This window comes from Phyllopteryx taeniolatus, chromosome 4, assembly GCF_024500385.1.
Source record: "Phyllopteryx taeniolatus isolate TA_2022b chromosome 4, UOR_Ptae_1.2, whole genome shotgun sequence".
NCBI lineage: Eukaryota > Metazoa > Chordata > Actinopteri > Syngnathiformes > Syngnathidae > Phyllopteryx > Phyllopteryx taeniolatus.
The window spans coordinates 14,165,693-14,309,871 of record NC_084505.1 but is presented as its reverse complement, the minus strand read 5'-3'; the positions used below and the strand labels follow the sequence as shown (position 1 = coordinate 14,309,871).

General features: G+C 40.5%; 6 protein-coding genes across 14 annotated transcripts; 4 read left to right on the top strand and 2 right to left on the bottom strand.

The window, feature by feature from the left end:
- Window positions 1-27,327: 27,327 nt before the first annotated feature.
- On the bottom strand, window positions 27,328-54,948 carry ccdc85al (coiled-coil domain containing 85A, like). 2 transcript variants are annotated; one of them, XM_061769766.1, is made up of 4 exons: window positions 54,205-54,942; window positions 51,408-52,491; window positions 35,469-35,526; window positions 27,328-28,709 (listed from the first exon to the last, which is right to left on the bottom strand). In XM_061769766.1, exons 1-4 carry the CDS (start codon window positions 54,448-54,450, stop codon window positions 28,691-28,693), a joined length of 1,407 nt encoding a protein of 468 aa, XP_061625750.1. In that variant the 5' UTR covers window positions 54,451-54,942; the 3' UTR covers window positions 27,328-28,690. The 2 variants fall into 2 exon arrangements, with proteins under 2 accessions (XP_061625750.1, XP_061625749.1); XM_061769765.1 differs by lacking the exons at window positions 27,328-28,709; window positions 35,469-35,526 and adding an exon at window positions 42,842-45,539 and having other exon boundaries at window positions 54,205-54,948.
- Window positions 54,949-55,318: 370 nt separating this feature from the next.
- On the top strand, window positions 55,319-75,465 carry sec23b (SEC23 homolog B, coat complex II component). 2 transcript variants are annotated; one of them, XM_061769763.1, is made up of 20 exons: window positions 55,325-55,476; window positions 56,826-57,325; window positions 58,291-58,518; window positions 59,774-59,831; window positions 59,913-59,999; window positions 60,141-60,377; window positions 62,572-62,654; window positions 62,762-62,906; window positions 64,745-64,903; window positions 65,009-65,124; window positions 65,890-66,013; window positions 66,166-66,246; window positions 66,316-66,405; window positions 66,589-66,695; window positions 66,885-67,038; window positions 67,184-67,261; window positions 70,218-70,379; window positions 70,495-70,581; window positions 70,831-71,052; window positions 72,503-75,465. In XM_061769763.1, exons 3-20 carry the CDS (start codon window positions 58,298-58,300, stop codon window positions 72,590-72,592), a joined length of 2,301 nt encoding a protein of 766 aa, XP_061625747.1. In that variant the 5' UTR covers window positions 55,325-55,476; window positions 56,826-57,325; window positions 58,291-58,297; the 3' UTR covers window positions 72,593-75,465. The 2 variants fall into 2 exon arrangements, with proteins under 2 accessions (XP_061625746.1, XP_061625747.1); XM_061769762.1 differs by lacking the exon at window positions 56,826-57,325 and having other exon boundaries at window positions 55,319-55,476.
- A 2,907-nt stretch (window positions 75,466-78,372) lies between these two features.
- Window positions 78,373-89,622, top strand: LOC133476409 (germ cell-specific gene 1-like protein). Its single transcript, XM_061769767.1, has 6 exons — window positions 78,373-78,995; window positions 82,433-82,780; window positions 86,800-86,847; window positions 87,617-87,769; window positions 88,169-88,280; window positions 88,898-89,622. The coding sequence occupies exons 2-6, from the start codon at window positions 82,492-82,494 to the stop codon at window positions 89,190-89,192; spliced, it is 897 nt and encodes a 298-aa protein (XP_061625751.1). The 5' UTR covers window positions 78,373-78,995; window positions 82,433-82,491; the 3' UTR covers window positions 89,193-89,622.
- Window positions 89,267-103,977, bottom strand: tmc5 (transmembrane channel like 5). Of its 6 annotated transcripts, none has more exons than XM_061769756.1 (21): window positions 103,623-103,977; window positions 101,423-101,556; window positions 100,746-100,975; window positions 100,577-100,654; window positions 99,106-99,219; window positions 98,865-98,967; window positions 97,454-97,529; window positions 97,088-97,348; window positions 96,734-96,876; window positions 96,498-96,642; window positions 95,928-96,080; window positions 94,990-95,156; window positions 94,028-94,103; window positions 93,846-93,943; window positions 93,682-93,777; window positions 92,334-92,409; window positions 91,836-91,969; window positions 91,523-91,696; window positions 91,096-91,174; window positions 90,912-91,004; window positions 89,267-90,839 (listed from the first exon to the last, which is right to left on the bottom strand). In XM_061769756.1, the coding sequence occupies exons 2-21, from the start codon at window positions 101,491-101,493 to the stop codon at window positions 90,255-90,257; spliced, it is 2,952 nt and encodes a 983-aa protein (XP_061625740.1). In that variant the 5' UTR covers window positions 101,494-101,556; window positions 103,623-103,977; the 3' UTR covers window positions 89,267-90,254. The 6 variants fall into 6 exon arrangements, with proteins under 6 accessions (XP_061625740.1, XP_061625741.1, XP_061625742.1 ...); XM_061769757.1 differs by having other exon boundaries at window positions 103,685-103,977; XM_061769758.1 differs by lacking the exon at window positions 103,623-103,977 and adding an exon at window positions 102,921-103,036.
- On the top strand, window positions 103,409-112,807 carry LOC133476406 (transmembrane channel-like protein 7). The gene is made up of 16 exons (XM_061769764.1): window positions 103,409-103,582; window positions 105,223-105,478; window positions 105,587-105,735; window positions 106,025-106,180; window positions 106,304-106,389; window positions 106,467-106,612; window positions 106,689-106,836; window positions 106,912-107,094; window positions 107,176-107,321; window positions 107,531-107,645; window positions 107,741-107,838; window positions 107,976-108,159; window positions 108,260-108,390; window positions 108,636-108,791; window positions 108,885-108,963; window positions 112,146-112,807. Exons 1-16 carry the CDS (start codon window positions 103,567-103,569, stop codon window positions 112,338-112,340), a joined length of 2,244 nt encoding a protein of 747 aa, XP_061625748.1. The 5' UTR covers window positions 103,409-103,566; the 3' UTR covers window positions 112,341-112,807.
- A 72-nt stretch (window positions 112,808-112,879) lies between these two features.
- nomo (nodal modulator) lies at window positions 112,880-139,271 on the top strand. 2 transcript variants are annotated; one of them, XR_009788049.1, is made up of 32 exons: window positions 112,880-113,137; window positions 113,544-113,633; window positions 113,713-113,758; window positions 113,854-113,954; window positions 115,418-115,524; window positions 115,626-115,698; window positions 117,376-117,528; window positions 117,620-117,757; window positions 117,843-117,932; window positions 118,032-118,137; window positions 118,237-118,387; window positions 118,751-118,928; window positions 119,199-119,340; window positions 119,442-119,573; window positions 119,877-120,013; window positions 120,090-120,177; window positions 120,322-120,385; window positions 120,461-120,556; window positions 122,198-122,419; window positions 122,723-122,805; window positions 125,277-125,436; window positions 126,677-126,803; window positions 127,213-127,326; window positions 129,056-129,183; window positions 129,281-129,422; window positions 132,988-133,071; window positions 135,450-135,560; window positions 135,671-135,772; window positions 136,749-136,868; window positions 136,950-137,042; window positions 137,109-137,349; window positions 138,230-139,271. XR_009788049.1 is itself a non-coding variant. In XM_061769754.1 (31 exons), exons 1-31 carry the CDS (start codon window positions 112,982-112,984, stop codon window positions 137,238-137,240), a joined length of 3,666 nt encoding a protein of 1,221 aa, XP_061625738.1. In that variant the 5' UTR covers window positions 112,880-112,981; the 3' UTR covers window positions 137,241-139,271. The 2 variants fall into 2 exon arrangements, 1 of the variants encoding a protein (XP_061625738.1); XM_061769754.1 differs by having other exon boundaries at window positions 137,109-139,271.
- The last annotated feature ends 4,908 nt before the right edge of the window (window positions 139,272-144,179 follow it).

Sequence of the window (144,179 nt, the reverse complement as noted above, 5' to 3'; positions counted from 1 at the left end):
GGTGCAAGTTTACAAAACTATCCATCGTAAAATGCACCCTACAGAGTTGGGTGGTGGTGTTGATATTCAGCTCACCATCTGCGTGTCTTTAAAAAGTCAATCCATCTCTTTTTTTATTTCCTCATTGTTTTGGGAGGTTAAAAAAACATCACTGACCTGTTCTGTAAATTAAGGCATCCAGCGAAGATGCATTTTCCGGGTGTAGCCATCGTTAGCTTGCTAAGTGCATGCTGGAGTAGTAAATGGGCCTTGTTATGGAAGCTAAGCACAGCTAACTCACAACTGAGCAGCATAGCCAAAGGAAATTATGTCACTTTGTACTTATATAGTGGAGGAGGGAAATCGCGCTAGAAAACCTACGCCCAGACCGTGATGTCACAGGGCTGTGTTTAAGCCTTGCCCACAAAATCAGGAAAATTCAAACGGTGAAAAAAATGCTTAAGCTATATCTCAACAATTCAGCACTATATTGTCATAAGTCTTTGCAAATATTTTCAGCACTGATATTCAAACATGGCGGCACGGTGGACAACTGGTTGGCACATGTGCCTCACAATTCTGAGGACCGGCGTTCAAATCCCAGCCCCGCCTGTGTGGAGTTTGCATGTTCTCCCCTTGCCTGCGTGGCTTTTCTCCGGGTACTCCGGTTTCCTACCACATCCCAAAAACATGCAGGGTAGGTTGATTGAAGACTCTAAATTGCCCGCAGGTGTGAATGTGAGTGTGAATGGTTGTTTGTTTATGTGCGCCCTGCGACAGGCTGGAGACCAGTTCAGGGTGTACCCCGCCTCTCGCCTGAAGATAGCTGGGATATGCTCCAGCACACCCGTGACCCTAGTGAGGATGAGCGGGACAGAAAATGGATGGATGGCTGGATATTCAAACATATTTAATGTGTTTAGAAACAAAACATGGATATCTGGAAGTGGATGGTTTTTCATGTAAAACATTACATTACAATACAAAACAGACATAAGGGAGCGTAGGTTCTCGCAAAAATAAACAAATAAATAAATGAACCTGTCATTTTATTTTTAATTATTTTACCACCTTCACACCCTTCCTAAAAACAGCATGCACAGCTGCATTGCATGGACTTGTCCGGGCCTTAGGAGGGGTTTTCTTGACACACAAAATTCCATTGTTAAACTACGGTAGCTATCACAAAGTTAGTCAGATAATGCCATTATCCAGTATCTCAACTTTGTGATAATCCAAACTGCTATATGAATAGAGAGTCAGACAACAAACCAAACATAAATGAGAAAACAACTGCACAGTTGCAGTATATGTTGTTAGAAAAGAGTTGCAGGTGCAGACTGTTAGTGTGTGTTCGTCTGCTTGTGTGGGTGTGTGTGTGTGTACAAGACTCTCATACGCTCTGAAATGCAGCTGAATAACAGTCCACAAGGGAAATCACTGTTAGACCACGGGAGATGTGTTTCAGCCCTGACCCCAGAGGATGACCAGTCGACTTAGCATTGTCACATGATCGTTAAGTGTGTGTATGGATGGCAGGACGAGCTCAGTAACTTAATTCTGTGATTGTGTGTTTTTGTATATACAGTAGATACATTACTGCAATTGTTTCAATTGTGGTATAGCGCCAACACAAAAGTGGAAGTGATGCATGTGGTCCAAACCCAATTTCAATGAAATTGGGACGTTGTGTAAAATGTAAATTAAAACATCCATCCATCCATTTTCTGAGCCGCTTCTCCTCACTAGGGTCGCAGGCGTGCTGGAGCCTATCCCAGCTGTCATCGGGCAGGAGGCGGGGTACACCCTGAACTGGTTGCCAGCCAATCGCAGGGCACAGAGAAACTAACAACCATTCGCACTCACAGTCATGCCTACAGGCAATTTAGAGTCTCCAATTAATGCATGTTTTTGGCATGTGGGAGGAAACCGGAGTGCCCGGAAAAAACCTACGCAGGCACAGGGAGAACATGCAAACTCCACACAGGCGGGGACGGGGATTGAACCCCGCACCTCAGAACTGTGAGGCTGACGCTCTAACCAGTTGGCCACCGTGCCTAAATTAAAATAGAATACAATTATTTGCAAATCCTTTTCAACCTATATTCATTAGAATACACTACAAAGACAAGATATTTAATATTCAAACTGATGAACGTCTGCCGTCTGTTTTTGTTTTTGTTTTTTTTGCAAAGATTCTCTCATTTTGAATTTGATGCCTGCAACACATTCAAAAAAAGCCCGGACAGGGGCAACAAAAGACTAGGAAAGTTGAGGAATCCTCAAAAAACACTTGTTTGGAACGTTCCACATTCCACAGGTGAACAGGTTAGTTGGAAACAGGTGAGTGTCATAATTGGGTATAAAAGGAGCATCCACAAAAGGCTCAGTTGCTCCGAGCTTATCTGAGATGGACTGACGCAAAGTGGAAAAGTGTGGTGTGGCCTGTCGAGTACACATTTCTAGTTGTTTTTGAAAATAATGAACGTAGTGTCCTCCGAGCCAAAGATTAAAAGGACCAACTGGACTGTTATGAGCCCAAAGTTCAAAATCAGCATCTGTGATGGTATGGGGTTGTGTTCGTGCCCATGGCAGGATTAACTTGCACATCTGTGTAGGTACCATTAATGTTGAAAGGTACATGCATGTTTTGGTGCAACATATGCTGCCATCCAAGCAACGTCTTTTTCAGGAACATCCCAGCTTATTTCAGCAAAACAATACCAAGCCACCTTGTGGATGTGTTACAAAAACGTGGTTTTGTAATAAAAGTGTGCGAGTACTAGACTGCCATCCCAGCTTTCCAGACTTGCCTCCCATTGAATGTGTGGCTTATTAGGAAGGTCAAAATACGACAATGGAGACCCCAGACTGTTGAGCAACTGAAGTTGTACATCAAGTAAAAAATGGGAAAGATTTCCACCGACAAAGCTTCAACAATTAGTTGAAGTCAACGCTTATTGAGTGTTATTTAAAAGAAAGGTGATTCATCACAGTGGTAATCATACCTGTCCCAGCTTTTTTTTTTTCTTTTTTTTTTTACATTTTGCAGGCATCAACTTCAAAATGAGTGAATATTTTCAGATAAACCTGTTATTTGAGATAGAAAATGAATCATTTTCTCAGATATAGTGGAACATCCAAAGTTCAACACAATCTGTTCCATGATGCTGCTTTACTTATTACAATGTTCTAATTTCAAAACAATTAATTTTGGTGACTGTTGAGTAACCATCATAAAATCTTTATTAACACTCTGGGAAACCATTATAAAGAGAAGTTACCCATTGTCTAATAAAACGCAGTGCATAAAACAGTGCAGTCAAATTACTCACCCTTTGAAGACACCTGTCAGACTCCTGGACCACACGAGATGCTCATTGAGCTAAATCTCATAAGATTTGCCGAAGTCTTGTGTGATGTAACACATCATGGTTGTTCCACCTTACAAGTTTTCACTTGAGTTTTGAGACATATCTTTCCATAAAATGTTGAACTCAGGAGGTTGTACAGTATGTCTTTGAAATGTCTTCATTTTGTACATAACTTCTCAACCCTACTTGTAGGCTGAAGCATCTCTTGAGTACATTAGCTATTTTCATGTGCTTAGTGGGAAATAGGATTGACTTTATGGACTTTATTTTCCCGTCCCTTTGAAAGAGCCAATACGTCATCCAAGTATATCACTCTGACAGATTATTGGTTGTGGTGGTGAAGCAGACAATAGTTGAGCCTCTTAAAGCCAATCTAGAGGGAAATACCCATAAAAGGTAAACAAACGTCACCTCTCTGACACTTATTTCTGTCTATTAATCACATTAAGATTATTACGTAAGGGGAATTATCTATCAGAGTGGGCTCAGACAGGCCACTAGAGTAATTTGGAATCATTTAGCTTGTGAATTTGCTTGGAAATTAATTTCATGGTTACAGCAGCATTTAGTTTATTCATGCAAACAAATAGGCTACATAATATACAGAAACACTGTTCTTGTGTAAAATATGACAAAATACATGATTTATGCTGTGTCCTTGTAGAGTTGGGGCCAATAATTGCTGTCTAGATAACATTTACCTATTGGCTTTAAAAATAATAATAAAATCAACATACATGCTACTACTACAAACTATCCATCCATCCATCCATCCATTTGCCATTCCACTTATATATTCACAAGGGTCACAGAGGAGCTGGAGCCTAACCCAGCTGACTCTGGGCGAGAGGCGGTGTACACCCTGAACTGGTTGCCAGCCAATCACAGGGCACACATAGACAAACAACCAATCACACTCACATTCACACCAATCGGCAATTTACTCTTCAATCAACCTATGTGGCAGGAAACTGGAGTACCCGGAGAAAACCCATGCAGGCACTGGGAGAACATGCAAACCTCACACAGGGGGGGCTGGATTTGAACATGGGTCCTCAAAACTGTGAGGCAGATGTGCTAACCTATCGTCCAATCCTGTATGTATTTAAAAATGAAGATTTAAAGAAGAGCGTAGTTGTATTTAAGAAACATAAGAGACTGAGGCATTTAGTGACCTAAACATACACGGTGGCGTCTCATAATAACGGCAATTCAAGATGGAATTACAAGCTTTTTACAAAAATATTCATCTCAGAAGGACAAAATTAAAGTAGATTCTCTGGTTTTAGTTAAAGGGACACTGTGTAACATTTGCAGTTGTTTACTGGCCAAAATCGATGTCTGCGTTTATATATGTGTTATCATTGGTGTATCATGACCTCTGCTAAGAATCTGACACATTCTCATAAGCGAAGAATTCCGATTTACTCTATACATACATAAGAGTGGTGACCCAGTAGGGGAGCGCCATGACAGTCTGTCATCTGTTCCCTGCAATTCAGCGCAGAGATTGAGACACCAGAGAAGAAGATCGGCCTATTACTGCAGCAGCATTATGCAGGACCATGGATATGCAATGGAGACAGTTATGCCATCGAAGAGAAAGTGAAAAAGCCAAATTAAGCAGCGGAGTATTCAAGAGGATAAACATCGGGCTAGCCTTCACTAGGTGAACAGAGTTCATGAGAGAAAATGATTTTAAAAGGGACGCTTAAGTTGCCAGCATTGTCCTCAACAAATAAGGGTTTGGAACCATCGCGTTGCATCGCCATTTCAGGCGCAAGAGGTCTCTTGTTTACAACTGAAGATGTGCTCTGTCGCTGTGTTGCCTCACTGTTAACTTCATATTTTGTCATTCGAATTGAAGTATGGTGACAAGTTGCTGTGTTACATTGAGCAGTACCACGTCACATGATCGCACAGGGGAAAAATAGATAACGGACTAAATGTTTACAGCTTCCTGCTTGGCGGTGGCAAGAGGGAATTCTGAGTAGTTTCAGATTACGTCCGATTGCTTTGATGATAGCTGTAAAATGAAAAAAAAAAAATCGAACTGTCAACAATATCGCAACAACACAAGAGTGTGCTCCTTACATTTTCATTACAGTAAGAAAATATATATATACAGTGATCCCGCGTTTTTCGCAGTTAATGGGGACCAGAACCCCCTGCGAAAGGTGAAAAACCGCGAAGTAGGATTTGCCCCCCTCCCAATCCACCCCTAGGAATTTTTGTGTATGTGTATATGGGTACCAGAATGTTTAAAATATGTAAACAGTATTTATACTTTCCATATTTGAGACGAAGATTAAAACAGTACACGTATTTACTTAAATCTTTAATTATAAAACCTTATACAGTAATTAACATTTATTATACAGTAATTAATATTCATCAACATTGCCTTCTGAGAGAGGCGACGAGGCTTGTGTTGGTGGCGGAGGTTTGGCCTTTGTCCTGATCATATTAGTGTCCATACTCACTGTCTTTTCCCTGCAATCAGCAATCCACAATGCCAATGCTGCTTCAATTTTCACAATTCTCTTATTACGCGGAGTTACCACACGTTTCGCTTCCTTATTGAAGCGGTTTGCTTCCTCTTTCTTGATGTACCGCACTGTAGATTCTGCATCCTGCATCCTTTTTTTTTTTTTTTTCTTACATGCAACAAACAAAATGCTGGATGTGCCGTTATCTGACAGCTGCCTTTACTCACGTCGTTATATCAGAATGATTCATTGTAGCTGCATAGCTGATTAATATGATACATCTTAACTGAATTTTTAAAACAGATGGTTAAAACACAAACACAATTTGTATTAGCTCCAAGTACCTTCGTTCGAATGATCTGTTAGCATTGTTCGCCGGACGGCTTCATCATGTTTCAGTCCTGCATCCACCCATTGGTAAACTGCACATAAAATGCTAACAATTTATCATTGTTAAACTGCTCCGTAGTGTAGGCTCATCACACACAAGGTACGCAAATCCGCTGCACACAACGGCGGCAGTCGGTCGGGGTCGCTGCCCCACTCTATATTCAGAATTTCGTACGGATCCAAACAATTTATACTGCGTGTATTTTTGCCTGGTATCAGTCTCTGGCTTCGCAGTGTAGTTTTTCTATGTAAAATCCCATTAGTTTCTTGCATTTTAACATATTTTTCAGTCGTGAAAAATACACAGCAATTTTACAGCCTGCTTAGTAAGCCATTGCAGCCGCCTCCACCCACAATGAAAAGCGGTTTCGAAGCCCTGTTTCATTAGGCAGCATAACAAGTTTTGGTGGTTGAGGAAGCCAAATTTAATAACCGTTGAGTTATCAGACAAGTCTTGCATGTCTTGAAACTAGAGATGAGGGGACTCGAGTCAATTGACTTGCCAGTGTGACATAGCCACCTGCATGAACAATGATGGAGTGAGCTCCAAAGATAATCAAATTTGGATTATGTTGTCGATCAAGTCTGCAAAAAGAGGATGGCAACCTGTATGGCTTGCAACTTGCACATTAAAGACAACAACAATGACCTCGAACTTCCGTCACTACAAAACTCACAAAGACTGGTAAGCTAATTTAACACTTTAGCTAGCTGGTCAAACATTAAGTTTCATAGACTGGTTTGGGACGATTGAAAATTAAAATGATGTGATTGTGTACGTTTTAGTACAGCTAAGTAACATAAGTAGGGGTGGGATGGTTTATGATAATTGTCCAAACCTTTCGTTTCGGTACATAGGCACGCAAAACTTTTTAAAAACTTATTGTTTTTTCCTTTCTCTCTCACTTACTAATGAGGAGAGAGCAGAGCAGAAAGTAGCATCTAAAATATGCCAACCTCTGAATGCAGAAGTGACGCGATGTTCCTAGCGGTCAGTTGTGGAGATAAAAAATAAAATAAAAATGTGTGGCGACATTTGTGGGCATGACGAAAGAGTCGGCGCTAGAAGATGCCAGGTGTGTTATAGGTCTGCTGTATCAGATCACCTCGCACTATGATCGCGGCAATAAAAAAGTCGTTGACAAAAGTGCATTCCACTATAAATAAGTACAGTTATAAATAAGTACAGTACAAATTGTGAGTAGCTACGTTTGAATATAATTTTCATACTACTGAATGTGTTTACCATTAAAATGTCATCAGTTGTGTCGGCTCTGTGATAAAGCTGTTTTTAAAAGTGACACCACATGTCATTTTAATCTAATGACAATTGTCAATTGTCCAGAGTCAGAGCTTCTAAATTAGATTGATAATAAACACAGCTACCCTAGTTATGAGAGCATGTGCACGCGTAAGCGACCACGTTACTCCGTTTATTTGTACTTCTTCCAAAAAGATTTCCAATTTTTTCAAATGAGTTGTACAGCATGTGTCACATTAAAGGTGAAATATTTATTATATACGGCTTTTGTTTAATGGTGTTCTGTTAAGAACCGTAGGAGTTTAAGGCTGTCACCACAAAGTAAAGAGAATAGTTTGTTCAGAAATTAAGTTGAGTTAAATTGAGTTTGAAATACAACTTTAAAACACTTCAGTGCAATAAATTTAATTATAATCCACCCCCCCACTTATGTGACTTACTGCCATCTCTGCTTGAAACTGAGCTCTCCTCGCTCAGTTTCATACTTACACTTTAATTTCCCCCTGTGTGCAGGGGCATGGAGGGAGGCAGTGGTCCCCTCAGTGAAAACACCACCAAGGTTTCAGTCATTACGGGAGTGGTGGGGGCTTAGTAACACATGAATTGTAGATATTTTACCAAGTGCTTATCCCTATTATCACATTAATAAAGTTGAAGAATATCAGATCACTGCTGGTCCAGAGTCTCAATGTGGTCTCAAGAACAAGACCTGTCACAAATGTTACAACACTATCTTTTTAGCCTAAGTAAAACATAAATACAACATGTAATTGGATTGCTCTTGCAAAACGTCTTACAAAACATTGCATAAGCAATAAAGAGAGACAGGCTAATACATCATCAAGACCGAAATAATCAGAGGCAGCTCTCATCGAATGTTACTTGTTATGCACTGTATAGACTCCCAAGCCTGAAACAGAGGTTTATGATTTTCACATCATGCACTACTGAACTCATCTGAACTCTATTCATACACAAGTCTGCAATAGAAAAGGGGTGTACTTAGGTTACATTGATGATGTGTTTGAACAAGGTAAGATTACTTTCACATCAACAAGAATCAATATATACACGATCACTTCATATTATGGCCTACCCCAGTTCCTCCACAGAATTGATATTGTGATCATAACAGTGGTGTACAACTGCTCTGTATCATTTCATCGGTGTTTTCTAATGCAATGGCATTCTCCTGTTCCCAACAAAATAAAATATTTAAGATGTTATCAGTGTGCCCAACTAGAGCAAATTAAATTGCAAAAATGCAGACATGAAAATATAATTCTACTGTTAGATGCTGCTGTGGTCCAAATTCCTCAATACTGCTGCATTAACAAAGTGTACACAGTCTACCCATCATTCTCCTCACAATCAGTCAACTGGCTGCTCCTGCTGTTTTTGATGTCATCACAAGTCCCCCACAAGCGAGCATGCATCTGTCTCCAGGGTGCTGATTGCTGTGGCATCTTTCCTCTCACTTCCACCTGCACCCCTTCTCTTTGTGCAACGTCTACACCAACTATTCTCCTTGTTTGACCCTCCATAGTGTCAAACTTTGCCAATCTGTCTTAACTTTCTGTGACGAATGATTGGCACATTCACCAGAGAGTTCCGAGGTTGGGGGTACAAAATCCAGGCTCTGGCCTATCTGTGCAGAGTTTGCTTGTTCTCCCTGTGCTTGTGTGAGTTTTCTTGTCTCTAATTGTGAATGTCTATACGTACACTGCGATTGTCAGTCAACCAGTACAGGGTACCCCACCTCTCACTCAAAGCGGGCTGGGAGAGGCTCGAGCTGACCGGTGACCCTGATGAGGATAAGCAGTACTGAAAATGGATGGATGGTGTACTCTGGTCTACATAAACCGTGTGTGTGTGTGTGTGTGTGTGTGTGTGTGTGTGCGTGTGTGTGGGGGGGACATTTGGGGTTGTCTGTTACTCACGTTAAGCCCAAATTACTACAAACCCCAATTCCAATGAAGTTCGTTTGTGTAAAATTTAACAAAATAATAATACAATTATTTGCAAAGCCTTTTCCACCTATATTCAACTGAATACACTACAACGAGACGATAGTTAATGTTCAAACTCAACCTTTTTTTAATATTTACTCATTTTGAATTTGATCCCTGCAAAATATTTCCAAAAAGCTGGGAGAGGGTAATGTTTGCCACTGTGTTACATCACCTTTGCTTTAAAAACACGATAAGCATTTTGAAACTGAGGATACTAATTATTGATGCTTTGCAGGTGGAATTCTTTCCCAATCTTGCTTGATGTACAACTTCAGTTACTCAGCAACCTTGGGTCTTCATTGTCGTAATTTACACTTCATAATAAACCACAAATTTTCAATGGGAGACAGGTATGGACTGCTGGCACGCTAATCTATAACTCTTTTACTACTAAGCCACATTGTTGTAACGTGCAGAATGTGGCTTGACATTGTCTTGGTGCAATAAGCAGGGACGTCCCTGAAAAAGATGTTGCTTGGATGGCAGCATCATGTATGTACCTTTCAGCATTAATGGTGCCTTCACAGATGTGCAAGTTACAAGATACCCATGCCATGGGCAGTAACACCAACCAACATTGCCTGTAGGTAAAATTGTACATTATATTTTGATGGGGGAAAATCCAATGTATGATTAATTAATACAGTAATTGATCAAATTAAAGATCTATCAGATCAAATTACTTTATGATGACAGCTTGATTGCATTTCCAACTAGTATAATAGACAAGAATAAAAAACATCAAGCTATGGCTGTTTTCCCTGTTTGTTGCTTCTTTTCTTGTTATGCACTTGCCTCTTGTGTTTTTGTAATAATAAAATGCATTGCCTTGAATGTTTAATTCTCATTAAATGCAAGTGTGCCAGGTCCATGGTAAGCACATTTAGGAGTAGCGTCAATTTTCTCTCGAGACATCTCATTAGAGTTTCTGGCCACAGTTTGGTTGCTGGTGCTGGTGCTGTTCCCATTACACTGGAAAGTTCCCTTCCACTACTACAAGGGAAAGTGCTGAGTCAATGTGTCACAGTTCTACTCTGTCTCTCATTTTAACAACTTTTATCCTTTCTCGTCAATATTGAAAACTACTGCACCGTAATAAGCAGAAAGAATGTTAAATTTGACTATTTGGTCCCCATCTCATTAAAATACTAAATAACAACTGTTAGATCATGAAATGCTCAACAGATTGATTGATCTATTTCATTATGGCTTTATTTTCAGAAGGAATTAATATATAGTGTTATCTCTACAGTTTTAGGAAGTCAACTGGTGATCCATTGACACACAGTCAGTTCAGTCTTCTGTACATTTGTGAATTATTTTGGAATATCAGCTCTTAGTGTCAATTTCCCCTCATGACTATCACTGATACGCGATGGGCCCAAACACTGAGATCTGACATGACACGCAAAAACCACACACATTGTCTTTGTCATCCCCAAGCAAGACGGCCGACCAGGGTGCACGGAGGGAGGACCCTAATGCAATCAGCCTATTGATTTGAGGGTAGTTGGATATGTATTATTACTGTCAATATGATATAAAGACCTACTTTTTGTCTAAACAACTTGAAAACTATTTTCTATTTAAAGCATCAGCAGCAAGTGGAGAGTTATTTTGCCTGCAGCCATGCAGCAACTATTACTGTACATCTTTGAGCCAGGTCCTCCAGGATACCTTGTGAGCCAAACAAAACTTGACACTGCTCAAAACAAGGTTTGTTAAATATTACTGCAAAACACTGCAGCTCGGGCTTCATTTGCCTAAAGTTCACCCTTGTGGGCCTAGAAATGAAGGGGACATTTGGACAAATGTGGACAGACAGATGGATTTCATACATTTCAGACTGATATGATATGTTTTTTATTCGCTCAGGACGAGCAGTCTGTTGACATTACTAAAGCAGGTGAATGATATACTGTAGTAAGAACTGGTGTTGTTTTTTTGATTTATTTTTAAGTTCTGCATACAAATGTCAAAGCTGTTCAAAAACAACTGTACACACAGAAAATAATATTTAAAATTTGCGGCAAGGATGTGGCAATAGAAAATTATTTCAGCGATATACATAGATACAAAGTGTTGACAGTACATAGAGAAAAGAACCAACATAAGCACTATTATAAGTAGACTTCCCTCAGTGTACATCTGCATTAGACATCAGATATTGTATGTCAGTATTTGTTGCACATAATTCTTTGCTTCAAGTTGATGGAATAAATAAGTATGATGATGATGATGATGATGATTAAAAAAATGATGGTAAAATATACATTTATTCATTCATTTGCTGTACCAATTATCCTCAAAAGGGTTGCAGGCATGCTGTAGCCTATCCCAGCTGAACTGGTCGCCAGCCAATCGCAGGGCACATATAAACAAACCAATCGCATTCGTATTCACACCTATGAGCAATTTAGAGTCTTCAATTAAGAGTACCCGGAGAAAACCCATGCAGGCACGGGAAGAGCATGCAAACTCCACACAGGCGAGGTGGGATTTAAACCCGGCTCCTCAGAACTGTGAGGCAGATCTGCTAACAATCATCAACCATGCCGCCTGACTTCATCATATCATAACAATACTACAAACCCCAATTCCAATGACGTTGGGGGTCTAAATAAAAAAAAGCACAATGATTTGCAAATCCTTTTCAAATGAAATTCAACTGAACACACTCCAAAGACATTTAATGTTCAAATTGTCCACCTCACAAAATATATAGCAGTGTGTAAAATGAATTTCCCTTGAAGGATTACAATAACTAAAATACATACAAATACATACATTTAAAAAAGATAATTTTTGGGTCACAAATGCATTTATAGAATTTTGTTCATTATGAAAATTATTAGATTCAAAGAACAGAGCAATGAATTATCTTGTTTTTCCCAGACTATAAAGTCTGCAGTAAATGTTACCATAGTAAATGTTATGCTCCCCAAATGAGACAAGAGTTTATGTATGGAGGAAGGGGAGCAAATGATGTCATTTTAAAGGTCTGCAGGTGATAAAACTCCCAGCCTAGTGGCCACTTTAAGAGCAGCTTGGCGCATTTGTGAGACCTTTCAGAAGGACGTAAGCATCTCTTTATAGTCAGGCTAAAATCTTGCATTAACAATATGCGTCATATGCAATCATAGCATTCAACTGTTGTGTTTTTCACTGAAATAGTGTGTTTCATCTCAGCAGGCCAATTCATTTTCATTAAATGTGTTCAATGTAAAACATGTGCCCAGCAATTGACTGTTGACCAGTCCGTGGTGTCCCCTGTCTCCTGCATAGCCAGATAAGATGGGCTCAGCTCACCCGTGACCCTAATGAGGGCACATGGTATAGAAAATGGATGGATGGATGGATGGATTCAATCCAATCAGTATGTCCCAGAGAAACCAATGTTATTGATAGGAAAACATCCTGAAAAAAGCTGAGTTGTTTACTTTATGTTACAAAGACAATGTAGTATATGCGAACCCTCATTTTATATTTATCTTGTTCCTTCTCTCCATCCATTCATTCTAATCCTCACTGTGGATCTAAAAGCGTATTGGATATAATGGAGACAGTTGAGAGGTTCTGGTTTTGAGTCTTGGCTCGCTTCTTGTGTGGAGTTTGCATGTTCTCCCTGCACTTGTGTTTTGCATGGTTTTTTTCACCAGGATTAGTAATCTGGCTCCCTCCTGCGATCGGCTGGCAACCAGTCCAGGGTCTACACCACTTCTCGCCCAAACTCAGTTTGGATAGGCTCCAACTCCCTCATAATATGGATAAGCGGTACAGAAGATGGATGGTACAGAAAATAAATGGATGAATGTTCTCACAACATGGAGGATGATGTTATACAAATAGTTCTGCAGTAAATTATTTCTGAACTGGACTACTTTCCTGCATTTTTTCTATCTTTTTTAAACATTTCAAAGCAGTAATGGTTAGGGCACATTACTGAACATAAAGTAGCTCTTTCAGGTGACCCAAATGATTATGCAGTGTCACATTCTTGTCTATATTCATGATATTTTTTCAGTTTTAGTGTGGCCTGCTAAGAAAAAACAAATAACTGGCACTATTATCATATGACTCATATTACGATGAATGTAACAATGCCAATGATGCACTGCAACTCGGCAATGAGTGAATAATGTGGCACTTTTGAAAATAATGAGCATATGAGAGCAGGGATCGTCAACGATATTATCAAGGGTCAGTGAACGAGCCTTTGCTGTGAGCATGCGTGGGAAACACATGAACTTGAAAAAAGCGTGGCATGCTATGGCATACAGAAGCAGCAGTGGAATTCTCATGCTGTGCAATCAAGTATACATGTTTTCAAGCAGCGAAGAGGAATGCATGGTCTGCTTGTTGTAGGAATAAACAATATCAGAAGAAACACACTTTCATAACACTAACTCCCTGTAAACCTTTGTTGGTACAACTACACAAACTAAATCAAATAGATGTATTTAAAAAAAAAAAAAAAAAAAACAATACCACTACGTTTTGACCGATACTATCTTTCTGGATAATAATCAGATACGTGGTGTCTATTATTGTGGTTGTTATTTGTAGCTCTGTAAAACAGCACTGCATACATTGAGAGCTGCTTATAAATACTGTGATTACTGTACTTTATTCAGCTACAAGAGATGATAAATACTATGATACAGTTAAAAAAAAAATATTGCTACAATGATAGTCGCTTGGCAGTCGCTATGGTCTTTGAAAAGGCAGGACTTTTAATCGAGCTCTTGGATCTCATTAGACTGTGTATGTGTACCTAAAGATGTGTTTAGTAAGCGTATTTAAGCGGTACAGAGGACAACTAAGGAAAGGAAAGGAGACACTGTAAGCAAAAAAAAAATCCATATACATGCAGAGAACAAACTCCGTTGGGGAAATTTGAGTGTAGGGATGAAGCATCTGCTTTTGTCTACTGGGTCTCTCAGCTAGTGCAAGCAAACATACACACGCCCACATACACACATCAAACTAGTACTTCTGATTCTAATGAGGCCGAGGCCAGCTGGGCAACAATGCGCTTGTTCCAGCCCTTTCTGGCTGTCAGGATGTTGTCCCAAAGCTCCTCAAACGTCAGCCTCTGCTCACAGTATCCTGACTGTTTTTAACACACCAGCGTGTCCTCCTTGTGTTTGTTTGCAACTCGGAGTCACAGATCAGCCCGGGCTTTCAGAATAAACTGACCTGACATTTAATGCTGATGGTAAAGATGATTTTTTTTTTACCAAAATTATATTATTTTGCATCTTCAGTATCTTGTAAATTATATACTGTACGTGCAGAAAATGTCAAAAGTTTAGGCTTCATTTCTGTTCTTCAAAATGAAAATATTAACACAGAGATAGGGCTCTATTTTCATGACTAGTGCACATCCAGCGCTGCGATTGGTGGCTAGCCAGGCTAGACCTAGTTTTGGTAATTCTGTGAACTGGTGTACCTTCAGAGCATTTAAAATGAGATGACTCCGCTGGTGTGGGCTGGACCACAGCCAAGTTCAATCCTGTCCAATCGAAGCGGCTTCTTTCATTCCCTTTAAAAGCGGCACAAATAGTCTCACATGGAGACATCTCTATATGTGGAAGAGGACTCAGCGATCCGTGCATGACTGGAGCATTGAATGTTTGCAGTATACCCTTATTAAATACAGAATAAGCTAGTGAAACACTGCTGGCGACTTAAATGTGTCCACGGACCACATTGATCTATATCAATCACCATAACCCTGACCCCCTATAGCATAAGTGGTTTAAAAACTATAATAATTTTAAAAACTATAATAATGACAAAAATAATAATAATTCATTCAATTATTTGATTTCTACAATTATTAAGAAGGTTTGATGCCCACTGTTGAAATAAATCTCTCATCCACGACACGTATCCGAGGAGCTCGCGTGTCTGGGTGCATGTGCACTGATCAGATTCACCAAAATCACACTCGATCCCCTGCGACAAAAATTATACATGGTATAATAAGGCCAAAGTTTAGATGGCCTTTCTGACACCAAAATCTCACTCCAGCATATTCAGCCCAAGGGCACACCCTCGCTAAACCAATCACGCCCAGCTTAGCGCAGACGGGTCTGCCACCGCGCAGCAAGCCTTGCGCTTGCACGAAAATCAAAATGCGCCACCATTTGCACTACGGTGCACTTTGTGCAGTCTATGAAAATTTGGGAGGTATTGTTAGATATAATGTCTTTCTCACTGCTTTGAACATTGCTTGAGAAAATTATATAACGTTTGAGACTGTTTGGGATTCCGTATGTGTTGAGTGGGACATTCACACACTTTCTGACCGGAAGGTTATTAATCATTTTAGAACAACACCTAAGGTCAGGGCCAATGCATTTGAAATGGCAAATGGAGACTCCCCACACTTTTTGGGAGGAGTGAGACACGGGAGGGGGAAGACGGATTCCGGAGGAGGGCAGATCATTCCAGTGAGGCTCTCATTGAATGATATCCAGCACTTAAAGGCTCTTGTGTATGAATTGCTAATTTTCTTAATATAAAATTGAACTTAATTCTCGGCCTGATCATTGACTCCTTCCACACGAGCTGATCAACAAAAGAACCATTAAAAAATTGCAGTATGACAGTATTTGCTGCATTTAAGTCCTTCAACTGTCTTTACCATAAACCCATGTCTTATTCTTTCAATCAGAAAAGGAATAAGAAAAACAAGTCTGCCATAGCCCTTTAGTAGGCTGAGGCTCTGCCAGTAATGAAACCTTTTTTCTCTCATTTGAATGTAAACAACACTAATTACATCTTGACATGCATTTTGATCAACAGATTACCAGATTTCTGTGAGTAGCCTGAGGTAGGAGTTTGTGTTTTTGGCAAGTATTTAATCCATCCTTATCATATAAAATCACTCAAATCTTAGTCAGAAGTGTTTTATATGAAAATAAATGGTGTTTCCCAAACCACTTACAGTAGGTAGGCTACGTAGCAGCTAAACTACAGTACTCATTTTATGTGTAAACAGCAATATAATAACTGTAATGCAACAGTTGTAATATTTTGTTCACTATATTTAGATACATGAATTCTGCAGTTGAATAATCGGTAATTATTACATATATACTGTAACATACATACATACATTTTGTATCTCCTCATTAGGGTCACGGGTGAGCTGGAGCCTATCCCAAATGACTTAGGGTGAGAGGCAGGGTGTCAGGGCTGCTGTTTCAGCACCCTGAGTCCAGCCCTCGTCTGTGTGTGTGCGTGTGTGTGTGTGTGTCATGAGTGCTTTGCAGGGTTGACGTGTTGGAGTCTAGCAGCTGCATCTTATCATCCTAATTACACCTGACTACTCTTAAGACACTGTGGGACTCCAACTCGTCGCCAGACTATCAACGCTCTATGTCGAGTTCGTAGCCTAGCCGCCTTGTCCGCCTTTTGCTTCCATCTCTAACCCATTCTTGCTCTTTGTCCCCAGTCTGCCGTCTGCCCTTGCTCCCCACAAACCAGCGCTCACCTCTTGTGGCCCACCGACAACCCGGACTCATTACCCTGCCAGACTGGTCCTTCTTGGAACCCTCCAAATCCCGGATCTAGTTCTCGGAGCCCTTTTTGTTTGCTTCCAATCTACAATAAACATTTGTTCACAAACTACCCTCCCTCTCCTCTCTGCATCTGGGTCCAACTCGCAACCTGAATCCTAACACAATGGACACCCTGGACTGGCCACAAGCCAATCGCAGGGCACATATAGACAAACAATCATGCAAACTCACATTCACTCCTGCAAACAATTTAGTCTCCAAACAATCTAACATGCATGTGTTTGGATTGTGGAAATCAAGCCAGGAAACCCAGAGAAAACCCACGTAAGGAACCCAGAAATATGACGCAGGGGTGTCCAAGGTTTTTCCTGCGAGGGCCATATACAGAAAATTCTATGTATACAAGGGCAAGTTTGACATCCTTTGACTTTAATTTACGCACTACCTTCCTATTCACGCTAAACCTAGTCCATCAAGCAATTATGTATTATAGTTATTTAAAAAAAAAAAATGCTGCGTCACTGCAGTCTGTCAAAGATGACAGGCAAATAGTTTAGGATTTTTCAGAATTTTGGGATGGCCCATTGCCCTCTATCCACTAGAACAGAGTCGCCCCAGCACTTATCAGCAACTGAATGTCATCTCCCCAATCAGAACCAAAACGAGCAAACTGTAATAACCTGACATTTTTGAAAGATGTGATATTTTCACAAAATGGACCATGGCATGGAGCAGAAAGTAGAAGAAACCATTTTTGCTTCTTACACTGATTTATCGTTATTCACTAGGGCATTATGGAGATAAATTTGTTTCTATTTTAGTAAATAAATAAATAAAGTAAATAAATAGTTTATCTCCATCTTTGCATATCTAGAAAAGCTCTATATAAAACCAATGTAGAACATGAGAAATAGTAGTTTTCAGGGGCGTCACACCCATGGGGGATGTGGATGTCACAGTTCCACTACTCTTGACACTCACACTTTTTATATGCTGGCCCCTCCATCTTTTTTGTTTTTTTTTTAATAACGTTGCGGGCCGTGTCAAATATTATTTTGAGCATATGCCGAGGGCTGCTAAAAATAGTTTGGACACCCCTCTCCTAACCACTAGTCCACCATGTTGCCATACATACCTAAAATATAAAAATATAAAATAAAATAATGTCTTCAACTTTGCATTTTCCAGCCATTTTTTTCAAGTAAAAGATTTCTATACTATATTCATGTTGCTATCTCATATACTGTACTGTATATATTATCTGTTTCGAGTTTTTAATAATTTTATTTCGTGGTGCAAACAAACAAAATCCACCTCCTTTGTCACACAGGCTAGTTTGAATGTAATAATAACAACAGAAAACTGTCAGCGCTATAAAGAAAAGAATGAGACAAAGCCATCAAAATATCTTCAAGGAATCATCTCTTTCTTTTAAGCCTGTAGCTGAAACTAATATACCCGTACTGTTTTGGAACCGGTCACTGGTGGTGTAGTGGTACACTCGCCTGACTTTGGTGCAGGCAGCGTGGGTTCAGTTCCCACTCAGTGATGGTGTGAATGTGAGTGCGAATGGTAGTCCGTGTCTATATGTGCCCTGTGACTGACTGGCGACCAGTTCAGAGTGTAGTCCGCCTTTCGCCCGAAGTCAGCTGGAATAGGCTCCAGTGTCCCGCGACCCTAACCAGGATAAGCGGTGTTGAAAATGGATGGATGGATGGATGGATGGATGTTTTGGAACCATCGTAAGTGGCCTTTCATTTCTTCACCTCATCTTCTGGGTGGACATGTTGGTGTGCACTTCAGGTTTGTGTGCACTCTGATGATAGAAGCAGAGGTGAAATGGCACTATATAGCATTTTGCCTGAAAATTCTTTTTCAGATTTATTGAGTCACATAATGTGCTGCCTTCTTTTAAAATGACTCATTTCATACAAATCAGGAGGCATCCTGCCAATTTTAGCTCAGTAGTAGTGAACTTTTTTCTAAGTGTGTGTATGTTTGTGTTTGTGTGTGCGTGTGTGTATGTGTGTTTGTGTGCATACGTGCATGTGTTTGTGTGTGCATGTGTGTGTGCGTGCCTGCGTGTGTTTGTGCGTGCATGTGTGTGTGTGTGTCAGTGTCTCCAGTGTAGGCTGTCTCATATTAATTACATTTTTGACAGAGATGGATTGAATTACAAATTCACCTTTTTCTACGATGATGTGTTTGGCTTGGTCCCTGGATAATAAGGCAATTACGGTTGTAATCAGAAATAGTATACCAAAAGTTTTCTTCCTTAATCACAGAATCCAAATGTATATTGTCTATGTTGTTCCTCCAGGTGCTGTGCGTGTCTCTGCCTGCTTTGCCCTAGTGAGCGGTTTACCAGAATCATCTTTATTTGCCAAGGTTACCGGTAATGTGGTAATGCCGATACAATTTATTTATTTATTTTGACAATTGTGCAAATAATGCTGAGTCCTCTAGTAATTTAGAGCAGTTTGAAATGACTAATAGAGTGATAATCTGGTACAGTGACCATTGTGCAAATAGGGCAGAGACTTCAAGAAATTTAAGCAGTTTAAAGTGACTAGTAGTGCGATAATCTGGAACAGTGTCAATTGTGCAAATAGTGCAGATACTTCTCAAGCACATGAGTGGCCAGTATTGGTCAACAGCAGATAGGAAAATAGTGCAGATTGGCGAGACTACTACAGTGAGTGCACGAATAATGTATAATTGGCCTGACCGAGATGTGACAACAATCTCAAGACAAAATTGGCAGCATGTTACAATGGAATTGTAAATTCACTGTTTAAGAAGTTAGGTTATAACACCTTAACTGTATTTTGCATACACATTCAATGCACCTTTATTCGTGTGCTCACATTGGTTTCCTCTCACACGCAAGACATGTCAAAAAGGCCAACTACAAAATCAATATTATCTATGTTTCAGCCCGTGTGACCTTTCAGCCTTTGTGCCATGAAATTGAATCAGATCTCTGTCAAAATGTCAGAAATTGATATATAAAAAAATACACACTAGTGGGACCATAGGTATCTACTTGACTCGAGTGGAACAGAATCACAAATCATTACTTATTTTCAGTCCAAGAAGTCATATGTATATGTTTATCATATCATCGAGATGTGGACTCTCCTGAGCACTATTCATAGTTTATATCCTGTGTACTTTTTTTTCAGAACGATTGTTGACTTTTCATTCTCCCATTTCAATTCATTTGTCCTTGCATAAACCTGCCTTACCAATATACACAAAGCATGCTTGTTATTTCATTTCAAAAAATAATAATAATATCTTGACTTCCTGCGGCACGGTGAGCAACTGGTTAGAGCGTCTGCCTCACAGTTCAATCCCCGGCCCCGCCTGTGTGGAGTTTGCATGTTCTCCTCGTGCCTGCGTGGGTTTTCTCCGGGCACTCCGGTTTCCTCGCACATCCCAAAAACATGCATGGTAGGTTAATTCCCAACTCTAAATTGCCTGTAGGTGTGAATGTGAGTGCGAATGGTTGTTTGTTTGTGTGTGCCCTGCAATTGGCTGGCAACCAGTTCAGGGTGTACCCCGCCTCCTGCCCGATGATAGCTGGGATAGGCTCCAGCACGCCCGTGACCCTAGTGAGGAGAAGCGGCTCAGAAAATGGATGAATGGGATGGATATTGACTTCCTCGTAGTATGAGGTAAATTACAGGTAAGTTACATTATTTCATTTTCACAAAATCCACATCCACATGCATTTTAGTTGAATCATTGTGCCTCAATTTGGAATACTTTGGCAGACAGCTAGTCAAGATTGCAACTGCAAAGTCTTACACTTTTGGAATAGGACACTGACTTTGCTGCGCTTCACCACTTCAAAGAAAAGTAAGAAAAAAACAAAGGGAAGCCAGGAGTTGCTTGTAGTTTCAAAGGTTTGGCATCTCATCGTCTGGCCTGTCTCTACCAATCAGTTCTGATTCTGAGTTCACTTCCGACTGCACCTCTGCCTACCTCCACTGCTGCCACCACATATCAGCTCGCACTTTAACATTCCTGGATGTACACACGCAACTGAAATAATATATTGCAAAAGATGGTTTCATGTTAAGGTTCAATAGGTAGGAATGAATGTTTGTATCCCTTACATATGTAGCAATAAGTTCCATTTCAGGTACAGTATGTATCCATCTGTCAAGACATAAAAAACACAAAAGCACAAGTTTTTGTGCAGCTTGAGAAGCAATTTTTTTCCCCAAAAATTTGGGTTGAATTCTAAATACTAAGCATTAGGGTTCCAGTGCATTCATGCAAAACATTTATAATTACAATTTATATTTAACAGTTTAAAATTTTAATTTTGCTTGTCCATTCACCCAGAAGAACATTTGTGAAGGTAAATGAGATGCTGACATACAATATTGGGGTTATCGTTGATATTTTATTCTGACCTATACAAACATACTCTACATGTTGGTATGGAAACTGTTGACCACGTCAATCCATCTATTTACTACTGCTTATCATGTTCAGGGTCACAGGTCAGCTGGACTAAATCCTAGCTGACTTTAGGTGAGAGATGGGGTACACCCTGGACTTTATGGTCACCAGCCACTCACAGGGCACATAGCTATAAACAGAAGAACATTTACTGTACGTCTCAATTAACCTGGCATGCATTTTTAGGAGTTGGGATGAAAACCAATGCAAACCGATCTTTTGACTGTGAAGCAGATGTGTTTACCACCTGCACAACATTACTTCCTGATCACCTCCATTGTACTCATTTGGATGTACTGGTATTGATTTTCACTTAGAGCACCAAATTCACATTAAGAGATTTAAATAACTTCAATCCAGTTTTCTCATAAGAGCGGCATAAATGTGACAAGTGTCCCTGCAATGAAGTGGGAATAGTTGGTTGAATAAGTCTTCCATTCTAAACAAGATATGTGAAGGAGGGTAATGAGAGATCGTTTATCTCTGTTGGCCATTAGCCTTAGTGTGTGAAGTCATTAGCAAATGTAATTAACTTGTGTTATACTAAGATGAGAAGCATGGAGAATTGATGTGATTTTCTTAGCTTGTGACTGTGACCTACTTAGAATAATGATTTAAACTTGTTTGTTGTGACTATGTGAAGGAGACACCGTATGGCTAAAATTCACATTGTTTTTCACACTTTATTGGAAGAAGCAGCATTGCATTGCAAAAAAACAATTGCTCATGCCAAAGAAGGTTTTTTACTAGGTAAACTCTGTTTTTGTGAGTCACGGCTATAGAAAGTATAAAATCTTATGCAAATCTTATATAGCATAACAAAAGCCATCCAAAGACCCTAAAGTGACACTGCAGAGACAATATCTTATGTAATAGGTGTTTTTCTCCTCTTATTATTGAAACACTGGCTGATCATGCATACCTTACGTTACATACCAGTTATATCCCTTGGACATTATCCTTGTTTACACAAGAATAGAGGGTGAGAGAAATAATTGATTGTTGTATGCATCACAAAGCAGATGTAAACAAATCTAAGTCAATTCCTAAATTTTTAATAATCGATCATTAATAACATAATAGTGATGGAACGACTACCGTGGAACTCAAAAGTAGAATGGCCCCCAGAACAACTTCATAGCACTGCTGGGTCTGACCTGCATCTGATAATCCTCCAAGCCCAATGTGAATATGCATCACTCTAAGCTTATTTAAAAAACATTGAATACTGTACTGTTGCCTTTTTTCAAAACTGAGAAACATTTTTTGGTAGTTTCCTCCGCAACAAGTAAACGAGGTTAAATGAGTGACGTGAGAATTCGCCGGTGCATATGAGGCTACAGATGATTTGGTGCATCTGATCTCTGCTGTAAGAAGAAGTAAACACAGTCAAACGTGCTTTGTTTTCATGATTACATCAACGCTGTGATGAACTATTATGTTGTCCTTTCCACATACAGTATCATCAATTTAAATTTTCTAAAAGTTAACTGTGGTATTTTTGCCACCTTTTGTTGTGACACTAAAAGTGACTCACATGGGATAAGAAATGCTGAGACAGATTCAAAAGTTGCTGTTTTCCAACCACATTTCAGTGAGTAATAAAGTTCACATGCCCGAGCTTCCCTTTTGTATACATCTATCACAAAGACAAACTATTGGCTCTAACTCGATGAAAAAAGTGACTTTCTGCCTACACCCAATAAGATTATCCATCATCGTCAATTAATATAGATTTTTTTTCTGATAACTGCAAATGACTACAGTATACTGTTTTGTTTACACCCTTCAAATTTGGACTTGTTCCTTTGCAGTATCACATGAATTTTCACATCTACATATTTTTTGGGTACCACGTCTGTTATGTTATCTAAGCTCGTTTCCTTGATAGAACTACTTAATTTCTGCTTAATATTTGTTTGTATTTATTTTGAATATGACATGACAATATCATAAGAGAGTATATTCAACTAAATCTGTATTGAAGTAGCGATACCTGAGAATTTGAACGCCCCTAATGTCTTACAATTTGGAAAAGGTCCATCATTTCACACATGACATGCAAATCACATATCTCATGTGATTTCAGATCAGTGAGCATTTAACAAGTGTGTTGAACAGAACAATACCAGGGATGACGAATAGGCATGACAGTTAAAATGGTTTTATGATGGCAAGTATCTTTCCCACTAAATCTGAAATCTACGTCTATAAGGTATAACAATCAATATTATTGTTGCTCTTCCTTGAGGTTATCTTATTATATTGCTTGGTAAGGCCTGTCAATGGCATGCCTTTTCCCTGAGTGTATAGGTTATTGTGACCAGCTTGATTTTGCTTTTCTCTTGTTCTATGCCTCACTGATGTCCTGTTGCCATTGCAGCCGGCAGATTTGGGTTGGTGTTAAGGATTTAACCTCGCAATGGCTGTATATGCGGATGGGGAGGATTGACCTGCTGTGACCTTGGAGGACTGCCCTGCTCGGCGATGACGGCGACCTCGTGATGCAAAACGTGCTGCAATGCACCAAAGCGGATCAGTGCCGACACATGCACACACACACAAAACAAACACACTGCCTGCTGCTCACTTGCACACATTTAACACAGAAAATACACATATGCAAATCATGAACTGCAATGCTATGGATAGTTACGCATAGGGGGATTCAAAATTATTTCATATTGAACAGTGTACACACAACAATGAATGTAGCCACACAAACACATAGATGGACGAAACCTAGAAAGTGCAGTTTTGACAGTTGCTTAACCAACTAAATATATCTTTAGAAAAACATATTACAGTATATAAAAAAATGCCTAATGCATACAATAACAATGTTTTTTTTCTGTTCCAAAATATTATTTACAACTTCAAAATATGATTTTTATTTCATTACAGATTTACCGAGACAGCAATCACTCAATTCCTTCACCCAGATATCTCAAAGACTCATAATATAGAGAGCAGCACCATGATTAAACAGCAGTTAAGCACAAAGAAGAGATTTTACAAGCCAAATGAGTAAACTCTAATCACACTGAGCAAAGAGATCAAAGTAATCAAGCCTTAGTTTGCGTTCGCATAACTGTCTACAACTTGAAGCCAATGGAAAACCAGCCTACCTTAGGTCTCAGAGCTACATCTGCTATATACACTGTAATTATTTATTTATTTTTTTATTTTATACTCATTATAATCCCTCATGGGGAAATTCAATTCACACTCTGTTGTATATTTTATGTGGACACCACATGGAGAAGCAGATCACACACATGAAAGAGGTGGGCAAACAGGGCTGTCAAAATGGGTTTGGGGGGGTGGGGGTGCCTTGCTCAAGGGCATCTCAACTGTAGCCAGCAAGCAGACAAGGATTTCTAGTTGCCATTTTTACATTTTTGTCTACAATGGGACCCGTAACCCTCCAGCTCCAAAGCCCAAGTTCATATAGATGAGGTAGTGAGGCTCAGAACACTTAAAATAAGTCATATAATACTGAGTATTGGTATGGCTTCAAAACAGCTTTTGAGGAAAACATATATACTGTACATTGGCACCCATTTTAAGGATTGCGCCCACAATGGGTTTGTAGTCACATTCCTGATAACTGATATTGTGTTGGTATGTTTGTACTTTCTCAGAAGCACTGTCAGGTTCCCACAACACCTTCACCACACTACTGAACATGCCAACACACACATTAGGTTGTGTGCACCTGAAGACTGAAAACAGAAAACATCCAGGACTGGTCTCAAAAAAAAAGATTTATTTAAAATACCAACTAGAGTACAAGTTTTCCCCTTCAGTCATCCCCCTGGAGTCTAACACACTTTCCCAGCCTTCTCTGCCACATATTCATGAACTCCCGGAAGGATTCTTCCGCGATCCTCCACAGCTCTGTTGTCACGGCCATTTTGATGTCCATGTCTTCAAAATGGGTCCTGTTCATGATCCCCATAAGCTTGGGAAAGAGGATAAACAAACACAGAGCCAGGACGCGTGAGTAGGGAGGGTGCTCCAGCACTGCGATATTCTTCTCGGCCGGCAACTGTCGGATGCTAAAGACATTGTGAGCAGGTGCATTGTAATGGTGAAGAGGCCACGAGTTGTCTTGCCACAACCCCCGCCTCTTCTCGTGCACTGAACAAAGCATACGCTGCAGAATCTCTTTGTAGATGTGCTGTTTGATCATCTGGTTATTTGGGATAGAAATACAGTATGTATTTTGTGACATCAGTCCTGGAACTTTGCTGACACACCTCAAATGCAGTACCAGTAAAAGGTTTAGACTAGTCACTTCCTCATACTATTGAATGAGAACATGTCCAAACTTGGATGGTACTGAATGGATTGTGTACGGTACTACACACATTGCCATGTTATCCTCTTTGTGCTTTTATCTGTGCTACTGTTTGGTTTTTCTCTGCTCTTGTTTTGCTTGTTGTAGTATGTGATAAAGTACACAATAAAGGGATATAAAGTATTATATTTGAGTCATTTGTCATATTGTTTTTCCCAACCATCAACACAGATACAGTATGTATGTACAGTACATAACCGCAAGGTCTTCAATGGTAATACTTTTTCCAAGAACCTTTTTATATAGCGCTAACTGTTAACAATGCTGTTGAACTGAGCTACATTCGCCAATGCAACAGAAATACCTGATAAAATCACACTAATACTCAATGAACATATATCCTTTAATAGTGGCCTCCACTCAAAAACACATGCCTCCATTTACTTATTTATTTTTAACCTGTGCTGTTAAGCTGCATGGCCATGCAAAATGGTGGATCAGGTATGCCTTTTGCGCTGGAACAGTTTTGCTGTGCAACAGGGGAGTTTCAAAAAATAAATCCCTCTGCTTATTTTTACATTTTTTAGTTATTCTGAAGTCTTCTGTAAGAATTGCTCACCTATGTGGAGTTAGCAGTGGACATCTGCCTCCCAGTTCTGATGATCCGGGTTCAAATCCAGCCTCGTCTGTGTGGAGTTTGCATGTTCTCCCGTGCCTGCGTGGGTTTTCTCCGGGTACTCCGGTTTCCTCCCAGATCCCAAAAAACATGCGTGGTATGTTGATTGAAGACTCTAAATTGCCCGTAGGTGTGAATGTGAGTGCCTCAATTTATCGGCAGGTTGTATCTTCCTTCCTCTTAAATGCAAAAAGACCTCATCTCAAATAGGCCGCTCACTTCAAAGAGTTGCCTGGCTCTCTATGCAGTTGAGTAAGTAAACATCCCCAGCTTCTTTTTGAGAAATGCGTTATATTAACTTTCTGTGCCTACAATAATTATACTTATAAAGAAATATGCAACTGGATTACTGTTTTTATGTTGGATTGCATTGTATTGTATCAGTGTACCTTACGAAGTGGCCAGTGTGTGTACATTGCATCAGATATCCCAGGACACAGATGCTAAGCCCCAATTGTTTGGACAGGATGTAATGGAAGGTGATCGCTGCACAGGAAAGGGCGCTTGCTCTTCCAGTTCCATTATTCATCAGGAAATCCTGCCTAGTTTGACTCTGTTTTTTTCCCATCTGGTAGGATGAAAATGGATCAGATGATAGGATCATATTTACCGTACTTTGAAAGATGGTAATTTTCCAGTGCATCAAAACAGTTGAACTAAAACTTCAAGTGTTCTATGTAGATTACCTTTACTTTGCTCCTAATTTACAGTATATGGCTTTTCTGCTCTTTTCTTGTGTGGCAAGGGCCTCTGGGTAAAACGTCTTCACATTCACACACAGGCACACAAATTCTGACAGACTGTAAGAATTGCACAAATTCACTTTTAAATAAAGAAATCTGTTTATTATTTGATATATATCCTGTACATCTTGATATATTAGTTCTAATACTTGGAAGTCAAAAATAATGGTCATAATATAGTCATATATATTGATATATAGAAAACTAATCCAATAATCTATATTTACCTGGACTTTGTTTTCTTGTAAAAAAAAGAAAAAAAAGAAAATAAAACATTGTAGCTTCAATCTAGGCGCTTTATCAGAAATTTTTAATACAAAATAAAATGACACATGGACATTGCATATTATAGAACTACAACATCTTTCAGCAGCTATAATGATCATATTGGTTTAAGACACAGGAAAATATGTTTTTTCTTAGCGAGAATATCTAGATTTTTTTTCCCCAACAGGTTAAGTTTAAAGGTAAGTTGAAACAGATGGCTTTAACAAGAAAGGTATAGTGATGGTAGGGTTGGATTTGACATCGGTAGACTGAACATCAGATTGCACGTCCTAATTTCACACTTTGAAAATGAATGAAAGTTGAAGAGTCGGGGGACTGTGAAACCAAAGACCTTCAAAAGTTAAAGAATACGGGATGATGAATGATGTGCTTCTCCACCAACGAGCTATATTTGTAAACAGATGGAAGGCAACACTCACACAAGCCTGTTCTTGTGAGAATTTAGCACGATTTTGCACATAAAGTTTTGCTTTGTAATTATAATAATAATAAAGCTGACATTTTGGCAGTTACTTGACAAAGTTTGTTTTAGATTTTCTGTTTATGTGTAATGAAAGAAATCCAAAGCCCCACCATTGCTTTAAAATTATTCTAAAATTACAGAAAAATTAAGCATGTCAAACTGCCATGTCATGTAACGTGTTGCATCAAGACTAGCTTTGTTATTTATTTTTTTAGTGTGTCACTGGAGTTGTTTATCCAACCACATGGAGGTTACACAGGCACAGTGATGTTCATGTTGCAGGAAAACAGTCCAGTTTGGACACCTAGCGTGGAATTTTTGTACAATTTTCTATTAAATTCTCATTGCACACAGCAAACTACACAGCAGAGTCCTTTAAATCTCCCAGCATGCATCCATCTCTGTGAATTCTCTGCGGGAGATAGCCATATCACAATTGGCAAGGAGAGACCTCCATGTATCTGCAGCATAGTTTTATAAACACAACTAATTGCTCTCCTCAAAGCGCTCAACAGAGTAGTAGAGATGAAAACATGAAGGCAGGTTGTTTTCATGCGCTGAAGACATGAATGAGGCCATGGACAGACAGCAGACCATCTGGTGCCTTGGACCATGGTGCCACAGAATGTTTGTGGCTATCAAGACCATGGACACAAAAAGGCTCTACCTCTGTGATTCTGAGGAGCCAGGCTGTGGCAGCGAGGTCAAGATGAGGCATCAAAGCTGGACCATAATTGAAGAGGAAAGAAAGAAAGATTTATTATTTAACTAATATACATAGGAAATAGTTCACTGTATACAGCATTCCCATTGTAGCAAAGCATTTAAATAGCTTAATGAATTATACATTTGCAGATTGTGTAAGATTCCCTATAAATAATTGTTAACTATTCAGGGTGTACCCCGCCTCCCGCCCGAAGATAGCTGGGATAGGCTCCAGCAGCCCGTGACCCTAGTGAGGATAAGCGGTAAAGAAAATGGATGGATGATTTAGTTTAACAGTGCACAATAATCAAGGCTCATGGGGCCTGCGATTTTTTTACACCGACACTTGACAGTTCATAACTAATATCATAGCTGTACATATGTATGCTTGAGGTACAATGGGTATTTTACTTTATTTATTACTTTATGCACTTTATTAGGCACACTTGCAAGATCCAAAAATAAACAAGTAGTGTATGGGGTGCCGTTTGTAAAGCAGCTCACACTGAAAATAACACCAACATTTTGGCACATTTGCTTCAAACAGTGTTTAAAAACACAGGAGTGAATTTGCAAGAGTCACTTTTCTGCACATTAAGAACAATAATTGTCAAATTTATAGTTTAAGTCAAATATTAAACGTTACACCTAATTCTCAAATCTAAATGCTAATCTTAAATCTTAAATATATGTATATAAATGTTAAATGTAAAATTCTTAAAACTAAAAGATAAATCTATCTATATATATTTAAATCTAAATATTAAAACTAAATGTGAAATATATATTTAAATATAATTATTAAATATAAATGCTAAATCTAAATTTCTCAGCTCAAACTAAATATCCATCCATCCATTTTCTGAGCCGCTTCTCCTCACAAGGGTCGCAGGAGTGCTGGAGCCAATCCCAGCTATCATCGGGCAGGAGGCGGGGTACACCCTGAACTGGTTGCCAGCCAATTGCAGGGCAAACGTATAAACAAACAACCATTCATATTCACACCTACAGGGAATTTAGAGTCTTCAATTAACCTACCATGCATGTTTTTGGGATGTGGGAGGAAACGGGGAGAACATGCAAACTCCACACAACCTAAATATTTAGCTAATATGCAAATCCACACAGCCAAGAAATAGAAGTCAAAATAAAACCTGTGTGTGGTGTCAAACAACATATAACAAACGGAAATGGACCCTTGAACAGATGATTACTAACTAAAACACGCCAGTTAGGGAAACTTTACTTGACGAGTACTTTGAGTGTTTAGTATCACTTTTATGAAGAAGTGCCGCTTCGCCACAGCTCTGCAATGGCTTGTGCTTCTCCCTCCGGAAATCCTCGCTGGCTGAGACCTCAGCTCAAGTAAGCGAGCTAGCTAGCTAACACAGCCACCGGCATCTGCCGCAGTGCCTTTGCCATCGGCCGCCGTCCACCTTCAGCGCTGGACAACCGAAGCAGAAAGCAGCCATTCGTGTGGACGTCGCGGAAGCCGGGAGCGCAAGGAAGGAAGGGGGTGGCGGTGGATGGGCGCTTCGTGCTGCAATGCCCGGGTGAAAAAGAGAACCACAGCAACAGTTCTTTTTTGCCTCCCCTCACCCCCTTTGCCACTTGTTTTTCCAAATCCACCTCCAAGGCTGACGTCCTCGCTCTTGCGGCTGGCGAGCAAGCACTCTGAGGCGGGCAGGCCATTGGGAAGCACCGGTCTCTGGTTAGTTCTCTTTTCTTCCCCCTGCTTCCCCGGCTCCCAGCCTGCGACTTCGACGCGACACTTCTTCAGAAAAGTCACACTAAACACTCAAACTACTCGTCAAGTAAAGTTTACATAACTGTTTTTTTTATTTTAGGAAGTGATCATATATTTCCAAGGGTCACTTTCCCTGTATAAGATGTTTTTTTATTTGATTTTATTATGTTGTTATTTGACGCTACAAATAGAGCTTTTATTTTGGTACTTCCATAGATTTGCATATGAACTAAATATTTAGTTGACCTGAAACATTTAGATTTAGTATTTAACATTTATATATAATTTTAACTTTATATTATTATATTACATTTATATTTAAAATGAAAATATATATTTAACATTTAGTTTTAATATTTATATTAAAATTTTAGATTTATATTTAGATATAGATTTAACATTTATGTATAATTAACATTTAGTTTTAAGATGTATATTTAAATTTACATTTAACAATTATATATTTTACATTTATATATATATATATTTAACATTTAGATTTAAGATTTATATTTAGATATATATTTATCATTCAAATATATATTTAACATTTAGATTTGCGATAGTAGTACACCATATAAATGGCAACCACAATGATGAACATAATAGATTAATACCACTCTGACAGTGTTAGTCATAACTGAACATCATTACCTTTATATTTGTTTAATTAATATACTGTGGCTTTTATTGTTGTGGTTGGTGAGGCTCCAACCTTTTGCACTCTAAGAGCTACCTTTGACCAAATGAAAGTGTACATGTCTTGTTGTATATGACTGCAAGTCAGCCTTCATCACCTGCATTTAAGCCTGCCAGTTCCAAGACTCCACTGCCAGAGTATTAAAGTTCACCTGTGGTAAACCGTCTCTCTCTCTCGTAAGCTACGCCAGTCCTTGCAATATTTATGATCTACATGTTCTTCCTTGTCCTCAGTGCTCCTTCCGTGTTCCCCGCCTTGCTGACCTTTTCCACCATGCTATCAAGCCATCCACTTGCTCACGGGAGTACTGGAGCCTATCCCAGCTATCTTCGGGCGAGAGGCGGGGTACACCCTGAACTGGTCGCCAGCCAATAGCAGGGCACATGCAAACAAACAACCATTCACGCACACATTCACACCTACGGGCAATTTAGTGTCTTCAATCAACAACCACGCATGTTGTTGGGATGTGGGAGGAAACCGGAGTGCCCGGAGAAAACCCACGCAGGCACGGGGAGAACATGCAAACTCCACACAGGTGGGGCCGGGATTTGAACCCCGGTCCTCAGAACTGTGAGGCAGATGTGCTAATCACACGTTCGATGTGCTGATCACACGTTCACCGTGCCGCCTCAATAAACCATTCTCCACAAAACTTCTTCAGCCTCCGCCTGCTTCTGGGTCCAGTTCAAATCGCATCGTGACAGAATACTACCATGGACCCAGCAACCCCGGAGGCGTTAAGACAAGCACTCACCGTCCAAGGCGCCCATATAGGAAGACAGGATAAAACTCTCCAGGAGATTATGGAATCTGTGACCACTTTCACGCAACAAGTTTCCCTACTTTCTTCAAAATTGCAATCCGACCACCCTCCCATAAGTACTCCTTCCGAGACCGCAGCCTCCCATCCATACTACTACTCTGGGGACCTAGATGCATACAGTCAATTCCTCCTCAATTCCTCCTCAATTGCTTCCTGGTATTCAATCTCCTGCTGTTAAGTTACCCCACCGAACAATATAAAATGGCATACGTAACTAACCTCATACGTGGAAAAGCAGCGAAATGGGCAACCGCATTATGGCACAACTCTTCCCCGGTACTCGGGTCTTTCACTGCCTTTTCTGTTGAACTCAGGAAAGTTTTTGATCACCCCGTTCAGGGCAGGGAAGCCACCCGATGCCTCCTCACGCTTACTCAGGGCTCTAGTTCCGTAGCCTTGCAACTCTATAGAATTTAAGATACTTGCGAGTGAATGCAGGTGGGGATGACGCGGCGTTGAGGGGAATTTCTTTTCAACGGGCTTTCAGAACGGCTCAAACATGAGCTTCCCGCCCGGGAAGAGCCCTCCTCCCTCAAGGAACTTATCTCTTTGTCCATCCGTTTGGACATCCGGTTGCGGGAAAGAGCACGTGAGAAGGTGCTTAGACCGTGTAAAGTAGTATCCCCCATGAGCACTGCGCCAGCAGCTCCTCACCCGCCTTCTGAACCTCCGACCGCCTCCTTGTCACCCCCCATTGCGCCAGATGAGCCCATGCAACTCAGCAACACTAGGTTAGACCTCCAGGAACATCAGCGACTGTGCATTTATTGTGCCAAATCTGGCCATTTCATTTCCACATGCCCCTTGAGACCCAAAAGACCAGGCTCACCACGACCCGAGAGCACCGTGGGGAGCCAAACTACCACTTCCCCAAGCTCTCCCTCCCGTATCTATTCTCCGTTCCCACATGTATTCTTGGTCCCATTCACAACACACCCGTTATTGCCCTCATTGACTCCTGCGCAGATGATAATTTTAGTCATGAGGGATTGGCACGTCAGCTCCAACTCTCTCGTGAACCACTCCAGTCACCCAAAAAATGTACTGCCCTGGATTGGCGACTCATCCCCCCTGTCACCCACCAAAAAGCTCAGTTTACTTTACTCATCTCAGGAAACTCCCGTGAGGACATTTTGTTATACGTTATACCTTCCCCTGAGACCCCGTTACTCCTCGGAATTACTTGGCTAAAAAGCACAACCCTCCCATAGACTGGACCCACCTTGCGATCGCTGGGTGGAGTCCTCAATGCCATTCACACTGTCTGCTTTCCGCCATGCCACCCTACAGCAAACCTCAACCACCTTTCACACTAGTCGACCTCTCCCGAGTGCTGGAAGAGTATCATGACCTTTCCCCAGTTTTCAGTAAGGATCTTGCCATTTTTCTACCCCCTTCTTTGTTGAAGAATAGACACCACTCTCCAACCCTGCATCGACTACCGAGTACTTAATTACATCACTGTTAAGAACAAACACTACCCCTCATTGACCCTTCTTTTGAACCCCTCTGTGACGCCCAGATATTTACCAAATTGGACCTACGCAATGCCTATCATCTTATCTGTATCAGAGAAGGGGACGAAAACCGCTTTCAATACCCCCCTCGGACACTTCGAATACCTGGTCATGCCGTTCGAATTAACCAACACCCCAGCAGTCTTCCAAATTCTCATTAATGACGCTGAACCGGTTTGTTTTTGTTTTGATTCCTTGTTTTTTCCAAGTGTGTCCATTATGTACCCCTTCCCAAGTTGCTCTCTGCTTTTGAAACCGCTAACCTCATAGTACTCCACATATTCAGATTTCATGGCATTCCGATGGATATTGTCTCAGACCGTGGTCCTCAGTTCTCCTCCCAGCTCTGGAAGGAGTTCTCCAAGGCAGTGGGCGCAGCAGCCAGTCTGTCTTCTGGCTACCAATCCAACGGCCAGACGGCGCGGGAAAACCAAAGCCTGGAATCTGCTCTTCGCTGTGTTGCCGCTCGCAATCCCGCCTCCTGGAGCACCTTCCTTCCATGGGTGGAATATGCCCATAACTCACTCACCAGGTCCGCCATAGGTATATCTCCATTTATGGCCCGTTATGGTTTCCAACCTCCTTTGTTCAAGGAACAGGAGCATACGGTGATGTTTCTCACTGTGAGAGAGCACTTTCAACGTGTCCAGTCCATATGGAAGGACGTCAGGGCGGCCTTAACCCGGTCCGCTGAGAGAAATAAACGGCTTGCGGACATTCGTCACTTCCATACGCCTGAGTACAAGGTGGGTCAGAAGGTTTGGCTTTCCTCCCGTGACCTCCCACTCCAGACTGAATCCTGCAAACTCACTCTGCGCTTTATTGGTCCCTTCCCCATCACCAGAATCATCAATCCCACATCAGTCCAACTTAAACTTCAACAATCTCTCAAAATCCATCCGCTGTTCCATGTGTCACTGCTCAAGCCAGTCTCCACCTGCGCTCTTAAATAAATAAAAATAGGTGTCAAGAGGAACAAATGACATGAATAGCATGACAAAAAAAGATGTATTTTTTTTATTTATGTTTTTTTTTTTTGTGACTGATCCTTCTGCTCCTGCCTGCATCAACCCTGCACCAGAGAGCTGAGCATTCCAGGGTGAAAAAAAGTTTGGGGACTGCTGCCCAATTGTACTGCACCAAATCAGCTGATCACGCGGTCCAGTACTGTAAGTGAGGTCGAAAAAAAAGAGCACCAAGCAACAACCTCTGGTGCTCTTTTGAGAACCAGACCAATTTTTTGATGTGCATCCCTGGATATAATTGTTTGTGTGGTATTAGTTTAATTATTTGTTTGTTTATTCTTGTAATTTGAACTCTTCGTCTAGACCACAATTTTTGACCAATTTATTTATACATTGAAGAAATTCCCAAGGGTTCACATACTTTTTACTCCCACTGTATGAAGTGAGAGAACAAGAATGTGTAAAACATGGCTGTAATTATACATGGTCAAGCGTGCATGCTTTCCTGTGACATGAGGGGCCAGAGGGGCTGTTAAGCCTTTGAGGGAGGGTATGCCTTTTTGTCTTGCACTTCTTAAATATTAACACAGCCATCTCACCCTAACCCTTACCCCTCTGGGGTCTGATTGAAAATGTAGAATATTGCACACAGGGACAAGATACTGTCACCTCAAACTGTGTTTTCATGCTGTGATTATACCTGTGCAAAACAGTGTTGGAGTATATAAACCAAATTAATTTAACAACACTAGCACAAACATTTTAAGAGATCAGCCCATGATTAATTAGAATTATTCCAGTCGGCTACGTCCATTTTAGTACTGCCAGGCCTAGAAGTTCACTCTGAATAGTTTTGAAAAAAGCAGCTGAAAGAACACTTCATAATGGCATCTAATTACAGGATTATGGACCCTTGGAGAAAAGAACAGACAGTGACCTTCATTTGCCATTCTTCTTCTTCTTCTTCTCTGATTAATGCAAAAGACATTATAAAGAAGGGGAACAAGGTGCAAAGTTCTTACCTGTCCCATAGCTTGACATTTCTGCAGTTGTTGGTGCAGCAGCCTGCTGATATCAAAGCTGGGATAAAAGAAAAGGGAAAGAAGAGAGCAAAGGGAACGAGAAGGGAGAAGTGACAGAAGGAAAAAAGAGGGTTTATGAGTGTTGCCTTGATATGGGAGTACTGCCTCATTAATCTAATGATTTAGATATGACGTGTACTTGGAGTGCCATAAAAAGCAAAATGCCTCATGAATAAAACACATCAATGTTGTGCTACCCGTTTGCATCAGGGGAAACAAAGTGTGTAAAGGGATATACTTTTGATGTGTTTGTTACAGAACATGACAAATATAATTAAGATATGAGGCCAAATTGAACCAATTGTTGTGACATTTTGGGAAATACCTTTCTTTGCTGTTTCACCAAGAACAGATGATTGTCTTTCGTGTCTAAGCATCACATGGCTCAAACTGGGAGATGATTTAGTTAGTTCAAAGCAACTAATTCTGTCTGTAATTCTGTCCATCACATCAGATATTTATTTATTTTGTGCACAAACTGAAATGCTAAAATCACAGTTAAAAGGCTTAAGTTTGGAGTGTGGGATTCTTAATTAAGTCATACCAGCATTACAGGGAGCAAATCATGAAGTGCATCTTCAAAAGTCGATGCACGCACAGACGCAAACACACACACACACACGAATACCATCTCAGTTTGAAGTTGCAATCAGATATCCTGTTAGTAATAATGTATCCATGTGGAACAGGAAGTCTGGGATGTACTTGGCTGCACTCTATGGAGGAAATGGGCTAAAGAAATTGCAATAAAAAGTAAGCCAACTTGTAAAACTAACATACAGTTGGCAGATTATTTCCTGTCTCCTACCTCACTGGCCAATTCCTATTTGATCATTTTACCTATATTTGATCATGTATGAGTGTAGTTGTGTAGCACTGTATGTGTGTAGTTATGCACTTTCATAACTGGTACAACCCGTGACCCTAGTGAGGATAAGCGGTGAAAGAAAATGGATGGATGGATTGATGGATTACATAACTGTTGTTGTTTTTTTTTTTAATAACATACTTTTATCACACCCATTTTATAGGGCTGAACTTGGTTTGGGCAAGAGGGGAATATACTGCAAGTCCTAGCTTAAAAAAAACTCCCTCTTTTCCATGGTTTGCCCTTCAAGAAAAAAATATTTTATTCTCTCTCACTCACTCTCTCTCTCTCTCGCTCTCTCTCTCTCTAAAATGGTATACTCCCCGTCTTTAATCATGTTTTCAGCACACTTCCTCTCCTTGGTTCGCTAACGTCTCCCATTAAAGATTCATAGCACTCTTGTGACCGCATAGTTTGCCAGATTCCTCAAGCCACCTTCAATTCGTTGCCTGCACCTTTCCGTCCGTCTGTTCATCTTCGGAGGGGCAAAGAAATGCACCGTGAGATATAAAAACTCCTTCAAATGGTCAGAAGCCTGCGGGTATTTTTATTTGGAGGTCAGTGTGTGTGAAGGACTGATTTTATGAATAGGCAAGGTGGTTTTATTTGTAAAGCATACACCATTGTTCAACATACTGAGAAAAATAATATACAGACATAAAATATTAAGAAGAAAATATATATTTTATATTAATACGATAAATCTAAAGCTGGTTGGAAAGCTGCTTCATCCTAGTGCACACTTAACTGCAGTCAAAATCAACTGTACATAAAATAGGTGCGGTCTGTTTTTGTACAATGCATATTGCAGAGTAGAACGATGCCTGAACACGGTCTGGTGGATCAATAAAGCAATCCCAACAATGATATCAATGCTCTTACTATGAATAACTGAAGCTTATGAATGACGGTAGACATCAGCATTCATTTATGCTTGTATTTGTCCCTATTTGATTTATGGAATAGTTACATAAAAGATTAATAAATGTACATGTTCAACATTTATCATCTGCTCAGAGCAGATGGTAAATATACACATAAATAAAGAAACACAATTTTAAATAAATAAATATAAATAAAGTTTCCAAAAATGTTCAGACAGTGACCTTCACAGGGTTCAATTTCCATGGTAATGTAGTGTTGGACAAAAAAAAAATCAAGTGGAACACGTTTAATTATCGTTACAGGATACAGATTTAAAAACAAAAAACAAAAAAAACCACAAAAATCAGGTAGCAATAGACCATACTGTTAAATAGAAAATGATTTGTGCTTGTGTTAGTTAGCAAGTGAAAGGATAATGAATTGATCAAATCTGTAACTTCAATCAGAATAACACCAAAATATAAATAAATCCTATAAATCAACCCCTCACCATAGTTTCATAGAAATTGGTTGAGATTAAGGGGCTTTTTCCATGGAAACGTTTTTAATGGATGAAAACGTTCTCTTTTTGGCGACAGTCAAAGTGGCGAATATTGCTCCCATGCAGCTAAATGGACCTGGGGCCTCATGTACAAAGACTTGTGTGAATTTCCTCCTAAAACACGGCGTTGACGTAGAACCAAAAAAGAAGTGGTCAGACATTAAGGTGGATCTGAAGCGGAGGACAGCTGCCCACGGCCCAAGTATGGCCAAAAAAAGGCGGAAGAACCGGCGCAGAGGGCCTCACCCTGTTCGAGGATAGAATCGCTGCGATCATGGGTGACGCTGCTCTCTCAGGGGTGATGGGAGGACATGTGGCTGACTATGATCACCCCACACGGTTAATACCATGTATTTTTAGAACTCATAACGAATGTGTTCATACAGTAACCTACACACAGGCCCTGTGAGATAAAGGTTCATGCGTAAATGTTGTATGTGTGGTATTTGTAATAAATCTTTTGAATTCAAATAGAAGCACATCAGCATATCAAAGAGGATATCAAAAACTTTGACTCCTTTTTGATTACTCAATTTATTATTTTAATACACAGGAGAGGACACACATTTTCTGTGCAATTTAACCTCACTAGGGTCGTGGGTAGGCTGGCGCCTAATTTATCTTTTTGTGACATTTTGGTTAGGTAGTGTGCCGTGAGATTTTTCTCATATAAATATATACCTTGGGTCAATAAAAGTTGTAATGTGCCTTCACCAACTACTAGCATGGATATTGCAGCTAGCTGTTTTGGAGGTCCATGTGAACAGGGATTACTTTGACATAATGTAGTCTGTGCATGAAACAGTTAAAGTCCCTGTAAAGTGAAAATAAATCTATTGTAGATTTGACTCACCACAGAGAAGAGTGTTGTTAACAAAACTGTAAAATATAAATGAGTTTAAAAAAAAATGCCAAGTACAGTGGAACCTCGGGTTACAAACTTAATTGGTTCCTTGACCCCGTTTGTAACCTGAAACATTCTTACCCGAAGTAATGTTTCCCATTGAAAGGAATAGAAATGCAGTTAATCTGTTCCAGCCCTAAAATTAAACTATACTTACCTTTTGTGTTTGATTCAAAATAAATATATTGCAATAGAGAAATAAGAGAAAACACACTATATTAAAGAAATAAAACACTAAACAAATATGATAACAATTTATTGCTCATTAACTTTAACGAGGGAAGGAAAGGGGAGAAGGACAAGAGCTCCTCATTGAAGAAGAGCCTTCTTCCATAATAACACGGGGAAATTCTGTTTCAGGTGTTTTTTTTTTCTTTTGTCTGTTTCGTTTCAAATTCATTGGTTAATTTTGTGACAACACACCGATCCACTTTTCTTTTTTTCTTCAGAAAAAAAATCAGAAAGTCGGACATCACAATTGTCATTTAATTGCTCTCTTGGGCAATTTACTGCAAATTTGTTTTGATCATTCTTCGTAATGCTTCGCTCAAACTATCACCAGCGAGTGCTTTCTCAGTTTTGTCAGTCTAATAACAAGCAATAAAACAAAAAACAACAAACATACTGTGCCTACCTTAGTTGCATTACGTGACGCACAGTCAATGACGGTTGCACAACGCACAGATCTTTCTGCTAATCTATCTTTAAATCTCTTCCTAACACTGTCTTTAGCAGTTTCCTGTTTTATCATAGGTGCCATTCTGACTGTTAAGCCCTTTCTTTACTTTTTTTTAGAAAACGTTCCACGCGACGATAGCGTACCTCGTTCAGTCTTCATTCATAATGTGGCGGTTGCTGGTCACATCTGATTGGCTGTGCGTATAGGCGGAACGTCCGCCTAGCGAACGCCTCCATTTAGAGCCATTTTGACGCGATTACGCCAACATTGACTGTTTGTTGTTTTAAATAAAAAGACGCTACGGTTTAATAAATTAAATTAATACTATAAATAGTATTTTTTGACAAAAATAAAATTATTTACGGACTTTTTTTTTTACAACGTCAATCAGAAACGCTGTTAGATTTGTGATTGAGTGATCGAGGATCTGGAGGCAGAATGAGATTTTTCATCTGTTTTTTTCAGTCTTTGCACATTTTCAGCAATTGTCTTCAAACATGTCTAATGTATTTAGAAAAAAAATAACCTCTCAGTTCACTTTACAGGTTCTTTAAAAAAACTGAGAAAGCATTTGGGTGGGAGATTTTCTGTTTTTAATAGGTTGACTCTAAATCAATTACACTGATGGGTTTGGCTTTAGTATGTTACTTTTACTAACTATATTGTGGATCTTGAGCCTCAGACCTGACTAAGAGGTAGTCTACTGGCTAATACTGAGTTTACTGTCACCACTCACGTGATTGCAAACTGCTATCTTGTGACAGAACACATACTAACTACACACTAGAATCCCTTTCAGCCAAACTCAATTTGTAATGATAAATGCCCTTTATGGACCAACATACCAGTACTGTATACTGTATGGGGCTTTATCAAAGACAATTACAAAGTGTTTTGTTTTGTTTTTTCGAAACACCCTCGGACAGTTTTAGTGGGTTTAGTTATGGACAGGGTGTCAATGGCAAAGTTTGATTTAATGTGAGAGATGTGTCAAGGGAAAGGGTTTCAGTGTCGGTCAGTGCCCAAGTGTAGAGATAACATGATTACCCCCAGAATAATATGCACCTTAAAACCTCTCTCAGCGAAGCCCTTCTAAATTCCTCTACAAAAAGATACATAGGATTAACTTTGAAGGTGATAGTGCCTCACTGAAGACGCCACTGTTTACTTTGTAGTCAAGTATCATTCCCCAACAACACAGTATGTATATGCTATCATCTAACAATTCATTAAAGACATTCAATAACATTTATGGAAAAGATTTAAACTCAATAGTTTAATGAAAATACTGTAAATAGAGATGAATTAATGGTTGATGAATGACTGGTGACTGATGTAAGCGGATCGTTTGTCAAACTGGGTAATCAAGTTGTTATTGATGTCTACATTAAGTCAGTAAACACATGACGCAGGTCTTTGTGCCACTCATCTCTCAATCCTCTTTTATCTGTCACTCGTCCTCTCTGCTATTGTCTCACTTTACAGGATCAATACGAAGTCATTTCACATGACCATTCTTCTCAGATCTCTGAAAAAAGTATTACATAAATTATTCAGGCGGGCCGGACAGGAAAGCCCATGAAAATGCAGGATAGATCAGTGACCTTTCGTTCAGCTAGAAGTCAGTCAGGCAGACAGACAGTCAGTCAGTCAGTCTGGTGTACAGCCTAGCTGGTAGGAGAGCTACTTGGCTTAACATCCCTTAGTGAGACTATATACAGTATATATATATATATATATATATATATATATATATATATATATATATATATATGTATATATATATATATATATATATATATATATACAGGGTGATTGAAAAAGTAACTCCCTATTTTAAAATATTTATAATTTATTCATACGTTGTAATATTTTTCTCAATTCTTTTGTGTATGTTCCATGATTAAAGGAGCAATTCTATTCTACCAAACCAACGACTACGGAAGAACTTGAAGGGCGAATACGAGAAGTTATGTTTTACATCCCACAAGAGTTCCTTGTGAAATCAGTTAATGCGAATCCCAGGCGGCTTGAAAAACTGGTTGTTAATGCTGGCGCCCATATCAAATTTTAAATAAAACTCCATGCAATACACTTTATTATTATAGTTCAGAAATAAATTACAAGTACTTAAAAATAGGGAGTTACTTTTCAGGCGGCACGGTAGTTGACTGATTAGAGCGTCAGCCTCACAGTTCTGAGGACCCGGGTTCAATCCCTGGTCCCGCCTGTGTGGAGTTTGCATGTTCTCCCCGTGCCTGCGTGGGTTTTCTCCGGGCACTCCGGTTTCCTCCCACATCCCAAAAACATGCATTAATTGGAGACTCTAAATTTCCCGTAGGTGTGAATGTGAGTGCGAATGGTTGTTTGTTTGTATGTGCCCTGCGATTCGCTGGCAACCAGTTCAGGGTTTACCCCGCCTCCTGCCCGATGACAGCTGGGATAGGCTCCAGCACGCCCGCGACCCTAGTGAGGAGAAGCGGCTCAGAAAATGGATGGATGGATGGAGTTACTTTTCAATTACCCTGGATATAAAAAAAAGCTCAACTGGGAAAAAGAAGGATTTAAAATTAACGGCGCTTATATGAGCCATCTTCATTTTGCAGATGACATAATTTTATTCTCCTACGATGCTGAACAACAACAGCGTCATATTCAGGAATTAGACTTAGAAAGCCGTCACTCAGGTCTCAAAATGAACAAAAACAAAACGAAGGTCATGTTCAATCGTTACTGTCCACAAAAAGATGTCAAAATGGACGGCTATGTCCTAGGCGCCATCGACAACTACATCTATTTAGGCCAACTTGTAACAATGGATGGAAATACAAGCACTGAAGTTAAATGTCGCATAAAGCTTGCCTAGCACACTTAGTGTTATATTCAAGAACAATCTTCCCATTTGCTTCAAAAGAAAAAATGTCGATCAGTGTATTTTACCAGTCCTCGAGTACGGTAGTGACTACAAATGCCAATGTTATACGAAGGCTCCGTGTAACTCAAAGGAACATGGAACGGCAAACATTGAAAATCAGCATTCACGACAAGAAAAGATGCAGTTGGATAAGACAGCAGACGCGAGTTACCGATGTCATTCAAAAAATAAAAAGCCTTTAATGGAAATGGGCTGGGCACGTTGCCCGAAGAGCTGACAAAAGGTGGACCACAGAAACTATCAACTGGATACCACGGGGCACAAAGCGACTACGGCGAAGACCTAAAAGTAGATGGATAGATGAAATTATTAAACACACCGGAATACACTGGCAACAAATTGCAAACTGCCGTAGTAGTTGGAAACTTGAAGAAGAGGCCTTCATCCTGCTGCTGCTGATGATATATAAATATATATATATATATATATATATATATATATATATATATATATATAACTGTAATATTCACTCAGTTGATGAAAATGGATGTGAGACCTAAGGCTAATTCAACTAAATGGAAATATTTGTCACACAAAATCAAAAGAACATTATCCTCTTATAATAGTGTTTACTTTTCTGTGTTGTCTCACTGTGAGGAAAATGTAGACTGTTGAGAGAAGAGCATGAAGCTCACTGAAGTAGAGCTGGATAATTGGAGCCCTGTTGGCTGATCAAGCCTGAGAACACTGTGTATGTTTTGCTTGTGTGGTTCTTTTGCCTTTGTGTTTTTATGGAAGCATGCAAACATACACCCATCTTAAAAGACAACACCTTATTTTGCAACTGTGTCCACTCTTTTACACAAAATATTCTAACCATTTTAATGTGGTTTATAGTTTGGTGTGAATAATATCTACAATTAGTTGCGATGCTTGTAATGCAGTATGTGTGTCCTTTATGATATACCTCTATAAGATGTATTCTTTAACAAGACATGAAGCAAACTGGACATGAAAATTAAATACTTTGTGAGATTTATCAAGAGAAGCATCACAAAAGCCTGCATAATCACATGTGTTTTCAAGCTCTACATTTACAACCAACTTCTACGTGTCTATGTTGTCAGTTATACTGTATTGGCAGAATATTTAAGCAAACCTTTGCAAGATAAACTACTGTTTTCCGATTTTAATATGTGAGCAACCGACACAACTCGATGGTAATGAATCAAACATCAACAGGGCTTGCCATGGGGAAGGTGAAGAGTGCATACTCTACTACATCCATCCATCCATCCATCCATTTTCTGAGCCGCTTACCCTCACTAGGGTCGCGGGAGTATTGGAGCCTATCCCAGCTATCTTCGGGCAGGAGGCGGGGTACACCCTAAACTGATTGCCAGCCAATCGCAGGGCACACATAAAAAAATAACCATTCACACTCACATTCACACCTTCGGGCAATTTAGAGTCTTCAATCAACCTACCACGCATGTTTTTGGGATGTGGGAGGAAACCGGAATGCATTGTTTTAGTATTTATGTTAAGTTTAAATGCACTTGGCTACATAACAATGTATAGAAATATCACGAATTTAACCTTGCAATGATCTTCAGGTTAAATTAGGTGCGGGCAGCATGGAATCATGCACCTGTTGCACAAATATAAAACATACTATAATAATGTAGTAATAGGGGGTGTTTCGAAGACGAAAAAGAGGTCGAAAGCAGGTTCTTAGGCAGAAAGAGAGGAGAAAAGCACAGAGTCTAAAACTGAATTTGGGGACTTTTGAATGTTGGGACTATGACAGGAAAAGCTCAGGAGTTGGTTGACATGATGATTACGAGAAAGTTGGTATATTGTGTGTCCAGGAGAGCAGGTGGAAAGGCAGTAAGGCGAGAAGCTTAGTGGCAGGGTTCAATAAATTTACTATGGTGTAAAGAAAAGGAGTAGAGGTTATTTTCAATGAAGAGTTAGCTAAGAATGTCTTGGAGTTGAAAATAGTGTCAGATCGAGTGATGAGGCTGAAACTTAAAATTGAGGGTGTTATGTGTAATGTAATTAGTGGCTATGCCCCATAGGAAGGATGTGACCTAGAGGTGAAAGAGAAATTCTGGAAGGAGCAAGACAAAGTAGTACTGAGCATCCCAGACAGAGAGAGTCATGATTGGTGCAGACTGTAATGGAAATGTTGGTGAAGGAAACAGGGGATGAAGAAGTGATGTTTGGCATCCAGGAAAGGAACTTGGAGGAACAGATGGTGGTAGACTTTGCAAAAAAAGATGGAAATGGCTGTAGTGAACACTATCTTCCAGGAGAGGCAGGAACATAGGGTGACCTACAAGAGCGCCGATAGACGCACAGGTGGAATAACATTTTACGCAAACGATGTAATCTGAAGGAGGTTACTGACTGTAAGGTAGTAGTAGGGGAGCGTGTGGCTAGACAGGGAAAGAATACTTTGAGGAGTTGATAAATGAGGAAAACGAGAGAGAAGGAAGAGTAGAAGAGGAAAGTCTGGTGGACTAGGAAGTAGCAATGATTAGTAAGGGGGAATTTAGAAAAGTACTAAAGGGGATGAAAAATATAAAGGCAATTGGTCCTGATGATATACCTGTGAAGGTATTGAAGCATCTGGGAGAGGTGGCTGCGAGGTTTTTGACCAGCTTGTTCAACAGAATTCTAGCAGGTGAGAAGATGCCTGAGGAATGGAGGAAAGGCGTGCTGGTACCAATTTTTAAGAACAACAGTGATGTGCAGAGCTGTAGGAGCTATAGAGAAATAAAGTTGATGAGCCACACAATGAGTTATGGGAAAGAGTAGTGGAGGCTAGACTCAGGACAGAAGTGAGTATTTGCGAGCAACTGTATGGTTTCAAGCCTAGAAAGAGTACCACAGATGTATTATTTGTCTTAAGGGTGTTGATGGAGAAGTACAGAGAAGGTCAGAAGGAGCTACATTGTGTCTTTGTAGATCTTGAGAAAGCCTATGACAGAGTACCCAGAGAGGAACTGTGGTACTGCATCCGGAAGTCTGGAGTGCCAGAGAAATATGTTAGAATAGTACAGGACATGTATGAGGGCAGCACAACAGTGGTGAGGTGTGCTCTAGGTGTGACAGAGGAGTTTAATGTCGAGGTGGGACTGCATCAGGGATCAGCCCTGAGCCACTTCCTTTTTGCAGTGGTGATGGATAGGCTGACAGATGAGGTTAGACTGGACTCCCCATGGACCATGATGTTCGCAGATGACATTGTGATCTGCAGTGAAAGCAGGGAACAGGTGGAGAAACAGTTAGAAAGGTGGAGGCATGCACTCGAAAGGAGAGAAATGAAGATTATCTGAAGTAACACAGAATATATGTGCATGAATGAGAGGGGTGGAGGGGGAAGAGTGAAGCGACAGGGAGAAGAGATAGCAAGGGTGGAGGACTTTAAATACTTAGGGTCAATGGTCCAGAGCAATGGTGAGTGTGGTAAGGAAGTGAAGAAACGGGTCCAAGCAGGTTGGAATGGGTGGAAGAAAGGTGTCAGGTGCGTTATGTGACAGAAGAGTCTCTGCTAGGATAAAGAGCAAAGGCTGTGGTGAGGCCAGCCATGATGTATGGATTAGAGATAGTGGCAGGAAAGATAAGACAGGAAGCAGAGTTGGAGGTGGCGGAAATGAAGATGTTGAGGTTCTCTCTGGGAGTGACCAGGTTGGATAGGATTAGAAATGAGCTCATCAGAGGGACAGCCAAAGTTAGATGTTTTGGAGACAAAGTTAGCGAGAGCAGATGTCAATGGTTTGGACACATCCAGAGGGGAGAGAATGAATATATTGGTAGAAGGATGATGAGGATGGAGCTGCAAGGCAAGAGAGCTCGAGGAAGATCAAAGAGAAGGTTGATAGATGTAGTGAAGGAAGACATGAGGGCGGCTAGTGTTAGGAGGATGCAGGAGATGGAAAAGGATGACACGCTGTGGCGACCCCTAACAGGACAAGCTGAAAGGAAAAAAGAAGAATGTAATAATTGGGCACCATAGTGTAATAGTGGTTACCACATCTGCCTCACAGTTGACAGCCATTTCAACAGCATACGTTAGGTTAATTGAAGACATGAAACTGTTCATTGGTGTGAAGGTTTGTTTGCCTAAATGTGCCTTGCGATTCATGCAACCAATCCATGGTGTACTTGGCCTCTCACCCAAAGTCAGCTGGGATCAGCTCCAGCTCAACCTCCATCACCTTAATGAAGACAAGTCATATACAGTAGATGGATGGATGAATGGATGGATGGCTTTTTATGTCCGTATGTCATGATTTATAGCTTAAAACTAAATGCCACCATGCATACTGTGCATAATGGGATCGTCCCCCCACTCCAGTTCCACTTCTCCTTCAGTCATCATCCGATCAGGTTATACCACCAGACTGACAGCTCACAGGATGGCACTCAATTTCAACTCAACGAAACGTGACATGTACACAAATACAGTTACTGCTGGTGACTTTAGCACGGACAGACAGTTTCCCTCCAGCCCAGTCGTGCTCCTGCTAAGTGACAGCTATGTCTAAACTTCCAGTTAATTACCTGGCCTTGCAAGCTAATTTCCTTTCAGCTCACTGAGCCATTCCCAAATGGCACTGTCTAAAAAGCACAAAGACCCTTCTCCAGTCCACTGGGTTTTCGTGTATATTGGATGACTGGGGTTACTGTGGAACATTTGTCACATACCTCAGGGGTTTGTGCTGGAGTGATGCTAGTACGTGGCAAACTGCCGCTGCTTGCTAACTCACAGCTACTATAGTCAGAATATTTGGAAGCATCCTTCCATTCTTAATGAGTTCATGAATTATGAATTGGTTGTTTCTTTTCAATTTTATTCTCGCATCAAATCTTTACAGTCCAAGGGGATGCTGAGACACTGTGCTGCACACACTAAGTCTCAAAATATTTATTTTTACGTTCTTGACTATATCTGCAAAACTCAATATTCCCACTATCCACCATGATTATTATTTAGCTTAAAAAAAAAAATCCTGATTAGTTTTCTTGCTAGGGATGTCAACCCCTTTGATTCCAGTTGACATTGCTTTTGTCTGAATTACTATTTACCACACAGCAAAGAAGAAGTGTGATGTTGTACCATCCAGAAAGTGGATTAAAGAGACGAAGCTAGCTGCATGTTGATTTAAAATGACAATGATCTGCATCTGAAGTAGTTAACAAAATGCCTAATCATACACTCCTTGGCTAATAGCTGCTTTAATGGCTTACGGGCAAGGTTGTTGGGGATAATTAATCTCAGGTGTGATTACAAATTCAAATGCCAAGATACCAGTTAAAAGTGACATTTAGATCGACATCCACCTTGAAAAGCTAAGATCGCGCGTTAGTGCACGCAAAGGGAGTATGCACTTAAAAAGAGAAATGACATGCAGCAAACTGCATGGAGATGTGTTTTAAATGGAGGCCTATGCAATAGGAACACAATTTTTCTGTGCCTAAATGAGCCAATCTACACAATATCATGCTATTGTTGCTAGTTCACAGCATTGTGAACAGCAAGGCTGACAAAATAGCTGTCCAGATGAGACTTTCTGCTAATAATGCTAATCCATTAGAGTTACAGCAGCCAAATGCTTCCCAAAATTCTTTCAGACAAGCAGCTGTGACAAACATTTGGGTTTCTTCATGAGTCACTACGGATGCGCTCCACAATTTATCGGGGAGGCTTTTCATCCAACAAGTAGAGAGGAAGTGGACAGAGTAGAGCGGGAAGAAGAAAGAAATAAGTGAAGACGGCAGAAAGATGGTTGAGAGGGGGCTGGGTTGGTGGTGGGAAATAGCCAGTAATCCACTCAAATACATATTCAATCCTCTTTTCCTGGCTCAGCCTGCCAATCAGTACATCCTCCAGCATCCTCCAGAAAGAGTACTTTGTAATCATTTTTTTTCTCTATCTAACAGCTGTTTTTAACACTGCAGACCAATTAGGATGGAAGGAAGACAGAGAAACACAGGGAGAGAAAACCTTAAAGCTTGCAAACAGGGTGAACTTTAACTCAGACCAGAAGCAATTATTTTATTTTACAGCACATTTAACAAGTTTAAAAATAATACTGCAACTATCATATTACTTCATCAAGGCACAATAATCTTAATTTGGATAAAATATCCTTTATTGAACCACAGAGGTGGTTACAGCAGTATTAAAAGATCATCCATCCATTTTCATCACCGCTTATCCTCACTAGGGTCGCGGGCGAGCTGGAGCCTATTCCAGCTATCTTCGGGTGCTGAGGCGGAGTACACTCTGAACTGGTCGCCAAAGGGCCAAAAACACATTTGTGCATCCCATCAGCATTTACAACAACTAAAAGGCAGGGGTTCTACTTTCTTTCTCACAAACGTTTTTTTGTTTGTTTGTTTTGAAGGGGGGTTTTGCTGGGCCGATCATCTCAGCAGTTTAATTTAATATGCAGAACCTGTGATTGCTGACGCAGAAAACATGGTTAAGTCTCTTCGCTTTTGAAAGAGACCTGCAGTGAAAATGTGCTACAGTTTTTAACCTTTTGGGCAAATTCATGGATGATTATTTATAGTGGGAATAATAATTTTGAATATAAAATTGTATCCCTTTATATTGAGGTGTGTCACTTGTGTTATTTATTTTCTAATATCATACGTTGTTTAATTGTTCATGTTATTTTTGTGCAGTTTTTTATTGTAGTTCTTAAAATAATTACAGGACATGCTCTTGTTTTATTACTTGTACTATGTACTTTTGTAATTATAAAATCCTTATTAATAGAGTGTCTCTCGTGTTCAGATAAGAGAGTAGGATTATCCTTCATGTTTACTAAGAAAAAGTAGCGCTTTTAGTGATTTGGGGGGAATTCCATTCTTTTGGCTGCTAAAACATAATACCGTATGTGTGATAAGCCTCACAAAAGATGCAACAGCAGAGCAGAGGTCAGAGTGTTTCTTTTGTCAGGAATTTAAAAGGCTAAAACCTGTGCTCTGTTGAGTGCCACAAGAACATGAGACTTTCATTTGTCAACAACAACACAGCGACAGAGACAGCTATCTCACAAACACAAGCACGCACACACAAGTTCAGAAAAATTGAAAAAATACTGTGCAAAGAGCTTACGGGATAATCCCAGAAAGTGGAGTGTACGACAACGTCATAGGAATTAAATTCCTTCTTCGTCCAAAAAAAAATTAACATGCAAGGATGGGTCAGGGGATGACACACAGACACGACAACAATTAATAGATGGATGTAACAAAATGTAACTTGTTTAAATTATTTATTGTCTGTTGAATTGTTGCTTTATCCTTTACATAAAAAACAACAATTAGCAGTTAAGTGAACATCTAGGGGTAGTTCATTCATAATTTATTCTCAGAGCGTTTAAGTCAGGGCTGTATGTCATGATCTAAGTGAAAATATTATGGTCTGCTGTCTTTGTCAGGCCAGTGGCAAGAGAGCAGTCCGAGAGGGGTCCTGCTCTGAGTCGATAAGCCACCATAGTGACCGACAAGTAGTAACCATATGACTTTAACTCATCTACTGTAATGACTAACTCATGCTAGCAGGCTTAATGATGTCCATATGGACCTGGATAAACACTATTTGGTGCACATTTTTCTCTCTGAGTTCGATTCACTGTTTTACCAGTTGGCAATTCACCAGACCTGAAAGCCAGTCGTACCCTCTGCAATTACGTTTTACAGTTAAGAAGTCGACCTAATATGACAAAGCCCTTTGCAAACATATTAGTTCAAGAACAATATCTCATGATATAGTGTTAGGAAAGGAGCCACCAACATGGTGCCTGCGGGAAACCAGGTCACCCCAAGGAACACATGAGTAGCCCGTGGGCCTGTTCTAAAAATGGCTCACCTGTTATGATTTTTTTTGTGTATGTTGCTATTATTCTTTTCTTTTTTTTTAAATACCACCACTTACCAGTGAGCTGCATCTTAATTCTTTTGTTGCTATTCTTTAAATTACACATCAATAGGTGTAAATGTAGAAATGACAATATTCTTTAACAAACCTAGTATCATTCAAACGTCAGTATTGTGTGCATGACCAAATCATTGGAGACAAGCAATGGGACAACAATGATGAAATGATTTACCACCAAATATTTTGAGCAAATTTGTTATTTCAAAAGTGTGTTTCAAACTGGTAGGGCATTGCATTCATCAGTACCCAAGTAGTAGCTCTCAGTTTCAAAAAGCTTGGTGACCCCTGCTTTAGGGATGCACTTCTGCCACAACCAAAAGAAGAAACAGAAAGACAACCCAAATGAAAAGTTGGGTGTCTTTACAATAATCCTTTGCAAACTGGAGAGATGGCAAAATGACAAGAGGAGAAATGTTTACTACTGTACTAAACAACCATCTCTGACGCAAAATAGTTCAAAATGGATACAGAGCAATTTAAGCTTTTAATGTTAAAACATAAGGGCACACAAAAAATGTAAAGATAATGGTAAGAATAGAAACAGCAGATCTTTCCCACCAAAGAACTACATTTCCTACTGTGTAAATTAAATTGTATTTATTTATAGTGAGAGTATAGACAACTCGTCTCCAGCTGACCTCCTCTGCACATCTCTAATTGGGCTGCCAAACAGATAACTGCAGATCAATTAAGTTTATAGAAATCATAATCCATTAGATTGTGTATGTTAAGCACATACTGTATCATAAAATATTAAATTATATTGTGTTTGGGCGGACTGTTTGTCTTTTCTCTGCAGTTTGTATTGCAAAGACAAGCACACATTTCACCTTGAGACGACCTTTAGTGTCTGCCAGCTCTGTGCCACTCAGCAAAGACCCCAATTCCCCCCCGCCCCCTCCCACACACACACACACCCGACTCCAGAAATCATTATCAGTCACTGTGGGGTATTTTAACAGCGGCCAACTTGGTAGGCTATTTTTGATATTCCTCCCACAATCTGATACCCTAAAATTGCACCATGGGTAAGAGCTTTGCACGTTTGTGGTCACAGTACTTGTAACATTTGGTCTCATTCACAAACCATTAAGAAGAAATCTGTTCCTAAATCACACTTACGCATTACATTCAGAGGATTCATTCGCATGCATATGAACGTACCATTCATCCCGTTGTAGATGCTCCGGTGATGTGGTGACAACTCGTCTCCAGCTGACCTCCTCTGCGCATCTCTAATTGGGCTGCCAAACTTCCCATGGTCAGGACTCAGACTGTATTGGTGCCTATGAGTCTCAGGACTGCCCCCTTGAACTATACAACCTTTTTCAACATGCTCACTTGTCCCTAAATGTGCATGACGAGGCTCAGGGCTCTCACAAGCAGTACTGCTAATACTGCTCCTGTGGTGCTTCTGAAAGAGGTCGCCGCTGCCACCCTGGCCCAGGTAGTGCTGCCTCTGGCCTAAAAGAAGGTCAGAGCTGTAGTGCTTTGGGTGCTGCTCTGGACTACTTCGTCCCACGTTCCTTCCATATTTCTCTGGGCTCAAGCCTCGCATGACCCGGCTGTGGTCAGGCACTGATATGGAACCGCAACGTGGTCGACAGAGTTGGGGCAAAGTGTACGGGTACTCCAAACTTGTACTCCGGTTGCGCCCGGCCGGGTGTTCGGGGCTTGACGCCTCCCTGTCTGCTATTCCTCCTCCTATGGCACTGATGCTGCTACATCTAGGTTTATGCGCCAGCTCAGGACTCCCTTTTTCCCTGCCATTTCCAACACCGCCCACTCCGACAGTCAGGTGAGTTTGCTTATGCTGATGGTGATCTGAGCTGTCAGCACTCCCTGCGCTAGAGGTGCTGCTCCCATCCCCAACATCCCTCATTAGGAGCCCCTGCCCAGGAACCAGCAGCAAACTGTTCTGGCTGTCTATGGAGTTTCGGGACCCCACGCCCATTCCAACACTCCCGCCAGTTCCTCCACCTCCACTTACTATTCCTTTGTCCTCATCCAGGAGGAGACAGAGCTCTTTCAGCTCCAAGTTCTCACGGATGACCTCCTCCTGTCGAAACTCTAATTCCTTGAGTTTTTGGAGATAGAGGGTCACCTCTTTGCGCATAATGCTTGAGCTGTAACGGCCCAGACGCTGCCACTCCCTGGAAACACGCTTTCCTTTTTGGCGGTCATCGTCCAGGAAGCAGCACAAGTCTCGCAGTTCACGGTTGTCTTCCTGCAGTTTCTGATTGATGTCCTGACAGGGAGAAATACAAACATGAGAGGAACACAGATTCATTGGCATGACCTTTGGCCCAAGGACTGGCAGCATTGTTAATGCTAATCAGAGACAGAAGACTTTATAAAAGTGTTTGTGTTTTGAACCATCCATCCATCCATTTTCTGAGCCGCTTATCCTCACAAGGGTCACGGGGGTGCTGGAGCTTATCCCAGCTATCATCGGGCAGGAGGCGGGGTACACCCTGAACTGGGTGCCAGCCAATCGGAGGGCACATACAAAAAAACAACCATCCGTACTCACATTCACACCTACGGGCAATTTAGAGACTTCAATTAACCTACCAGGCATGTTTTTGGGGGGGATCTGGGAGGAAACCGGAGTGTCCGGAGAAAACCCACGCAGGCACGGGGAGAACATGCAAACTCCACACAGGCGGGACGGGGATTGAACCCCAGTCCTCAGAACTGTGAGGCAGACGCTCGAACCAGTCTTCCACCATGCCGCTTGTGTTTTGATATAATATTAAATAATTTTTCAGTGTCACAGTACAGTGCTGCAGTGATTTTCTATTTAATTCCATTGCTTTGCTCCCTAATATTTTAACCACTGCATGCAATCATATTCAAATGAAACCCTAATTCTTTCTTTCTTCCTCAACATTGCACTGACTCAGTGTGTGGCATTCCTTATACATAGCACAGAAGGAGCCACACCCTGAGGAAAAACTATATGATGGGGCAACTTATAACCTTAGTGGCATTCCCTTAAACTTAACCCTCTCACCTCTGGCAAAGATTCCCCTTCATTCTACTTGGTGCGAAAAAAATAACTCTCCTCAAGCCACCCTCTTCTGCTCTCTCGCTCTCTTGCTTTCCTATAGCCTCCAGTTCTTTCCATTGTAATTAGGCAGCTCGGATGGGTGGGGAGGTGACAAGGTCTCCTAGAAAGGCAAACGATTCCCATGTGATGCTACCCCAGGCAAGTTTTCTGCTTCAACTGTAAACAATGTGAAATTGTGCCAATTTTTTAACAATCTAAGCAAGACACGCTATTTTTACAAAACTTTCGCGAACATACAAAAGAAACACAAAGTGGAGACAGGTTCTGTTACTCTATACAAAACATCCATCCATCCATTTTCCGTACCGCTTATCCTCACTCGGGTCACGGGCGTGCTGGAACATCTAATGTGTAAATAAAATATCCATCAATTTTCTACACTGCTTATCCCCATTAGGGTCGTGGGTGAACTGGAGTCTATCCCATTCACACTCACACACAATTTAGAGTCTTCAGTGAACCCGACATGCATGTTTTTGGAATGAGGGAGGAAGCTGGAGTTTCCAGTGACAGCACAGGAAGAGCATGCAAACTCCACACAGGACGGCCAGAGCCCGGATTCTAACCCCCGACCTCAGAACTGTGAGGCATGTGTGCTAACCACTCGGTCACCATGCTCCCCTCAATAAAATGGACAGTACAAAATAGTTCTTGACTGACAAGCCATAGGGTGAGTATAACTAAATAAAGGTATGTGCACTTGGGACCATTTGTACCATCTGAATCATAACCTTATACAGGCCCACAGAATGGCACTAGCAACTTCAGGATAACGTAGAGTCTGACACCATATTTGCCCATCACGCCCACTACTGTGCGCGCAGTCAGGTGTGCTCCAACGCTATGCAGCTACATGACCCTATCCCTCACGAATGCTCGCCCCCTCACCTTCAGCCCCCTGATCTCGTTCAAGTGCAACTGTAAACTGCGGTTGACCTCTCGGATGAGATTTCCGTGGTCCAGAATCACGCTCATCTTGTCGGCCTCGGAGCGTCTCAGCCGCCTCACCAGGTCCTCCTTGGTCCATTTGAGCAGTTCCTCATCGGACAAGCCGGAGATGTCGTCCGCCGGACTGTCGGTCTTGGCTATTGACAGCTGCACCTGAGGCTGGGGCGGTGGAGTTGCTTTCTCCATTGGCACAAAGGGCGGAAAATACTCAGAGGGTCGTTGGGAGTTTCTAGTTGCATCCGCTCTCCGACTGACTCGTGGTTAAAGGTTATCGTCTAAAGATCCGTGGCATAATTTGTCAACGCCGCTTTTGCTCTCGACATGTCTGCTCACTCTGCGGGCGCAACAGCTGACGATGCCGGCTGAGTGCTGGGAGGATGCTCTGCCGTCACTGCAACATCCGCACGGACGAGGTGGCTGGGCTTCGTGCTAACGGAAGCCTCTCTTCCTTTCTGCTTTGTTAACCAAGCTACAGTTCGTGAGTACGTGAAGAATAGTCGGTGAACCTTCAGCTCACACAATGAGAGTCGGGGAGTAGGTTCTTTGGTCAACGTCAGTGCTCTCTCTCTCTCTCTCTCTCTCTCTCTCTCTTTTCTCTCGCTCTCTCTCACTCATTCACTTCGGGGGTCTGGCCAAGTATCATGAAAAATAGAGAGTAGCGCAGCGTCATCTAGTGTCCCCTTTACACTAGATACAGAAGGGACTACTCAAAAAAATAAACCAGCACTCACTGTAAAAGAGTCGACGATTTCCTTAAACTGCAACAGCAATGTGCAAAAATAATTTCTTTTGCAAGAATAACGATAAAGTGCAACAACATAACTTCAAAAATAAACTACGTTACTCCAAATGTTCAACTTTTTTTTTTTTATGTACTCCTCATTTCAATGTATCCTAAGTCAGAGATTGCTATATGCATTGCTGACTGGCTGAAAAGTAGAGATTCCGACTTCCAAATAAAACAGGAATCACCATCATCACTAACATTACGTTGACGGAAACTTCCTGTTCCGAATGCGTGCAGATACGCCCTCTTGCGTCACTGAAATAAGAACCAATCGGAGCCGTCGATACTTAGAGTAACACGTCACTTAACAGTGAATACAAGCCGGTGCCTGGCTCCCATTTTTATTTTTATTTTTTTATTGCTTCACATGTTTTTTGATAATAACTTAAACACTCATTGATTCGGACGTCACTCTGATATTGAAGGTAAGCGTATGTATGTATTTAATCCACGATACAACATATAGGGGACTGGAGGGATTGTCAGAATGTGGGTTAATGCTAAATTCCGTTAGCTATCTAGCATACCCGGCTAGCCATTAAACGTAACGTTGGTTTACCGGTCGTGTTAGTAAGACACCGATAGAAAACGCTTTATTTGACTTTACTAATACAGTATACATCGTTCACGGTAAGGCTTTTATTTTCGCGCTAACGTTTGTGTTTGGTTGAAATATTAAACGATGCGTTGGCTCAATTATACTGTTAGGAGCTTTGATGGGCTTCTATACGTACGTGGCCTCGTATAGCGAGAGAAAGTTGGCCGGATGTTTGATATTCGCCTGACATTCAGTTCTCGCACGCTCGTACTCGGTCTCCTAGCTACATTTTCGACTATATCACGTTTAGTATGTGGAGGACAATTTCGGAAACAGTTTGTATGAAAAACTCGCGGCTGGATTTTTGTAACTACAAACGTATATGCAATAACAACAATAACGGCGCTTAATTCTACATTAGACTAACTTCTGTGTTAGGGACCATCTACAAATTACTCATCCCGGGGTGATAAATGTCTAACAAATTATCTTATATCAAATAAAATGTTTTTTCCTCCCCATTCTGTTTGCTGTAGTAGTTGTCAGTGGGAGTCGGAGTCCACTACTTACTACAGGTCAAATTTTGAGGATATCTTGCTTTTTGGCTCAACTGTGTACAAATAATTATCAAAAATATTCACCAAAAATGAATAAAAACACTTTCTCATTCTGATTGCAGTAGTAGTTGGCATTGAGAGTCCACCACTTACTACAGGTCAAACTTTGCTGATGTCTTGTGTTAGAGAGAAACTGGATGCTAGATTTTTGTTAAACTGTGCAATTAATTATCAAAAATATTTACAAAAAGTGAATGAACCACTACTTACCGCAAGTCAAATTTTGCTGATATCTTGTGTTTTGGTTAAACTGTGTGCAATTGTGTCAAATATTTACAATATTTATTACTATTCTTTTTTTCTTATTTTTTTTTGTAACCTGTTCAGCTGCATGGCCAAGCAGAATGGTAGATCTGTATGCCTTCCAGCACAGAAGAACCCTTACTGTGCAACAGGGGAGTTTGAAATGCTTCTTCTGCTTGTTCAATTATTTTTTTAATCATTCTGATGCTTATTGAAAATTCAGCCGGACAGAAAAGGGTTTTAGGTAATAGACCGAGGGACAGAATGGACAAGGGCAGCAGGGGTGCAAACCACAGCAGAACAATAGTTAGAGAGTTTAGATATTTGACTACAAGTAATGTTATAAAAGTCATATCGTCTTCTTATTTGTGAACAGGGGTTACACCCAGTGAGATATGCAACAGCTAACCAAAAGGACAAGATGAGAAAGGACAGGACATGGGAAATGAGCAAGGCAATGCTACTGATGAGTGTTGCGGTGCGATGCCTTTTAGAGTGTCTAAACACCTGTAAGAACCTGTGAGTTGTGAGACCACAGAGAACCCCCTCCCTTGGCCACCACTGACCACCACCTAGCGACCAGAACAGGGCACAGAAGGCAGGCCCGTCCAAGATGGGAGGCGTTGACACCCTACCATAGGCCCCAAGTCAGCCGGGGGCCCCATACAGCCCGAAGGAGAGAGAGGCGAAGACCACGGCCCAGCACCCCGGGGAGAGGGAAGAGGAGGACACAGGCCCAGGATACAGCACCACATCCCCCAGACCCCCACCCGGAGACCAGGACGAGGCCCCTGGAGTGAGGCCAGCGGGCACCTACCCGGCAACCAGGGATGGAGCGCAGCCCCGGGACCAGTTCAGGGTGTACCCCACCTCTCGGTAGGCTTCCGTTGGGCCACTCTGCCATAAAGCCCCAACTCGTGGAGGGCTGCAGTGATTGTTGACTTTCTAGAACTTTCTCCAATCTCCATCACTGGAGCTCAGCCACAGTGATCTTTGGGTTCTTCTTTACCTCTTTCACCAAGACTCTCCCCCCCCCCATTGCTCAGTTGGCCGGACAGCCAGCTCTAGGAAGGGTTCTGCTTGTCCCAAATTGCATCGTTTCTCTCTAGCATCCATTTTCTCTCTAATACAAGACATCAGCAAAGTTTGACCTGTAGTAAGTGGTGGACTCTCAATGCCAACTACTACAGCAATCAGAATGAGAAAAAGTGTTTTTTATTGATTTTCGGTGAATATTTTTGACCTGTAGTAAGTGGTGGACTCTCAATGCCAACTACTACTGCAATCAGAATGAGAAATAATTTTTATTCATTTTTGGTGAATATTTTTGATAATTACAGTGAAGTGAAGGTCCACTGTTTTAGACCTTAAAGCACATATTGGCTTACCCATATGCATTTCAGATTGTGCTATAAATCCAGAGAAATTGGTAGGCCAATGTTTTGAGGAAAATGTAATTTTGACATTTGAGTCATTTTTATGCAAACAGAAAAATGGATGGATGGAGGGACATTTATTTTTTAATTCTCTGCTATCAATTAGTTTCCTGTCACAACAGCAGGATACCCATTTGTTAGCTAAAGGCGTAAAAACATTTCACTAACACAAGCAAAGGTGGAGACAGAGCATTATGCAAATGCCTCACACACTCATCATAACTCGCAGGTCAAGTTTCTTGGTGATGCATTTGTACGTCACATTTTCAAATTATTATTGAATTGTAATTCAAAGTCTTTTGGGAGGACCTTTATACTGTTGATTTAAGACTAGATAAAACCAGAAGCAGATTTTGTGACCGTGACTTCCTCATTGTCATCTGTTGGCCCTTTGCTCTGCTGAAGCTTGCTGATGGCCACCTACCAGGAATTCATCCAGCAGAATGAGGACAGGGATGGGGTGAGATTTAGCTGGAACCTCTGGCCCTCCAGCCGACTAGAAGCAACCAGGCTTGTGGTGCCGGTCTCCTGCCTCTTCACACCGCTCAAGGAGAGGCCTGACCTACCCCCGGTCCAGTATGAGCCAGTCATGTGCAGCCGGGCCAACTGCAAGGCAGTGCTCAACCCACTGTGGTGAGTTACACCTGTCAGAGTGTATGCTAAACATTTTTATGCTGACTTTTTTTGATTGGTCATCAACGCTTTTACAAGAGCAACAAATAAATTCACCATTGTTAATATTAAGACCTAAAAGCAAAGTCTGACATGATAGTCCTACTGCTTTGAATGAGTCAGTTTCTTTCATGTAAATTCTGGTGTGTACTGTTCATCATGTTCTACTGTCAACTCTACTTGTTGAGTCTGGTTGCTCATTTGGAATAAGCATAACAAAGCAAAGAAAAAGTACATCACGCTCCCCTGAGATATGCTGAGTGCTAAATTGACATGATGCATGACAGTACTTTTATTTTTATTTTTTTGACTCTTCAAAAAAGTCTCATAAATCTAAAGTAAATGCGCACCAACCAAGTGTAAATGTATATTTTCTTCAAAAATCTTTGTTGAATTCAGAATTTTGGCATTTAAATTTGAACCTCCATTGTCCATGCAATACACTTTAAAGTACAGTCCCCTCCAAAAGTATTGGAACGGCAAAGTCAATACCTATGTTTTTGTTGTATTCCGAAGACATTTGGGTTACAGATCAAAAGTTGAATGAGACAAAATTTCAGCTTTCATTTCATGGTAGTTACATCTAGATGTGTTGAACAACACAGGACAGAGCACCAGTTGTTTGAAGCCACCCACTTTTCAAGTTAGCAAAATTAATGGAATAGACATGATTAAATTGACTTAAAGTGAAGAACATTTAATATTTGGTGGCATAATCCTTACTTGCAATAACTGCATCAAGCCTGCGACCCATTGACCTCACCAGACTGTTGCATTCTTCATTTGAAATGCTTTGCCAGGCCTTTACTAAAGCCTCTTTCAGTTTGCTTGTTTCTGGGGGTTTCTCCCTTCAGTCTCCTCTTCAGGAGGTAACATTCATGCTCTATTGGGTTAAGGTCCAGTGATTGACCTGGCCAGTCTAAGACGTTCCAGTTTCCCCCCCGATGAAGTCCTTTGATGTATTTGCATTGTGTTTTGGGTCATTGTCTTGTTGCATGATGAAGCTTCTCCCGATTAGTTTGGATGCATTTTTCTTTAAATTGCCAGACAAAATCATCTAGTTCACTTATTTGCTTGTTTATTGTGTCCTGTATTTACTCGTAATTAACTAGCAGCCATGAAGGTTGACATCCAAATTGGCCAAAGAAAGTTTTGCCCATGATCCCTCTTGTATTTTGATGCAAAAGCATGTTTGTTTTTTTAATCCATTTTACAGTCAAGTTGACTTCCGAGCAAAGATTTGGGCCTGCAACTTCTGTTTCCAGAGAAACCCAGTAAGTACTGATGATGACGGGATGTTTTTTTTTTAGTTTATGTAACTAGTTTTGTTAATTTATCCTTCTGTATGTTTGCAGTTCCCTCCCTCCTATGCGGGAATATCAGAAGTGAACCAACCAGCTGAGCTTATGCCCCAGTTTTCCACCATTGAGTACATAGTACAGGTACACACTTGTTTGTACTCTGACCTCAGGCTTGGATCTAGGGATAGTACAGTGTGTACCATGGAAATACTATTTTGGACATTGGCATACCATACACATTGAAACACCACTAAATCGTATGCAACTTTCTTCCCTTTACAGCGCGGACCCTCAGCTCCACTGATCTTCCTCTATGTAGTTGACACATGCTTGGAGGAAGAAGACCTCCAGGCTCTGAAGGAATCCCTTCAGATGTCCCTCAGTCTTCTGCCTCCCAACGCTTTAGTGGGCCTCATCACTTTTGGACGCATGGTCCAGGTTCATGAGCTCAGTTGTGAGTTGATCTCCAAGAGTTACGTGTTCAGAGGCACCAAGGATCTCACCTCCAAACAGATCCAGGTGGGTGAAGTAAGAGAGTGATGAATTAAAATGTTCGGTGTAACGGGTGACACAAAAGCTGGAGAACATGCAAAACACACCTTGAGATGCTCGCTGAGGTGAGGTCTCAGAAGATTTGCTGCCATCTGTCGCAATAAGCTGACATCGTGTCTGACAGCAGTTTTCACTCTTAGATTTTGTTTGACTTTAAAGGCATACAGTTAGGCCCAAAAATAGTTGGACAGTGACACAAATTTTGTTATTTTAGCTGTTCACGAAAACATATTCAGCATACAATACTATAATCAATATGGGCCTAATGTGCCGACTCTCAGCTGTAATTTGAGAGTATCCACATCCAAATTGGAGCAAGGGTTTAGGAATTACAGGTCTTTAATACGGAGCTGCCTCTTTTTCAAGGTACCAGAAGTAATTGGACAATTGACTCAAAAGGCTGCAAAAAAAAAAACAAGGCTGCATGGGCTTTTCCCTCGTTAACCTGTCATCAATTAAGCAGTAAAAAGTTCTGGAGTTGATTCCAGGTGTGGCGTTTGCGTTTGGAAGCTGTTGCTGTGAACATGCATGTTGTGGTCAAAGGAGCTCTCAATGGAGGTGAAACAGACCATCCTGAGGCTGAAAAAAAGAAGAAATCCATCAGAGAGAGTACAAATGTTAGGCGTGGCCAAATCAGCAGTTTGGTACATTCTGAGAAAAAAGAGTGCACTGGTGAGCTTGGGAACTCAAAAAAGGCCTGGACGTCCACGGAAGACAACAGTGGTGGATGATCGCAGAATGCTTTCCGCGGTGAAGAAAAACCCCTTCACAACATCCACACAAGTGAAGAACACTCTCCAAGAAGTAGGTGCATCAGTATCTAAGTCTACCATAAAGAAAAGACTTCATCAGAGTAAATAAATACAAAGGATTCACCACAAGGTGCAAACAATTAATCAGCCTCAAAAATAGAAATGCCTGAATTGACTTGGCCAAAAAAACACCAGAAGAAGCCAGCCCAGTTCTGGAACAGCATTCTTTGGACAGATGAGACTAAGATCAACTTGTACAAGAATGATGGGAAGAAGAAAGTTTGGAGAACAACTGGAACAGCTCATGATCCAAAGCACACCACATCTTCTGTAAAACATGGTGGAGGCAGTGTGATCAGAATCAGAATCATCTTTATTTGCCAAGTATGTCCAAAAACACAAGAAATTTGTCTCCGGTAGTTGGAGCCGCTCTAGTACGACAACAGACAGTCAATTGACAGAGAACACTTTTGAGATTGACAAAAAAAACAGTCACTGAGCAATAAAGGGTTGCTAGTTATCTGGTAATGCGATGGCATGGGCATGCATGGCTTCCAATGGCACTGGGTCACTTGTGTTTATTGATGTGACAAAAAACAGAAGTAGCCGGATGAATTCTTAAGTTTATAAGGATATACTTTCTGCTCAGATTCAGCCTAATGCAGCAAAGTTGATTGGAAGGCGCTTCACAGTAAATATGGACAATGATCCAAAACATACTGCAAAAGCAACCCAGGTGTTTTTAAAGCAAAGAAGTGGAATATTCTGCAATGGTCCGAGTCAATCACCGGATGTCAACCCAATCGAGCATGCATTTCACTTGCTCAAGACAAACCCTAAGGCAGAAAGTCCCACAAACAAGCAACAACTGAAGACAGCTGCAGTAAAGGCCTGGCAAAGCATCACAAAGGAGGAAACCCAGCTTTTGGTGATGTCCATGGGTTCCAGACTTCAGGCAGTCATTGTCTGCAAAGAATTCTCAACAAAATATTGAGAAGAAACATTTTACTTAGGGTTATGTTTATTTATTAATTTATTAAAATTCCTTTTGAGCCCCCGAAATGAGGAGCGTTTGTATAAAAATAGCTACAATTCCTACATGTTTAATCATATATTTTTGTTCAACCCCTTAAATTAAATCTTAAAGTCTGCACTTCAATTCTGTTGTAGTTGTTTCATTTCAAATCCAATGTGGTGGCGTTCAGAGCCCAACTCATGAAGATTGTGTCACTGTCCAAATATTTTTGGGCCAAATTACTTTTAAAACATTTAAGTCATTGTAAACATGCCCAGAGCTCACACACAACTTGAAGGAGACTTTAATGCCATTGTTAATTGTATGTACCACTCATACAGTACTTTAGAAATGACAAATTTTAAACAGTAAGATATATATCCCCCCCCACCAGGAGATGTTGGGTTTAACAAAGCCTTCTGCATCAGGACCGCAAGGATGCGCTCCTGCACCTCAAGATGCTGCATCCTCTTGCAGGTATGATGGAGTAGCAAAAATCCCTATGCAGCTTTTTGTTAGTGAATGGCAATTTTTTTCTAAAAGTTACAATTTTTAAAAATGACTGCCTAATCTTTCATCTTCAGGTTCCTTCAGCCTGTGCACAAGGTTGATATGAATCTGACCGATTTACTGGGGGAGCTTCAGCGAGACCCCTGGCCCGTTCCTCAGGGTAAAAGGGCACTCCGATCCACCGGTGTTGCGCTGTCTGTCGCTGTTGGTCTCCTAGAGGTAGAACATCCTAATTTCAAAAGCCACAATTTCAAAATCATAATAAATAAAGTGATCTATCGTAAAATAAATACAACTTCATGACGCAATTAAAGTGCTTAGCAATAATTCAGTGGGTGGAGATGTGCTATGTAAGTAAGTACAAGAGATTATTGACGATTATTGCTTTTTTTGTCAAGCAAGTGGACAGACTTTTAATAGATCATAAATTGCCTCTTTCTTAAGCAGGGTCAAACAGATTGTGATCGCATCTCGGGCAAAATTATTATTATTATTTTTTTTTACTTTTAGCTGGATATCACTGTAATAGCAGCACATTTTAAGGAATAGCCATGTACCCTGAACTTTAGACTCTTTATGATGATTCTTCCACATGTTGCTTTACACAGCGAAGCACTCAGTAGAATCTTTATCTTGTGCCAGAAACAGTACATGTGGTTCCCTAGCTCAAAGGCCAGTTCTGTTTGCCTTCTGTCTTTTCCACTTAACCGTCATTATCCCCTAATATGTATGATTATGTAAACCAAGTGCAACCAAATACTCTCCTTTAGCTCAGAGAAGAGGCCTGATAAAATTAAATTAATTAGGTTTTGTCAGTGACTTTAGACTGAATTGTTTGTCTGGAGGCATGTTACCCTTACACTTAAAAATAGTTGTTGTCCACTATGAGCTCTTCTTTTATTCATTCTGACTCAACCTGAATTAAATTAATTTAATTAATTGCATGTTTCTACATCTTCCCATACTCCCGTGGACTACTTATGCTTACACCGGTTTCCTAAAAGACCTTGCTTTCAACACACTATCACATTGATTGGAAATGTGCCTATCAAAACAACTTCTGTTGAATGGAAAATTGATTAAATATAGGGTGAAACGAATTAACGTTTTTAGATCCAAATCCTGATTTCAGACAATGCGATCGTGTGATCAAAGCTGCATTTCTTTTAATTTTTTTAAAATTTATTTTCTTTTTTTTTTTTGGACAATTTGCAGCGCTTTCAACTGATCCCGAATCTACTTTGTATAGTATCCCCAAGCTCACTAAGTAGAAGGAGCATGCTACTCGTGAACAGGCAACAGAAACCAATCGTCTCTGAGCTGGTTTAAAAAAACTGTGTACATCCATCCTCCCTCCTTTCCTGGTTGTTCGCAGGCTGGGGGTAATTCTACGTGGCTTGCTAAGCTAACTTGCTCCGAGTCCGCACCAGCTACAAGCAGCACTTGTGGCATGGTTAAACACTATTCTTCCGCAGTCCCCAGAGTCTTTCCTCTGAGTAACTAATCCTCGCCTAAGTGTGTTACACACCGAGTAAGAAGAAATCACAAGCTATTCGTGAACCTAATGTGAAATGTTGAGAAGCGAAACACCAGAAATACGTGCTTACTGCTTTGGTGTATAGTACATTTTTATAACTCTGGCTATAACCGTGTTACAGCGGAGAGCAACCTGAACAGAAAATTAACAGGTAATTTAAAGTGTCTAGAGGGAAAATAGTAAAACAGCTAGCTACACAAAAGCACACGCACGTAAACCGGAAATGGATCGGTTACTATGTACGTCAGCCAGGACGAGGAGCTTATAAGGTCAAAACTATATTAGTGTATTAAAATGTCAGTAATGTTATTTGCGTTTGTTTGCACTGTTTTGTATCATAGATTGCCTTTTCTAAATGCAAACTTGAAATACCTGTGCATATCTATAGCGCTGCATTGTATGAACAATACAAAACAGTGTCGCCCATAAAAAGCTATACAAAAAAAAATGTTCGCTGCACATATTCACTGTTATCACTGTGTTGATTGTACTTGAGTCTTGTGTTGTAATTATCTCTTAGGGCACATTCCCCAATACGGGTGCTCGTGTGATGCTGTTCATCGGCGGCCCCCCCACTCAGGGCCCCGGAATGGTAGTGGGAGATGAGCTGAAAACCCCCATCCGTTCCTGGCATGACATCCAGAAGGATAATGCTCGCCACTTGAAGAAGGCTACAAAGGTGAGCAAATGCATGGCTAATGGTGTTCAATGATAACCTCCTTTGGACGAAACAAGATACAGTAAATAATATTCGCACTGTCTTCTTATTCTTTCTGACATGCAGTACTATGAAGCCTTAGCCAACCGATCAGCAGTAAATGGCCACAGTATTGATATCTACGCCTGTGCTTTGGACCAGACTGGGCTCCTGGAAATGAAGTGTTTATCTAATCTCACTGGGTAGGTCAGCACCTGACAGGCAAACATGTGTGGGTGCGGGCTTGTTTATTTGTGTCCTACGTTCACAGCATTATGCAAACACAGGAATTCTGTTCTTCCTTCCGTGATCCATTCTTGTTTAGCAACATATGTCAGTAACTTTTTGAGTTTAATTTAGCTGAAAAGTCCCCTTTGGACTTTTGATTTTTAAGTTTGCTCATATCAATATGATCACACTTCCAAATTTTGAGCTCAATTTACCCCATATAATTCCTCATTATGGTGAACTTATTCCACATTTCTTGAAACATGTTACCATGCGGTAATGGTCAAAGACATGAGAGCTCTTTTTTTGAATGGCAGTCACTTCAATTTTATTCATATAGTGTAATACTAAATCTAACAGCCAACAGGAGAAAACAAGTACTGTTACCTACAATCCATTCTATTCTGCTGTCTATGGCTTGCAATGATTTGGTTTTATTGATGGTGGGCTTCAAGTGTTGACTTTCCATGCTAAAATTCCCAATCAGCTGAGCTCTCTGTATTCTGCTTCAATGGCAGAGTACAGAACAGAAGATGGACAATGTCTCTTTTTTGTATTAATGTAAATTAAAAAAAAAAAAAAAACATGCACTCTTTAACCAAACAATAAATGCATACATTTTAAGTTTGCAGTCTGGACTACACCTTCAGTACTATTTGTCTGGGTCCTTAGCATTGTAAACTGCAACGAGTGAAATGATAGCCAATGAAAACATGACTAATGTTTCGCTGTATTCTCAGGGGACACATAGTGATGGGAGACTCGTTCAATACCTCTTTGTTCAAGCAAACGTTCCAGAGAGTTTTCAACAAAGACTATAATGGTGACTTCCGCATGGTCTTTGGAGGCATCATGGAGGTCAAGGTAAATAAGTAATTTTGGGTCACAATTCACAAATAATTCTTTGTGCAAGCAATGTTGAAGTGAATAATAAAGATAATGATGTTTAATTAGGGGATAGATGTCCATGATCATATATGTCAAAGCTCAACAAAAGTGTCTTTCCGTCTGTGCAGACTACACGAGAGGTGAAGGTTTGCGGGGCTATCGGACCTTGTGTATCGCTCAACTCAAAGGGTTCCTGTGTATCAGAGAATGTATGTCATTGTATTGCATTGTTATTTGTGGACTGACTGTCATTCTTAACAGTTAATTGTTTTGTGTAGGAGATGGGCGTTGGTGGCACAACCCAGTGGAAAGTGTGCAGTCTCAACCCTTCCACCACTTTGGGCATTTATTTTGAAGTGGTGAATCAGGTAGAACATATTTGCTTGAGCCTCAAGCAAAGGAATGTTTATTAGTTTTGACTGAGTAAACATAACATTAGTGATGTTATTTAGCAACTTTATACTTATGTGCTTTCTCCTTCTTTAGAATAGGGAGCGGCGTATAAGAAATAAGCAATAGTCTTATGTGTCTCGCATGTTTTGTGTGTGCAGCACAATGCACCAGTCCCCCAGGGTGGCCGAGGAGCAGTCCAGTTTGTAACCCAGTACCAGCACTCCAACACTCAGAGGAGGATACGCGTCACCACAATTGCAAGGAAGTAAGAAAGCTTTTTGTAACTGGGTGGATGCAATGTTCTTATCTAAGCGTACTTTGTTAGTCAGCAGCTGAGTATTGTAATTAGTCTGACAATTGTCAGAAAGTCACACCTAAAGTGAGTGTCACCTGCACCACACCTGTGTTCAACTGCACCCACAGTGCCCTCTTCTAATTTGTGTTCCCACCCAAGCTGGGCAGATGCACAATCCCAAATTCAGCATATTGAGTCATCATTCGATCAAGAAGCCGCCGCTGTGCTCATGGCTCGACTGGGAGTGTTCCGAGCAGAGTCGGAGGAGGGGCCTGATGTCTTGCGGTGGCTTGACAGGCAGCTAATTCGCCTGGTGAGTGACTCATTGCATAATGTGAAGAACACTGCACTGTTAATCTCTTATGTGCTCTGTGGTTCAATTTTTATAATTTATTTATTTATTTATTTATTTTTTAATTTATTTTTTATTATATATGTATGCTTTCATGTCTTTGCAGTGCCAGAAGTTTGGTCAATTCAATAAAGATGATCCTACATCTTTCAAGCTGTCAGAGTCCTTGTCACTTTACCCTCAGGTACATTACATGCATGTACAAGTTTAATGTAAAACAAAAGCAAATGATTAATGCAGGGAATTAAACATATACTCATTGGTCTCTAAATTAGGGACGACCGCGCAATCAAATGAGATCCAATACTTTCTGCCTTACAAATATATGTTTGATTGTCAGATATGTATTTATTTAGGTGTTTGACTGATTTCAAAGTCCTAATCTACAACCCCAATTCCAATGCAGTTGGGACGTTAATAAAAACAGAATACAATGATTTGCAAATCATGTTCAACCTATTTTAATTGAATACACTACAAAGACAAGATATTTAATGTTCAAACTGATAAACTTGATTGTTTTTAACAAATAATCATTAACTTAAAATTTTATGGCTGCAACACGTTCCAAAAAAGATGGGACAGGGTCATGTTTACCACTGTGTGACATCACCTTTTCTTTTAACACCATTCAATAAATGTTTGGGAACTGAGGACACTAATTGTTGAAGCTTTGGAGGTGGAATTCTTTCCCATTCTTGCTTGATGTACAGCTTCAGCTGTTCAACATTCCAGGGTCTCCGTTGTCGTATTTTACGCTTCATAATGCGCCACACATTTTCAATGGGACACCGGCCTGCAGTCCAGTCTAGTACCCGAACTCTTTTACTACGAAGCCACGCTGTTGTAACACGTGCAGAATGTGGTTTGGCATTGTCTTGCTGAAATAAGCAGGGGCGTCCATGAAAAAGACGATGCTTGGATGGCAGCATATGTTTCTCCAAAACCTGTATGTACCTTTCAGCATTAATGGTGCCTTCACAGATGTGTAAGTTACCCATGCCATTCGCACTAACACAGCCCCATAAAATCACAGATGAACTTTTGAACTCTGCGTCCACAGTCCGGATGGTTCTTTGGACCGGAGGACACGACGTCCACAATTTCCCAAAACAATTTGAAATGTGAACAACAGAACACTTTTCTACTTTGCATCAATCCATCTTAGATAAGCTCGGGCCCAGAGAAGCCGGCGGCGTTTCTGGGTGTTGTTGAAAAATCAGAATCCTCTTTATTTGCCAAGTATGTCCAAAAAAACACAAGGAATTTGTCTCCGGTAGTTGGAGCTGCTCTAGTACGACAACAGAGAACAACAATTGACAGAGAACACTTTTGAGACATAAAGACATTGACAAAAAAAACAGTCTCTGAGCAATAAAGGGTTGCTAGTTATCTGGTAATGCTGGTACATTTATTTATTTATTTTTATTTTTTGACAATTGTGCAAAAAGATGCAGAGTCCTCCAGCACTTAGAGCAGTTCGAATGACTAATATTGCAATAGTCCGGTGCAATGACCATTGTGCAAAGGGCGCAGAGACTTCAAGGAGTGTATGCAGTTTAAAGTGACGAGTAGTGCGATAATCTGGGACAATGTTGATTGTGCAAATGTTGCAGATACTCCTCAATCAGTGTGCAAATGGAGCAGATGCTACTCTGGCATGAGTGGCCATTATTGGTCAACAACAGATATGCAAATAGTGCAGCGTGGCGAGGCAACTACAGTGAGTGCACGAGTAATATATAATTGGCCCCACAGAAATGTGACAACGAACTCAAGTCAAAAAATTGCCAGCATGTTGTAATGGAATTGTAGGGTAGGTGTTTAAGAATTTGATCGCAAGAGGGAAGAAGCTGTTGGAATGTCTGCTAGTTCTAGTTTGCATTGATCGGTAGCGCCTACCTGAGGGAAGGAGCTGGAAGAGCTGGTGATCGGGATGCGAAGGGTCCGAGAGGATTTTGCACGCTCTTGTCTTAGTTCTGGCAGCGCGCAAGTCCTCAAGGGTGGGTAGGGAGGTACCGACAATCCTTTCAGGAGTTTTGATTGTCCGTTGCAGTCAGAGTTTGTCCTTTTTTGTAGCAGCACAAAACCAGACTGTGATGGAAGAACACAGGACTGATTCGATGACCGCTGTGTAGAACTGCCTCAGCAGCTCCTGTGGCAGGTCGTGCTTTCTCAGAAGCCGCAGGAAGTACATCCTCTGCTGGGCCTTTTTGAGGACGGAGTTGATGTTGGTCGCCCACTTCAGGTCCTGAGAGACTGTAATTCCCAGAATAGCTTTTGCTTTGCATAGTAGAGTTTCAAGTTGCACTTACGGATGTAGCGCCAAACTGTATTTACGGACATTGGTTTTCTGAAGTGTTCCTGAGCCCATGTGGTGATATCCTTTACACATTGATGTCGGTTTTTGATGCAGTGCCACCTGAGGGATCGAAGGTCACAGGCATTCAATGTTGGTTTTCGGCCTTGCCGCTTACATGCAGTGATTTCTCCAGATTCTCTGAACCTTTTGATGATGATATGGACTTTAGATTATGAAATCCCTAAATTCCTTGCAATTGTACGTTGAGGAACATTGTCCTTAAACTGTTTCTCACGCACTTGTTCACAAAGAGGTGAACCTCGCCCCATCTTTGCTTGTGATTGACTGAGCAATTCAGGGAAGCTCCTTTTATACCCAATCATGGCACCCACCTGCTCCCAATTAGCCTGTTCACCTGTGGGATGTTCCAAACAGGTGTTTGATGAGGATTCCTCAACTTTCTCAGTCTTTTTTTCCACCTGTCCCAGCTTTTTAGGAACGTGTTGCAGCCATAAAATTCTAAGTTAATGATTATTTGCTAAAAACAATTAAGTGTATCAGTTTGAACATTAAATATCTTGTCTTTGTAGTGTATTCAATTAAATATAGGTTGAACATGATTTGCAAATCATTGTATTCTGTTTAACACAACGTCCCAACTTCATTGCAATTGGGGTTGTAAGTAAATGGACAGTAAATAACATTAAAAACACTGCCAGAATGTAATAGCTATTTATTGGATCTCAAAAAGTACGTGTGTAACGACAACATTGAACATAAATGTGACAATCTTAATTTAGAAATAACTTTGTAACAATGTCTTGTTTCTCGCTTGCAGTTTATGTTCCACTTGCGGCGGTCGCCCTTCCTGCAGGTGTTTAACAACAGCCCAGATGAGTCCTCCTATTACAGGCACCATTTCGTCAGGCAGGACCTCACACAGTCGCTCATCATGATCCAGCCCATCCTTTACTCGTACTCCTTTTATGGCCCACCTGAGGTCAGCCTTGTGCATTTTAGACCACTGAGCCTTGTGAGGTGTGGAGCTCCATGTAAATGTTGTCATTAAAAAAATAATAATTAAAAAAACCATCACTGATTTTTCTCCCTCTCAGCCTGTACTTCTGGACAGCAGCAGCATTCTGCCTGATCGAATCCTGCTGATGGACACCTTCTTCCAGCTTGTTATCTACCATGGCGAGGTATTCAGATAAATGCATTCTTCTGCTTGGATTTATTCTGATAGGACTAATAATTATAAAGGCAATGCTTGTGAGCTTTTGTCAGATGTTTGTAATTGACATCAAAAGGCCACATGTTTGAAAGTGTCTCTGGTTTGGACAGTTTGATTTTGGGCAGGTGATTCCATTAAGGGTGCCTAATATTTCTCTTTCTTTTTTTTTTCTCTCTGTCTCTCCTTGTGCTGTGTCTGGTTTCCTTTTTGTCCCCAGACCATAGCCCAGTGGCGAAAGGCAGGATACCAGGAAATGGCTGAGTATGAAAACTTTAAACAGCTGCTACAAGCACCTCTGGATGACGCGCAGGAGATCCTGCAGACGCGCTTTCCCATGCCACGATACGTCGATACAGAGCATGGAGGTTCTCAAGCCCGCTTCCTGCTCTCGAAGGTCAACCCTTCCCAGACCCACAACAACCTTTACGCCTGGGGACAGGTACATTTCTATATGCTATGTTTAAAAAAAAAAAAAAAAAATTCATTTATTGATGCGTCTTGATGTGTGCTTTTGATTACAATCAAACCACACATTCGTGGCTTGTTATTTGTGAATTCATCTATTAGCAGATTTTGGGGGGGGAACCTTTCCACTGCTATTTGCTGAAAAACTATTCATAGTTTATGTAATCAGGCCAAAGCCATCTCTTATACGAAAAGAAATAATTGCTTTGGCATCTTGGAGGAACTTTGAATTAAGGAGCCCCATGGAGTTAGGTCACTTTGTCTTTAAAAAAAAAAAAATTAAAAAATCTTTGGCATCTGTAGGCAATTACAAACCTTTTTGGGGTGGGTGTCGATTATTCTCGGATTTTCTTTCTCGGCAGGGCTCTCCCCAGTTCACTGTATTAGGTAAATTGTGCTCATTACATTTTTAGCACAGTTAGACACATTAATTTTATTGTACTTATTATATTCCCTCAAGTGGCTTTGTCTGTGTAGCACACCACACAGAGAAGCAGATCTCACACATGCACGCATGCAAGGTGAGAAGTCTGTATAAAAGGGGCACACGTAGGGGGAATGGAGTTAGTGCAATTATTGAGGGCACCTCGACTGTAGTCACGAAGTAGACCAGCTTATGTCATTGCCATTTTTATTTTTGTCCAAAGCAGACCTCGAACCGTGTCCCTCCGGTTCAATGTCCACGCCCCACCCCCCGTCACCCCTTTCTCATCCTTACAGATAAGCAACTGCCGTCCCACGGTTAATGAAAAAATATTGCAATAAAGCTAAATAGATTTTCTAAAACAGTCATTGTCACAAAAATAGATGGGTGTTTACTAATCCAGTGAGTAGATTTGCGATCATCCATCCATCCATTTTCTTAACCGCTTTTCCTCATTAGGGTCGCGGGCTGCTGGAGCCTATACCAGCTATCTTCGGGCGGGAGGCAGGGTGCACCTTGAACTGGTCGCCAGCCAATCACAGGGCACATAGAAACAAACAACCATTCACACTCACATTCACACCTACGGGCAATTTAGAGTTCAATTAACCTACCATGCATGTTTGTGGGACGTGGGAGGAAACCGGAGTGCCCGAAGAAAACCCACGCAGGCACGGACGGGGTGGTGAGCGATCATTTAACTGGTAAACTTGCATTTCCTAAATGACTCCACCCCTCCTCAATTGAACGATTTTGAAGTACAGAAACGTCTGGACCCAGAGACTTCAAAGTAAATATGTCAATAAATTCAGTGTCATAGATTACCTAACCTCTTATCCTAAATCGAGAGTAGGGAAAGAAAATTAATTGATCTCCATTTTGCCAAATCAAGGACGATGTGCAGCATAAAGTGCCTGATGTGGTGAATATGGGTAATGCGGGAGGGGGCAGGCGTCACTCATCACTGTTTTCCTAATCTTTGTTTGGTGTGCAACAACAGGAGACTGGAGCGCCGATCCTTACTGATGACGTCAGCCTGCAGGTCTTCATGGACCACTTGAAAAAACTGGCTGTGTCCAGCTCTACATAGACCTGTCAACATCCCACCACCTTACAACATCCCCTGAGACAGTTAAACTTTTAGATAATTTCCCCTGGAAAATCACAAATGTCATGAATGCCAATATCCAGCTCTACATAGACCTATCAACATCCCACCTTACAACGCTCCTATTAAAACTAAGACAATCTTGAGGTGACCTAGAACACTGTGGAGGAGCACAAGGATGATGGTAAAGACCTCTGAATCAAAGTGCAGGAACGCAGAACATGAGTGGAGAAAAATTAAACTCCAAATTGACGATGACCACTGCAGACAAAGTCTTTGTAATTTTAACCAAGGCTTCGTCAGGGCTACACAGCAACATTTTTCTGAAATCATCAGTAAGACCTTAAATAATACTCTCACTCCATTTGCTGTGGTTGACAAGCTCACAACCCCCCTGAATCAGATTGCTCCAGAACTCCTAATAGCAGATAAATGCAATGAATTTGCTTATTTTAGTGGAAAAAAAATACAATCCATCATGTTAAATATGAGCACAAATCAGCAAAATGATAAAATGATACTACATCTGAAGCCACACAGCAAAAACTCTATTACCATGTCAGAATTTGATTGTTGACCAAAACACTGTAGAGAAAACTATTCAGCAGCTGAAACCATCAACAAGCTGTCTTGACTCAATACGATCTGACTTTTTCAAAGCTATTGTAAAGTAGCTGCCATTAAGCCTCTTCTAAGTAAATAGAACGCTGGATGGTTCCATGTTAGCAAGCTATCCACCCATCTCAAATCTTCATTTCATAGCCAAGATTGTTATTTTAAATTAACTCAGCAATTTTTTGAACGTAAATTGACTTTTTGACAAATTTCAATCAGGTTTTCGAACTGTACACAGTACAGAATCTGCTGTTATCAAAGTGCTAAATGATATAAGGTTGAATACTGACTCTGGAAAGGTGTCAATTCTGGTCTTGTTGGATCTCAGTGCGGCTTTTGATACGGTCGATCATAATATCGTATAATATCAGGTCGGTAACGTGGGTAGGACTAAATGGAAAGTTCTTAAATGGTTCAGGTCCTACCTGGAGAAAAAGAGTTATGTTGGAAGTGTTCCCTCCTGTTCAGCCTGTATATACTACCCTTGGGTCAAAATCTTCAGAACTTTAATTTTGACTATCATAGCTATGCAGGTGACACACAGTTACATCTAGCAGTGTCTCCAGATGACTGCAGTTCAATTGAGGTGTCGTGTCACTGTCTAAAAAAGATAAATAACTGGATGAGCCAAAATCTTCTTCAATTAAACCACAACAAAACTGAGATAATTGTTTTTTGGCAATAAAGAAGAGAGGATAGTTAGTAAATACCTGTAGTCAGTCACCAACCAAAGACCAATTCCAAAACTTTGGTGTGCTGATAGATTCCGACCTTACTTTCAGCAGTCATATCACATCAATTATTAAAACTACCATCTGAAGAACATATCCTGAGTGAAGGCTTGCATGTGGCAAGCAGACCATGAGAAGCTCATCCATACTTTTATCTCAATTATACTTGACTATTGTCATCGTCTTCTGACTGGACTCCCCAACGAGCATAAACAGCTCCAACTCACTCAGAATTCTGCAGCTCGGGTTCTGACCAGAACAAAGAGGTCAGAGCATATTACTCTTAATTCTAAAGTCTTTACACTGGCTCCCAGTCACCTTTTAGGGTAGAGTTCTGCTACAGGTCTATAAATCACTTAATTGTTTAGGTCCTGAATACATGAAAGAAATGCTCATGCAATATAAACCCAGTAGGGCTCTGAGATCGACAGACTCAAGTCAAATAGTGGAACACAGAGTCCAAAGCAAACATGGTGAAGCAACATTTAGCTATTATGCTGCACACAAATGGAATAAGTTGCCAACAGAAGTGACGTCAGGACCAAGTGTGAATGTTTTTAAGTCCAGGTTAAAAACTATTTATTTTCTCATGGTTTTTAGAACATTTTCCTCTTTTAAACCTTTTAAATTTCTTGCACTGTACGCTGTTTTAATTGTACTTTTTTCCCCCCCCTTTGTTTTAAATGTAGGCGGCATGGTGGATAACTGGTTAGCACGTCTGCCTCACGGTTCCGAGGACCCAGGTTAAAATCTGGCCTCGCCTGTGTGGTGGGCATGTTTCTTCCCGTGCCCGTGTGGGTTTTCTCCGGGTACGCCGGTTTCCTCCCACATCCCAAAAACATGCATGCTAGGTTAATTGAAGACTCTAAATTGCCTGTAGGTGTAAATGTGAGTGTGAATGTTTTTTTATATATATATATGTGCCCTGCAATTGGCTGGCGACCAGTTCAGGGTGTACATCGCCTCTTGCCCAGAGTCAGCTGGGATTGGCTCCAGCACGCCCGCGACCCGAGTGAGGATAAGCGGTACAGAAGACGAATGAATGAATGTTTTAAATGTTTATAGGCTGTTTTTTTTTTATCTTTGTTTTTAAATGCTTTTAATCATGTAAAGCACATGGATCTATCTTGTGTGTGTGAAATGTGCCGTATAAATACATTTGCTTTGCTTTACTTTACCATGGCGGAACACAAGGAATTGACTAGACATTCCAGTTCAGCTGTCAGCATCCAATGTCTGGCTCCAAACGTTCACCTCCTTTTATTTTTCTCCGTCTTGACTCATGTGTGACCTTTCCAGTGTGCAAATAGGAAATTCTCAATTTCTCTTATATATTTGATATGACCTTTGACATGCAAAGTGATTCAAATAATCTGTTTTTTGTTTTAAGTATCTGTTGCAGCACACAAAAGTGCTGCTTAATGAAAACAAATGTTTGCTTTGTCTCGAACTAAATAAATTAAGTCAAGAAAATGTATCCTTAATAAATGGTAATGTATGTACATGTAACCGTGCCTCTTTAAGTTTGACCAGACTGGTTGCACTTTATTTAGTATTTGAAAGGGTGAAAGGTTCATAGTGGATTTCCTTTGAGCATTTTCTAAGAACATTCCATCAGACAGATTATTGCTGCAAGGAATTGAAGTTGATCATGTCCTGTTTTGGATTCATTTGGATCTTTGTAGACAGTAGTCCATTTATCCTGTCTTGGTCTCCATCTGGTGTTTTCCAGCCAATCGTTGCACAGATATCTTTGTAATCAAACTGTAATTTACATGAGACGAGTTTGGTGTAGGGTGTGTCTTGATCCTTAATGCGATCCATATAAGGCTTGTTGCTTAAATGTTGCCTGTCCTTGAATTTTAATTTCGTTTGAAAGATCACATCACCATCCATTTGAATGTTGTGAATGGTTAGTTCAGACAATACAGTTTAAAAAAAAAAGAAAAGAAACAATTGTAATAGCAAGATGGGTAATAGGCACACATTCACATACAACACAATATAATTTGATTCAATAAAAGCGCTGTCAACATTTTTTTGTAAGGTCATAATGCACATTTTAATTACAATCGGAGATGTTAATTTACGATGTGTTTTTGAGTGGGATATAACAACTGTATGATAAAGATGTAAAACACAAAGATCAATCAGGCAACCAAAATATTTCCAAGTAAAATGCAATGCAGTTCTACAACTGTAAATTACAGGCACAATAATAATCACAAGTTTCAGTCATAACTGATCGTCTTTTAATATACAGGTGCATCTCAATATTTTACAATGTCATGGAAAACTATTTCAGTAGTTGAATTCAGAAGGTGGAAACTCAGATTCACTACAAAGGCAAATGTTCTAAGATTGTAGGGTATTTCTTAAAATTTTGCTGATCATAGCCTACAGATACCCCCCAAGTTTACCTTCTCAAAAAGTAGAAAAGAGCCAATCACTGATTTTAAATAGAGAAATGGTGACCTTCTAATAATTATGTGCATTTATATGCATGCAGTCAGTATTTAGTTGGCATGCCTGCTGCATCTGGCAAAGGAGACCGTCACTGATGAGGTATTATTGGAGCCCAGTTTAATTCTGATACCAGTGTTCAGGTTGTCTGAATTATTCAATATGGTGTGGCTCATATTTCTTTGGGCCATAACCCATTTATTCTCTGTGGGGTTCAGGTCTGGTGAGTTTGCTGGCCAATCAATCACAGCAATATCTTGGTCGTTTAACCAGCTTTACAGTTTTGTCAGTGGGGACAGGAGCTAAGTTCTGTTGGTGCATGATATCAGCCTCTTCACATTTTGTCAGCAGAAGGAAGCAGGAAGCGCTCTAAGAATTTCCTGGTAAATACTTTGCATTTACTGTGGAGTTCAGAAAACACAGTGGACCAATACCTGCAGATGGCATTGCACCCAAACCATCACTGACTGCAAAAATTACACTTGAATTTAAGCAACTTGAATTTTGTACCTGTATTGTTCCTCTTGAGTGTGTGTCATTGATCCCGAGATTTAATGAAAACTTTACTTTCCTCTAAAAATAAAACTTTACAAATTTGTTGTTTGCCATTGTAAGATGGTTCTGATGTTTGATTTGGTTCAGAAGTGGCTTGACACAATAAATTGTAACCAAATTCCTTGATCTGTCTGTCTATGCACAGTGAGTATTTTGATGCAGGGACTTCAGCATCAATCCACTCCTTGTGAAGCTCTTCCAAATTCTTGAATGGAATTTGCTTCACAAACTGTTGTTTTCTACCACACCTTTTTTCAATTTATTTTATTTTGTTTATGTGCTTCCCACTGCTTGGATACTTTTGTGGCTTGTTTGTGGTGGGTGTCAAGTGTCAATGACTGTCTCCTGGACGTCTGTCAAGTCGATAGTCTTCGCCATGGTTGTGAAGGCTACTGAATGAGACTTGGAGAACATTTAAAGGTTTAGGATTAGTTATTTTAGGTGTTTCAAGTTACGTAGGTGATAAGAGTGCAACACCATTAATTTAAAATATTGAACTTTTTTTTTTTTAACAATAGTTTAATTTTATGAGATACTGAATTTGTTTTTTTATTACCTGTAAGCCATAATTATATTGTAAAAAGTTTTTTTTAATATATAGACATAATTCTCAACTTATGGGTCAGGGCCCAAACATTGGTCATACATCCATTATTGGTGGTTAACGGACAGGAATTCAAACATGAAAGGGGGTTCTCTGTTTTCAACGATACAAACACGTTTATAAATTGGCGTGCAATCAACTAGTGTGCAGCGGTGTACAAATTTGTGGTCATGCGGCACATCAAAGAATGCACAGTTACTATTATTTGCTGTTTTCCATTGGATTGTTTTATATTTATGGCCTAGTGTTTTTATGTGTAAGTATGGAGTGGAACTCTTTTGTAAACCGAAGACACCTGTACAGTTCAATATTTAACATGCATCCCAGGTCGGAGTTGTCTGTCATTTGAAAAATAATATTTTTACATGCATTCCATCCATCCATCCATCCATCAATTTAGGGTCGCGGGCATGCTGGAGCCTATCCCCGCTATGTGGGCGAGAAGCATGGTACACCCTGAACCGCTCACCAGCAAACGCAGGGCACAAGCATATTTAATAAACTTTATCACTTGGTGTGTAACAGTTCATTTATTGATATTTGGTATGCCTCTGCACCATACTGAGTTCCCACAAAAACATATTAGGGACTTTCCTAAAAAGAAGAGATCATGACTGTATTTTATTTTACCATACAGGGAATCCTCGCATAATTGCGGTTCAGCATTGCAATTTCACCTTTTCACCAATTTTTCGGGGGCTAACCATATCCTCCATTATTCACTGAAGCACTCACCTATTCACTGTTTTTTGTGCTCAGGCCAAAGCCATGTATAATTTTGTGGCAAAACATTGGGGACAAGGTACAACAGTAAAGTGGGGTGAGGAGCTTTGATTTAGTCAGGCCACAGGCTTGTCTATTAGACAGAAAAGTGCTTTGTCGCCGTCTTGTGGTACCTATAAGCAATTAAAAACCTTTTTTGCTGTCCGTCAATTACAGATTTTTGATATTCGCGGCATACCGATATCAATCCGATCCGATTTTAGCACTAATCATACATAATTGTTTTGTAGTATGGATTATTAGAAAAGGCTTGATCAAGTGTTTGTTCTCAAACACAGAACAATAATCAGCAACAGTAGGTATACGACTTACACATTTGGCGCTGTTTGCTCCTACACGACATAACGCAACTGTAGTTCACCAATCACACGACACAAAACGGTCACATGACCGCACACAACGTCTTCTATTGGCCTTTGCGGACATAGGTATAAACACTAGATACACCATCCCAGCTAATTGACCTGCTTACGTGGCGGCCATGTCGTTCCCATAAAGGGCAATTGCGCGCATCTGTTTCATTTCATTTCAGATGACAAAAACAACGGCTTTCATGCATTTTATTATTTTCCTAGCATTGTCTGCCCAAACGTGGATATTCCAGCCCACTTATAAGTTGCGAAAACAGCTTGTGGTAAGTTTCAGATGTTTTTGTTGTTTTGGCTGTGCATATTAGCACACATTAGCCCTATTTTATGGTCATAAGTAACAGTAAAACATGCATCTTTTGGGCTACCTGCGAATCTTTCTCACACACAGACGCACGCACCCGCACATTCGCATTTTATTTAGTTATAGTTTAGTTTTAGTTGTATTTTATTTATTTGTTCATGCTCTGACAAATCAGAAGTTACTGACCATTTACGCAGTACCTTGAGTGTTTTTTTTTCAGAGTACTTTCTTACTCAAGTCATTTTTGGGAGGACGACTATTTACTTTTACTTGAGTCATATTACTTTCAAGTCACAGTACTATATTTGCCTACTCTCCCCAACTCTGATTATTAACCAATGAGTTACATAAAATAACTGCTGTGCAAGTCTTGACCTCTGAGGAGCAGTGGGGTGCCCGCAATGAGATACACACTTGCAGTAACAAATAAAGTAGAAGTCACGATGGGATATTGTTATTCTAACTCGTTTATCACACAGTTGGAACAACAATATATACTAGAGAGTATTGTCATATTGCCTGTTTTTATGAGTTTGTACAGATTTTGTGTACCAATATTCATTATTTTGATAACTGTAAGTGCCACAAGTTTGATGCTACTTTTCGTTAGCACGTCAGTGGTGTTTGTCATTAATTGTGTGTTAGCTTTGAGCTAGTGATTTTTGTGAACAAAAAACGAAGAAAGAAACTAAGTCTGTGATGTATTTAAACATTCAGTAGGTGTACTTGTTTTGTTATGTCTGTTTAGTTTGACTGTGACCTTAAACTGGAGTGTCAATAAACGACTTTAAGCCAGCAACATTCACTCTTACTCCTTGCTGCTATGTTAGCATCTTTTGCAACCTCTTGTTGTGATCACGTTGGCTCTGAATGCCATCCGGGCGCTGCAGGACAAAAGTGCTGGAGCGGTGCATGGAATAGACTGCTCTTATAAGAGTGGTAAAATAGGAGCTTTTAGTTGCAGTCCGATCGGATTTTTATTTTTTTATTTTATTTTTTTGGGACGTCTGTCCGATCTCAAAGAAGGGATCTGGAGAAAGGGACATATCCTCTGTGCAGATTGGAAATGGCACTCCTGTTAAACAATTGTCATGTTCTCATTTGTTGATACTGTGCGTACGCATGCAGCTGCAATCATCAAACCATTTGCACACCATCTACTGTCACTATAAGCTGATTTCCGAGCACCCAGACAGTATGATTTCGAGGATCAGTGAACCACAGATTATGAAGACTAATCCTCAAGGGCTATCTGTTTAGCAGAAAATTCTACTCTTAGCAGCTTTGAGGGTGAGTTGCCACTGAAATACAAATGAAGACTGTGTCTATCAAAAGCTTAGGTCTAAAACGTTGCGCTCTGAATCCACATATGCTCATAAGGCATTCAAAGGGAAACGAAAAAACAATGCAATGCTGCCCACTCTCTCGTTTGACATGGGTATGTGGGGAAAAATACCAAATGCTCCTTTTATAGCCCTCTGTTTTCCTTTCCATTGCAATGCCAGATGGAATTTAGGGCCATTTTGTATATCAACATCAAATGGTCCCCCCAAGGAACAATAATCACATCCCCCCCCGGTCCTGTCCAGTATGTTTAATCTGTTTGTTCCTGCTGGGACATTGATACATGCAAAGACAGCAGCTGTGCTGACATAAGTGTAACAAAAGAGCATTAGAATTTTTTTCTGACCACTTTTTTTTTTTTTTCCTTTAGTGATCATTTATGATGCTCATGTCCATGTGACCTACAGGCTTAGGCAAAGCTGTGAGGAAATGTGTGTGTCTACTATTTCATATCAAATCCCAACCGATCAGTTCTCATTGCGTAAGAATTCTATAGGGAATGCGTCCTAGTGTATTGATTAGGAATGAAGTGCTGCTGTCGCCAGTGGATGCAAAGAAACGGGATATTTTTTTATCACACACTATAACTTCAATGTAATCGTAATGAACAGTTTTGATTGGCACTGTCAAGATCAGTAATTCAGCAGTATGTTTGCACTGTCTGTAGCGGTCTACTGTAGAACTGCACTGCATTACAGTGAGAAAGTATTTCTAAGTAAGTCATGTCTTCTGTCTCTAATCGGTTGTTTTTCCTTGGGTGCGGTGGTTTCTTGTATATCAAATTAGAGGCACAAGATGGGGCAAGGGGCAAGAAACAGCTGATTTTTTTCACAGATCACATTTATCATGTACCACTGTCAAGTTAAAATGACTGTTTTAACAAATGTTAGGACAAAATATGGTCTGTATTCTTTTATTATATTATCCCTTCATTTCTGTGTGATTTTCATTAGTTCAATAGTTCTTTGTTCTTGTGTGACTGTTTCAATTATTTGTCAAATTGTAGTACATTTTTTCCCCTAAAGAAGAACAGTTTCAGTGGTTGAATGTTATGTGTGATTGATTTCTGACTTCTCAGAGAGCCTGCTCAAATTTGGGCATGAAGAGGTGAACTCAGTTTGAAAGTCTGCCTTACTGTTAATAACGGTAAAAAAAAATAACCCTTCCATCCATTTTGTGTACTGCTTATCAGGGTGTTGTATAAACAGACATTACTTCAAGGATTGTTCTGTAGTTTTAATTAGTTTCATGTAAAGCAACAATGCAATTATAGTGGTATAGACTCAGACAATTGGAAAATGGAAACAGCTTTGTGTATATCTTTGAGTGCTGAAAGTTTGGGAGGGGAATTGATGATGTCATCAAGTAAACTAAACACTGGCTTTTAAAAGGCTGTTGCATTTTGTAATGGGAAATTAACAATCCAGAATGGAAAAAAAGGCACTTGAACAGAAAAAAACCTTCTGTAAACTTACTTATCTGCTACATTGTAGCATGGTACAATCTTTTAAAACTCATTCACTGCCAGCCATCCCAGTTAACATGGATGTTTGACTTCTAAAGCCGTCAATGGCAGTGATGGCACTTGCTGAATAACAACCCCCCAAACTCTGTGGCGTGCAAAGGTGGGGCCGAAGGGGGCGGTCGCCATCCACCTTGGGATAGCAAAGGGGTTTGGGTGGGCAGCAAAACGGTTTAATTTCACACAGCCAAACACACACGCACACTCAAGTGAACTTTTGGGTGTGCTGGATGTTCATGTGATGCTTTAAGACGTCATAGTGAGAAGGGGAGGGCAAACATCCTCATGACGCAGGCGCAGCGGTGTGGAGGGCGGGTGCATAAGAAAATCCCACACTTGATGAAAGCAGGAGTCAAATCCTATGACAACGTGACTTCCTATGAGACACTCATTGGACAGGGAGTGTCAACTAGAGGGGACCTAATGCTGCAAAAGTGACTCTTGGTGAAGGAGACGCTGCGTGTTTCCTGCACTTCCATGGATATTTTTGGAAAGTGTGTAATGTTTTCTCTCTTACTATTTGATGGATTCAGGATCCAGCCTCCCTTCTTTCACTTGTACTCATGAACTGGCCGCCACCTCCTCCCAGAGAATGAAGACAACTCGGAGATGCAGGACTCTTCTTTCGGTGGGCTTGAACTTCTTTGCCTTGTTCTTCTCCATCACGGCTTTCATCACCACCTACTGGTGCGTGGGGACACAGAGGGTGCCCAAGCCCAAATGCAGCAAACTGCGGACCCACCAGTGCATTGACTACGGCGTCAACGAGACCGACCCAAACAAGGTGGTCTACAGCTGGGAGACCGGAGACGACCGTTTCCTCTTCCGCCAGTTCCACACTGGAATCTGGTTCTCGTGTGAGGAGAATATCCACGATGAAAGTAAGATCACCAAGTGTGTGTGTGTGTGTGTGTGTGTAAAGGTTGTTACAGTCGCAGGGACTTGGCTTTCCAGTGGCATGCTTTTTCCGCCCCTCCAAACACTACACCCATCAATCACCATGGAAATCTATTCAAATATCCGATTGTCAGAGATGCTAAAAGTACACACTTGACATTTGAGTAGAAATACAGTTACTTGTGTAAAAAAAGACTTGGTAAAACTGATTCAACTCCTGTACTTAATTAAAATTTTAAAAAGTACAGACTCTGAAATATAATATAAACACTTGGCTTAGTCTGGTTTATAGTATTACACTTGGCTTCAGTGCACACAAAATAGTTGATTAACTTGCATAGTGTTCAAACTGAGAAGAAAACAAATTGGACAGGCTATCAAAATAACATGTTCCAGTGGCTTTTGCTAACATGAACTGACTATATAAATAAATAAATTAGCTAACGATAACTGAAAAAACAAAACAAAAACCAAAACACCTTACTTGTATCTTGTTTCTTCGGATTGGACAAAGACATTTTTGAACGCCAGAAGCTGGTGGTTTTTAGGCTGACATAAGATAAAACGCATTCTCCACAAATAATTATTGGAGCTGACAACTTTAAACATTTATCTTGAATAAAAGGCCATTGATGCGGAATATCTTGCATCTCCTGTTGCGTCGTCATTGTTATGCTACCTGGCTCACTTTCCTCATGTCGCTGTTTTTTTTCCGCCTTACAAGTCCTCGAGCTCAATCAATCAATCAATCAAAATCTCAACAACGGGTGACTTTACCTTTCTCTAGTTACGTCTTTTTTACATAGAGGATAAAAAGTAACAAGCCTATTTTGACAGATTAAGGAGTAAAAAGTACAGGTGAATATATGTTTTCACATGTGCCGAATAAAAGTATAAAGTCATCAGAAAAAAAAGTACAGTACTCAATTTAAGTACAAATACCTGAAAAAATCTACTTGGGCACAGTAATTAAGTATTTGTACTTAGTTCGTAAGTTACTTCCATCACTGCTTAATGTACTAGGTATTATCTTATACACTAACTAGACACAACATTAGGCACACTATGGAACTAAACAGCTAATGCAACCCACTACATAAGTTGTATCAGAAATTCAGCTTTTATAATAATAATCATAATCATAATATTGCTCACTTTAATTAGCACTGTCAGAAAGGTATTCTTTTGTTTAACAATATGTTATTGTAGTTCAGTGTTTCTCAACCTTTATTGAGCCAAGGCACCCATTTTGCATTAGAGAAATCTCATTGCATGTCACCAGACAAAAAAGTCACAAGAAGAAAATACTGAAATAATATGGATCTCTTCTCAATTTAGTCACAAATTTACTTTCTCTGTTTGAACTCTGGGCTCACAAAGCTGATATACTTGAAGGAAGCCTTGACTTATTCTGTTGTACGAATGGCAACAGGTGGATACAGTTTGATTGTGCTTTCTGCCATCTAATGGAAGAGTATTTATTTGTTTAGCCTGCCACTATATGCCGCTGGAATAGATGATCAAGGTTGTACAGTATTTTTGATTAATAATCATCTGTGGAGAAATCCTATGAAAAAGGATAATTTTCTGCAGTACCCCTGATGATCTTACACGACACAAACAGGGTGGCAATGATACTGAGATTCACTATTGAGGCTCTGTTTTCATAGACGACAGCGCAAATGCCAGCAAATTCTGATTTTTGTGCAAGCACAAGACTCGCTGCGAGTGTTTGCCAATTTAGCAGACCAGTCTGAGCCATGCTGGGGGGTCCAGGACAGCAAGGGCGTGTCCTTGGAGATGTGCCTGGCGGAGTGACAATTTGTTGGCAGAAAGTCGGTCGAAGCCAACCTGCTCAGACCGTGTCTATCTTCCGGCTTAGCTGGTCTAATGCGGTTTTGGTGAATTTGATCGGGGCACAAACAGGTCTGTGGACATATTTAAGTTGCCAGTGGTTATCACCAGCTCATTGTGTATTGAATAGGTGTACCTGCTTACATTGTCTGTTGCCACACCGGCCAAGAGCAGTGACAATGCTCCACTCACACACAGATCGCTGCGATTACACATCGTCCGCTCCTGCATAGAGAATTGTGTAATTCAACATACGTAAAGGGAATGAGAGGAGCTGCTTTGGCACCAAATGAAGTCAGCTGAAAACACAACCACAGTGGCGCAGCCCACCCACTGTCGGATCCGCCGGGCTGTGGTCGTCTCTGAAATTACCAACACGGGTTTAACTCGCCCCTGGCGCAAAGTTGTGTTGCCCGCCACTCTAGATATACACTGGTCACAAAAATAGGGCACTTGTAGTTTGTGTTCTTGTAGATTGCAACTGAGAGCAGTTTGTAAAATATTCACACTGTCTTGTAGCTACATATATTTGGGGAAAGATTCATTCATCTTCCCTTCTGCTTATCCTCACAAGGGTTGCGGGCGTGCTGGATCCTATCCCAGCTATCTTCGGGCGAGAGGCGGGGTACACCCTCAACTGGTCGTCAGCCAATCGCACGGCACATATAAACAAACAACCATTCACACCTAAGGGCAATTTAGAATCTTCAATTCACCTACAATGCATGTTTTTGGGATGTGGGAGGAAACCGGAGTACCCGGAGAAAACCCACGCAGGCACGCGGAGAGCACGCCAATTCCACACAGGCGGGGCTGGGATTTGAACCCCGATCCTCAGAACTGTGAGGCGGTTGTGCTAACCAGTCACACACCGTGCCACCTTTGGGGAAACACAATAATCAAATCAAAAGTGAGCATTATTGTCTTTGTAATGCCGGAATTGGTTATACAGATTTCATGAAACCCCATTACATTACTAAAGTGTTTTGTGAGTATTTGAACTTGGGTTTGTGTTGGTCACTTAAATCTGAAAATTTTGCATTTCTCAACTAAAGTACACATTGACAGCCATTACGTTAATATACCAGCTCCATGGACCAAGTGAACAGTTTCGAACCTAAGTTACTCCGCAGATCCACAACAAAATGTTTAAATGTTTCCAATGAGGGTGGCAGCACTGATAGTGTTACACTTGAAATGAAAGCAATAAATTCAATATGCTCTCCCATCCATTTGTCTTTCAAAGGATGAGTACAAAATTTGTTGAAACAAGGCCAGTAATTAAGGAACAAGAGACATGAGTGTGAAGCTAATGTGTGCATTACTATAGAGGTCATGACAAGCAAGGTCAAAGCTGCTCTCTGGCCAGATTACTCCTCTGTAGCTGGCACACTGCTTCTAAATATGGAATAACAAGTGGAGTCAATTTTCCATTTTTGTTGAAAGCCACTGTAACATTAGTTTAGACATGTGCTGCACCCAATTGCTTTGTGTGGAAGGCGACAAAAACAACACATGAATTTGAAATTATTCATGATGGCATTGCTGGACATGTCTATCTCATCAAGTGGCTGTACGATGGAGGGGGAGCTGAGACAGCTTGCGTTAATAAGGATTATGTAACAGCGGTCTTGATGAGTTTTTACTCAAAACAGCTGTTGCCAGCCTCCATCTACCTGATTAAAGTGTTCCTTTTGACAAAACCTCCACAACATAGTCTACCTAAAATATGAGGCATCTCTCTTGAATTGCCACAGGGTCTCATTTATTTATTGTTTGCGCTGTCAAAGACTTCACGTATCATTGAAAAAGGGTGCCCCCCTCCCCACCCTCCCAAAAAATATATCAGTATCTCAGTGTTTCTAATTCTCTGCGAAGTAGCTGTATTGCAGTGAGAGAATTAGTTGTTGACAAGTCTTGTCAACTGAATGATCATCAGGTTTCAGTGAATTACTGGCCATAAACCATCTAACATGTTTTGAATGAATTATCTGGTCAGTTTCGACACTACATTTGGAATAGTTTATTTAATTTCCTTTTTATTTAGTTGTTTGTTTGTTTGACTTAGAAATGTACAACAAAAAGTCAACATCTTTGTGCTGTCACAACAACAATATATGTAAATAGTGTTATTCTGCTGTGGTCCTAGGTGAGAGATGCCGCAGCTTCATTGATTTGGCTCCTGCATCAGAGAAAGGTGAGTGTCCTATGACAGATTAAAATATTACAAGCAAAAATCTTTTATTTCTTTGCTTCCAAAATGGTAAATGATAATTTTGCTTAGAGATGTCTATCTGTGGTCAAGCATTAAAAAAAAAAATCCTAATTAAAAGGAAGGCCATTAGGTGTCTAATCACAGACTGACTCAAAGAGAACAAAAGCACAATTTCCTGTGTGCCAGGCGTCATTTAAAATCTCTGTGTGACAAAAATGGGTTTTTAGTTGTTAGTTATTGCGTAAATAATGTCTCTGTTCCCCTTGAGGCACATAATGTTCTTTATTCCTGATAAATGCGATATTACTTTCATATGTATGCTGTCTGTACAACACTGGGACAAAACAATTAAGTGTTATGCATATTAAGTAATTACTTACATCCACTGGGCCTGTCAGTATATATGGATTTTACTTGTCAGGGCGATTAAATAAAGCAAGAGTCAACATGAATAAATGATACTACACCTGTAGTTTTTCATTTGCCTAAACTTAATTTACAATGTAAGTTTTGAAGGAGCGTTTTAACATGGTTGAGTTTAGTCATGATATGTGATATAAGTACACAATATTGAAACATCCAAACAGAAAATGCACACCGTTTGTTAATTGAAACCTTTGAAAACATAGTTCAAAAACAGAGAAGTGACAACCATGCTGCGTGTAACTCGACTTGCGTAATTCTGATCGAGACTATCAAATATGACGTAGTCCTCATTGTATGTATTCAATGATTGTATCCTGTTTGACAGGGATGCTTTGGTTGTCGCTGGTATCAGAGATGCTGTACATTATTCTGCTGGTGGTGGGCTTCAGCCTCATGTGTTTGGAGCTTGTCCATACCAGCAACGTCATTGACGGACTCAGACTCAATGCGTTCGCTGCTGTCTTCACTGTGCTCTCAGGTTGTCACCATGTATTTGCAAATATGCACCCACTCTACACCCAATTTTACAATGTGTACAGTATATTATTGTAGTTTGCTGAGGTGTACAACTGCACAGCATCATAATGAGTGGTGTCAATGGTCTCAGTATGTTACAATAAACTAGAACCACAATAACAAGCAAGATTAAATAATTAGTATCTAATCTTATAAAGGATGCCATGAAATTTCATAGGTGTATCTAATGTTGTGGCTCATGTGTTAACATGCTGCCCCAAAATCTGTGGAAGTTGAAGAAGCTCTTACTAAAGGTTGAATTGTGGAACATTTTAATATAGCTGAGATTGTAGTGTTAATGAATTTAGTAGTAAAAGTTAGAAAATGTTGGATGTTTCTCAACTCCTCCATGTGATTGCAGGTCTTCTGGGCATGGTGGCTCATGTGATGTACACGCAGGTCTTCCAGGTCACTGTCAGTCTGGGCCCTCCTGACTGGAGGCCGTATAACTGGGATTATGGCTGGTCCTTCTGGTACGACTCTGCATACTAAAGTTTATTATTGGATGGCTTCTCTGCATTAATAGATACCTTTTAGAAAACCCAACATAAAGAGGGATTTTTAAAATTCCATGTAGCTACTTCAAATAGTCTCTTAGCTTCACTCTCACCTCTCCCCATCTTCGCTGTCACTAATGGGGGGGGGGGGGGGGGGGGGCGAAAGCTCTCATGTTATGCAGGATTAGGCTTTGGTGCCAAAGCCCTGATACAGGCGTGATTGGGATTGCATAAGGGGATGATATCTCACGCCTGTACAATATGTGAAAAATTCATCTGTGAAGCTAAACAATTCTTGACCTTTAAGAGCATTGACCAACCTGAGCGATCAGTACATGAGATGATGATTTGATTGTCTGACCTCACACATGACCCGCTTTACTTGAGGAGAGCAGAGGGACTTAAAGGGATTGACACTAATCTAGGCAAATACACTGTGACGATATTGGGAGGGGAATGTCAAAATGTGATTTGGATTGTGCACTCGCCACTTTTTCTTCAGAGGTTAAACTGAAAGTGAGTCACAGGTAACTAACGCTGTCTTTTGTGTGTGTGTGTGTGTGTGTGTGTGTTTTGTGTGTTGTTATAATCAGCATGGCCTGGGCATCCTTCACCTGCTGCATGGGTGCATCGGTCACCACGCTCAACTCCTACACAAAGACTGTCATAGAGTTCAGGCACAAACGCAAGACCTTTGAGCAGAGCATTCGGGAGGAAAACGCAAGAGAGGCTTTTGAATATTTCCGAGAGCCATCTGCGCACTCCATCTCTAAGTCTGTGGAGGTCTATTCCAGCCAAACCCTTACGAGTGGCAGGAAGACACCCATACCGGCGGACTCCTTAGACCTGAGTGACATTCGGATCTCTCTGGGGGAAGAACAGTGCTGAAATTGGCAGGACAGCTTCATTTGAGGCTGCTTGATGGATGGATGAAGCCTGGTGGTGTTCATTTTGAGATAGGAACACCAACATGCACTTCAGACCAGACATTTAAACACTGCCTTTAATCTCGTCGCAGGAAGTGGGAGTTATTGAACAATCCGAGCCAGCTGAGAACAAAACGACTGATGTACGATGATGGTGTTGCTTTTTAAAATGTACATGTTAAAGAAAGTGTTGTATAGTATATTCCCATGATTCCAGTGAAGGTCACAGATGCATCTAGCCTTACTGAACATATTTCTTCAACAGCAACAACAATCACTGTAAATGACTAACGATAATGAGATTTGCACTGCTTTTCAATTTAGAACTAAAGCCATGAATGCTTTCAGCTAATCTTGTGCCTACAGACATAAAATTGTGCTGATGTAAATCATGTGGATAGTAAGTGTGCGGTATTTTTCTACAGGGCATGATGTGGATCAGGCTGTTTACAATAGGAAATTTCTTTGTCATGCCCCAGATGGGCAACTTTCAACGGAACATTATGTCGGACAAATAGCCTGTGTGTCAGTCAGGAGCTCTTCTTATAAATGGATGAGAAGGAATTTTCACTACTCCCCATGTATTTGTTTTAAAGAGTCATCCATGGGTATCTAAAAATACTGTATATACTGTAACAGTGCAACTGTTTCTGTAAATAATAGTTACAGCCCAAAATCTTTCGTACCCTGGATACATCAAGTTGGGTATCTTCTGGCTGTCACAACCTTGACAATTTTGAGAAAACACACTTTTGCACCATTGTTTTTGCAACTGAAAAAAAGTATTGACAGTATATGTCATGTATATTTCCCATCCAGCCATCTTTTTTTTACTGCTGTCCTCATTAGGTTACTGAAGCCTTTCACTCTAACATACATAGCCCAGCTTAATAATTAGTGCAAATTATTGTATATATTGTTTTGTTGAGAATAAAATTATTTGGATGACAAATTCTGATCTACACGTAGCCTCTCTGCGTAAGAACATCATACTTGCTTTTCAGTATTGAATACTTTTAAACGTTTAGTAGCCGTCGTCATACTCATTCTGGGCTTGCTGCCGGGCTAACATAGCTTGTATGAGTGCGCTGGAACTAGCAGGAGGTGGCTTTTGAGGGGGAGCAGAGCCCCAATGAAGACCCTCATCTCTCTCTGCTCTCTGCCTTGCTTGCATGACAAGTGTCATAGCATTTGAAAACGGAGATGGCAAGTCATCTATTTGTTGTGCTGCATCGTCATCTTGTTTTTGTCTTGCTTGCCTTGCCTGAATCACAGCCATGGCTCCGTCATGCACGTTGTCAGGAAATTCTGCTGTACTGTAGTATACATCTCTTCCATCATGCTCGCCCACGTGCCTGGCAGGCATACCAAGTGTGAAGGATGACCGGCGCATTGGGTATAATTCTTCCACGTACTCTTCAGCTCTCTGACAGGTCTTCATGGTTTGCACTACAGCCTCAGAAGTAGAGATATCTGAGGGAAGTGGCATACCACTGGGGAGGCATCTCTCCTCTTGCTCAAGTTGTTGGCGAACAATTAAAGCCTGAACCGTGTTGTTCGAGTGGAATTTACCACCTGTTGAACTATTATCCAAGCGCTGTTTGGGGTGCTGAAATGGAAAAACAGACAGATATTTTATAAAACAAAGTGAGGTTAGCATATTATCATTAAGAAAATGTACCTTCTTTTGACTCTTCTGTTTGTGCTTCTTATTAGGATGAGATTTCTGGAGGTTCTGTAGTTTTTCCAACAAGAATGACTTGTCTTTCCCCTCCTGGTAAGAAAAACAAATGTAAAAGGGGTAAGGTTTTAACCAAAAAGAAGCACACATCAAACACTCACATGGACATCTGAGTCAAACTCACATTAACAATTTGCTGTATCAGTCGACCAATAAGGTGCTTGCGGCCCTGAGAGACTTGCCAGAAGATGTATATGATGATTCTGACAAGAAAAGCATGGCAGTCAAGTACAACAACAACAACAAGAAAAAAACTATATTCTGATAAGAAGGGTATTTATATTTTAACCGTCATTCATAAAATCATCAACTGTAAAATGTTACACTCCACCACAGCTACTAAATGGAATTTGAAAATGAACTACTGATCTAAAATTTAATTTATTTGAAAATCTCTCCACTGGGGAACCCTGTGTCAAGATTAGTTGTTATTCTTTAGGTTTAGGTTAACATTATTACACTGTGATGTAGGTTTTCGTTTTACTAGGGGTTTTGAAACATATTAAAGTATAGCAAGAGAAACGCACATTATGCAATTGATGTGCACTTACAAGATTATGAGTGTGCCAAGAAACCAAACAATTTCACTTCTGATGACATTTTCATAGATCCAGATGGCCCCCTGAGAACCGGGGATGTCTTGCAAATCATCAATCCAGACTTCAACCACACTGAAGGTGCTGTTTAGGCCCCGAAAAGGGCCACACTGCTGAGAGGGAGTAAGTCTACAGACAATGTGAAAATTGAATTAGAGAACTTGCTTTTGGAAAATTTTTACTTCTGCAATTTGGTGACACTATTTTCAATTTCCATTGGATCATCAATTTAAGTATATGATTCTTAAATGGTCCAATTTGGCCATACCGCCATGTAGTGTATGCAACCATTGACAGGGCTCCCACAAAGAAGGGGAAGAATAGGAGGGCGGTGAAAATGGTTTGCATCTGAGCTGCTCTGCCTGTGCGCCGTGGAGGCTGACAGTTGTGATTCAGGCTGACCTGGGGACAAACAGAAACTGTATATCTTGTACATATCAATGTCATCAATCTTATTTCATTCTTACGCTTTAATGAAAAGTGAGGGGGTGTTTGTATGCAGAGCTTTGATTAGTGTTACTTCAAAGGTCATTCACAATGTTCATGAAAGATTCAGCAATGCCGCAGTCAACCAGTGTCCAATTACTGATCCTCCCGAGTTCATTTATTTTGTGCCATTAGTTCACCTTGCAACAAAATGGTTTTCTGTGCATAGAGACCAAGCTCTGCATATGCGATAAGATGAGACAAAGGAGTTGATAGAAACAGCAATGGTCTTGTGATTGATAAAATATTGGGGAAAAAGCTGCGCATATGCACTATGTACCTTTTTTACGAAAAATAAGATGAGGCACTTGACAATCTGAATGGCAGGCAACAGTGGCGAGAAGTAGATCCCAATCCTACAGTGAGGAGAAAAAAAACAAACAACTTATAAGGGCTGTTCGGTCCCTGTACGACCGGAGTCCGACTTTGGTCCGCATATCCGGCAGTAAGTCGGACTCGTTTCCGGTGAGGGTTGGACTCCGGCATGGCTGCCCTTTGTCACCAATTTTGTTCATAACTTTTATGGACAGAATTTCAAGGCACAGCCGAGGTGTAGCGGGTGTCCAGTTTGGTAGCCTCAGTATTGCATCTCTGCTTTTTGCAGATGATGTGGTTCTGTTGGCTTAATCAAGCCGTGATCTCAAACTCACACTGGAGCGGTTCGCAGCCGAGTGTGAAGCGGCTGGGATGAGAATCAGCACCTCCAAATCTGAGACCGTGGTCCTCAGTCGGAAAAGGGTGGCGTGCCCTCTCCAGGTCGGGGATGAGATCCTGCCCCAAGTGGAGGAGTTCAAGTATCTTGGGGTCTTGTTCACGAGTGAGGGAAGAATGGAACAGGAGATTGACAGGCGGATCGGTGCAGCGTCTGCCGTGATGCGGACTTTGTATCGGTCCGTTGTGGTAAAGGAGCTCAGCCGAAAGGCGAAGCTCTCAATTTACCGGTCGATCTACGTTCCTACCCTCACCTATGGTCACGAGCTGTGGGTCGTGACCGAAAGAACGAGATCCCGGATACAAGCGAGCGAAATGAGTTTCCTCCGCAGGGTGTCCGGGCTCTCCTTTAGAGATAGGGTGAGAAGCTCGGTCATCCGGGAGGATCTCAGAGTAGAGCCGCTGCTCCTCCACATCGAGAGGAGCCAGATGTGGTGGCTGGGGCATCTGATTCGGATGTCTCCCGGACGACTCCCCGGTGAGGTGTTTTGGGCACGTCCCACTGGGAGGAGACCCTGGGGACGACCCAGGACACGCCAGAGAGACTACGTCCTTCGGCTGGGCTGGGAACGCCTCGGAACCCCCCCAGAAGAGCTGGATGAGGTGGCTGGGGAGAGGGAAGTCTGAGCGTCCCTGCTAAAGCTACTGCCCCCGCGACCCGACCTCGGATAAGCGGTAGAAAATGGATGGATGGATGGAACTTATTATGAGACCTTGATAGGTCTAAATCAGGGGCATGCAGAGGGTGGAGCTTTAGGTACCCAGGCACCTGCCGGTTTGCCCTTGATGCCCAAGGTGCCCCTTTGTCATTTTTTGTTTTTGTTTTAAACGTGTGCGCTAGGTTCTGTGTCAGCCCGTCTGGGGCCTTTCATCATGAATTAAATTGAATATGAATTAACAGCAGTAAACTGTTTTACCAGACTATAGTCTGCGCATAGATGAGTTCAAGGACATTTCTGGCGACGTCAAACTCTGGAACCCCAAGACGTGGTAGGAATTTTGTTCCAATCAAACTGCAACAGATCACAGAAATAATTTTAAATCCCATCTGAACATTTCCGACACCACACATGTAACTCACTTGCTGAGGAACTCTCCAAAGAAGGAACCCAACATGAGAAACAAAAAGTCAAAGATGACCAAGCGGTACAGTGCCTGTCCGACCATGGACTCCCAACACTGTGGGAAAAACATCACAAAGGTAAAGGAAGACTATGCGCAACTGATTAGAGTAATGCTCTAAAGGATTTTTGCTCAACATACCGAAAACTTCTGAGCCACAACATTCATCCAGTAGTAGCATAAAACACCCAGAATCAACATCTTGAGTAAAACATTCCTGGAGGTAGGAAAAACAAACATTTAAATAGAAGTAATACAGTTACGTTATATAATATGTATATATAAATCGGAATCAGAGGAATCAGAGCCATCTACTGTATAAGGATAAATTACATGTCATTCATTGATCGTAGATCTATATACGAGAATATTCCACGTATATACAGTAGAGTATTTTATGTTGACGACCTGGAAGGTCACGTGGATACTTGCTAGCACATGTACAGTCAAAGGTTCTGGGTTTGAATCTTAGGGGTTTGCATGTTTTCTTTACTTTTTTCTTCTGGTTCTCTGGTTTCTTCCCACATTCCCAAAACATACATGCAAGCTTATATGAAGACTCGTAATCGAGGGTGTCCAACTCATTTTTGTAACTGTAGTTATGGTTTCCCTTAGAGGGCCATTATGACTTTGAAATAATATAAATGTTTAATCACCTCATCATATTATTACATACAGTATACATAGAAAAAAAGATGGATAAATTGTTTTGAGATACGAAGTCAAGTTGAAAAGTTTGTTAAACTATTGTTCAAATTATTTTAAAAAGTAGTTTGGTAACAAAAAAGGCTTGCCATTTCTCAACACTATTACAAGTGAAGACAATTTGCAACCAACATGAAGTAGATGCACGCGATTTACTTAAAATGATGTGGCAGGCCGCATCTGACCCCCGGGCCTTGCGTTTAACACCTGTGCCATAAATTGTCCATAAGTGTGAACGTGAATGATTGATTGGTTGTCAGTTTAGAGTGTAGCCCTTCTCTCGGCCAAAGTCGGCTGGGTTAGGCTCCAGCTCAACTGCCCCCGTCAATGAGATAAGTGGTATAAAATGGATGGTATATATATTATGTTGATAAGAAACAGGAAGCCTGCTATCAGACCTGAGCAACAGAGCGTAGATCTGCCTGCGTTGACTGGAATATTGTTCAAATTTATTGAAGAGAGAATAGAAGAGTGGGACCACCAGGTTCATCAAGGAGACCACAAAGGGGACCAGGAGAGTCTCTGCCTCCTGAAGTAGTGACCGGTTTGAAGCATTTGTTGTGTTCTGCAAAGATGGCAAGCACATAAAGATATAGCGGTTGTTGACTAACAATAAAGCATACAGTATGTAATTAGAAGAAATCCTTTGTGTTATGAGTCACTCCTCTTTATTGTGTGGGTCATGATGACAGGATTTTACTGCGATGTACAAGAATACAACTGCTAATTAAAGGTGGATGTGCAGTCGGTGGAAACGTAATATTTTTTATTGTGCAGATAAAGCTTTTAACACTAAACTAAATACTGAAAAGTAATTTGAAAGAAAACCTGGTGCTTTTCATCTCATTACTATGTCAAGCACAGAAGTTGGTGAGAGGCATTGTGTTGATCGACGTTTGTTGGTTGCTTTTTAGTTAGCAAGATTATGTGAAAACTGCATAGCCAAATGGAAGAAACTGTGTGGTAATTTTGTATTCTCTAGTCATCCTTCCAATCATGAGCTAACTGTTACTTCTGTCCCACAATGTATTATGCTGCAATCACATAACTATTCTGAATATCTTACATCATTCTCCAAGAACCAGTATGCAAGCGTCCTAATGAATAAATGGACACACAAACAAACACATACAACCTTCCCTGTTTATTTTTTTATTTTTACTTTTGTTAGAATGATTCCTTTTCTGTTTTTGCCATTTAAGTCGCAATGGAATACTTTTCCGTATCCCAGGAATACAAGATTGTACCGAACATCTTCCAGTAGATCACGTCCCACGAACCCCACTTCACTAAGTGCTATTCTAGCATTAGTCGTGCTATCATTTGACTTAAGTACCTGGTGTTCGTACTGGCAGAGAAAATAGATGCTGGCGGCACAGCCAACAGCCAGACTGGTGGAGAGAAGCCACAAGCCTAGATGAAGCCCAATGTGCTTGAGCTTTTCAGTAAGGGTGAGCAGATCTCTTTGGGCCTTCTCTGACATCGACTCCTGGAAGGATAAGAGGTTAACATGGTCCCAAAAGATAGTGAGACGTAGAATCTGAAAGATGAAAGTACATTCCAGTGTCTTTCTGTCATTTATACACTATACTATAAAAATACTGAGCTGGCGGGAGAATGGGGGACGCAATGAGGATAATGAATTTTAAATAAATCAAATGGCAATCACTCAGCGGACGAAAACACAATCATTCCTCATGAATGTGGGACTTGAGTGCCATTACTTTTCCCAGCCAAATCCCTTGTTAACTAAATCCAAGTTGGTTCAGTAGTGACATCCTGTAGCTTTTAGTAACTTCAGAGTAAGTATACAAAGTCAATATATTCTTTGCTCAATAGTGTTCGGACAAAAGAAACACTATACAGTATATTCTCATATTGAGAGGGTTTGTAAGACAGCATGCACCTTTAGTTGTACTCTGAGGTTGGTCTTGCGCTGTCTCACTGCTCTCTCGTTGATGATGCTAAAATCCCAGCTGCACAAAAGCTGCCATGCACTGTTTGAAATTTGATCCACAAGCACATAGTTTGTCTTGAAGGAGTTTGCCATGCTGTAGGGGTACAAAAGAAATTTTTTTATCGGGGTATGTGCCATAAACTCTGAAATGTTTACAATAAATCAATTACGCAAACTAGACTAACCTTGTGATTAGTGCAATGCCGCACAACGTCATATAAACGGCAATTGTGAAAAAGTAGGCTAGCTGCATGTTGTATTCCACCAGATCCACAAGGGTTTCATTGCTGTAACCACCGTAGTACATGACACTGTAGTTGAAGTAACCCTGGTGAAGTTGTAACACATTTACTGCTCTCTCCTGATCGCAATGCAAATTGTTATTTCAACATGAATTACATTTTGATCCAGTGGAAAAAAACTTTCAATGTCAATGAACAATACACAAATGAAGTTAATTTGAAATAATGTAGAAAATAGTATCTCACATTGTGTGACAATCATGATGATGCTCTGACTGAATATGAGGTGACACTTACAGCTCCAGTTAGTATCTCCAGTCCTCTGAAGCCGACATTTGGAGGTAAGTTGGGGGAAATATCATAAACCAGTAGTGGGATGGTGATGAAGCCAAAGTTAACCAGGAAGGAGAATATGTTGAACATGAGCAACCACTTGAGAAATAGAAAATAGGTGAGCACGCTGGTGCCGAACTTGCCACCTATCTCTTTCATGATGCCTTGCCACAGTTCCGAGGTCTGTCTAGCTGACCGGATACTATAGCCGCACCTGCGAAGAAACTGCAAGAACACAGATTATGAAATGCAAGGCACTGCACAAAATCAAAAGGCATGCTTCAAGATGACAAGTGTTGGATACAGTATTACGAGCTTTCGGAAACTCACAAGTGACGCTCTCTCTGAACAGTCTGCAAAGCATGTGAACTGCCGAGACCCAGACTCAAATGCTAGTACTTCACTCCTGTGAACATCAATCAAAACATTATTTGGTGTGACTGTCAATTTGCATTGATAAACAAAATATTTCATGACAGTGTACACAGACATGACAGTGTGTGTGTGTATATATATATATATATATATATATATATTCTTACAAGGTAAAGTCTAATTTGAAGATGAAGTGCAAAAAAAAATACTTAATACTCAGGGCTCTATTTGCATGAGCAGCGCAAATCAAGCTCTGCGCTTGGCGTAACTGCGCGGAGGAGGGTTAGACCCGGTTTTGGTAATTTCGTGAAGCAACGTACCCCTAGCACATTTAAAATGCGATGTCTGCGCTGGTGTGGGCATCACCAAAGCCGACTTCAATCCTGTCCAATAGAAACTGCTTTTTTCATCCCCTTTAAAAGTGGCACAAATAGTCTTGCCTGGAGACATCTCTATACGCACAAGAGGACTCAGCGATCCGTGCGTGACTGGAGCATTGAACGTTAAAGGTTTACCCTTATTAAATACAGAATGAGCTGGTGAAAAAACCCTGACGACTTAAATATGTCCGCAGACATCACTGATCTACTGAACTATATATCCCCTCCAATGGTCAATACGCCAGCGAGCCTTGTGCTTGCACGAAACTCAAGATAAGCTGCACCATTACTCTGGCACACATTACGCAGTCTACGAAAATAGAGCCCTTACTGTGAAAAAGGTCCAAATTCAAGGTTTCACACCAACTGCTTGCCTCTGCAGTAGATTGACTCCATTGAGCATCATTTCCAAAGTGCAAACATTACCTACTGTACTGGTAGGTAATACCAGTAATACCAAGCATGTGTCAAGGTCTTGAAATATAGCTACCATTTGGTCTTGGGGTTTCACTTGTATAGCACATCTCTACCTTCAAGGTACTCAAAGCCCTTTAACACTGTCTCCTCATTCACTTATTGATGACGCAGCATCAGGAGCCACAAGGGGTTAAGTATTTTGCTGAACGACACTTTGACATGGTCACAGGGGCTGAGCATTGAACCAACAATCTTAGGGTTGGGAGACGACCACCTGAGCAATGCCACCACCAATTATGGTTGTCCACTGGTACAAAAACTATAAAAATACAGTATGCACATAATCTTATGGGCAATTGGGAATGCATTATCGGAGGGATGAGTAAAGGGAGGTGCATACCAATGAGCACTTTGGGAAAATGGGGATCGTGTGCCATGCTCTCTGGTACCTCAGCAGTGCCAGTAGGAGAAGAGACACATACAGTATAAGCCAACTCCTTTCACAGTGAGCTGCCCACCAGTGAACTACAATGTAGTGTACATAGGAAAAAAAATTCCCTTTTTGTCACCTTATATGTTTTTTCTCTTCAAAACTCATCGGAAGGTCCCGTATGGCCTTGATTCGGTCTCGTGTTGACAATCCAACAAGTTCTTTGACCAGCCTCTGCTCCTCTGTTACACAGGAAAGGACAAGTACTGTTTTTGTTTATCTTGAAGTGACCATTCTGAAAGAATAGTATCAAGTGTCACCGATAACTCTGCACAAATCTGAACTATTAATTTAAACATCTAAATGTCTCTGAGTCTTACCATTTTCCACCTCATTCTTGATGGCCTCCTCTGTGAATGCTAGATAACGAGGATCATCGCTAGGAAACACGCTCATCCTTAATCCAGCTCCCCTGCATCTCATAGACATGGTGCCTGAAAGACCAATGGAGGCAAAATAAGTTGTGGGATGCTTGTAGGAAAAAAAGTATTCTCCTGAATATATGGAATTTAATGTTACAACAACGCTATACTGTAACTACTGTGAAATACTGAGGATGCTCCATCATGTTCCAGGGCTGCTTTGCTACATCTGACACATGGTGTCCAAACCTGATATAAATCCTGGCCTTGGCAACTCCACCTTCCACCATCACATCCGTCAATTTGTGCATGGCACAAGAAATTTATAGCAACAGGGAGAGTTTGGAATAAAGGGAGGTGTGAATGACAGATGATGGAGAATAAACTCAATAGAAAATCTACTCCTCATTTTTGTAATAATTCACAGAGTTGTCTACTCTTCTATCCGTGCGTGTGTTTGTGATCGGGTGCGTGCGTTCGAGTGTATTTAGAGAGAGATCATGTACAACCCCAATTCCAATGAAGTTGGGACATTGTGTTAAACATAAATAAAAAGAGAATACAATGATTTGCAAATAATGGTCAACCTATATTTAATTTAATACACTATAAAGGCAAGATATTTAATGTTCAAACTGATCAACTTTATTGTTTTTAGAAAATAATCATCAACTTAGAATTTTATGGCTGCAACACGTTCAACACGTTGAAGGGAATATAGAATGCTTCATATTCTAATATGTAATTCTAAATAGTTTGGAAGAAGATGTGTATTCCAGTATAATCAGAAAAGGGGGTAGGAGTTTTATTGCAGGAACCCCCCCATCAGGGGGTATTTGAAACAGATGGCAAAGAAGAAAGAACTGCGGGGAGCCACTATAAACATTGAATGCAGGCGACATCTGCAGGCGACACCTGGAGGCGGCGTCTGGAGCCAGATCAGATAGTCATCATTCTGCCGAAGAACGATGACGTCAGATTACGAACCAATCAGACGACAGCGATTCCATCCTGGCCCGTTTTGAAACATTGTATAAGTCTGGGGTAGAATCAGATCGTTTTAGTTCGACTACTTTATCTGCTAAGGGTAGTTACGAAACCAGAGCTCTGCAAATGTATAGACTCCTCTGTCGGGAATAAATTGGTTGGTTTTTATACATTGTTGTGAACGAAGTTCTTTCACGAAAACGAGCACGCTTGGAACCACGGGAGTTATAGGAGATTTTAAAACACAGGTTCCTTCAACGTGAACATTAAATAGCTTGTCTTTGTTGCGTATTCAATTAAATATAGGTTGAACATGATTTGCAAATCATTGTATTCTCTTTTTATGTTTAACACAACGTCCCAACTTCATTGGAATTGAGGTTGTAGATAGAGATAGTTACCACACTTATTATACCATTAGAAAAAATGGTTTAACTATTACCTGATGATGCAGAAGGAAGTCTGATCGGTGGGAATTGATCATAAGGAGAGTCACGGTTGATTTGGAATGGACTTTGATCTGTATTGCAATGAGTGAGTTGGTATAACATTAGATATGTTTACAACATTGAATATAATGTGTTTTTGGCACTCGATCTGGCCCCACTCACTGAAGTCATGCTGGAATACAGAACTTTCTGGGTGTCTTGACTGAAGTCTCATAGGAATACTTTCTCTTCCCCTCCAGCCCTCCTCCTGACCGCCCCCCCAGGGTACTCTCACTACAGCATCATTACCACTGCTTTGACCAATCTCGGTGTCATATGTTTCTTCCCTGTCCTTCCACCAGTCTTGTTCTTCTTGGACATAGGGGTTAGTGTGCTGTTGTTTCCTGGAAGGCCTAAATATGACACAGAACAAACGATTGGAAATATGAAATGTTTACATTATGTTCAACAGGTTGTGCTATACAATTCATAAGAACCAGGCAAACAGTTCATGATGTGATTATCTTGAATCCGCTCACGTACTGTCGATATAATTGTAATCAGGTTGAAAGATTCAGTAATGGCATAGTAATCTACTTGCAGAGAAATATACTGTATATTACAATTTGACACTTTTCCGGAGTCTCGAGAGTTTAACATCCCCAAAGAAAGGTATTTTATTGAGCCAAAGTAAATACCATCCTCCTCTTAAAGAACTCTTAACCACACCCAGTTACCGTATATACTCATGCGTAAATATTACCTCATCACGTCACAAATAAATGTCGACCCAAAGTAAAGGAGTGAATGGTGGAATAAATAATGGATTGGAGTGATATACATTTTATATTACCACACACCTATCAATTTCCAGAGTCTCGCTCTCATGGTAGGCAGGGTTGAGAAGTCCTCCGTTGCTGTAACTTGACATGAGTCTCTGAATAGCTGCTCCTTTCACACACTAATATAATATGTGCAAAGTCCTGTTTCAGTCCTATAAAAAAATACACAAGTAAACCAAACATACACTATACGATTAAAATATTGTATCTCGCGTTGCTCCTTATGAGGCTAAGCCAATGTGGGTAAATTGTAAGTTTGAAGTGACAGTCACATTTTGAGAGAGAAGCATTGTCATTTAATCTGCCTGCGCCTTCCCCATACACTCATCATTAATTCATAAAATAGGCGCCACCCTTGTTTGCCGTGAGAGATCAGCAGGGGTGTCGTGGGACATTATCTACAGTACTAATTTCTCTTCATTTGTCTGAAAGATATTATTAATTACAATTTATCTTTGACAATCTATTCTATAACAATGCCAGCGACATATAGTGATTGGAAGAGCAATAAAAACGCTTCCATTAGATGGATGAAAATACAATCAACCTGTATGCACCTGTTACCATTAACACAACAGATTACGTCCTGACTTTTTGTGGGTATATCATGCTTGTGTTCAATTGAACAGGCCCAGCGTTCATACAAAGTAAACTGAGACGAGATCATCATTATTTCAGTAATCATACTTTTTGTAACATTTTTGTTTGGTGGTGTGCCGAGTGCCGTTAGATTTTTCCAGCATGCGTATAGGGCTGAAGTACAAGTACTTGTAGTAATTCAACAGGTACACCACAGGGCACAGATATGACAGCTGTCCCCAAAATTAAAACTTCAAAAATAGTACGTATAAAACAGTAGCCAGAAAAATAATATATAATTTGTCAAAGAAATACACACATTGCAGAGCTAAGTATTATTATTATATATTTTTTTTTAAACACCTTACCTGAAGATTGTGTGTAAATGGAAACAAATCAACTAGAAGTGAAGCCTGATTTAAAAGAAAAAACAAAACACCTAGGAATCCATGCTGATCAGACTGAAAGACTAGAGAGGCCTGCATGTCCAATAACAACCATCGCAAAACAGTAAGTAACCAGGAAGTGTGTGTTGATTGCCGAAGTCGCCAAGGCAAAAGTCCACTGCCTGCCTATGAACGGACCAGGTGGGTCTCAAGTGGACAATGTCTATTGTGAATGAATTCCAAAGGGATGATTTATGAAGCATTCTTAATAGGACCTAGAAGTAGGTGTCCAAGTGTATTTGGATACACACGCCTCTAGCTCTCACAGTCTTTGTCTTCTTCATACATACACACAAAAATAATGAACAGATATACTGTTGCGTAAATAACAACAGTATTGTATCCAGTTTGTGGTCAGTCTTTTAAACTGGCAACAGCTGCTGCAATTTATTGGGACCAACAATTTTATAGGAAATTCAGAGGTGCACCACCACATTGTAGACTACGTCAGTTGTGATTATTGACAAGAAAATTCACACATTTACACACACCCAAAGTCGAAAGTAAATCCAGTTTGTGAAAATCATGAGCAGCTTCTCCTCACTAGGGTCGCGGGCGTGCTGGAGCCTATCCCAGCTGTCATCGGGCAGGAGGCGGGGTACACCCTGAACTGGTTGCCAGCCAATCGCAGGGCACATACAAACAAACAACCAGTTGCACTCACAGTCACACCTGTGGGCAATTTAGAGTCTCCGATTAATGCATGTTTTTGGGATGTGGGAGTGTGTGTTGTGTTCGCGGTAATTATTGCCTAGTTGATAAGAGGTACAGAAAATGGATGGATGGATGTGTCCAGTGAATGCAGCCTTTTTGCTACTGAATTGTGGGAATTGTAGTGCAGTGTTTCAGAGCCAATGATGATCTGATCGAAACTGCGTTTAAAACAAAAAACAAACAAACAAACAAAAAAAGAAATCTATATATAGATACAATTTATTCTTAATCTGCTGGATTAATGTATATGGAAATGAAATTGCAAATTGAAATGAAAATTCAAAAAACACTATGGGAGTGTTCAGGAAGTTGTCGCTGCCAAAACATGTTTTCCCACCCTGACAACTACTAGCACTTGGCGCTAGTTTTACAACGTAACACTGTTCAATATACATCAGTTTTACTATAGCAGGAAAGGACAGGATGGATGTCGATTCAGGTAAAAGTAGCAATTTAGCGTGACTTGTGTCTGCCTTTACCTGTCGTCATCGTCACTCCAGTGAACTTCTTCAGCTAACCAGCAAAGCTACACAGTCTTTACCTGTTTGTAGAGCTGAGAAGGGGTTTTCTTCTCGACAAAGATACCAACGTATTCATGTTTTACGATTGAAATGCATGCGTTCTATGCCAGATGCAGTAAACGTTTTGTTCGCGTTGGCCTGGGTCTTCCTGAAGAAAATAAAAGGTGGTCGGCGTCTTGACTTCGTTAATTTAGTGTGTCTGCTTCTTCGGCAAAGTGAATCACATCTGGCAAGTTGTATTTCGCAACGTAGTTCCAACTATGGCTGTCACACGCTGTCTTGATTTTCTACTATTGAATTCAAGAGTTTTAAATACGTTCGCCGTAGCTGTACTATGTATGCTGGAGCACCGCAACGACTTGTCAATAAAACAATACTATCAGAAATATCTTGGTAAAGCGATCATGTCGCTTGTGTTGAATCTCAGACGTGTTTGGGTTTGCCTACTGATGTGACCAATTAGTATAGTTCAGCTCTCATAACTACACGACTGCATAAATTGATCACAATAAGATTCCTGCCATTCATGTCTCGATAATATAAGTTTGTCTATTTATGTGATAATAGAAGGGCTTCCCAAATCAGAATCAGAATCATCTTTATTTGCCAAGTATGTCCAAAACACACAAGGAATTTGTCTCCGGTAGTTGGAGCCGCTCTAGTACAACAGACAATTTACAGAACACTTTGGAGACAAAGACATTGACAAAAAACAATTGTGCAAAAAGATGCAGAGTCCTCTAGCACTTAGAGCAGTTCGAATGGCTAATATCGCAATAGTCCGGTGCAATTTCCCACTTTGCAAAGGGCACTGAGACTTCAAGGAGTGTATGCGGTTTAAAGTGACAAGTAGTGCGATAATCTGGGACAATGGTTGTGCAAATGTTACAGATACTCCTCAATCAGTGTGCAAATGGAGCAGATGCTACTCTGGCATAAGTGGCCAGTATATGCAAATAGTGCAGCACGGCGAGACAACTACAGTGAGTGCACGAGTAATACATAATTGGCCCCACAGAAATGTGACAACGAACTCGAGTCAAAAAATTGCCAGCTTGTTGTAATGGAATTATAAGTTAGCTGTTTAAGAAGTTGATTGCAAGAGTGAAGAAGCTGTTGGAATGTCTACTAGTTCTAGTTTGCATTGATCGGTAGCGCCTACCTGAGGGAAGGAGCTGGTGGGGAGGGTCCGAGAGGATTTTGCACGCCCTTGTCTTAGTTCTGGCAGCGTTGTTACATGTTGTTACATATACAATATTCAGTCATCTGCAACTGGTACGAGATGAAGACATTACACAAACATTGTTAAACCGATTGTCACATTACAGTATAATAATTATTTTATGTTAGCGGTATAGAAAATTTATGTATTTATGAATTTTTATTATTGTTGAATTTTTTCCCCATTCGTCTTGTATTTATGTAGCTTACAGCACTTTGTTTTAGCTGTTATTTTTTTTCTAAATTTCTCTATAAAGTTGAGCTGAGTTTATCTTATCAACTATCATTTATCAGCATATCATTCACCATTCTAATTTTTTTTTTCAACCTTTTTCAGTGTTCTACACTGATCGAAGTGGAAAAGTCACCAGTAACCCCTTGCTCGACCAGCTTCCCAGCTACCAGTCCCTCCTCTACCGCAGGAAGGCATCCAATACTGGCACCAAGCGAAGGAGCAGCTCTCGAGCTCGTATTGGCTCCTCTGGCAGTGGGAAATGGAATGTAAATAGATATGATGAGAAACAGAATAGCCAAGTGGAGCAGAGACCAATTAGAGAGCTAGCCAAGACCATGGCTGAGAAACGCATAAACAAGTAAGAACTGTTAATCCTCACCCCTTGAGTTATACGATTAACTCAACACTGTTACCACATATTGATGATGGCATAGTGACACTGTTTTTTTACCATGTTTGGTGTTAGAGCACTACGCCGAGAAGAGGATGCAGAGCTCAGCAGCTGTAGACAGTGGAGGCAAAACACCCACAGGTATCTCCGAAGGCTGCATGATGATGTCCACGAGTGGCTGACTGCCCTGCAACTTTGGAGGGGTGACATCCACCTGATAGAGGGTGACTGAGCTGTTACAATTTAATCTCTTGAATTATCTGTCCGTCCATCCGTCAAATACAGTGTAGTTTTAGTTTATTGTTGCAGCAGTGACAGCAGTTGGAACATGCTCACACTGACACTTTTTTTGTAAAAGCTTTTATTTAATGTACTGGAATGTATTATATCAACATTATAACAACCATTTGCCTCTTGAAATGTGAATAACAATACAATGTCAAAAAAGATGCTCACTGGGATACATTATGATTGTCTACAACTATTATTATTTGTCTTTCCCCTTTTGACTAGGAATGTTTGGCACAGGGATTCTGTCCTATTTTTCTTTCCTGCGCTTCCTTGTGATGCTCAACCTGATCATCTTTACCTTCATGTTCAGCTTTGTCTTGTTGCCCATCATCATTGCCCCCCACGCCTCAGGGAACATCACATACAACCAGGATGATGGTGAGAGAAGGCTTGTCTGTGTTTACAGCAATTCATCACTTTGACTGAATTATTTTGTGCTTGTTTTGTTGCACGTGTATGCCATGAGGTGTTCAACTTACATCTCATCTTGTTTGCCAACAGGTAGTATTTGCAGTTTGTATACAGGCAGTGCTCGCCGAGGTCTTGTCATTTTTCATGAGCACATCACAGACCTCTTGTCTGGCGGCGTAAGTATTTTTATCTTTACCAAACAATAACACTGTATTACAGGTTCCTTCAATCAACCCGTGGGCTTTTTTTGTAGGGCTTTCTTGAGCAGACCTATCTATTTTATGGCTACTACAAAGTGGACAAAATCCACTTCCCCAGGATCACCTATAATTTGCCTCTAGCCTACCTGTTGGTCACTGTAGCATACCTCTTCCTCAGTCTCATCTGGATTGTTAAAAGGTGCTTCAAAAGTTATTTAAAGTGTTATTTTGAACTGCTAAAAGTGTTGCTGACTGTAGACGCCTTATTTTCCCAGGTCTGCCACTGGTTTTAAACGTAACCTGGTTCAGGATGAAGACCGCTTCCAGAGTTTTTGCAACAAGATCTTTGCTGGTTGGGACTTCTGTATCACAAACGGGAATGCAGCAAAGCTCAAAAGGAGCAGTCTGCTTTATGAACTTAGGGTAATTTAGACTTAAAAAAAAAATAATTATATTCAATTTTGTTCTGAATCGGTTCTCCCTCTTTTTTCCCTTTAGACAGATTTGGAGGAAGAAAGGATCAAACAGAAAATAGCAGATCGTACCCGTAAAGAGAGATGCCGCATTTATCTCATACGCCTCATCCTCAACCTGTTCGTCATTGGTGTATTGGCCGGTTGCTTCTACAGCATTTACATTGCCACCATTTTCTCCCAGGAAGCACAAATGAATGAGGTCAAGGTAAACACAGGCTTCTTCACAATAAATATGAAAACTGTTAGTGTATAAAGGCCATCCTAAGTCCCTTTCTCTGATTTGCAGGAGAATTTCATTGTGGATCTCATCCACGAGTATCTGCCCTCAATTGTTATCACTTTGGCCAATTTCGTCACTCCTCTCCTCTTTTCAGTCATTATCAACTATGAGGACTATTCGCCTGCTTTCGAGATCCGGTTTACTCTCATGAGGTGCATGCAACTTCATGTAATTACATAAAAATGATACTTAATGTTCATATAGAGCCATAACCACATCACCCAAGCGTTACTTCAAAGGAGCTATATGAATCTAAGCTATTATTGTTACTGTGCCAAAGTGGGAAATAGTGAGATACTTGAATGCCTGTGAAACAAAAGCGGTTTTATTTCTTACTTTTCTTTCTTTTTAAAATACCCAGGTGTGTATTCATGCGACTGACCAGCATTGGAGTTTTGCTCTTCTCTCTCTGGTCTCAGATCACTAAATGTAAAGAGGAGCCATGTGTCTGCGGCTATAACCATTTGCTCTACTCAGTAAGTCACTTCATTCTGAAACCATGGCGCGTATCAAATGTGAGAGGGATGCAATTGTCACAGTGCCCTAAATGTTATGTGGTGTCTTCCTACAGTGTTGGGAGACACGTGTTGGCCAGGAAATGTACAAACTCACCATCTTTGACTTTATAATCATTTTGGCAGTCACCATCTTTGTGGAGTTTCCCCGAAAGTAGGTCCAAATCAGAATCAATGACATTTCCTTACCAGACAAGTTCAGTTTGTATTATACTCTATTAAGTATAACACAAATATGTTCGTCGACTCTGCCTTTTAAGTCTTATAATGTCCTGTCCTTACTTTGCTCAGGCTTATAGTAAAGTACTGCGACTGTGGCCTTGCTAAGTGGTGGGGTCAGCAGGAGTTTGCTATCCCTCAGAATGTTCTCGAGATCGTCTACGGCCAGACCATCTGCTGGATCGGCGCATTCTACTCCCCAATGCTGCCTGCCATCTGCACCATCAAGTATTTTTTTATCTTTTACATCAAAAAGGTAATTTCTCCCACACTTTTTTTAAAAAACATAAACCAGAACAGAAGTTCTTTATTATCCTGTTTTCATGTAGTGTTAAATATATTTCCTTGTTTATCAGGTGTCATTGATGAAAAATTGTCGTCCAGCCACCCGACCATTCAGAGCCTCAAGTTCCAACTTTTTCTTCCTGGGTGTGCTGCTGATCGGTCTGTGTTTGGCTTGCCTACCTGTTATTGTTAGTGTAGCACAGTAAGTAATGTTACTGTTTACACATTGTCTCTCATATCTGCAGCAGTATTAGTGCTTTGATTGCCCTGCAAATATTGGTCGCTAAGTTAAAAAAAAAAAAAAATATGATGAGAATAATTTTGAAATAATATAGATACACAATATTTTTAAAATAATTTTGAAATAACTTGACATTATGCAAAAAATCATGTTTGTCACTCACATTTTGTAAACATTCATCCATCGAACCATGTTTGTACATATAGGATAAACTGTTCCCAGGCGTGCGGCCCATTTGTGAACTACACCACCTCTTGGGAAGTGCTGCCAGCTGCCATATCCCAGCTACCCACTGGAGTCCAAACTCTCCTCTTCACTGTCTCCTCTGAGGCCTTTGCTGTATCCTTCTTTGTTGTTACATGGTATGTGAAACTTTTTAATGAATGATGAGAAAGTGTCAGAATTTATATAACAGTGATGACTTTAATGCAGCTCTTTTATCTCCTTTGCTGCAGTTTGGCCATGTTTTATGTGATCGCACTAGCTGGAGCACACAAGAGGGTTATTAAACAACTTCGGGAGCAGCTAGTCATGGTGGGTATACTGAATCTTTTTTAAAGGCTGTTTATCTGGGTTCAATATCCTCGTTGGACAGTTTTAAAGACAGAGGCCGGCATTGTCAGATAGAGATTTATATAATAATACTCTATATTTATTATTGTGGGTGTTGTAGCTACCTTGTAGAATTGCACTGCTTACAGGTGCTACATGGTGTGGCTTCATGAGAAGAGCCACATACAGCGGCTGAAATAAGTATTTAACGTCCCCATTTGTGTAATATGAAATGACACAGAGGAAAAAGTATTGAACACATGAAGAAAGGGAGGTGCAAAAAGGCATGGAAAGCCAAAACAACACGTAAAATCTATCAATAATCAAACAGCAATCCAGCCCCTTGTCAGTGCAAATGAATATCAGCTGGTTCAGTCCTAATTGATGGCCTACAAAAAGGTCTCATTGCCAAGGTGTGAGTCAAGACACATCACATCATGGGTAAGAGCTAAGAGCTGTCTCAAGACCATTGCAAACTAATTTTTGCAAAACATAACGATGGCATTGGTTACAGGCGCATATCTAAGCTTCTGAACGTTCCAGTGAGCACGGTTGGGGTCATAACACGTAAGTGGAAAGCCAATCATACCACCATAAATTTGCCTCGATCACGTGCTCCTCACAAGATGCCTGATAGATGAGTGCAAAGAATAATCAGAAGAGTTGTCCAAGAGACAATGACCACCTGTGGAGTGCTTCAAGAAGACGTGGAATTAGCACGTACTGTTGTCCCAAGGAAAACAGTGAGTAATGTACTCTGCCCCCATGGCCTGTATGCACGCTCACCACGCAAAACCCCATTGGTGGAAAAAAAAAGGCATGTCAAAGCTCGTTTAAAGTTTGCTGAACAACATTTGGACAAGCCAGTTAAATACTGGGAGAATATAGTCTGGTCGGATGAAAGCAAAATTAAACTGTTTGGATGTCATAATGCATACCACATTTGGAAGAGAAAATGGGACTGCACATCAACCTAAAAACACCATACCAACAGTGAAGTTCGGAGGTGGGAACATGATGGTGTGGGGCTGCTTTTCAGCAAATGGTACTGGTAAACTTCACATTATTGAAGGAAGGATGAATGGGCATATGTACAGAGACATTCTTGACAAAAATCTGCTGCCATTTACGAGGATGATGAAAATAAAACGAGGCTGGACATTTCATCAGGATAATGATCCAAAACATACTTGCTAAGGAAACTCTCAGTTGGGTTCAAAGAAAAAAAATAAAGCTGCTAGAATGGCCCAGCCAATCACCTGACCTGAATCCAATTGAAAATCTATGGAAAGAACTGAAACTGAAACATAAAAGAAGCCCACAGAACCTTCAACATTTGAAGACTGCTTGTGTGGAGGAATGGGCCAAAATCACACCAGAGCAATGCATGTGACTAATTTCTCCATACAGGAGGCGTCTTGAAGCTACCATTGCAAACAAAGGCTTTTGTACAAAGTATTAAATAAATACCAGTTGGTGTGTTCAATACTTATTCCCTGTGTCATTTCACATTATTACACACAACTGAATTTCTGATCTTATTTGTTCTACTTTGTTTGTATGTATGGATTACCGTATTTTCACGACCATAGGTCGCACCGTATTAAAAGGCGCAGTCTCAGTTACGGGGTCTATTTCTATATTTAACACATACATAAGGCGCACCGTATTATTGGACACAGGCATGTTGAAACATACGCTAGCTTAAAACATACGGTAGCATGCATGCTTGCACGCTAAAACAATGTTTTTAAAAAGGCAGCGGGAGTTATCAATGGACTCACGTTATTTTTTTTATCAAAGTCCTCATCTTCTGTATCCGAAATGAACAGCTGGGCAAGTTCTCAATCAAACACGCCAGGTTCGAGTCAGTCTCGTTGCCGTGCGAAAGCTCGAACAACAGTGCAAGCAGACACGTTAGCCCAAGCATTCACAATCCATTCACATATGGTGGCGTAACTTGCCCGGCTCTGCCTACTAGTCTTAGTAAACCTGTGTTCGCCATCTGTCATCCATGACTTCCACGCCGCTCACTTCACTTTGAACGCCCTGTTTACTTGGATGTCCAGCAGTTCATCAAGCCTCCCGGAATGATAGCAAGCCCCGAGTTATTGCACTCAGTCGAATGGTGACTGTAGAGACGCTTCTCCCGGCTGTTCTTTGCTCATTAATCCATTGCTCGAGTTGGTCTTCCAACTCGGGCCACCTCGCCTTGTTTCCGCAGAAACTCGGCTTCGTCTTCTTGACTTGGCGAAGCTCGTTTTCCTGCTTCCTCCACTTGCGAACCATGGATTCGTTGATCTTGAATTCTCTCGCGGCTGCTCGATTCCCATGTTAACTGATAGCTTGCAGTTTAAACTGTACTTCGTAAGCGTGTCTCTTCGTAGGTGACATTTTCGGTGGTCCTTAGCCAAACCGATGTTGTTTTGCACAATGCACACCCCGGAAATGCTCCCAGTCAGTCAAGCGGTAAAAAAAAAAAACACCCCGACGCTATATACCTACTGGGGGCGTGGCTTTAGCGTCCTACTTCACACCCCTTTCCCCTATCCTCAGCCACGTCCGCTTTTTCTCTATGTAAGCAGCGTGTGGACAGGAAATGCTAAAAAAAATAAAAACATTTAAAAAAGTCAAGCGGAGCGCTCATCACACAACAACATTTATAGATGTTGGAACTCGGTGCACACATAAGGTGCGCCGCATTATAAGGCGCCCCGTCCATTTTGGAGAAAATTTAAGACTTTTAAGTGTGCCTTATGGTCGTGAAAATACGGTACTTGGGTTGTTCCCAACATCTGGTGAAATCTTTGTCAATTGCACCTTTGGAAATATATTTAATTAGAAAAATGGTGACGTGTTAAATACTTATTTCAGCCGCTGTACTGTAACCATAAGATGCATTGTGGTTTTACAATATGGAAAAATATAACAACAATTCATATACTCGCATGGTTAAAATAAAACATGGTGGGGCGTCAACAAGAACTAAACTGAAAATAATTTTTGTAAATTCAGTTTTTGATGCAGCTCTTGAATAGAATCTCATGTCAACCTTTGGATCGTGAAGGTTCGCTTAATATTGTCTGCAGTGAATATCTTTTAGATCTAATTACTGTCAAAGGCATCACTGGAATACACTTTGTGTGTGTAACTGTGTTGTTCAGGAGGGTCGCGACAAGCATTTCCTGATCCAGAAACTGTGCCAGGCTCAGAAACTCCCCGCTATCACATCTCCCGGGTTGAAAAGTCAGCGGCGGTCCAGTAGAAGCAGCCCCAGTTACCACACCAGCTTCTCCAACAATTTTCCTGAAGGGGTGTTCCTGCCACATTCACCTCTAGACACTTCCACGCATGTGTGAAGCAACAAACCTTTGTAACCATACCACACTGGACAAACAAGCTGCAGTTCGATGGAAGCAAACTGTTTGTTTGCATATAATATAATTTGTCGTTTTACTCTGTATTGTCTAAACAAAATAATTTGTTTTTTTTTTACATTTTACAGTGATCATTTCCTTCTGAGGACTTCACTACAAACACTAATTCTCTATTAGACTACTCTTAATACGGTATAGTGCACTTTATAAGCATTAACGCTAAATAGTGACTAAATAACATATCTACCTGGATAACATTGTGTGCCCTGTGGTTATGCAAAAAAACAAAACAAAAAACATTACATTTACAACACAATGCAAAGCATTCCATACTGGTCACTATTGTTACTTTTTTTTTTTTAGTATTGTTTCAAAATTTTGTTACAAGTGTTTTTTCTTGCATTGCGGGTGTTGTGACAGCTGAAGGGAAAATAAAACTTTAAAATCCACTTTTGATAGCCCGTTGTTCTGGTCAGGTTTGGAGATTACGTCCATAGCAGCTCCACGCCAGCAGATCTCGCTGCTGTTGTTACTTTTGAGTGGTTCATTGACAGCAAGTCAGCTGGTACGGAACCGGATGCAGCGTGTCGTTTCTCTGATCGAAGGAGGATCGTTCAGGCAAAATGTTGAGAATCACAATTCGGGCTGACATAAGTACTCTTTGGGTCTTGTTCTGGGTCACATATTCTCAGTTTTTGGCCGTGTCCTCCGATGACATAGTGGTGGCATGTGGGGGATTTGTGAAGTCCGACGTTGAAATCAATTACTCATTGATAGAGGTAAGTGCAAATGTCCCTGTTTAGCTAGCCGCCTGCTAGCTAAGCGGCGTCTACAATTCGTACCGGTATGCAATGGTTGCAATAGTTCGTAGATATGTGACTCGGTTTTAAGCCTCAAACGTATCAGCGTAGAGGAGGAGAACGTGGAGCACAAGGCGCTCGAGCTAATCTCAGCTCATTGACAGGAGATAAACCGTTGGGTCAATTAGTGACATTAACTGTTTCCAACTGACTGATACGACGTTCACACACGTCGCCCCCTTCTTTTTCCACACTGCTTTACAAAGAGTCACATCGGGGGATAAAAAAAAAAAAAAAAAAAAGTCACATTGTGCCATCAGAGGTTTTGCTTTGGGACTCAATTTTTACTTCATATAAAATTTGAAACTGTTATTTTATTTTACAGATCAAACTCTACACCAAACAAGGCTCCTTAAAATACCAAACTGACTGTGCTCCAATTAATGGCTACTTTACGATTCCACTTTATGATAAGGTAGGAAATACTCACATTGGTATTCACTTCTTTTATATACTAATGATACTTATGTACGTTTTTTGTTGTTTCTGCAAAGGGAGATTTTGTTTTAAAGATTGAACCTCCCCTTGGGTGGAGCTTTGGTAAGAGCTGCATTGTTACTTTCTCAGTCAGATATTTTTTTATCCATAGTGGTAATTTTAGTTATTTTTTTTATGTTTTCTTTTACATTGACCAGAGCCTACCAGTGTCGACCTTCATGTAGATGGCGTCACTGACATATGTACAAAAGAAGAGGACATCAACTTTGTTTTCACTGGTTTTTCAATATCGGGAATGGTGAGTTTTTCTTACTCTCTCAGCGGGCCTCATTCACTAACAGTGTGTAGTGACGCATATTTGACGCACGTATCTTTGATTAATCAAAATTGTAATGCTCTTGTATGTAAAAGATGACACAGTTGCTGATGCACTACAGAGACTTTATTACCCAGATCAGTAACAGAATGCACATTCATATAAGAATTGCTATCGGTTACCTCTGGTCCTTAAGCACTCCACACACGGACTCCCTCAGTTGAGCCATCGTTCAAGCTTAGAAGTCCCTACTTTGGTATTTGATCTGAAATGTTCCTTTGCATTCTCATCAAATTTGCTATTCTCAGCAGAAATTTTCCTTTGTCCCTTTGCATTTTCATCATTTTGTTGACATCACAACCACTAATCACCAGGCTCGCCCTTAACGGCCTATACTCAGAGCCAAAAATACAATATTGTCGTAGTTCAATTTGTTCGTACCCTGCAAACAAATTTAGAACCTCCTCAGACAATGCTTACACACAAATAATGAAAGCTCAGCTTTTGAAAAATCATTAAACACACATCCTTAGCCATTACAGTCAACGTATTGAAACTATCAGTAATTTATAAAAACTGTTAACGATAATAACTGCAACTGGGAATATGCTAATGAGTGGACTAAATGTTATAATTAACCGTGAAATGGACACTACTCATCACTTTCACCATCGTTCGTTTTAAGTGCTAGTATGTGCTTTACGTGTATGTGTGTCTGTATCCGTCGCTGGCAGGGTCTTGGCAGTGGTCATTCAACGAGCTACAGGTTGCGCGAGTAATCTGAAAAGCGATCGAACCGCTTTATTCCGGGTTTTACTGCGTTCATGTAATTTTTCTTACCGTTTTATACCAAACTGATGACGTAGAACACATTTCCTAGTTAATCCATGGCTTCGAAGTTTTCGTATTGACCAAGTAGTACACATGCTACAAATCTCTAACATCATTTCCCAATATTTACAGTTGACAAACGACCGTCAAAAACATCAATGCCTCTTTACTATGCTATATTTATTCCGAATCCTTACAATGTATTGTAACAACTTACGCAGTGTTTGTTTATTTTCTGCACTTAATTTGTTTTGTCTCCGCATGTTCTGAGTGCCAAATACTTTAATTTTGAAATTAATTAAAACAATTAATTAATGACTGTCATCTCGCAACTTCAAACCTCCCCAAATCAGCTTAAATGTATCAAGCGGATGCCCTTTTATGGAAAAATAGGGGCGCGGCTTATGCTGATTGCACCCCTCAAGCACGAGTCCGTCCTTTTGATTGAATTCTGATTCACTAACATACGCATGGTGGGGAAAAGAGAATTGGCCGCTGCGCACGTGTCATGAATCTGATGGTGATTCTACATATACACTGAACTGATGTGCAGAGTAAGAACATTTCTACACATTTATGAGTGAATGAGGACCAATGTTGTTTTCATTGCACAGGTCTTGAGTAAAGGCCATCTCCTTGGCCCAGCTGGAGTAGAAGTGAAATTGAGTCATACTGGAACAGACGAGAAACTCCAAACTGTCATCACCCAGCCTGGGGGAGCGTATGTGGCTTCAACATTTTTAATTAGTCACAGGTTTACACTTGTGATCCTGAACTGATGTAATATGAGCTGTCGTTTCCCCTGCCATTCTTTTAACACAGATATAGCTTTCACAAAGTGCTCCCTGGAACATATGACATCATTGCTTCCCATCCTTCCTGGATTCTGGAGCAGGTTTGATCTTTAGAATGTTTTTTGTCAGTATTGCTTAAACAATGAAAAGCAGTTTAGCTGCTTTCAGTTTAGCAGCATATTTCATAGAGGGAAGCGAGCGCACAAACCTATCGAGGGATCTCAATTGATGTGCGTACCATGTCTGAGACGCACAAAATGCTGGTTAGAGCGTCAGCCTCACAGTTCTGAGGACCCGGGTTCAATCCCCGGCCCCGCCTGTGTGGAGTTTGCATGTTCTCCCCGTGCCTGCGTGGGTTTTCTCCGGGCACTCCGGTTTCCTCCCACATCCCAAAAACATGCATTAATTGGAGACTCTAAATTGCCCGTAGGCATGACTCTGAGTGCGACTGGTTGTTTGTTTGTATGTGCCCTGCGATTGGCTGGCAACCAGTTCAGGGCGTACCCCGCCTCCTGCCCGATGACAGCTAGGATAGGCTCCAGCACGCCCGCAACCCTAGTGAGGAGAAGCAGCTCAAAAAATGGATGGATGGATATTTTCTTTGAAATCCCAAATGTCCACCGAGGGATGAAACTGGGGAATTAGAACTATCCATTTTCTGAGCCGCTTCTCCTCAATAGGGTCGCGGGCGTGCTGGAGCCTATCCTAGCTATCATTGGGTAGGAGGCGGGGTACAGCCTGAACTGGTTGCCAGCCAATCGCAGGGCACATACAAACAAACAACCAGTCGCACTCAGATGCACACCTACGGGCAGTGGTACAAGAAGAAGACAAAGATTCAACTGTGTGGCCAGGCGTTATGTTTGGAGGAAACCAGGCACCGCTCATCACCTGACCAATACCATCCCTACAGTGAAGCATGGTGTTGGCATAATCTTGTTGTGGGGATGTTTTAGAGCTTTAGGAACTGGGAGACTGGTCAGGTTTGAGGGAAAGATGAATGCACCAATGTACAGAGAAATCCCGGATAAAAACCTGCTCCAGAGTGCTCAGGACCTCAGACTGAGGCGAAGGTTTACCTTCCAACAGGACAACGACCTTAAACACAGCCAAGACAACAAAGGAGTGGGTTCAGGACAACTCTGTGAATGTCTGAATAGCCCAGCCAGAGCCCAGACTTGAATCCGATGGAACATCTGAAAATGGCTGTGCACTGATGCTCCCCATCCAACCTGATGGTGCTTGAGAGGTGCTGCAAAGAGGAATGGGTGAAATTGCCCAAAGATAGGTGTGCCAAGATTGTGGCATCATATTCAAAAAGGCTTGAGGCTGTAATTACTGGCAAAGGTGCATCAACAAAGTATTGAGCAAAGGCTGTGAATAATGTCTTACTTTTTTATTTTTAATACATTTGCAAAAATTTCAAAAAAAAACTTTTTTCATGTTGTCATTATGAGGTGTTGTGTGTCGAATTTTGAGGAAATAAATAATTTATTCCATTTCGGAATATGTAACAAAATGTGGAAAAAGTGAAACGCTGTGAATACTTTCTGAATGCACTGTATACATGTATTTATTGTGCCAAGACACCAGCGATAAATAAATTAATATTCTAGGAAGTTATGATTCAAACCATCATGTCATCAGCCTGTAGTTATCATAGTTTGGCTAGACACAAAGGAAGTCTGCTAACCTGTTTTTGGTTGTTTGGTCACGTGATGTTACGCATAAGGCGGATTACTTTGACCTTCATTGGAACTTTTGCTGTGTTCCTGCAGAGCGCCACAACGGTGCATATTTCCACTGCCAACACGTTGGCTGCTGACCATTTGGTGGTTGCAGGCTACGACGTCTCGGGGGAAGTACGCAGTGATGGCGAGCCCATGAAAGAGGTCACCTTCCTGCTTTACTCGGCTACAGTCAAAAGAGAGGTATCCTGAGTGACGATTGATCAAGCTTACATAATGTGTACATTTCAATTACAAAGCTCATTGAAACTGCATTATTTGTTGCGATTCCCAGAATGTGAAAGGCTGCAACTATTCTCCAGTGGAGGATGCAGACTCTGGGGACAGCTCCCTCATCTACCTGTGCAGTGCCCTCTCCAGGGAGGATGGTATCTTTACCTTTCCCTCACTATCTAGTGGGGAGTACACCGTGGTAAGCCTTCTGTGAAAACCAATCCCAGTTGAACCATTTTAATTTAAAAACAAATTTGTAACAGAGCAGGAACTCTCTTCTTCAGTTGCCCTTTTACAGAGGAGAAAGGATCACTTTTGATGTTGCTCCTTCCAGAATGAATTTCAAGGTGGAACACAACAGTTTGACGCTCGAGGTACATAGACTTCAGTGTTACATTAACTTTGGAATATACTACTTATATATTCAGTTCACCTAAATTTGGTCCGTCATTCTCTTCATTTGTCATGTGCAGCCCATCTTTCGTGTCATGGGTTTTTCTGTTACTGGTCGGGTCCTTAATAGTGTTGATGGGGAAGGTGTAGTTGATGCCACGGTCTCCATCAACAATCAAATTAAAGGTAATCCTATGAGATGATGACATGCTGTATTTGTCTTTATTATTATGTTTATGTTACTTTTTTATGCTCTGGCTTTCCTTTGCCCTTGTCTCTTCATAGTTGTTAGCAAAGAGGATGGTTCATATAGGCTGGAGAACATGACAGCCGGTACTTACACCATCCGTGTCCACAAGGAGCAAATGTTCTTTGAGGCAATAACAGTGAAAATTGCCCCCAACACTCCACAACTTCCAGACATCATTACAGCAGGGTATGTCTGGTTGTTTTAACAAACTGGCATCTGCACACTTTTGCACGCTAAACAGCATACATTGGTTTTGAATTTGTATTTGTGGGTGAATGAAGTAAAAATACCTTTATACCCTTTCAGACCACTTTATTATCTATACCTGTGCAATATTTGAAAACCAGTGAGAGCCTTTACAGAAAGAACAACAGAACAAACTTAAGTGAAAGCATTATTTTATTCCTACATTTGAGATAACAGGCTCCTTCCCATTTTAATGTATGCATTATATCTGGATTGTGCATCTGTATTGTTTTGTTGGTGTTGATGGTGGTGAGTATACATTATATTAATGACATGTTCATGATCTGCATTGTTCTTATGCAGTTTCAGTGTTTGTGGACAAATCTCGATCAGCCGCCTACCTGAGGGCATGAAGCAGCAAGGTCGCTACAAGGTCACCTTAACACACCAGGGCCAAGATAAAACCTCAGGCCGAATGATTGACTCAGACACCCAGGGAGCCTTCTGCTTTCAGGCAAAACCTGGAGACTACAGTGTCCATGTACGACGGTAGCAGCTTTTGAATGGAATTGTCCTGTCTGAAAAACATTTGCCATTTAGCTGAAAAACATTTCCCATTTAGCATTGATACTACATACAGTGTATTTTATAAAGAAACTGCATATCATTTCCTATTTCCCATAGTTATGTACTCTGCAATGAAAACACGCCTTTGCACATGTTAAGAAACGCACTGTGTGTGTGTGTGTGTGTGTGTGTGTGTGTGTGTGTGTGTGTGTGTGTGTGTGTGTGTGTGTGTGTGTGTGTGTAGGTATCTCTCCCTGAGATAGATGTGAAAGCTGGATTGGCTCTGCATCCTCAGGCGCTGGTGTTCTCAGTTGTGGACCAGCCCCTCACAGACCTACTTTTTACCCAATTCATGGCCTCCATCTCTGGAAAGGTCTACTGTTTGGGTAAGTCTGTCTCCTAAAAAACCTTTGCTATTACTGTATTTGTGTGGTGAAATATAATAATAATAATTTAAAAAGAAATCTGTTTTCTTGTTGAACTGTAGCATCCTGTGATGACCTGTCGGTAACGCTCCAACCAGTAAGCCGCCAAGGAGAGAGAAGGATCATACCTTTGTCAGGCAGCAGTGACATCCTCAGCTTCTCTTTTGACAATGTTTTACCTGGGAAATACAAAGGTCAGGAATCAAACAGTATCCTAATGCTGGACACATCTGATGTTGGTTTACAATTTAGCACCAAGCCACATGTAGGTGGTATGATGATGGAGCTACTAGCTGTGTAAATAGTGTGACATCGCACTGTCAATTAAACAAAGGAAGAATGCAACAAGTTCAACTGAACTATACTACTTAATGGACTCATTCTGCACATACACTTGTCTAGACCTCCATCTTTTAGGCTTTTGTGACTCCCATGCACTTATAGCATTTTCAGTTTTATGACTCATCTTATTTCTGTCTTTGTTATACATACAATAGTAAGCATGTCTCACGAGGAGTGGTGTTGGAAACATAAATCCATGGAAGTCGAAGTTGTTGATGCTGACATCTTGGGGGTCGAGTTCCGACAGATTGGCTACATCCTTCGCTGCTCCCTCTCCCATGCTATTACTTTGGTCAGACAGTAGCTACAAACTCAGAGATGGCGAGCCTATATGATGACATTCTTAAATTCAGTTTGTTACTGTGCAGGAGTTCTTTCAGGATGGCAGCAAACCTGAGAATGTGGGAATCTACAATCTCTCCAAGGGAATCAACCGTTTTTGCCTCTCCAAACCTGGTGAGATTCATTATCAACACAAACAAACAGTATAAATAAGCAATCTATGAAAGCAAAAAGAAAAGAAAACAAATCTGATTGAGCATGAATAATGTGATGTACCAATTTGGGGGTAAAGTTAATTTGTCACAAAATGTCATCCAGGTGTGTACAAAGTCACCCCTCGCTCCTGCCATCAGTTCGAGCAGGATTTTTACACCTATGATACGTAAGTAAAACTACCGAGATTGCGTATACATGTATCCAGTTCCGTCAGGTGGTCTTATGGACCTTGTCTTAACAGCTCAGCACCCAGCATCCTGACTCTTACTGCAGTGCGGCATCACATGACTGGGCTCGTAACCACCGACAAGATCCTAGATGTCACAGTCACCATCAAGTAAGAATCATTTGAGAGGGAGTTTCATCAATTGAACAATCAGAATGCCTTTAATGTATGAAACCCTTACAAGAGATGATTAAAAACTTAAAACACACTATAAATATGCATTGGTGAATGTACATACTACTACTGTATGTAATGTGCAGTGGTGACCGTATTGATTGATAGTCTTAACAACATACAGCGGCTGAAATAAGTATTTAACACGTCACCATTTTTCTCACTAAATATATTTCCAAAGGTGCTATTGACATGAAATTTTCACCAGATGTTGGGAACCAGCCAAGTAATCCACATAAAAGGAAAGTAGAACAAATAAGATCAGAAATTAAGTTGTGTGAAATGACACAGAGGAAAAACTATTGAAGACATGAAGAATGGGAGGTGCAAAAAGGCATGGAAAGCCAAGACAGCACCTAAACTCTATCAATACTCAAACAGCAATACAGCCCCTTGTCAGTGCAAATGAATATCAGCTGGTTCAGTCCTAATTGATGGCCTACAAAACGGTCTCATTGCCAAGGTGTGAGTGAAGTCACATCTCATGATGGGTAATAGCAAAGAGCTGTCTCAAGACCATCGCAAAGTAATTCTTGCAAAACATAACGATGGCATTGGTTACAGGCACATATCTAAGCTTCTGAATGTTCCAGTGAGCGTGGTTGGGGCCATATTACGTAAGTGGAAAGCCAATCATACCACCATAAATTTGCCTCGATCAGGTGCTCCTCGCAGGATTTGTGACAGAGTAGTGCGAAGAATAATCAGAATAGTTGTCCAAGAGCCAAGGACCACCTGTGCAGAGCTTCAAAAAGACCTGGAATTAGCAGGTACTGATGTCAATGGCCGCTAGGGCCTGTATGCACGCTCACCACGCAAGACCCCATTGCTGGGAGAAAAAAAAAAAGCATGTCAAAGAACAACAGTTGGACAAGCCAGTTAAATACTGGGAGAATATAGTCTGGTCTGCTGAGAGCAAAATTTAACTCTTTGGATGCCTATAAGGCACACCACGTTTGGAGGAGAAATGGCACTGCACATCACCCTAAAAACACCATACCAACAGTGATGTTAGGAGGTGGGAACATGATGGTGTGGGGCTGCTTTTCAGCAAATGGTACTGGTAAACTTCACATTATTGAAGAAAGGGTGAATGGGCAAATCTACTGAGACATTCTTGACAAAAATCTGCTGCCATCTATGAGGATGATGATAAATGAAACGAGGGTGGACATTTCACCAGGATAATGGTCCAAAACATACTGCCAAGGAAACTCTCAACTGGTTTCAAAGAAAACAAAAAATAAAGCTGGTAGAATGGCCAAGCCAATCACCTGACTTGAATCCAATCGAAAATCTATGGAAAGAACTGAAACTCAAGGTTCATAAAAGAAGCCCATGGAACGTTCAGGATTTGAAGACTGCTTGTGTGGAGGCATGGGCCAAAATCATAACAGAGCAATGCATGGTACTACGCCATACAGGAGGCGTGGTGAAACTGTCATTGCAAACAAAGGCTTTGGTACAAAGTATTACCGGTAAATAAATACCAGTTGGCGTGTTAAAATACTAGCTGTTGTGTATCAGCGTTTCAATGCCAATCTTAGACTGTTTTATTGTCTGTCTGTTACCTGTCAGATCGTCCATTGAGAGTGAGCCAGCGCTGGTTCTTGGCCCCCTGCGGAGTCTTGAGGAGCAGAGACAAGAACAGCAGCTGCAGGAGATTCAGTTGCGGCGCCAAGAACGAGAACGGCGAGCTGCTGAAGAGGAAGGGGTCGTCAAGGATGATAGTCCTCCTATCCAAGAAAAGGCTGATGACCTGACAGGCCCCTTCCACTACGAGTTCTCCTACTGGGCCAGGTCGTTTGCAATTAACATTTATGTTGATATTTCATTAATAAAACTCGCTTCTCTCATTAAATTAGTGTTTCACCTGTTGCCCTCAACTATTTATTTCTCAGTTATTAGCTCTTTTAACAAAATTACTTATTTCACATTGTTGTTAAACAAGCTATTACCTTATTGCATTTACTCTGAATAGCTGTTATTTTTTGTTTATATAGAAAGTGGATGTGAGGTTTTTCCCTTTTAAGTAACTTAAGAAGTTTGTCTGTAATAACAGGTCCATGTTAAGCCCTGAATCTATAATTATTTACTTTGCAGGGCCGGAGAGAAAATTACAGTTACTCCCTCCTCCAAGGAGCTGCTCTTCTACCCCCCTGAAGTGGAGGCCACTATCACAGGAGGTATGCTTCTTGGAAATTGTAGCCCAATAAACTACAACCCACAGATGTATTCAGGTTTGAAACTTTTTTTTTTTTTAGTGCTATTAATTTTCTACTTAATTTACTTTCAAAATCATGCTACAGCAATCGTTAATGTTCAAACTGATGAACGTTATTGTTTTTTTGCAAGCATTCACTCATTTTGAATTTGATGCTTGGAGCACTTCCATAAAAGTTGAGAAAGGGACATGTTTACCACTGTGTTTCATAGGGATGCATGATATTTATCGGACCGATAAAATATTGGCCGATTTGGGGGAATTTTTTATCTATCTGATAGGTAAATTTTTCTGATTAAAAAAAACCTGATAATTTAATGAAATTTTGGGGACTTTTAGTCAGGCACAGTAGCCCCAAAGCAGGCCAAGACCCCAGGTTATGTGCGCGCCTTACTAGGAGGACCCAGGCTTTGGCCCTGTCACTGCCTGACTAATAATGAACAAACATGTCTGCACCAGTGTGGTGGTTTTTCTCAGAAGAAGATAACAGATGCATGTTTTGCTGTTTGCAAAACCTTCAGCGAGGATTTTGAGAGGAGGAAAGAAGGCTTCAAGTTTGAACACAACAAATCTAATAGCTGACCTGAAAAGTCGTCATCATGACAAAGCGATGTGAAAAGAATACGAAGCAGCCGCGGTAGCAGCCTAGTAGAGCTAAAGCTAAAACAACAACAACACGGAGGTTTGATGTCTCTATTCAGCAGGTGTTTGGAATCTGTAAAAACTTTTCGAGAGACAGTGAAAAGGCTAAAGCCAATAACAACAAAGTGATGGAATTTATAGCGCTATAGAAGCATCACAGACTGTTTCCATCTGCAGGAAGATAGTGGGGTACTTCAGACACTCTCAGGTCACCACCTCCCATCTTCAAACCTTACAGAAACAACTAGATATGAAAGAGGCAAGGCTTGCCCACTAGATGAAACAGCATGCTCTATATGTTGAGAAGATTGTTGGGGCAGAAAAGAGCCCTTGCAGCATATGCAGTAGATTTTGAGTCACCTGCTCCTCTTGCCCCATGCCAGTGGACTTTAATTGAAAACATGCTCACTATTCTTGACCCCTGTGAACAGCTGACAAGGCATTAATTCAGCTACAGCCACTGCAGCTGCTGGGTTCCCCATTGAAGCCTTAAAACTTCTGTTAAAGGGGACTGTTGCAACAGAGCATGGAGTTAAAACTTCAAAGAGCACCCTACTGAAATCCACAGAGCAGCTTTTCAGTTACATCTACATGAGTCCCCATTTTTTTCTTGCTTCAATCTTGGACCCTAGGTAAAAGGATTGCTATTTTGACCCAGCAACAAAATGGGAAGCAACAGAAGTGTTGCAGACCTTTCCTCACTTGCACGGAAATACCTGTCCTCTCTTTTCACCAACATAGACCGTGAAAGTTTTTCTGCTGCTGCAAATGTTATTGGTGAAAAAAAACTGACTTGAATGTGAGAAGGCAGCAATGCTTCTTTTTAAGAAAAATATCCCACTGATGCCCTAACCAAGAAAATAGAAAAGACAATGGAGGCAGAGTAAAAAGATTGATTAGGGTTAGGTTAACTGTTGAGTAGAAAGTGGAAATCATTTGTTTTTTCATTTTTATTTTGAACTATAAAGATTGTGAGAAAAAAATCTCTATGATGCTTGATGCAGTCAAAGCATTAATAATTCTGTAAATCTTTGGATGATTACGTTCATGTTTAGGGATGCACTTTATTCATTTGATTACATTTTTGTAATTTAGGCTATGTCAGAGCATATAATTTTATATTTGAAAAATATTCAACACCAAAAATACATTTGCGGATAAACCAATTTTCAAGGAATGCACGAAGTAAATTGCATGTTTTTGTTGAATGTCCTTGTACTTTATTTTACTTATTTGATTAGATTTTTGTAAAATGATAAAATCCCTAATTTCCTTGCAGTTATAAATTGAGAAATGTTCTAAAACGGTTGGATTATTTGCTCAAACAGTTGTTCACAAAGTGGTGAACCTTGTCCCATCCTTGCTTGTGAAGAACTGAGCATTTCAGAGATGCTCCTTTTACACGCAAACATGACACTCACCTGTTTCCAATTAACCTGTTCATCTGTGTAATATTCCAAATAGATGTTTTTTTTGTGGTTTTTTTATAAGCATTCCTCAACTTTCCTTGTCTTTTGTTTGCCACTCTCCCAGCTTTTTTAGAACGTTCCAAGCATCAAATTCAAAATGAGAGAATATTTACAAAAAACGTTCTTCAGCTTGAATATTGAATACCTTGCCTTTTTAGTGTTTTTCATTGAATGTAGGTTGAAAAGGATTTGCAAATCATTGTATTGTTTTAATTTATATTTTACACAACATCCTAACTTCATTGGAATTGGGTTTTGTACTACCCTTAGGTCATACTGACAGTTTGAACAAATGAGAAAAAGTGTTTGTCTTGTACTGCAGAGTCATGTCCTGGTCGCATGGTGGACATCATGGGACGTGCAGGACTCTTCCTGGAGGGCAAAGTGTCACCGGAGCTGCAAGGTGTGGAGATCTCAATCACTGAAAGAGGAGCTACTGCACCACTCATCACTGTGGCCACCAATGAGAATGGAGCATACAGGTAGAAGAGCCCAACACTGTTTGATGAAGAAACAATAGAAGTGTTCGAGAGTTTGCAAGTTTTAAGTCTTTGGAGCTTCGCACCAAACCATAACATTTTCTCAAGGCACATTTCAAATGGAATAGGTTTAAGGTGCACCCCCCTCGAGATAATCTGCATTGTGTTTCCACATTCAAGGAGCTGATAAATCATGAAGATGTAGTTTTACTTGCAGTTGAACAGCTTGAGCTTAGTTTGTGTAGTCATTGTGTGTTTATTAGTTTGGTCCAAAAAGGAATTCAATCAACAACTGAACTGAACTAAGCTGCTCTACAGCATAGATGTCAAACAAGTTAGAGGGCCGTTTTGACTGTAAAAATCATAACTGTTTAATCACCTCATTATATTATTAGAATATACATAATTGGTCCATTATTTGATTACTATAAACATATTTTTAACAACAAAATAGAAGTCATGGAAAGTAGTGATAACCATGTCCCTTGAGAAACACTGACCTAGAGGATACTGTTACATTTCACTTGGCATTTCCTCCTTAGTAATCATGATATAAGGTCAACGCTCTGGCCTTATCATCTGTGTGATTAATTGGCAGCATATTCTCTGCAGACATTTGTTCCCTCCAACAATCTTTCCTAACCATGTTTGTGAAGTTGACATTTGTTTGAAAGGCTCCTGATTAGATTTGTAACACACGTCTCCTTCTCTGATGAGCTACAGTGACTACAGTGATCCATCAGCTTTTACACACTGTCCATATTTAAAGCTCAGTATATTTAAAATTGGACTTTATGATAGCTGACAATTATGAAACAAACAGGGAGCATTCCAGTCTTTATTAATTCTAATTGACTTTTGGTTCGTCCCTATCTGTAGTTGCCACGCCAAGTCACTCTTTGGCACAGTTGTTTACTCAAGATGCTTTTCTGGACCAATCCTGAAATTTGTCTGATTGTTGACTGTAAATCTGATTTACATCCTAACAGATTTGCTTCATACTTGACTGTTTTTGTTGACTTGAAAGTTGTGAGTTTGGTGGTTGTCCCGGTCACAAAATTTCAATAGAAGAAAACTATATAATTTTAGAATTAGGTTTTATGTTAATGTCCAGCTTTTCCACCAATTTTCTGTTACTCATTGATGGTTTCACAGGGAACAAACGTTTTCTCACCAAATGCCACATCTCTGTAATAGGCTTTGAAAAACATTTGTCTTTGCAACATTCTTTCTTTCTTGGCAGTGTGGGTCCACTCCACAGTGACAGGCAGTATGACATCAGTGCCAGTAAAGAGGGTTTTGTCCTGAGTCATGTAGAGGGAGCCCAGGGAGATTTCAAAGCCTTTGCTCTGGCTGGAATCACCTTCAAGGTACAGTTGTGTTAGACAGTTTGCATCAGCCCCTTTTATACCTGCACTCCTTATCCAATGCTTTCATCATGAGCACTCAAGTTCCCTTATAATGGTGTAATCTGACTGTTTTGTTACATGTGAATATGTGCCATTTTAGATGTTATATAATATAAATATATTATTTTTGTACAATAATTGAAAATGAATCAGCACTCAGCTTGCTGCTGTCACTCATATCTACTAAAATCTATTGATAACCTTCTTTTAGTTGTTTGACTGCATCTCTGATTCTTTTACCCCAAAGGAATTTAATTTAATTTAATACAGGAGTTTTAGCTGCCAATAATTGCAATATTTGGTTTTCAATCAAGAATGACAGTTTCATTATATTCATTTATGATCCTTCTCTTGTGCATCTATATTGCAGATAAAATCGGAGGACGGCCATCCGCTGTCAGGAGTCCTTCTATCTCTAAGTGGCGGACAGTTTCGTTCCAACTTGTTGACTCAGGACACTGGCCTTCTCACATTCAATAACCTGGTAAGGAACTAATTTTACATTTTACGAATAAATGTTTGAATAATCTAATACAAGAATCTTATTTTTTGTTAAATCAGTGAGAATTTTTATTTAGTTTGAATTCTCATTAACACGTAATATTAGGGCTGCAACAACTAATCAATAAAATCGACAGAAATGCAAAATTGATCATTCAAAAGTCTCGTGAACTAATTTCATTATCATTTTGTTGTGTCGTACGAGTATTAGATCAGTCACCCGCTTTGTTGCGCGATCACTCTGCTGTAAAATGCCACAGTGTGGCGGAAGTAGGGCCATATGGATAGAGCGGAGCCATCACTTGGGCGGAGAAAATCTTCTTAAGTGTTTGAGCATCCTTGTCTAATATAGCCCTTAATGAATAAGTTAAAGTGTTAGTATTGTGAAATAAGGATAGAGTCAAGACACTGCACTGTATGAATGAGGAGTCAGGCAGGACAACTTGCAATTAGACATGGATAAGTTATTACAAAATATTGTACATTTATGACTGCATCTGTATATGATCAACAGTTTATTCTTTTTCTTTATTATTTATCATTTATTGACAGCTGAGGTCCATTTTACACAACACAAAATACCTATTTTGGCTGATATTGTATAGCATACATTCGTATATTCTTTTGTGTGCGGCCTATTGTAAAGGTATTTAACATTTGGTAGTTTTTTTTAAAGTTTTTTTTTATTCATAATTTATTACTAAGAGCGCTGGGATGTTCATGCAGAAACTCGTTTGTGCACTTTTCTGCACTGCCAATTTGAAATATCCTCTTTTTGAATAAAGGGATGGAATTTTAATTTATTTTATTAAAATAATCATAAGTTGCAGCCCTATAATATGTTTGCAACAACAAATCCTGCACGTCAATGTGGCTTTTATAAATTTTGTCGAACGCTGGGTATTGTAAATGCCTTTTTTAACGATCTTATTCTAAGTTTTTATCCATACAAAATTCCTGTTAGCACTGTACAACTCAACAATTGTAATCAATCTTCTTCAAACATCAATTCTTTTTTAGGCCCATAGAACCAATTAGATTTCTGATGACAACAAACACGTAATAGCTTAGGTTAAAAGTCAAATCAGTGGATGCTCCTTTTCTTCAAACACTCAAGGGATATTGGTCGATGTCAGAACATGAGTCTCTTTGATGGAGAATTACGCCGTGAGATTCTACAGCTAGCTGAGGTCACGGGTTCATAGTGGACATGTTAGGTTACAACAGGGGTGTCCAACGCTTTTTTTGTCTCGGGCCGCATTGTAGTTATGATTTCCCACAGAGGGCCATTAGAACAGTGAAACCATATAAATGTTTAATCACCAAAACATATTATTACCATTACACAACAAATTGAGGGATAACTTGTTTTGAAATCAGAAGACAAGGATAACAGTTTATTCAAGTATTGTTTAAGTTACTGTCGAAGAAGGGTTTGGTAACAGAAAAATGCAATATCTCAACATTATTGTTTATTATGACAATTAGGAATTTGGGTACAGATTTTAGCAAATGCATGTTTTGCTTTCGCTGGCCACATAAAATGATGTGGCGGGACGCATCTGGCCCCCGGGCCTTGAGTTTGACACCTATGGGTAACAACGTTAAATACAATATCCCTTCCCTCCTAATCAGTGGTTGGGGCAACACATTGTAACTTTGGTAGTCTGGTCTGCTTTTCATTTGACATTCAGTCTGTTCATCCTCTCCAGAGTCCAGGTCAGTACTATTTCAAGCCCATGATGAAAGAATACTGCTTTAAGCCAACATCCCAGATGATTACGGTGGAAGAGGGTCAAATCCTCAGTATCGATATAACTGGGAGTAAAACTGCATATAGGTACTGTCAAGTTCTCTTCATCTCAGCTATAATAAGCACCGTCAAGCAGAGCCCAAAAAGATTTTGTCCAATCCATTTCTTGTACTTTTGTGCCCAGCTGCTACGGAGCAGTACAGTCTTTGAGTGGTGATGCGGAGAGGAACGTTGCCGTGGAAGCGGTGGGTCAAGAAAACTGTAGCACCTCCAGTGAGGACACCGTTACTGATGAGGAAGGTCGCTTTAGACTAAGAGGTCTGCTGGTAAGGATGTCAATGAGCTAGTTCCAGATAGGCATTATTATTACAGGGGTAGCTTAACTTATGAGTCCTTCAACTTGTTTTATTGAGTTATGAGCCTTCATCATTTTATTATTTTTTTTGCTTTGCGAGACAATATTTGAGCTACAATGGAGCTTCAGATACAATGCTGCTCGAGTGAACACTGATGCCCTCGCATGTGGGCAAGCAGAGCCACAGTCACCAGTGCACTTTGAGCGCTGTCATTTGAAAGGGTCAAACACACAAATATAAATGAGAGCGGCAACAACGAACATTGTCAGCCAGAAACTCAAGCTCATGATCACTTGGTCATGTCGCCACAACGCACAAATAATACAGTATGTACAGTAATTACACTTTATAAAAGCATTTTTTTCTTTACATTTTCTTTTGTTTCACGCAATACAGTTTAGGGCTGCCTGATACAGTTGGGGAAAAAAGTATTTCGTCAGCCACCAATTGTCACTTAAAAAGATGAGAGGCCTGTAATTTTCATCATAGGTATACATACCTCACCTATGAGAGACAAAATGAGAAAAAAAAAATCCCCCAAAAATGTTTTTTTTTTGTTTTGTTTTTTTTAAAAAAAGAAATGATTAGCAAAATAAGGTGGAAAATAAGTATTTGGTCACCTACAAACAAGCAAGATTTCTGGCTCTCGCAGACCTGTAACTTCTTCTTTAAGAGGCTCCTCTGTCCTCCACTCGTTACTACCTGTATTAATGGCACCTGTTTGAACTCGTTATCAGTATGAAAGACACCCGTCCACAACCTCAAACACTCCCACTCCAAACTCCACGATGGCCAAGACCAAAGAGCTGTCAAAGGACACCAGAAACAAAATTGTAGACCTGCACCAGGCTGGAAAGACTGAATATGCAATAGGTAAGCAGCTTGGTGTGAAGAAATCAACTGTAGGAGCAATTATTAGAAAATGGAAGACATACAAGACCGCTGATAATCTCCCTCGATCTGGGGCTCCATGCAAGATCCCACCCTGTGCTTTTGTTTGCACATTAAGGACAAAAGTCATGTTTTTATTTGAAATGCCCATTTAATAAAAAAAAAAAAAAAAAAAAAACACCATTCAAGCAACAGGTTTTTCCAATTTTTGAGATTGTAAGATGAAAGCTGCAGCTGGCTACTAGAGTATGGACTGAATGGGTGGCAACAATGTGGAAATGAAATGCCAGTATTCTAAGGGTAATAGCCCATCAGCAACGTATTGAAAAAAAAGAACTATGAATTAATAATTTTTTGGAACGGTAAACTTAGTTCAAAATTTTGAATTATGAACTGACCCTTGTTCATTTTTGGAACGATGAACTGAACTTTGAACTAGTTCGTGTAGAAAATGAACTTTCCAACACTGATTCTGTATTATTTCACATCACAATATATATCGCCTGCAAACACCGAGCCACGGGCCGGGATCGGCTGCCGTGGACTTCCGCTTCGCAAAGCCAGCGTCCTGGCTCACAGCAGCTGCCACTGCATGCCGCCCCCACCTCCTCGTAGAAAGGTTCCGCCAAATTACTCATGTTGTAGCAGTAATCACTCTTTAGTGGTGTTCTATTGAGTGTTTATCTCAGGTCAAAAGTCGTGGGTGAACGACCATCACTATGATTCCAACTCCTGTTACAACATATCCCTCCGCCAAACATTCGATTAGTCCCAAAAATGAAATAATCGTTCCACTCCGTACAAATACAGACATTAATGCAAAAATAAATTTTAATTAGTTCCCTCTCTTCAAATGAAATATCCACAGTTCAAATAAAAACATTACAGCCTTCTCAGAAAAATAAATGATTTTACAATATCACTAAGCGGAGGAAAAGAAACTAAGTATGAGTCCAATGATTTGTTACTTGTTTATATTGTTGTTATTTGTTTATTTGTTACTTGGTTGCTTCTAAACCTTCTTTGCCTTTAATTGTGTTTCGGGCCTGACTTGAGTTTTTGTACTCGAGCAAATAAATCACTGTTAGTAGGCAGTATCCAATTTCTAATTTAATAAATATTCCCTTGTAACTCAAATATTGTCTCTCAAATATTATAAATACTGTTAAATTAGTGAACAGAATTTCTCAATGGAAGTTTGGTTATTGTGAGCATAGCATGATTATTGCTGCAGCAATCATTGCGTTTTGGAGATACGAACCATATACGAACCTAAGCATTGGATGCACGTGGATAGAAGTGCACGATAACATATGATTTGGAGATGTCATTTTCACAAAAACCTGTGGGAAAGTGCACAGAAACTACTAAATCCTATCGAGAAGGATTCAGTCAGCAACAAAAAGAGAGGTTTTTCGGTTGTCCTGCTTTCGCCTCTTCGCCCCACTTGTACCACCAACCTTACTGCAATACAGTGAGGTTTCCAACGATATCGCAATCATTATCGTACTATGAGATTAATACCATGATGAAACCGAACCGTGTGCTATAGATATCGTTACATCCCTAGTGGGTACAGTATCCAAAGGTTGTACTCAATTAAGAGTACTTTACTTTAGAACAATGAGTCAAGTACAAGTAATTAGTCCTCCAAATAATTAAGTGTTAAGTTTCCAGTGGAAAAAGTACTCCGTGACTGGTTTGTAACTTAGAATTTATTTTTTAAATCAGAGCCTGAACATATAATAGACAAAAATATAGAATAGGAATGTGGAAATAACTAAAACAAACTAAAGCTTTATAAAATCATTTTTTAAAGGCAAATTCAGCCACAATGGTCTCAAATGAACTTTCCTTGCTTTACTTGTGAAACAGCACCCTGTTCAACGTTCTTGAAGGTTAAATTGTCATATTTTTTAGGCAGACACAGATGACTGTGCATGACATAGTAGCTGTATTCTATGTTGTATAAGGTAAATATAGATTGACTGTTAGGCCAAGGGTGTTCTTCCTTTTCTGACTATGAGTCACACGCTGTTATTTCTGCCATGCTTCACTTAATCTGTCACTTTGAAAAGTTTGCATCGGTGTTGCTGCAGTTATGTGACTGCCTGGCGACATTTGATTAATGAAATGGGGTCTCTCTGACGAACCAAAACAAATAGAAAAATTAAAAATAATAAAATAAAAGTAGCACAATAATAATAAAAGTAAAACATATATATATATATATATATATATATATATATATATATATATATATAATAAATACCCAAGTAAATGTCAAAGGTATGTTGCATTAAAACTACACTGACAAGTCAAATTTATCCAAAAAGTTGTAATTGTAGCGCGTTACTACCCATCTCTGAATATGTTTCATCGTCTTCTCAGTCAGCGTTGCAAATGAGGCTGCTTGATGCAGGACTTTGAGATGCCAAAAGCTTATACTTTTTACTATTTTGGAAGCTGTATGATATGATTAAAAAAATACAATGTCTTCCTGTGCATCAGCATAGTAATTTTACTGCAGTATTTTGTTGGGGGGATGGGGCATCATTTTGGGATATAATTGCAGTCATTTTGCTCAGAATATTAGTTATTGACTATTCAGTTATTCAATTCACTAGCCACTATTTTCCTACAGCCTGGTTGCAAGTACTTGATTCAGCTGCGAGCTGAAGGTAACGACCACATTGAGAGAGCCTTACCACAACAAAGAGCCATAGAGGTGAGTGGCAAAGTCAGTATGAGTTTTTCAATTCAATTATTCCCCATTTCCACTGGAAACTAAGGATGTCCTGCTGCCATTTTTTTTGCACCCGAGTCCGAGTCTTTGATTTTAAGGATCTGCCGAATCCCGTTCCGATGCCTCGAAAATGACAATTACACTATTGACTTGATTTTTTTTGGGGGGGAGAATAAATGTGCATTATACACAACAAATTACCATTTAGGCACACACCCACACACTTAAAGTTCTCCTCTTTTTTTCGTAAGCTCTAAATTTAAAGTATTAGCTTTACATTTGATGATACAGTATGCATTTTGAATTCTAAAGTTGTACGTTATCAAATAAAGTGCTTAACTTCAGAAAAATAAAGTTTGTGTTTCCCCTTTTCTGTTTGGCATCTTGACAAAGCAGTGAAGTCTCAAACAGTTTTATTAATTTTCATTTAGCACAATTTAAGTGAACCATTTTAGATGTTTGTTGAAAATCTTTTTGTTTCATAATTGAGTTACTTTTTTTTTTAACCTCAACTTCCATGCAGAGTCTCTTTCTCTATCTCCCCCTGCTACATTTCTCCTAGTCTCTGGGCTGCGCACAGGCAGTGATTACTGCCTGAGATACTGATTTGATTTGCCAAAGGTGGTGGCTGAACTTGCATGTGACTGGTTGGTACGATTCATCGCTACTGTAAAGCCTACAATGCTATGCTGCTTAAAATAGAAGCACCCTGAATGTCTTTAATCATAACCTTTCTTTTTTGGCCATGGTGGGACTGCCCCTGGGTATGGACCCAGAGCCTTATTGTCTACATTGTAGGCTATAATGATCGCCCACAATGCGCTGTATTGCAGAGGGCAGGCTGTGTGTGTGTATGTGTGTGCATGACACACGCGCGCACACACACACACACGCTGCGTGTCTCTATTAATAATTCTATACCGGTACTAAAATGAATTTAAGTTACATTGTGTAGTATAAACACACCTTTGCACCTTTGGATTATATTCTGATTTTTTAGCCTTCAGAATGTCAGGAAATGGTAAAACTGATATTTTTCACCCAATCTCAATGAGCTGAAAATCACGATCGATCCCGATTTTCGGTCATGTGACCAGATCGTGACATCCCCACTGGGAAGTCAAAGTACCTTCGTGGACTCGCTATAGGTCTGCTCACTATAACGTAATTTCTCGTGTATAATGCGCACCCCCAACATGAAGGGGTAGGCGAAACATATTATATTTTATTTGAATGGAATTAAAATTAAACTGTCAAGCATTTCAGAAAAGCATTATCATTAAACAAAACATAACCATAAAGAAATGAATGATGGTTGTTGTTTTAAAAAAAAAAACATTTCACAAATTCTGCCAGGCTATGTAAACTTAGGAGCACAACCGCACATACAGTATATGCAGTCATACAGTCGTACGTACCCCTGTCATATTGGAATGGAGGTGTAGGCTACACCTTTTTCATAACCTAGATGGCGGCATATTAGAATGAAAGTGTACACCTTTCTCATAACCTCGAGGTGGCGTTGACACTGGAATGAAAGTGTACAGCTTTTTCATAACCTCTAGATGGTGGCAAACATTTATAAAATGTGAACGTTTTTCATTTCCCCCTATACCTATGTATAATGCGCACTATTGACTTTTGACAATTTGGGGGGGGGGGGGAAATGCGCATTATACACGAAATTACAGTAAGTCTTTTCAACTGGCAAAATCGGTTACAAACCCGAGTTTTGAGTAGTCAACGTGTGTGACGTATACTACTGCTTTTTAGTTGAGCAGATTCATCTTGCCGCGTACGCAGCCGGATACTATAGTATGATACTCTATTATTAGAGTTTTGTACTACAGTCTTCAATGCGGCTACTGTGGCTGTACTATTTTGAAGTCGAAAACCAACTGCTTCAAACTGAGGTGTGCAGGTGGACTTTGTACCAAAGGTGGGACTGACTCAATTTCACTCGCAGTCAAGTGACGTTCGAGTTCATATGAGAAAAATCATTGTCACATTCTCATAGTGAGTCTTTCTGGATGCGGCTCACTGTAGCATTTCTGTCAGAGAAATCTGTATGTTTTCCTCATTGTCAGTGTGGGAACATGGAATGTGATGTATCTCATGGCTCCATTCTGAACACTGAAACAGGCATAGATAAGACCATAGCAGGCTGGAAACCTTTAACTTTGTAATGTCCTCTTTTGAGAAGTGCAGCCCCCCTAATCTCTCTTGCATGACTGAAAAGGCCTTAATTCTTGTTAATTCTCTGTTCTTCTTTCACCCCATATGACTCGCTTGCAGCTTTATTTCTATTTGGAGCCCAAGCTGCATCTACACATTCTGCACTTGTTCACTTTCCTCTTCAGGTCGGCAGCAGTGACATTGAGGGAGTCAACATCATCGCCTTCAGACAAATTAATCAGTTTGACCTGAGCGGGAATGTCATTACATCCCCGGAACATCTAGCAACTTTATCGGTAGGCTAATTTTTAAATTGTTACCTAAATCTCCCTGTCTTTTTTCATGTGGCAAAGGTGTATGAGATCATCGAGATTAAAACTTTTTTTCCTCTCCCACATGTGCTCAGGTGAAGCTATACAAGAGTGACAACTTGGACAACCCCCTCCACAGTGTCTCACTGGGCCAGTCCCTCTTCTTCCATTTCCTCCCACTGGACAGAGATGGAGAGGTATCATCCTACATTTCTCTCTTGAAGTCTATTAGGGAAGCTCAAATGAATGATTGAATTATAAAGAAGTATTCAGAGCAACATTCAGAAAAATTGTAACATCAAACCCAATATATCAAATACTTGAGTTGGGGCAATATTTTACTTATAGTTATCCATTCATGGATAATATCTGATGTTACAGAAGGAGTGGGCATAACAATTGATGAATTGATAAGAATTTGGTACATTGTGTGAAATTGGTTGACTAGTCTTGTCTTGATGCAAAAGGGAGTACACTATTTGGTTGCAATCAGCAGAGGTGCTGTTCATTCAAGCTCAACTAGTTTACTGTCGAAATAAAAACAAGACATCAACTATTGGAAGTTATGCTGCAGCCATGCAGACCTCAAGTAATGCAAATCCTAGAGCTGGCATTATTCTGCTCAGTATTAACTCCTATTGGGACACCTTCAGAACATTCAAAGAGCGCGATTGTCGATCCTATTGGAAAATATTTAATAAATAATGAATCAATCGAAAGGTAATGTCCACCTTCATTCCTGACTATTGCTGAGTGTGGACATGTTGATGTTTGCAATGGCCAAATGGGAATCTCTTCAGGGGACTTCCTGAATCGATATTGAATTGGGGGGAGGAATCTTGCAATGTATTGATTAATCAATATTTTTACCCACCCCTATAGTCGCTGCAATTTTATTTGGAGCATGCTCACATTTGATTTTTTGTTTCTAATAGTAATGGCGATCTTGTCATTAGCCTGAAATCTTTAATACCAGTATATATATATTTTTTCCCCAGATAATGTCTGCTGGGATACATTGTAGTCTTCTACAGAAAGCTTCCTTTTCTAGTTTTGTCAGCTTGAACTTCTTAACTGTTTTTCCTGCTCTTCAGGGATGATGTAGATGTGGTGTTTTGTTTTGTTTTTCTTATTGTTGAATGATGTGATATCCTGTTGTTGCCATTTCTTCAGGGCTACATTCTGATGCTATACTCCACACTGTCCCGCACCCAGTATGACTTCATTCTACCTCAGGTTTCCTTTACTTCCACTGGCTACCACAAGCACGTCACCCTCACCTTCAACCCAACTGTAAGCGATATGTGAAATTTATTTTTTTCAATATGTATTTAAAGTGTCTTTTTGACCTAATCTCTGCTTGTTTTCCTGCAGCGCAAAGTACCTGACCAAGATGTCGCCCAGGGCTCCTACATTGCTCTACCCCTCACTCTGCTACTCCTGTTAGCAGCGTACAACCACGAAAAGGTGCTAAATGTGCGCTACCACGTGTTCAACTTCGTTAGTTTACTAATGTCCTGACTTGTCTTCTAGGTCATCCCCTTCCTCCTGCAGATGGTGAATCGTATTCAGGGTGTAAGAAGCATGGCCCAGGCCAGCGGAGACAGTGCTGCCTTGGACGAAGCCAAACGTCAGGCCAAGAGGCAGAAGGCCCGACGCACATGAGACAGAAAACCCCCAAGCACATTTGAATAGTCCACAAGCCCTCATTGCCATAAATCGTTGAGTCACTTTAATTGCAAGTTTTCAACAATGCATTCAACTCTGGGCAAAGGTCAGTGAACCTTTTAGCTTGTTTTATTTAAAATAACCCCCCCCAAAAAAAAAAAAAAAAAAAAAACACCCGACCTCAGTTGCTCACATTCACCGACTGATTTTTTTCTAATTCAAGCAATTCATTGTTTTAGACATTTGTGATCAAATCATGAGAATGTAATTAATTTAGGTTAACTCAGATCTATTTGTTGCCATTAAAAAACACTTGATTATATTGTTGATATTGATGGTTGCTGACTGGTTAGCACATCTGCCTAACAGTTCTGAGGTCAGGGATTCAAATCCAGCCTCCCTGTGTGGAGTTCGCATGTTCTCCCTGTGTACGGGGTACTCCGGTTTCCTCCCACATTCACGCATGGTTGGTTAATTGGAGACAGCAAATTTTCCATAGGTGTGAATGTGAGCGTGAATTATTGTTTGTCTATATTTGCCCTGCGATTGGCTGGCGACCAGTTCAGGGTGTACCCCACCGCTCGCCAGATGTCAGCTGAGATGGGCTCCAGTACGTCCGCATCCCTAGTGAGTGAGGATAAGCGGTTTGAAAAATGGATGGATGTTGTCTGCCAACATTGGGGTCAGTTCAAGGTCAATTTACGGACTTGAGCATGTCATGTGGCAACTTTGCCCACAACATAAAAAACAAGAACTAGCTTCGTTAACATGGAGGGTATCTGATATTCAATGATGTGGATTCCTTTTACTGTAATTCTCCCCTACTATTTTTGAGACACACAATTTTGTAACTATTGTAACAATGAGTGAATTTTCAGTGAGACATTTAGCTCAGGAGAATTGGAAATATTCAAATGGTTAAATTTTGTGGGAGTTAAATGGTAATGTGGTGTATTTCTTTTTTTCCTCCTTTCTTTCCAATCTAGCATATCGCTGCTATCCGGCAGAATCCTCGCATCTCCAAAACCATCACTTTTCAGGAAACCAAAAACAGGGCTTGTTTATTTAACGATTAACATTGCATCGTCAAAGAGAGCAAGCCATTTGCAACACTTTCAATTGATCAGTAATTTGTAAAAATAACACATCCATGTGGGGACTGACCAATTGTATCAATTTGTGGGAATTTTTGTATTTATTTATTTTTTTTTACAAAATTTGGACATGAGGTTTCTGCCCGACAGTGACGATATGCAAATAGAATAATAACAATTAACCTTATTCATACGCTGATGCATTGCAAACAAATTTTTCTTCCAAATTTGACAATTGTTGATGTTACTATTTTGTGGCAGATTTGTTTGAACCCATGTTAAACTTTACTACGATTGTTTAAATATATATACCACAGTAGTGGATATTATTCTGCAACTGTACAATTTAGTACTGTAAAGTCCCATATTACAATTTATTTCCATTGAAAGTTTCCAACTTTGAAAATTCCTGGAAATTTTCAATTTGCAAGTGAAAACTTCATGTTTATCTAACTTGTCCAGTGCCTCCATGTTATATGGTGGACAACAGCACTCAGATCTCATTGAATCTAATAGTATTTGTCTTTAAAATGTATAGGTTAAGATGATTTACTCTGCTATGTCAACGGCAACCTGAATCCACCCGTAATATTAATCACAAAAGAGGAGACGTTACCGTTTTGTTAGAAACATTCGTCATGCACTCCGTTTAACTGTCAGGGGATTCGGAGAGACTTATTAGCTCTGAATGAGGAAAAAAGTTTTGATTTTTGGTACACTGTGAAGATTTTGTTGTTGTTGTTGCTCCATGGGGTGGGGGTTGCTGGGAATTACCTGGAACTGAGATTTTAATAATTTATTAACATGGATTAAATGTGAGTGTCTTCTGTTAGTGTGGGTAAACTACTTAATTATGTGTTGAGGTTGAGAACCCTCAAGAGTAAATTATTCATAGATCTGGTCAAAAATTTGAATAAAAAGATTTGAAATTTGATGGGTATTGTCTTACCTGTGAAAAGTCTTAATTGTTCTCCCCATTTTTTTCACTCTTGATCGTTGATTCACTGAAAAAGCCAAAACCACTTGAATTTGTACCTGTGTAAATATTTTCTGAAGAATGTACATTTACAATAACTTTATTGGTTTGGCTGGGCTGAATTGGGAAATGCCCGATGGGGTGTAATTGTCAACCAGTTCATTTTTGTTTGTTTTATGTGTATAATAAACTTGAACTGGCAGAAAATGGACTTGGCTGTCGTATGGTGTCGCCTCTAGGGGGCAATGTAATCCTAGACAGACTCTTCCTGATAAAACATGGACACAATCAGGATAACTTCAATAATACACCTTTTTAAAATATAATTGGCTTTTTGGTTCAACTAGAACAATAATATATTTGTAAAATGCTATAAATTAAACACTTTGTTGAGTCATCGTTCTCGTGTATAGGAAGTGTAAATATGAAAAACAAGTTGTCGTTACTACATGTCTCAAGGGCTTTGCCTCTTTGTGTGGCCTGTCTACAGCATAGTTTAAATGTCACACAGCCAAGAGTAGAATGAATGAATAAGTATGAATATAGTGGCGAAGTCTGGAGGATACTGATAGGGGCGATGGCCTAAAAAAATAAGTATCAATATTAGCTACAAGGTTAACTGCTGAGGATGTTACTTGGGGAGACTATCAGTTGAATACACCGTATCTTTCATTGTACACAACTGTGCAATCTAATGAGTGGCATCAACATTATTTTTAATTTTTATTGCTTGAGTCACAGGGGAAGGACAAAATAACCATCCCCACTGCAAACTACACGACTGCAATAATAAACATTGTGAATACCCCTCTGACAGTGACAATGTAAACAGCATTACTGTATTTCTAAAAGTCGGATTTTGGATGCTACTCTTTAAAAGGATGTACGAATAATCGACGAGTCATATTTTTGATTAACAGCTTGATCGATGGTGGTAAATTGTGTAATAAAGCATTCACACCCAGTTGGGCTCTTTGGCTACAGAGAAAATGTATGGCAAAGGATGCCATATTGCTATAATAGACTTATGCAATTACTACAATACTTGTGCATCAGTGAGAGGAAAAGGTCATAAGCTGATATGAGACATTTGAGAGTTATTAGTGCTATAATGTTGCATATAGTGTAGACCGTAGGCTACTTGAAAGCCTGTATGCGCTGAATTGAAAAGTAGTCCCAACGTTAGGAACATTTAAGAGCAATCTGTTGTGTTTGTTATTTTTCTAATGTGTTTTATTCAGTGGTGGTCCTAGCTTGATTGGCACCCTGCGCGAGACCCCCTTTGGTGGTGCTCCCCCTCCACCATACACGCGCAAACACACACGCACTGATGAAAAACGCTTGAGTGGACCTCACATTTTCTTTTAAGTGCTGTATATTGAGTAATAAAAGAATACAGCAAGAGCAAATTATAAGGAAATAAATAGAAATCAATCACATCTTGCAATGCACAAATAAAAACCTTAAAGACTGTAAATTGTTGATTTACATAAAAATGTTTGAATATAAGTGCTGAAAACGTACAAAGACTGAGAACAATTTAGTCCTGAATTGTTGAGCTATAACCCTTTTTCACCATTTCAGTTGTCCAGGTTTTGAGGGTAGGCCCATAGGCTTTCTAGCATGATTGAGTTGGCCCTCCCCTATAAGTGCTGAGCACCTTAATTCCATCAGTGGCCATCCGTTGCAATTGTGAGTTACTTAGACTACGTTCACACTGGTCAATTCCAATTTGTTAGACAAAACAGATACATGTGACAATGGCGGACGAAGGAGCAGAAAACAGTCAGTGGTGAAAAGAAACCGCTTTAGAACTGATATATGCCTACAAAAAATCCATCTTGCCTGGCTGCCACAATTTGCAGAATAGCTCTGTGTTGTGCATTTTGTATTATTTGGGCTGTCGTAATATGTTGAAATGCAAAGTGTTGTGGGGTTTATAACTAGCAGGAACTTTGTGCTCAAATGTCTGTCAATGTGAGCCACAGGCTAAATAACGTGTGCCACTGTGTGTTATAAACCGTTAACTTTCTGTGTCTCTCTTATGTGGACCCACACATGACACAACACCGAATGAGCTTGTGACTTATTAGACGACCCCAACGCCGGACTACGGCGTCCAGAAGCCTTTTAGCTCATGAGCTAGCATGCAACTAGTGCCTCTCGTCATTTACATATTTACCCTAGTGCCATGTACGCACTCAGGGTGGAGCGACCCTAATGTGTACGTTCTCTATCAAATAGGGCCTTGCACACATGCTGCGCGCATTATCCCATGAACTAAAAACCTTTGTCCTCTTCCTCTCTCCAGAGGCTGTCATAAGTCTCATGCCCCGTCAAGGTGAAACATCATATTGCACGTTTTGATTCAGTTAACCGGTGCCGACCTGTTGACTGACTCATGCTGACGGTGCAGAACACACCTGGCCGATAACGCTCACCGACTGCCCAACGGCCGTAATGTGTCCCTATAGCCAAACTTCAACATATCGCATCATATTAATTGGCGAAAAATATGGCGTCAGCTGACTATTTTTTTCCTTGTGATAAGCTTTTCCACTTGAAATATGCTGCTGGTGGCTTTGAGTTATTTTTATTTTTTTTAAGTGCGGGGCAGGACTACAGTCATCGTAATAGCGCACTGGTGAGTTACATTCTATAATTATTATTTAATCTCTGTCAATTGTGATCTGTGGCATAAGCTGGTTGCAGGGCCCTACTGATCTACAGTATGGCAGGGACACTTGCTTTTCTTTTGATGGACCTCCAAGCATGTGTTCTGTCATATGCCCAGTATTCTGATTACTTTATCTTTTACTGGATTTATTTTTTACAGAATGAAAACGTCACATGCTAGTTCAAATTGTAGCATGTTAGACCAGTGATGCACAGTTCTCACTGGCGATGACACAGCCGCTACAGAAGTAAATTTCAGATTTGATGTGTACGATATTTTCCAAATGAATTACTATCTTGGCCAACTGGTTAGCACATCTGCCTTACAGTTCTGAGGTCCGCTATGTGGCGTTTGCATGTTCTCCCCTTGCCTGCCTGAGTTTTCGCCGGGTATACCGTTTTTTCTCCCACATTCCAAAAACATGCATGGTAGGTTAATTGAAGTCTCTAAATTGTCTGTAGGTATGAATGTCCGTGTGAATGGTCGTTGGTGTATATGTACCCTGCGTTTAGCTGGCGACCAATTCAGGGTGTATCCCACCTCGAGCCTGAAGTCAGCTGAGATAGGCACCAGCACAAATGCGACCCTAGTGAGGATAAGCGGTTTGGAAAATGGATGGAATGATTACTGTGGCATTCACAAGTTTCAGGAAAACTCCATGATTTACAGCCAGCCTCAGATTTCAATGAGTCGGCGGTTGCGCACACATTTTGCAGTTATGCACGGTGGGTGGGCCAGGATGGGAGAGTTAGAATGTGCGCAAGCCAGGCGTGTCAAAAAAACCCCGCATGAATGGCAGAATATGGCCCTTTACGTATGCATAGCCTTTTGACGTGGGCATTTGAATTGATGTGATGCAGCCAATTAGTGTGACCCAATCAGCTCAGCGTCTGGCTGAGGTAACACAGGAAATGAAAGCCAAGACAGCAGATCCGGGGCGTCACTTCCATGAAATTTAATTTCCTCTGCTTTAATACGCATAACGTGGCAACGTGTTTTAGATGTGAGTCACTTTGAACATGTCTGGTAAAAATGCTTAAGTGTTTTTTTTTCCACAGATGACAATCATATCACTCGCTGGCATTTTTAGCATTGCTTTCTCGACATGGTTCACTCTTCCATTAGGTTGTGTGTGTGCATCTATCACTCTCTCAATATTTCCCAGATTTCTTTTACAGGACCCCACTGGGGGTTCTTGAGGGTTTTAAAAGAGGTCCATAGCCAAATAGGGATTAATGTAATCTTTTAAAACCAGCTAATGTGTTCAATTAGTTGCCCCATCAGAGAATTCTGTGGTTAAAAAAAACAAAATCTGAATAGACTTTTGTATTAACACACCAGTACTTTTGTTCCTTTTACTCCCCAACTCCCCTGCTACAGTGTAATTTACAGTCAATTGGCAGCCACAGTAGTAAATAAATACAATTGTCAAAGATATGATGGCCAGAATTGGAAAAACTGCATCAGAGCCATAATTTGAGGTAGGATTGTCATGCATTGCTTCAAACTTCATTGTGATCGCTATGCGCATCCATCTATTCTCTGAACCACTTACCCTGTTCCGGGGCATGGGGAGGTGGAGCCTATCCCAGTTGACTTTGGGCTGACTTTGGGCAAAACCCTCAATTCACACCGGTCCTGAGTGGGAACTGAAGCCATCCATCCATCCAGCCATTCCATTCCGTAGCGCGAGTGGCACACCCTGATCTGGTTGCTAGAGAAAACCTGAGGACAATTTAGAGTCTTCAGTTAACCTAGCATGCATGTTTTTGGGATGTGGGAGGATACCGGAGTGCACGGAGAAAACCCACGCAGGCACGGGGAGAACATGCAAACTCCACACAGGCGAGGCCGTATTTGAACCCAGGTCCTCAAAACAGTGAGGCAGATGTGCTAGCCAGTCGTGCACCGTGCCGCCCATCGCTAAAAAAAGTTTTAAATAAAATACATGTTGGATAATGACATTGCTTTCAACTTGCAAGATAACTAAGTATCGAGTGTTATAAGTCAAACTCATACTGCTATTCCTGGCATTCATCATTTTTACGGCTGTCGTCTCTGTTCTGTCACAGCTGTGAAAGTGGAATATTGGCAGAAGGACTCGATCCCCCATTCTGTGTTTATGCTTTATTTAACACAGTCACTTAGAAAAGTCACATGCCTCTTGTCCTGTAAGTGGACAAGTGCAT

Excerpts from the sequence above, each read along its gene's own strand:
- nomo (XM_061769754.1), top strand. The coding sequence starts at position 112,982 with ATGTTGAGAATCACAATTCGGGCTGACATAAGTACTCTTTGGGTCTTG. Across the intron at positions 113,955-115,417 it reads GTTTTTCAATATCGGGAATG|GTCTTGAGTAAAGGCCATCT; the intron begins GTGAGTTTTTCT and ends TTCATTGCACAG. Across the intron at positions 118,929-119,198 it reads CTGGAGACTACAGTGTCCAT|GTATCTCTCCCTGAGATAGA; the intron begins GTACGACGGTAG and ends GTGTGTGTGTAG.
- ccdc85al (XM_061769765.1), bottom strand. The coding sequence starts at position 54,450 with ATGGAGAAAGCAACTCCACCGCCCCAGCCTCAGGTGCAGCTGTCAATA. Across the intron at positions 52,492-54,204 it reads ACGAGATCAGGGGGCTGAAG|GACATCAATCAGAAACTGCA; the intron begins GTGAGGGGGCGA and ends TCTCCCTGTCAG. Across the intron at positions 45,540-51,407 it reads CATCTACAACGGGATGAATG|ATCACAATGTCATCTGCGAA; the intron begins GTACGTTCATAT and ends CTTTCACTGCAG.
- sec23b (XM_061769762.1), top strand. The coding sequence starts at position 58,298 with ATGGCCACCTACCAGGAATTCATCCAGCAGAATGAGGACAGGGATGGG. Across the intron at positions 65,125-65,889 it reads TGTTTATCTAATCTCACTGG|GGGACACATAGTGATGGGAG; the intron begins GTAGGTCAGCAC and ends CTGTATTCTCAG. Across the intron at positions 66,014-66,165 it reads GAGGCATCATGGAGGTCAAG|ACTACACGAGAGGTGAAGGT; the intron begins GTAAATAAGTAA and ends CCGTCTGTGCAG.
- LOC133476406 (XM_061769764.1), top strand. Across the intron at positions 108,160-108,259 it reads TTATCTTTTACATCAAAAAG|GTGTCATTGATGAAAAATTG; the intron begins GTAATTTCTCCC and ends CTTGTTTATCAG. Across the intron at positions 108,391-108,635 it reads GTTATTGTTAGTGTAGCACA|GATAAACTGTTCCCAGGCGT; the intron begins GTAAGTAATGTT and ends TTGTACATATAG.
- tmc5 (XM_061769756.1), bottom strand. The coding sequence starts at position 101,493 with ATGTCAAGTTACAGCAACGGAGGACTTCTCAACCCTGCCTACCATGAG. Across the intron at positions 99,220-100,576 it reads ACTTCCTTCTGCATCATCAG|GCACCATGTCTATGAGATGC; the intron begins GTAATAGTTAAA and ends TTGGTCTTTCAG. Across the intron at positions 91,970-92,333 it reads TCTTATTTTTCGTAAAAAAG|GTCAGCCTGAATCACAACTG; the intron begins GTACATAGTGCA and ends GTTTGTCCCCAG.
- LOC133476409 (XM_061769767.1), top strand. The coding sequence starts at position 82,492 with ATGAAGACAACTCGGAGATGCAGGACTCTTCTTTCGGTGGGCTTGAAC. Across the intron at positions 82,781-86,799 it reads GGAGAATATCCACGATGAAA|GTGAGAGATGCCGCAGCTTC; the intron begins GTAAGATCACCA and ends CTGTGGTCCTAG. Across the intron at positions 88,281-88,897 it reads GATTATGGCTGGTCCTTCTG|CATGGCCTGGGCATCCTTCA; the intron begins GTACGACTCTGC and ends TGTTATAATCAG.